This window comes from Schistocerca piceifrons, chromosome 5, assembly GCF_021461385.2.
Source record: "Schistocerca piceifrons isolate TAMUIC-IGC-003096 chromosome 5, iqSchPice1.1, whole genome shotgun sequence".
In the NCBI taxonomy this organism is placed as follows: Eukaryota; Metazoa; Arthropoda; class Insecta; order Orthoptera; family Acrididae; genus Schistocerca; species Schistocerca piceifrons.
Window position 1 is genome coordinate 704,565,150 of NC_060142.1, and position 144,179 is coordinate 704,709,328.

The window sequence follows — 144,179 nt, forward strand, 5'->3', positions numbered from 1 at the left end:
AAGACGAAAAATCTAGTGAACATTGGCTCTAAAATGCATACCTTAGGAGCTGTGAGCACCTCTTCGTCTTCGAAACAGTGAAACATATCTCTTCTACTGCAAGTTCTTAGCTTCCCATATTCTAGGAGGAGATGGTATAGAACAAAACATCTCCTGTAAATAAAGGCTGTAAAATTCGTACCTTACGAGCTGTGAGTACTTGTTTAAAAGAAAAGATTTGTTTTACAGCAAGAAAGATTAACAAGTAGCTCAAAATATGCAATTTAGAGCCATTGTTTACCGGAAACGTTTTGCTTATTTTGGTCCATACTACCTCCTCGCAAACCATGGAGAGCAAAGAGCTCATAGTGGAAGAGACGTCTTTTACAGTATCTAGGATGAACAATTGCTGATTGCTCCAAAGGTATATATCTTAGAACTCACCTTTACAAGACTTTTTTCTATGATGAATCTATCCCTGTAATTTTGTTGTCGAATTTTGAAACACCCTTGTAAATCATTATATTCCTGCCACACAGTTGTATGCCATGAAACCCGTTCCACGCATGTTTCACGTGACAGTAACACACCTAAAATGAACTACGGACGCTACAAAACACGTAAGTGTCTGCTCGGAAGAGTGGACGTGCTCTACTGTGAATGTTGAGAGGCAAACTATCTTAATCACGTGACACTAGGTTTTCAACAGCTGAAATAAGTGAAAGACGCCCTACTCCTGGAGTGAGTCTGATGGGATGTAACGGACCATTCAGTGTGAAAAGGCTCCTGGCAACAGCATACATCAAAATTTTCCAATTATTATCCAATTGTGGAAATGGAGATCTACCAGTCCGTATCGCTTCCATAGCAGACAAGCATGACCTTAAAGGAACTTACGTTGCGAGGTGGCATGCCTTTAGATGCAAACAGTGACTTGCCCCCTCTCATATTTATATCTTACTCTGAGTAATTCGATTTGTGGAAGTATGGGCGAGTATTGTCATTACAAGGCTAGTATTCAGAACTCAGAAGATATCAATATTTTCCTCTCTAATTGCATGTGGTGAAAAGTTGCTATTGCTTCACAAACGGACTTCCCACGTAGCGTCTCTCCTCACCCGGGTGGTCTGGTGACAGGGTGGTTCTGTTGATTTTGAAAGGATTATGCTGACGGGTGTGAGGGAGTCGAGTGGATGCTTTCCAAACGCCGACATTGTCATAAGAGCGGGGGCGACACGCCCACAGCAGCCTGAAGGAGCGTCTGGGGCTAGAGATTCCGTTACTTCGCAGAAACTCAGTGAAAACACTTTCTGAGGTGTGTTCCCAGGCAGTCTTGGCGGGCAAATTCCCGCGTTTTCTGCAAAATCATAACTGTGGTTGGCTTGCTCAGGGGATAGCTCGGTGACGTAGCAAAATCGGCGCAGAAATATTCCAGAATTGGTGGAATAGAAGTGTTTCGGCAATAGAGTGAAATTTTCCGCCGGTTTTCGAATTGCTGATTGGCACGTTTTAACCACCCCACTGTCGTGGGGGCGGGAATGTTCTGTGTTCGGCTTGTACGGGTGCTCTTCAGAGGGTCGGCTCTCGCCTTTCGGTCGCAGTAGGTTACAAGACTGAGCTCTCGCTGCTCTGGACAGCCTGCCTTCCGTTGGCTGTCTAATATACTTTTATTTAATTGTAACTGTTTGACGAAGTTGCTGAAGTTTCGACTTCAACGTAACTTTCCGAGTACAGTTGGCAATTGAGCGTTCTGTGTACAAGTGGCCTATGTTGTCCGTCTTGAGCAGTTTTGGCTAAAGTTGACTGTATCGGAGCTACTGTGTCACTTCGCTTGTAAATATCAATCACTGTACCGTCAGTGATTGCGTGGCAAGCCTTCTTCGTCTCCCTCAGAGGCGCATTTGTGTCGCTAGGAAGTCTTTAGTCTGGGCTATACTCGCGACATTATCATCACCACGACGGGATGTCGAAGCAACCAGCCACCTCTTCCGGTACGCCAGATCGTGTCCTTGCAGTTAAGAAGACAGCTTGGTAATGTATGTCCGCAGCTCCGGAAGATTAGGGAATTTTGCTATGTGATAATCAGAGCTCAGCAGAGCGCGCCTGTTCCCATCTTTTATAACGTGGTTCTGTCTCGGGTGTTAACTGTCTGAGTTCTCACTACTGTAGCAGCAACTAATGTTGGTTTGGCTGGGTGCTTCTCTTAAGATTTGAGTTGCAAGGAATTCGCTCCACATACCACATGGTCATAAATGTCACAACCTAGTTTATGGACAACTTCACCTTCACAGGATTTATTTGGGTATCCAATTTGACGTATTGTAAATTTTTCGGGTTTTTGTTTAATATTTTGAGTTTAGTCTTGATAAATCAAATTTTTATTTTGGACAGAACTTTCAATCTGTAGATCGGTAGAGCAACCTTTTCATTTCTAACCACATTAATGAACTTTCCTTTATCACATTAATTTCTATCACATTAAATTATTGCAGGTGCCAAACTCTTTTCTACTCCACTTGAAGGGTTGGTTACAGTCAGTTCGCGTTTCTTCTTAATCCATGTGCGACAGCAAAATTCGGAGTTAGAAAAGCGGCGGGGAGGGGGGGGGGGGGGAGGGGGCTTAGAGCATCATTTCCATATGAAGTTTCTAGAAGAATTTAGTGTTAAATACACTGCTAGCCCCAGCACCTCGCGACGTTTATTAATTTTGTGTACATTTATTAATTTACACTCGTCGGACTAGAGCCTTCAGGAACTCCCTTACATCGGATCACGGTTTCACCCATACTGTCTTTTTACATCATACCTACTTCAGAAATGACATGCATTTTACATGACAAATAGTAAGAAAATGATATGAAGAGAATTAAAAATGATTTAAACGAATGTAAAGAGACTATATGGAAGTGTTGTTATCTGACGTAGCGAGTTTGAAGGGAAGGAAATTTCGATAGACTGCACCAGGTAAGTGCTTTGGGAAGTGAAGATCTGGTTTGAAAGGTGGTGGTAAGTTCCTACAGCACCAAACTACTGAGGTCATCGGTCCCTAGATTCACACACTATTTAATCTACCTTCAACTAACTTACGCTAAGGACAACACACACACTCGTGCCTGAGGGAGGACTCGAACCTTTGATGGGGGGAGCTGCGCGAACCGTGGCAAGTCGTCCAAGACGGCGCGGCTGGTTTGAAAAAAGGATGCTTAGTTGTAACGGCGTAACGTGTGTGTACTGGAACAAAGGCAGAAATTATTTATACTATAGTAAATGTATCAATAGCTGTCTTCTGTTGCTGGAAATAATATTTAGTTATCTGATACAACGATATGATGATGTCATTCCAGAGTCGGGTTCCTGCTGCTGACAAGGGAACCTCCCCATCGCAGCCCCCTCAGATTTAGTTATAACTTGGCACAGTGGATAGGCCTTGATAAACTGAACACAAATCAATTGAGAAAACAGGAATAAGTTGTGTACAACTGTGAAAAAATAAGCAAAATATTCAAACTGAGTAGTCCATGGACTGCATAGGCAACATCAAGGAAAACGTGAGCTAAGAAGTGCCGTGGTCCCGTGGAAGCGTGAGCAGCTGCAGAAGGAGAGGTCCTTGGTTCAAGTCTTCCCATGAGTGAAAATTTTACTTTCTTTATTTTAGCATAGTTATAATCTGTCCGCTCGTTCATTGACGTCTCTGTTCACTGTAATAAGTTTAGTGTCTGTGTTTTGCGACCGCATCGCAAAACCGTCCGATTAGTAGACGAAAGGACGTGCCTCTCCAATCGGAACCGAAAACATTTTATCGCAAGGTCATAGGTCAACCGATTCCTCCACAGGAAAACACATCTGATATATTCTATACGACACTGGTGACGGCATGATATATGACAGGAAAATGTTGTCGACCCACCTAACTTGTACACTTGGCGAATGGGTAAAAAGATTCTTCTACCTTGCCCGATTTAGGTTTTCTTGTGGATGTGATAATCACCCCCAAAAAAGTGATGAAAACATAAGAGTTTGTCACATAAACAGAAAATAAAAAAATTAAAGTTTCCACTCGATGGAAGATTTGAACCAAGGACCTTCCATTCCGCAGTTGCTCACGTTACCACGAGACCACGGCGCTGCTAGGGTCCCTTAGTCCTTGATGTTGCTTATCTACCCATGAACTACTCAGTTTGTATATTATGCTTCTTTTTTTCATAGTTCCACACAACTTCTTCCTGTTTTCTCAATTGATCTGTGTTCAGTTTTTCAAGGCCTATCCACTGTGCCAACTTATAACTAAATCTGAGGGGGGTGCGATGGGGAGGTTCCCTTGTGAGAAGGACTTCGAGAACGCGGCTGAGTGGTGAAGTGGGTCAGAAGCGGCCCTGCCACGATGGGAACGAGTGTTTCTGTTGTGTTGTTCAAAGAAGAGCATTAAGGTCGAGGAGCGACCTGAGGGGGAATACACGTTGGTATTAAGGCAGAGGGCGCAGAACGTGTTGAAGAAACCGCGCTTGTCTGCACGTAGCCAGGGTATCTGTGCTTAAGGTGTACGATATTGTATATTTACATTAATTACGTATGTTATTCCAGTTTGTAGTGGGTATCAGGCAGCTAACCAGTGTCGCTCAAAGACATCACGGCGAAGCCACCATGGGTTCAAAAAATGGCTCTGAGCACTATGGGACTCAACTGCTGAGGTGATTAGTCCCCTAGAACTTAGAACTAGTTAAACCTAACTAACCTAAGGACATCACAAACATCCATGCCCGAGGCAGGATTCGAACCTGCGACCGTAGCGGTCTTGCGGTTCCAGACTGCAGCGCCTAGAACCGCACGGCCACTTCGGCCGGCAAAGCCACCATGGGGATTTGCGTACAGAGTGATGGGTGCGACCTGAATATGTGGTACTTTAATTTTATGGATAAATAAGAGCGTTTTTCGTATATTGTGGATGGCTCTTTGATTTTAAAAGTTAGAGCCACTAAATTAATCAGGGACGGGCGAGGGGATGTTGGTATGGGCCGGAGGGTAACGTGGACAACTTTTCGTTTTCAGTTTTTTTATATTTTTTTAAAATTTTATTTTTATTTATTTATTTGTTTGTTTATTTATTTATTTTTTTTTGTGCACGATGTCGAGGATTCAAGAAGTAGTGTGCCAGTGAGGGTCTAGGAGGGTGGTGCGAGACTGCAATGAAACAAGAAGTGTTCAAGTCTTTTGGAAGGCGAAATGATGGAAAAGGTTGCTGCCGATCCTCATAATGTGCATAGATTAATGCCGTTAACTGAGATTTAGTTTGTAAAATTTGCTTACATTTTCGTAGGAAATTTAAAACTGTTTAACAGATTAAGAAGAGAAATGAAATCGATAGATAAAGACTTCTACCAAAATGTCACGAAAAAGCGCCCAGAACTGTCTTACAGAAAACCTCGGAACAGAAGTTTAAAGCGTTGCGTCAGGTTTAGTGAGCTACAAGTTGGAAGGTTCTTTAATGAACTGTTTTTTTATAAAACAACAAATTAATTTGCTTGTGCAGCACAAAAATACTTTTTATTTAAAAACCTACATTTTGTTGTATGGCCCATAGTACCCGACACTTTTCTTAACGTCTAGAATTGTTAGCTTTAGAAAATCGTTTAGACCTGTCCGTAGTTTTGGTCAGAAATTGTCTTTTTACCATTTACACCTAAACAAATCTTCAAATAAAGGCTGCTATAACTTACTTCAAAACAGCACAAAAAATTTTATAGCAATTTTATACTGGTTGAAATCTATAGATTTTCAACTTTTGCTTTTCCACTTGTCTTAATCTACGGAATCCCCTTACCAATGGTATATAATACATACATATTATTGCCTCATTTATGGTTTATTCAATTAATTGAACGAAACACTGTGTGGATGTGACCATTTTCCTAACTTCTGAGCAGTTGAGGAATGAAGGTTTGTCTATTATTTAAGAGACGGAAATTCAAAAGCTTTCAGAGTAGTTGAAGAAGAGAAGCAACTGGAAAATGGCACACGATTAGATGGTAAGAATAGATTCACAGAATTATCATAGATAAATTCCGAAATTATTATGGCACAGCCCTCAGGCAAAAAGTTAGTAACGTAGGAGATATGAGAAAAGCTGTATGGGCACTTTTGATGCATCTCTCTTCAACAGACGATAAATTCATTCATAGTTATGCCCTCCAGTAAGTGATTAGTGGTGCAAATACAGCAGAGCGCAGCAAAATGCTAAGAAATTTTCTCACGAATCAGATATACCTTTTGCCGTAGTGGATGTCTTGAAAGAAACTCTGAGAGATTTGTCAGATGTAAAACTATTGGAGAAATATCTTCGTATCCGCATCCAGAATCCTAACTAGCCCATCAATAGCTTAGTCTGGGCCATAATTCAGAAGACAGTGAGAGTGTTAATTAGTATACTGCATTTTGGTGTCTTTGATGCAGTTGCATAGTTCAGTGAAGGAAATGTTGGAAGACGTTGAGTCCAGAAAAGGCTGGTTCGAACTGCTGGTCGTTTCACGGAGGCACAAATGTTAAATTTAGGTACAGAAAGAATAAGGGCATCAGAGAGAGCTATTAAGACCTTGAAACAAGGGAAAGACCACGCATGTGAGCAGGAAAAGGAGACTGCATGATGAGATGGAAGAGGAAGTAAATAACCCATCTTATTGAGCTAGAATGTATAGACAATTTTCATGGCTATTTCCTTAAAGCTGTATCTTTTAATATAAAATTGTGCTTATTCTCTGACTCTACTTGCCAGACTTTCTTCAATATTATAGACTACACTAATCTGGGTATTAAGCACATTTTAACACAGATTTTTTGGCATTCTGTAAATCTCAAAGAAGTCAGAGTGTTACGTACATAGGAAAATGAGCAAAGTTTATTATTTTGATGTCCACTTTTTACAGAATTAATTACTACTCTAAAACTAATCAATATTTTCCGGAATTCTTCTTTTATAAGGGCTAGAAATGTGTAGGCTACAAGCCATATTTCTTACAAAATTTTATTACCAGTAGTTGCTGATAAAAGGTTTCTTTCATATGAACGAGTTTTACATTATTTAAGATAGGGATTACCCACCTGCCCGGACACCCTTAAGGGTCGATATTAGCGGCAGTTCCCCTAATTTAACAAGAAACGTGCTCTGGCATCGCCAAATTTTGCCCACTTGCAGACTTGCCAACAGTGTAGATATGCGTGAACCAGTCGCGACTTACGGCGCCGAACTCGGACGAATGATAAAAGATGCAAATGGCTATATTTTGAGTGACCTGTTTCTTATTACTATGTCAGTTACTATTGCGCATTCATACTCTCCGTTGTACTTACGTATCACTCAGTGCAGAGCATATTCGCCTGCTCGGGACATTCGCGCCGCTGCCTCCGCCCGCATGGACAGCAGGCCTTGTGGACACAACGTAATTAGGGCAGGCGCAGAAGAGAGCGTCCCCGGCCCTGCTAATGAGGACGTCAGCCGGGCGTTCACCCACTCCAGCCTGCCCTTGAAGACAATGGCATCAATTGGAGACGCTGCGCGCGGATAATAGGATTTTTCCCGCTCTGATTGCGGCTCCCACTCTCTATTGTACCCATCACCAACGAGCTTCCGCGCTCTTCTCCTCGAACGCTGCGAGCACGAGTTACAGGCTAGTATACGAGGCCTTTTGTCACCGTTTGACAATATTTGAGTCAATACCCTTCTTCAGCTTTATACACCTATAAATTTCACACTTACGTGAGGCAGCACTTGAGAGTAAGATGACGTCGCCAGATGCGACAAGAAACAGCCCATTCACGAGCCTTAGTGGCGGCTAAGACTGCACTTATGTTATATTGATGCATAAGACCATTTAGGGACATTAATCCGCAATGATCCACTTCAGTGTACTCGAGGGGTGCAAATGTGATGAAATTTGATCATTCCACTTGTAAGTAGGCTGTTTAGGTTTTATATTGGTAACACCACGTAGCGCTCTGTATGAAAATCACTGGCTGTGCTGTGTGCAGTCTGTGGCTAGTTTGCATTGTTGGAAGTTGCTATTGTAGTGTTGGGCAGTTGGCTGTTAACAGCGCGTAGCGTTGCGCAGTTGGAGGTGAGCCGCCAGCAGTGGTGGATGTGGGGAGAGAAATGGCGGAGTTTTGAGAGCGGATGATCTGGACGTGTGTCCATCAGAGACAGCAAATTTGTAAGACTGGATGTCATGAACTGCTATATATATTATGACTTTTGAACACTATTGAGGTAAATACATTGTTTGTTCTCTATCAAAATCTTTCATTTGCTAACTGTGCCTATCAGTAGTTAGTGCCTTCAGTAGTTAGAATCTTTTATTTAGCTGGCAGTAGTGGCGCTTGCTGTATTGCAGTATTTCGAGTAACGAAGATTTTTGTGAGGTAAGTGATTGATGAGAGGTATAGATCATTGTTAGTCAGGGCCATTCTTTTGTAGGGATTTTTGAAAGTCAGATTGCGTTGCGCTAAAAATATTGTGTGTCAGTTTAGTGTTGATCAGAATAAGCAAAAAGCGAAATGTCTGAGTACGTTCAGTTCTGCTCAGCTGTCTGAAAATCAAATAACGTAAGGGGTTTACCAGCACAGTAATTCATTATTTTTTCTAAGGGGACGTTTCACACTACCTTGCGACATTTGCATGCGATGGTGAAGGTTCAAGAATAGGGTGTATGGATACCGCATGCTCTAAGCCACAATCGAAAAAAATCAGCTGGTGACCATATATGCAATTCGAGTTGGTCGTCAACAGTTGGCTTGTGAACAACACCGATCACTTCGACCCAGTATCGTGACTGGTGACAACAAATGGTGTAAAGCCCCTGGAGTAGACAACATTCCGCCCGAACTACCGATAGCCCTGGGAGAGTTAGCTATGACAGAACTCTTCCATATGGTATGCAAGATGTGCGAGACTGGCTAAATACCCTCAGACTTCAAGAAGAATATAATAATTTCAATTTCAAAGAGAACAGATGCTGACAGATGTGAAAATTACCGAACTATTAGTTTAATAAGTCACAGCTGCAAAATTTTAACACGAATTCTTTACAGAAGAATCGAAGAACTGGTAGCTGCTGATCTCGGGGAAGATCGATTTCGAAATGTAGGAACATGTGAGACAATACTGACCCTATGGCTTCGTAAAAGTAAAGGCATACCTACGTTTCTAGTATTTGTAGACATAGAGAAAGCTTTTGAAAATGTTGACTGGAATACTGTCTTTCAAATTCTAAAGGTGGCAGGGGTAAAATACAGCGAGCGGAAGGCTATATCCAATTTGTACAGAAACCAGAGAACAGTTATAAGAGTCGAGGAGTATGAAAGAAATGCAGTGGTTGAGAAGGAGTGAGACGTGGCTGTAGCCTATCCCCGATGTATACTTAGCAGCCAGTAAAGGAAACAAAAAAGGTGTAGGAACTAAAGTGCAGAGAGACGAAATAAAAGCTTTGAGGTTTTTCGATCACACTGTAGTTCTGTCCGAGACAGCAAACGACTTGCAACAGCAGGTGAATGGATTGGAAAGTGTCCTGAAAGGAGCGTATGATATGATCATCAACAAACAAGGTTAATGGAGAGTAGTCGAATTAAATCAGATGGTGCTGACGGAAATAGATTGGGAAATGAGACACTTAACGTAGTAGATGAGTTTTACTATTTGTGCAGCAAAATAACTGACGATGGTCGAAGTAGAGGGGACATAAAATGTTGAGTGGCAGTGACAAGAAAGGCGCTTATGAAGAAGAGAACTGTTTTAGCATCGAGTATAGACTTCAGCGTCACGAAGACTTTTCTGTAAATATTCGTATGGAGTGTAGCCATGTATGGAAGTGAAACATGGACGATTAACATTTTAGACAAGAAGAGAATAGAATCTTTTGAAATGTGGTGCTACAGAAGAATGCTGACAATTAGATAGGTAGATCACATAATTAATGACGAGGTACTGAAGAGGATTGGGTAGACAAGAAATTTGTGCCACCACCTGACTAGGAGGAGGGAAAGGTTGGTAGTATACAATTAAGTGTGTGTGTGTGTGTGTGTGTGTGTGTGTGTGTGTGTGTGTGTGTGACTACCTAAGCGACCAAACTGCTGAGGTCATCGGTCCCTAGACTTACACATTACTTGAAACTTAACTTAAACCAACTTATGCTAAGAACAACACACACACACCCGTGCCCGAGAGAGAACTCGAACCTCCTGCGGGAGGGACCGCGCAATTCGTCACATGGCCAGTAGTGTAGTTTCGTACCGGGGTAAAATTTCAGCTAACGTATGCCATGAACTGTCATGAACAGATCACGGTATAACATTTGCAGTGTTGACATGAGTTCATAGACACGTTCCGAAACCCAATACATTAAAAAAAATAGAAATTCAACTGCGATTAGGCCTAAGTCCGCCGCGTTATCTACATCCTTTCAGAGTTTAGGGTTTCCCGTTCTTCCCTTTCCATTTAAAGTACCTTTCCACTTCTCTCCATTATTTCTCAGCAGTTTCAATGAAGATGTTTTGAAACTTCCCATGCCCCACAGCTGCTATATTTTCCCAACCATCAAACCTACAGCGGCATAATAACAGACATTCGAAGTCTATAAAATCACTCTACCATTACAGTCTGTCTACATTTACGGCTGAAGCCCTCTTTACCATTAACAGAAAATCGACTTAAGTCGTCTTATCTCTTTTAAAGAACACTATCTGAAACATGCTGGAAAACAACTTTTACACGTGCCAACCTTTTGCTGGCGTGGGTGCTTGCTCAGATAATTGTCCTAAAAGGACAAATTATCTCAGCGGGACAGGGACCCCCGCCATGCTGACCTCGAGGGCCCCGGTGGGTAAATGACCTCGGGCGCTCATGAAACGAAGACATGACGACTCGTCTTCATGTTATCTTGGAGCTGGATAATGTCTAGGATCTGCTACATCTTCATTAAAAAGCCAAATAATGGTCGCGAGCCTTGTTTGGACCCGTCAGACAAGGTTAAATGAGTTATTTCCGCTATACCAGTACTGCATGCCCTCCAGCTGTTGGGACTACTGTCTGAAGACGACCTCCTCTTGGAGTGGCGGCGCGTTTTGAAGCGCTTTGTCACGCATTGCACGGCCCGTCCCGCTGGAGTTTCCAGTCCTCCCACGGTCATTGTGTGTGTGTGTGTGTGTGTGTTGTTGTTAGCGTAAGTTAGCATAAGTAGTGTGTAAGTCTAGGGACCAATGACCTCAGCAGTACGGTCCCTTAGGAATTCACACAGATTTGAACATTTGAAAGGACGGCCAAGTCCGACCACTGGAGTGGACAACCAACACCGCAAACAGTCTCTGCACCAACTGCTCTCTACCGTCTCCCCTGTTAACAACACAGTATCATGTCCAAGGTTAAAAAGGGCTAGGGCAAACACGAGAGCTCTACACTTCAAGTTTTTAATTTTTGTTGAACCAAACGTAAGTTATCCTCGTCTTATAACCCTAGCCAAGTCGACTTCGTCCATCAGACAACATCACCAGCTAGCCCATTGTTCCACGCTGCATTAGGCAGTTGGTGTACGCTCACTAACATCAAACATCTACCTCGAAAACCAATAATAGATTAAGATGTTCCTCAAGCGCGTGAAAGGGAACACATTTCCAATAACTTTTGAACTTTCCACATCTAGAGAAACAAGCTTATTGCTCAGTGACAACATGCTTCCAAAATACGCCTCCACGCCACCTCCACCACAGAGGAACCATGTGGCCTTCTACACGCTATCACTTGCACTGACCAACTCCCAGTTTCGAGGTGTGGCCACAACTCCATGACACTTCTTTCAGATGCTGACATTCTGGCCAATCAGCCTCCAGAGCAGAGAGCAAACACTGTGAATGGCCATTTCCTGCTACCGTTCATCGTACAGTGCTGCTGCCTCCCCACACGTGCAGAAGTTCATTCTTCAAAGGGTACTAGGAAATGTCAGCCATTCCCTGGGAAACACACACTCGTTTGATGACCACCCTGTTGGGCCAGGCCACCACATGTTACACTGATTAGTTGAACCCAACAGTCGTGACCCATGAATGGCTTGTTGAGAGGTGGAATGCCACCCTCACACTTTAACAAACATTGTCCATCGGATTAATGTTTATGGTACAGGTCATGATCTCGGTGTTCCCCAGCACTATATTTTGTGTGTGTGGTTTATGACCTTTTAAATGAGAAAACTGAGGGCAGAACGTTCTTATAACTGCATGTTTAACCTGTGGAGAACTTTTACCCAACGGGGATAGTAGCGGAGGAGATGGAGAACAAGGAGAGAGATGAGTTGGGGCCAGATATGCTCAGTGCAGCAACCAGGCTGTGTGAGTGATTCTGACAAGGGAACCTCCCCATCGCACACCCCTCAGATTTAGTTGTAAGGTGGCACAGTGGGTAGGCCTTGAAAAACTGAACACATATCAATCAAGAAAACAGGAAGAAGTTGTGCGGAACTAAGAAAAAAATAAGCAAAATATACAAACTGAGTAGTCCATGCGCAAGATACGCAACATTAAGGATAGTGTGAGCTCAGGAGTGTCGTGGTCCTGTGGTTAGCGTCAGTGAGCAGCTGCCGAAAGAGAGGTCCTTGGTTCAAGTCTTCCCTCGAGTGAAAAGTTTACTTTCTTTATTTTCGCAAATTTATGATCTGACCGTTCGTTCATTGATGTCTCTGTTCACTGTAATAAGTTTGGTGTCTCTGTTTTGCGACCGCACCGCAAAACAGAGGGATTAGTAGATGAAAGGACGTGCTTCTCCAATGGGAACCGAAAACATTTGATTGCAAGGTCATAGGTCAACCGATTCCTCCACAGGAAAACACGTCTGATATATTCTATACGACACTGGTGACGGCATGTGCGTCGCATTACAGGAATATGTTGTCGACCCATCTAACTTGTACACTTGGCGAATGGGTAAAAAGATTCTTGTACCTTTCCCGATTTAGGTTTTCTTGTGGATGTGATAATCACTCCAAAAAAAGTGATTAAAACATAAGAGTTTGTCACATAAACTGAAAATTAAATATTAAACTTTTCACTCGAGATAAGACTCAAACCAAGGACCTCTCGTTCGGCAGCTGCTCACGCTAACCACGGGACCACGGCGCTCCTGAGCTCAGACTATCCTTGTAGTTGCATATCTTACGCATGGACTACTCAGTTTGTATATTTTGCTTATTTTTTTCATAGTTCCACACAACTTCTTCCTGTTTTCTCGATTGATCTGTGTTCAGTTTTTCAAGGCCTATCCACTGTGCCAACTTATAACTAAATCTGAGGGGGTTGCGATGGGGAGGTTCCCTTGTGAGAAGCAGTGCTCAGTGGATCGAACCTGCACAGGGACTTCTGGCTGAAGTACTCTCCACCTTCCACTTACGGTCAGACAGGAGGGCGCTGGTTCAAAAAACAATTCACCCGGGCCAGACAGCAGTCCATCACAAAGGTAACCAGTTGGTTGAAAGGAAGCCATCAAAGAGAGACTGCCGTAAACTGATCTTTTGTGCAGAATGTGGGAAGGTCATAAAACTCTGTGCATTCTCTTGTTAGAAGCTGGGTCGATATGGACAATGTGGCTGGTGCACGTGTTTAGTGGAAGCAAGATTATATCCCCCCTGATGCCAGGAAATCACCTGGTTTTGTTTTGAAAGCGGAAAAACACATACACTCCTGGAAATGGAAAAAAGAACACATTGACACCGGTGTGTCAGACCCACCATACTTGCTCCGGACACTGCGAGAGGGCTGTACAAGCAATGATCACACGCACGGCACAGCGGACACACCAGTAACCGCGGTGTTGGCCGTCGAATGGCGCTAGCTGCGCAGCATTTGTGCACCGCCGCCGTCAGTGTCAGCCAGTTTTCCGTGGCATACGGAGCTCCATCGCAGTCTTTAACACTGGTGGCATGCCGCGACACCGTGGACGTGAACCGTATGTGCAGTTGACGGACTTTGAGCGAGGGCGTATAGTGGGCATGCGGGAGGCCGGGTGGACGTACCGCCGAATTGCTCAACACGTGGGGCGTGAGGTCTCCACAGTACATCGATGTTGTCGCCAGTGGTCGGCGGAAGGTGCACGTGCCGTTCGACCTAGGACCGGACCGCAGCGACGCACGGATGTACGCCAAGACCGTAGGATCCTACGCAGTGCCGTAGGGGACCGCACCACCACTTCCCAGCAAATTAGGGACACTGTTGCTCCTGGGGTATCGGCGAGGACTATTCGCAACCGTCTCCATGAAGCTGGGCTACGGTCCCGCACACCGTTAGGCCGTCTTCCGCTCACGCCCCAACATCGTGCAGCCCGCCTCCAGTGGTGTCGCGACAGGCGTGAATGGAGGAACGAATGGAGACGTGTCGTCTTCAGCGACGAGAGTCGCTTCTGCCTTGGTGCCAATGATGGTCGTATGCGTGTTTGGCGCCGTGCAGGTGAGCGCCACAATCAGGACTGCATACGACCGAGGCACACAGGGCCAACACCCGGCATCATGGTGTGGGGAGCGATCTCCTACACTGGCCGTACACCACTGGTGATCGTCGAGGGGACACTGAATAGTGCACGGTACATCCAAACCGTCATCGAACGCATCGTTCTACCATTCCTAGACCGGCAAGGGAACTTGCTGTTCCAACAGGACAATGCACGTCCGCATGTATCCCGTGCCACCCAACGTGCTCTAGAAGGTGTAAGTCAACTACCCTGGCCAGCAAGATCTCCGGATCTGTCCCCCATTGAGCATGTTTGGGACTGGATGAAGCGTCGTCTCACGCGGTCTGCACGTCCAGCACGAACGCTGGTCCAACTGAGGCGCCAGGTGGAAATGGCATGGCAAGCCGTTCCACAGGACTACATCCAGCATCTCTACGATCGTCTCCATGGGAGAATAGCAGCCTGCATTGCTGCGAAAGGTGGATATACACTGTACTAGTGCCGACATTGTGCATGCTCTGTTGCCTGTGTCTATGTGCCTGTGGTTCTGTCAGTGTGATCATGTGATGTATCTGACCCCAGGAATGTGTCAATAAAGTTTCCCCTTCCTGGGACAATGAATTAACGGTGTTCTTATTTCAATTTCCAGGAGTGTATTTCATGGGCACAGCTGTCTGGGAAGCTCAACAGCCTTCATTCAGATAATGGAAATGGTTGGCCTGGAAGGTTAGATCTCTCAGTAAATGAGGGGTGGTGGTCTCATATAGGCAGTTGTTTTTTTGGCAAAACATGGCCATGCTCATCGTGAGAAGACGTCTCCTTAGCCTAAAATCATCTTTTTTCCAGACAAGATAGCTATAGAGTTGCTGACTGGCTCCTCTCAGGATATGCAAAGCAGAGGCTTGCTCCCCCAGGGTGGGGGCTCTAGTGCTGTGTGTGTATTGGCTACCAGGCCTTCTTCAGCTTCTGGTCCTACTCTGGTGGAGAACTTCAGATCTCTCCCAAGTGATAGACAGCTGTGGTCTGTATCTTGTGGTGGAGTAAGAGCCAATGGTAGTTTCCAACTCTACCAACATTGAAACTGCGTATCATCTTGGACATATTGTGCGTCATGAGGGTGAACTTATCCATCCTGAGTCGGCCGTCTGACATCTTACAATTCCAGCACGCACTGTCGTGCCTGTGAGTCAAACTGTTTTAGCCAGAGCAGCCAACCAATGGAACTCACACTGAAATCTTCCAGAATTTCAGGGCTCTGATAGGGAAGTATCGCGCGTGCTGATAATCAGAACGCCAGGCCCCATAATCATCTTGATGTTGAAGCTCTTTTGTCTGTTTCCTTTAACAATAACATATGTTTTTGGGTGGGGTCCGTCTTTAGCAAAACACAATTTTGTTTTCTGTCCCAGACATGTTTCACAGCAGTTGCAGCATTATCAGTGTTTTTTTTTTATTTTATGGCTGTTAAACATAAGGAATGTTCTTTACTGTTTAAATACATGTAAATATTAGTTCCTAAATCGTAATTACAGATTTTTGAAGAGCACATAGTTTACGAATTTTCGTGCATGCGTCAGAACATTACAGCTGTTGCAGTGCACGCCCATCGCCCACAGTGTGCTGTTTTCTGCTGCAGCATGGATAAAAAAAATGGCTCTGAGCACTATGAGACTTAACATCTGTGGTCATCACTCCCCTAGAACTTAGAACTACTTAAACCTAACTAACCTAAGGACATCACACACATCCATGCCCGAGGCAGGATTCGAACCTGCGAACGTAGTTGTCACGCGGTTCCAGACGGAAGCGCCTAGAACCGCACGGCCACACCGGCCGGCAGCATGGATCAAAGTGAAAGGCTATAATACTGCTGTACCAGCATCGAGTTGTTAAACGTTATTCACAGCTGCATGTTCTCCGGTGAATCATAGTGTGTGGTATACTTGGTCGCAGTCGATTCCATTTGAACAGAGTTGGACGTCACAGTGGATTCATACAAAGAAAATCAGATTGCGTTGTAAAATGGATTAATTTAGGAGAAAATTTGCATGACTTCCACCTCAATGTATACTTTACCAACCAAAATGCATTTATTTTCTGATTTGTGTTGTCATTTTTGTGTAAGATTTACCAGCTATTTGGAGTTACAAAAGAATTAATAAAACTGTACGAAATATTGAGAACTTAAATATGCCACTGCGGTCATTCATATTACCTGAACTATTCACAATGTTTACTTTATTGAGTTAGTACATGCGTACACAAGCAGTGTAAGACTCAATCTTATTAAATTAATTAGTTGACTATTAATTTGACTTCCGAAAGTGACTTCAGGCGTAGGCAACAAAAGTGCCATGAGTAAATTCACTAATTCATATCTGAACATTAAGGGTGTAGCTCACGATTTGAAGGTTATTTTGAAGAAAATACTTTTCTTTATGCAATAATAGTAACATTTAGCATTGATCAGACTTATATTTATGATTAAAGCAAGCGACAGCTACACTGTTACACATGCTCTGTACTCATTAGACAGTTGGGTCCAACGTACAAAGTTGGAACAGCCGCAGACTATGGTTAGGGTGACCAGACGTCCGGATTAATCCGGACATGTCCTCCTTTTTAGCTCTTTGTCCGGGGTCCGGGCAGATTATTACAGTGTCCGGCTTTTTCCTTTTTCGCAAAGTTGAGCGTAATACAGTAAAATGTACAATTCGTCCCGTTCTATTGCTCTTTTCTTAAATACTCTAACTATTGGCACAGCCTTCGTGATAAACACGCACGAAGGTCGTGTTAGTATATGGCACCAGGATCGTCGATGTTATCGTTGATCGACCAATAAGCGAATGCAAATATCGATTATTTAAAATTTTCTTTTCCTATCTGCGCTTTGTATTGGCTTGGCATCCTGTAGAGCACGTCTGATTTGTGAGTGCAATTTTTAACCGAGTGAGTTACGTAAAATATTTGGCTATATCTAAAGGAAATTGTGCATTTTCTGATGTCCTTTCCTGCAAATATCCGGCTTTCAATAAAGGGAGGAATGAATCTGAAGCGGAATGTAAGATATATGGAACTGGAAAGTACGTCCCAGTGGCCAATAAAGGTAAGAAATAACTTGACAGATTAACTGTCATGGTTTCATTTCATTGTTTCATAGTCATTCAATTTATTTGTATTCGGAAGGCTAAATTGCAGTTTACATGTCGCCAGGTGCTGCTTGAATTGCAGATGTTGGTAGCGGTGCGTCGAATGAACGGAGGTGAATGGTCTTACGTTTTTCCCTTTGTAAACAATTTCGTGTTGTTGACATAACAAAACAATTGACGCCACACTGTCACCACAATCAATGTTTTTAATTTTTTTTTATTTTTTTTTATTGCTCAGTTAACCACCACCTGACCAACAGTAACAATTGAAAACTAGTTTTAATTCCCGGCAGAAACACGCAATCTTATTGGCTGCCTGAACGCTATAAAGCGAAATGCATGTTGCTTTGTCACTTAAATGTTAAATTTCTTGCACAGGTTGCCAAGATCTTGAACATCACATTGATATGTCCTCTTTTTTCTTGCTTTGTCCTCCTTCTTCAAGCTGTTATGAAACATCCCCTTAGAAAAATTAGTGAATTACTGTGCTGGTTGACCTCTTACATTATTTGATTTTCAAACAGCTGAGCAGAACTGAACGTACTCAGACATTTAACTCTTTACCTATTCTGATCAACACTAAACTGACACCCAATATTTTTAGCGCAACGCAATCTGACTTTCAATAATCTCTACAAAAGAATGGCCCTGACTAACAATAACCTATACCTTTCATGAATCAGTTACCTCACAAACATCTTCATTACTCGAACTACTGCAATACAGCGAGCGCCAATACTGCCAGCTAAATAAAAGATTCAAACTACTGAAGGCACTAACTACTGATAGGCATAGTTACCAAATGAAAGGTTTTGATAGAGAACAAACAATGTATTTACCTTAATAGTGTTGAAAAGTCGTCCGCTCTCAAAACTCTGCCATCTCTCTCCCCACACCCACCACTGCTGGCGGCTCACCTCCAACTGCGCAACGCTACGCGCTGTTAACAGCCAACTGCCCAACACTACAATAGCCAACAACAATGCAAACCAGCCACAGAATGCACACAGCACAGCCATGATTTTAACACAGAGCGCTACGTGGCGGTGGCGTTACCAGTATAAGAACCTAAACAGCCTACTTACACTGTTTGTCCTCCTTTTTAAACAACTGCATCTGGTCGCCCTAACTATGGTATTCGCTATCGCAGGAATGAGGATTACAGCCACAGAATGGCAACCTCGTGCTGCCTCGGTTCTTCCCCTAGTGTCCTTGTAAGGGACCGGAGTCAGACTAGTGGGTAAGTGTGGACGTCGAGCGACCGCGTACCCGTATTGTTCGAGGTGGAGGGAGAAGCCGCCCCTTCCAATTAACGAGCGCCCACACAAAGCCGTGCAGCTTTGCTGCCGGTGAGGGGGTGGGGGGGGGGGGGGGGAGGGCCGGGTCAAGTTTTTGGCTGCGAGCGCAGAGCATTCTGTGCGTCGCAGCCGTGGCGCGCGCGACGCCACAAGAAGGCGTGTTCCAGCTGATTGGGCAGCGGTCCGCCGCCGCACGCCAGCAGACTGTTGATTTGGCGGAAAACCACCTCGCAGCGGGAGGTAACGGCAATACCAGGCGACACGCAACTGTCTGCTCTTTCTTTCCACGTCTTTTTCGTGGTTTGTAAGCTGCCAGACTGCGGTCTCCAAGACGAATGGCTACGCGATACCGTTATTCAGCAGACCCAATACATTTTACGAAAGACAGGAACCTCTCGTCTCGATTTGTACATTCCACGTTTCTTGAACCGGTTATGATCAACGTCACAGCATTCACAGGACCCCCATCACATGTGATTGTTTGTAACCTCCCCCTCACTTATCGACCTTAATGACAGTGAAAAATTAAACCGTGTGCACCTAATGGAAATTTGGGAAAAGCAATAGTCACCGAAGTTAATTTGTCGGTAAAGAGGGAGGAAAGGGGTTACATCTAAATGAAAGGAAAAATGCAAATGAAATTGGTGAAAATTAATTTTGAGAAAAGGGAAAAATTAATAAAGAAAGTAAATGTGCAGTCGTTACGTTAACAATTAATTGGCGTTAATTAGATATTTGAGATTTGGGGAAAATTACGGTCGCCAGTCCGATGGACATCTACTATAATAACTCAAAATGAAAGATAACTGCACATACAATTAGCACTAAAAGCGTGGCAGCTGAAGGTTGACATGTGCTGTGTGAAAACTGAATGTTTGTCATAAGTAAGAAATTTCGCTACACTCTGACTTACTTTAGCAAAAGAATTAATATAACCGGAAAACTGAAAGTTAATTTAGTGACCGCAATTAATAGTGAACTTTGTTTCTGAAGCACTACGAAATTCAGTAAAATAAGGTTAGTCTTGGGCTACCTCAACAATCATTTCAAAAGCTACTTGAAGCTACGCAATTCAGAAATAAGAGATTCATCTTTGAACTTTAATTAAATGATTCTGAACAACTAACAATAGTAAAATTTAGTACGTACCAAGCTGAGCTGCAGTCACAGGTAAGCTAAAATATGGTAACAAAACTCGCACTCTTAATTTGTGCTTGTGTAATCTGAATATTGTAGCCAGCTATGAATACCTTAACTGAACTTTGAAATTAAAGCAGTGAAATGGAATGATATTACTTTAATGCTGGCGTTTGAATTTCAACGACACTCGGGTTCATTCCAGAAAAGGAAGGGACCCTGCTTGGTAATGCAATTTGGACAATGAGCAACAAAGGTTCATGCTACGTTGCTGTAATTTTGTGATGCAACAGTTTGAAAAGCTGAGGTCTGCCATACAGTTCTAAGACTTTACGTGCTTTTAGTCTTCCTTGTTGGTTGATTGCAGGTTTGCAGCCGTCGATCGGGGAGGTTGCGGCAGTCACTCATTGTCGGCCGTCGCTGTTGCAGAAGCTGGATGTTGGCGCGCCTTCTTCCCGACACGGTCACCAGGCGAAACGGGCTCTTGATGTGCGCCAGCTAATGCTTCCCGTCCGTGACACCGTATCAGAAACTATCATAGCACGTCGAGCGCAATTACATGCCGCCAAACCCCGAAAACGCGGCAACTCTCGGGAGCGTCACACAACCCACCTGCTCCACCGCCCTACTCCAGCCAGACCCCCCCCCCCCCCCCTCTGCCCGCGCTCCACGCGGCAGAGTTAACACTACCAAAGATCCTAAACACTTTGGTTCTCCACACGACCTATCGATGTAATCGTTCGATAGCATACTTTTCCCTAGGCCAGACCCAGCGTAAAAATACAAATAGTTTTTACAAAACAAACCAATTATGCATCGACATAAATGCATAAATAAATATATATACAAATAGTAAAACAATTACAATATTTAAAGACACAGAAATGTCATATCTTCAGGTAACAAAATAAGGAAAAAAATTGTAGTACAATAGATGGAAATAGGAGGATATGCATTTCCGGCGTTACATGTTGACGAAATTCGTTTCTGTAACCACAAGTTCATTTTGAAATTTTCTTTTGTATTACGAACATCAAATTTGTGAACGCATGTTGTTAATGGAACAAAACGACAGAAGGAGAGGTAATTTCACGAGAACACCAAAGGAGCGTGTTATACCGTTTACAGTGTACGAGGTGATTTAGCTGCTCCTGCCACTGGGTTTTACGCAACGTGCAATACCTTCAAAATCCGCGCTCGGAATTTTCATATTCTCTCCCTCAATACTCACAAACTATTAGTCCCATAGAATAAATGAACAAGAGTTTTTTTGTAGGAAACGTATAATAGTTAAATTTTGAATTGGGATACGATGTCACTACAGGCCATTCTCTGGCTACCCAATAAAAACATGCAAAACTGATCTTCAATCGCATTTTTGTCGAATAACTAGTATACCGCGACCCCTAGCTACAACGAATCACAGTATAAAATTTAACTACAAAAAGGTCCTATCCATTTTTTCTGTAAGGCAAATAGTTCGTGTGTAGAGAGGGAGAGAAAACGAAATTCTCTCGTATGGTTTTTGAACGCGTCTCAAGTTGCCTAAAACCGATTGGGAGGGGAAGCTAAATCACACTGTGTGAGAACTATCTACTGAATGACGTACAAGACTGTGTGAGGTATTTCGTGGACGGTGCTGTTGTTTACAATACTCCATTTATCTTGACAAAGCCGGCCGCGGTGGTCTAGCGGTTCTAGGCGCGCAGTCCGGAACCGCGCGACTGCTACGGTCGCAGGTTCGAATCCTGCCTCGGGCATGGATGTGTGTGATGTCCTTAGGTTAGTTAGGTTTACGTAGTTCTAAGTTCTAGGGGACTGATGACCACAGATGTTAAGTCCCATAGTGCTCAGAGCCATTTGAACCATTTTTATTTTGACAAAACGAAATAACTTTTTGACCAGAAGCAAAATAAAAAAAGAATGTATTGAGTAGACGTTGCTTAGCTACCAGGGTGACATTAATCAGCATGACTGCCTTTCTTGAAACTTTGCCCGTTACGAAGATACGAATAGCGATTCGGTAAGGCATTTTCAGAAACGTATCAAAGTTACCACAGTGTACCGTTCACATGATCCATGATGTTATTAAAAACGTAACACAAAATTTACTTTGAGTCTCCTATACTAACTAGCACACAGTTCCCCGTGGGGGGGGTTAAGATCCGGAGTGACCTAAAGTGATATGGGCGCATATAACAAACTGTAGAGGAAGCGTATGTTCCACGGAGATTCATTGAAAGAATCTTAAGTAAATGTAATCCGCGCAAAAAGAGACATATAAATGCTAAACGCTGGCTACAAACTATAACGAAAAGGGATCAATGAACACATGAAGAATATCACGGAAACTTATTTCTGAGGAACGAAACGAATTTAGTTCATATCGTTCACGTACAGATCATGTGTTGTAACTAAGAATATTATAGAAAAACACAGAGAATTCAACATAGAAACTCATTTGGCATTTATGTACCTTGATGAGTTTTGACTGTGTGAGCCGTGACAGCATATGGAAGGTTATGCCTGAATGGGGATATTCTTATTACCTAGTAGAGATAGTGAAAAGTCTTCACAAACATACAGACATTAAAAATAAGCACAGGTAGGAATAAATATTATAAAGAATAGATATTAACAAAGATGTCAGACACTGCTACCAATCTTCATAAAGTGAAATGTAAAGTAAACAAGGAATTAAGATAGCAAATGAAGAATATCTCAGTATGCTTCTGTTTACAGATGAAGTCGTTATTTTCGAAATAATGACGATGAGCTCCAAATAAAAGTATACCACATGAAAGAAATATGTAAGAAATACTTATTAAATGTTTCTTGTAATAAAACTAAAATAATGACATCCTGAGGAAAAAGAAGTCAGATAAAAAATTCAGTTGTAGAAAAAGTCTCTGAAATCTCTTATGTAGATTGTGATATGAGATTTTATTTTTACTCTGATACTGAACATGAAATACAAAAATTTTCTGGCTGCTTGTGGTATCATTAGCAGAACATTCATTCATAACGTACGAAAAGAGCCCTCGTGAAATTTTCCTAAAGTGAGAGCCGTCACTGCTTTATCCTGTAGAAGCGAAGGCTGAAAGAATATAAAATTCAGGCAGAAGACGCGAGGTTTCTAAGGAAGACAAAGGACCGGCAAAGGAGAAGCTTGCTTAGAAATGTGCATATTATAATATAATTAAATATTTTCAACATGATTGACAAAAATTCAAAGGTATCGTTGAAATTGGAGACATCACCTCATGAGAATGCAGGTCACAGAATTCTACAAAAGATACGGAACTGCAATTCGAATGGGAAAAAAAAGACTGGAAGACCTTAAAAAGATAACAAAATTATGTTGTATGTGAGTTAGAAACAGTCCATATCCCATTACTTGATTGGCTAATGATGACGACGACAAAACACATGTTCGGCTAATTCTTGGGTATTATTTATTAGTCTGAAACTATTACCAGGTTAATAAAATAGTAGAATAGGGAGAAAAGAGCCAACGAAGAGCAGCGCTTTCCATCGTGGTATCGTTTAGTCGGCGTGAGAGCTTTACTGAAATTCTCAACAAATTTCCAGGGCAAACGCTACAACAGAGGCATTGTGCATCACGGAGATGTTTACCTTAGTACCTCCGAAAGCGTTAATTCCAGGAAGAATCGGGCAGCGTATTACTTACTCCTGCATACGTCTCGCGTAACGACCGCCCCGTGAAAATCAAAAAAGTGAGAGCTCATATTAAAGTTAACCGACAAAAATTTCTCCCATGCAGGAGAAGAACAGGGGACAAAATTTACTGCAACAGAAGAGCCCTCAGCCGAATTGGCATAACGTGTGTAGATATAAATAATACAATTTTTATCTCGATAGCTTAGAGTTTAACTTGCCTCTTATTATGCAGACTATGAAAATATGGAGTAATTGGCTTTCGGTGATTTACTAAATGTCACTGTGCTCTAACACATCACTCTACTGCTGATCTGCCCCAAGCGTCAGCCTTCTTCTCGTAATACATCTGTTCTGGCCCCAGCAAAAAATTGAATAGAGAGAGACTGCAGGAAACCTGCAGTCCAATGAAAGTCAGTAGGTTCTGGTACTGAAATCGTATATTTATAGATTAACACACAAATACCAGGTAGCCCTGTCGGAAGTCTTTCTTAAGGTATCGGTCACAAATAACAGCTACTTGGAGAGAAACTGACTGTCTGTAGGACAAGTCAGAAGTTAAAAACAATTCCGTAAATAGTTAAACTTGAAGAATGATCTCCAATCGCTATGGAGAATGTGGAATTCCATTCAGCTGAAGTACGATGATGACTGAAGTTAGCTGTGGGTAACGAATGCTTTCACAGAAAACAGTGGTCGGACGATAAAGCTTATCGCGCTATGATATGTCGATTGCAGTGCCGCCATGTCGCGGTACAGATGTGATAACACACCCGCAACCACAATATTAATGCAGGTTTTCTCTGCATCCATCAAGAGAAACAGCCTGGTGTTTGTTCACTGTGTTCTTATGTATATAGGAAAAATTTGACATTTTACCGGAGTACAGTAACCTACGCTGGTGTGCAAACCTTAACAGCAAAGGCCAATTTCGTATGAGGCGTCACCGCCAAATAATGTAGCTCAATTAAACTTGGGTCATACGTAGAAAGAACTGCTACATTATACATTATGTGATCAAAACCATCCGGACACCTGGCTGAAAATTACTTACAAGTTCATGGAGCCCTCCATCGGTAATGAGGGAATATAATTTTGTGTTGGCCCACCCTTAGCCTTGATGACAGCTTCCACTCTCGCAGGCCTTCGTTCAATTAGGTGCTGGAAGATTTCTTGGGGAATAGCAGCCCATTCTTCACGGAGTGTTGCACTGAGGAGAGGTAAGAATGTCGGTCCATGAGGCCTTGCACAAAGTCGGCGTTCCAAAACATCCCAAAGGTATTCTTTAAGATTCAGGTCAAGGCTCTGTGCAGGCAAGTCCATTGCAGGATGTTATTGTCGTGTAAACAATCCGCCACAGGCCGTGCCTTATGAACAGGTGCTCGATCGTACTGAAAGATGCAATCGCTATACCCGAATTGCTCTTCAACAGTGGGAAGCAAGAAAGTGCTTAAAACTTCAATGAATGCCTGTACTGCAATAGTGACACTCAAAACAGCAAGGGGTACAAGTCCGCTCCATGAAAAAAAGGACCACACCATAACACCTTCGCCTCCGAATTTTACTGTTGGCACTGCACAAGTTTGCAGATAACTTTTACCGGTCATTTGCCATACCCGCACCCTGCCATCGGATTGGCACATTGTGTACCGTGATTCATCACTCCACGCAACGTTTTTCCACTGTTCAATCATCCAATGTTTACACTCCTTACACGAAGCGAGGCGTCGTTCGGCATTTACCTGCGTGATGTGTGGCTTATGAGCAGCAGCTCGACCATGAAATGCAAGTTTTCTCACATCCAGCCTCACTGTCTTAGTACTTGCAGTGGCTCCTGATGCAGTTTGGAATTCCTGTGTGATGGTCTACCTAGATGTCTGCCTATTACACATTAGGACCCTCTTCCACTGTCGGCAGTCTCTGTCAGTCAACAGACGAGGACAGCCTGTACGATTTCGTGCTATACGTGTTCCTTCAAGTTTCCACTTCACTATCACACCGGGAACAGTGGACCTAGGGATGTGTAGGAGAGTGGAAATCTCGCCTACAGACGTATGACACAAGCGACGGCTAATTACCTGTCCACGTTCGAAGCCCATGAGTTTCGCGGAGCGCCCAATTCTGCTCTCTCACGATGTTTAATGACTACTGAGGTCGATGATATGGACTACCTGACAGTAGGTGCCACCGCAATGCACCTAACATGACGTATGTTTTTGGGGATGTCCGGATACTTTTAACCACATGGTGTCGTTCAGAAGGTAACTGAAAGAAATGCGTAATGAGATGAACAGAAGTGAAAGTTTCATTCAAAGACAACAATTACATGGAGTATTGGTTCTATTCTATTTTGGCTGTCTGACGCAGCATACGGTTAGGAATATTTTTCAATAAAAGCGTCCCCGTTACAAAATTGTGTTTGTTAATAAGAATTACGTTTTTTGCCGTCATAAGGCATCATCAGATCACGTAAACATATAGAAGAATAAGCTTCATCCGTCAACTGCCACTGGAGACCATTAAAGAAGAGTTAGAAGCGTCTGGTCGTCAAATGTCTTATTGGGTATGTAAGTTCCTCTAAATGCATTAGATAAAAATAAGAAGCTCCTAGATATAACTTCCAGTCGTCAAATACCTTACCAGATATGTCAGGTCCATTACATATTTGATAAGACTTTTGATAACTAGATGCTACACTCAGACTCTTCTTACTGCTATGTAATGCCCTTCAGCACCAACTGACGGATGAAGCATTTTTGCGTAAACTGATGGTGCCTTAGAAGGGTGAAAAACATAATTCTTACTAATAAATACAATTTTGCAATCGAGACTGTTTTATTAAAAAACGAATTAAATTACACTGAAGTCATAGCGATTTATGTTGGGGCTTTGGACTTTATAAAAGGCGGGATATGCTTCCAAATAGTGTGCGTGAGATTATCACGGACGCCAGTGTATGCTCTGAATGGTGTTCCCATGCTGGCCAGAAGGTTGGTAAGGAGTTCTCGCAGTAGGGCTTTTCCTTTATCCACCAGTGGAGTTGACGACTGATGGTAGTCGTTGGTACTCGTGGAAGTGCTACAACACTTCTCTCAACGCATCCCATACTGCTGGAATTTAACACTAGGGAACAAGAACCCTAACGCATTCGCCGAATATCCTTTAGTTCCAAGACCGCCTCCAGTTCCGCTGTTCCATATGGACGGGCATTGTCATCTATAAAAAAGTCAAGGCAGAATACACCTCTGAAAAGAAAAGAGTACACTAACACACTAACATTGACTGGTAAGAGCAGCGTGTTCCCATATCTGGAGATTAGTGGCCGGCCGAAGTGGCCGTGCGGTTAAAGGCGCTGCAGTCTGGAACCGCAAGACCGCTACGGTCGCAGGTTCGAATCCTGCCTCGGGCATGGATGTGTGTGATGTCCTTAGGTTAGTTAGGTTTAACTAGTTCTAAGTTCTAGGGGACTAATGACCTCAGCAGTTGAGTCCCATAGTGCTCAGAGCCATTTGAACCATTTTGGAGATTAGTATGTCCAGGCAACATTATGCCTCCCCACACCATAGCACTTAAGCCACCAGCGTTTTGGATAATACTGGACGCATTATATGGCGAGAGGTGGGAACATGTAATGCACCCATGAACATTGTCTAAGATGATCACTTTGCTGGTATAGGTGTTATGGTTTGGGATGGAAATGTTACTCATGAAGGTGCCACTAAAGCGGAGTTACTAAATACAGTTTTATGTAATTCCTTCACGAAAGAAGACGAAGTAAATATTCCAGAATTTGAAACCAGAACAGTTGTTAGCATGAGTGACATAAAAGTAGATATCTTAGGTGTTGTGAGACACCTCAAATCACTTAAGACAGGCAAGTCTTCCGGTCCAGATGGTATACCAAACAGGTTCCTTTCAGAGTATGCAGACACAATAGCGCCTTTCTTAGCAATCATATAGAACCACTCACTTGACGAAAGGTCTGTTCCTAAAGACTGCAAAGTAGCACAGGTCACACCAATATTCCAGAAGGGAAATAGGAGTAACCCATTGAATTACAGACCCATATCACTGATCTCAATTTGCAGTAGCATTTTGGAGCATATACTGCACTCGAACATTATGAATCACCTTGAAGAAAATTACTTATTGATACTTAACCAAACGTATTCAGAAAATATCGTTCTTGTGCAACTCTTTATTCCCATGAAGTAATGAGTGCTGTCGACAAGGGATCTCAGATCGATTCCATATTCCTAGATTACCAGAAGAATTTTGATACTGTTCCTCATAAGCGACTATTGATGAAATTGCGAGCATATGGAGTATAGTCTCAGTTGTGTGACTGGATTCGTGATTTCCTCTCAGAGAGATCACAGTTCGTAGTGATAGACGGTAAATCATCGAGTAGAACAGAAGTGATATTTGGCGTTCCGCAAGGTAGTGTCATAGGCCCTCTGCTGTTCCTGATTTACATAAATGATCTAGGTGATAATCTGAGCAGCCCCCTTAGATTGTTTGCAGATTACGCTGTAATTTAGCGTCTAGTAAAATCATCAGACGATCAATACCAATTACAAAATGATCTAGACAGAATTTATGTATGGTGCGAAAAGTAGCAGTTAGCACTAAACGAAGAAAAGTGCCTGGTCATCAAATGGTTCAAATGGCTCTGAGCACTATGGGACTCAACTGCTGAGGTCATTAGTCCCCTAGAACTTAGAACTAGTTAAACCTAACTAACCTAAGGACATCACAAACATCCATGCCCGAGGCAGGATTCGAACCTGCGACCGTAGCGGTCTTGCGGTTCCAGACTGCAGCGCCTTTAACCGCACGGCCACTTCGGCCGGCCCTGGTCATCCACATGGGTACTAAAAGAAATCCGATAAATTTTGGGTATACGATAAATCGCACAAATCTAAGTGCTGTCAATTAGACTAAATACCTAGGACTTACAATTACGAGCAACTTAAATTGGAAAGACCACATAGGTAATATTGTGGGTAAGGCGAAACAAATACTGCGCTTTGTTGGCAGAACACTTAGAAGATGCGACAAAACCACTAAAGAGAGAGCCTACATTAAGCTTGTCCGTCCTCTGCTGGAATAGTGCTGCGTGGTGTGGGATCCTTACCAGGTGGGATTGACGGAGGACATCGAAAAAGTGCAAAGAAGGACAGCTCGTTTCGTGTTATCTCGCAATAGGGGTGAGAGTGTCACTGATATGATAAGCGAGTTGGGGGGCAGTCACTGAAACAAAGGCGGTTTTCTTTGCGACAGGATCTATTTACGAAATTTCAATCACCAGCTTTCTCTTCCGGATGCGAAAATATTTTACTGGCAGCCACTTACGTAGGGAGAAATGGTCATTATAATAAAATGAGAGAAATCGGAACTCGAACGGAGAGATTTAGGTGTTCCTTTTTCCCACGCGCCATTCAAGAGTAAAATGGTAGAGAAGTAGTATGAAAATGGTTCGATGAACCCTCTGCCAGGCACTTAAGTGTGAATTGCAGAGTAACTTTTTAGATGTAGATGTAGGTGGAGGCATAAAGGTACATGGACGTACCGATCTCTAAATCTCTGAACATGGTACGCTCACATGAGAACGTTATTGTGACATTGTACTCCTTCCTCGCGTCTTTTCGGGGTGCATTCGTCGCTGACTTCAGTTTTATGGATGACAGTGCGCGAGCGCATCGAACTGCCCATGTGGAGAAGCTTTTGGAACGGGAAGATATTCGACGAATGGGCTGACCTCGCCGTTCCCCATCGAACACGTATGGGATGCCTTGGAAGAGACGTATTCCAGCACGGCCACGTCTACCAACTGTCATACAGCAGTTGTTAATCGTCTTTATGGAGGAATGTAACCCCCTACCACAGAAACTCCTTACCAACCTCGTGGCTACCGAGCAGGCACTGCCGTGTGTGGAGGTCACACGCCCTGTTGAGAAACATGTCCCGCCTTCTGTGATGTCTTTGATTAAAAGTGTCTTTTATATTCGTCTCATTGCGTATTTCTTTCAGTTACTTACGGTAATATACTGTAGCAGCTCTTTCTGCGTACGACCGAAGTTTCTTTGATTTATGTTACGAGGGTAATCCCAAAAGTAAGGTCTCCTATTTTCGTTATAAGTACATAGACCTATTTATTTCTACAGTGGTTTACATCAGTTTACAGCTTGAACATTAGCTATTTTTCGACATAATCACTATTTCTGTCGATGCATTTTTGTAGACGCTGTGGCAGTTTTTGTATGCCCATGTCATACCAGCTCGCCGCCATGCTGAAGTTATGAACCTCTTCTTTCACCTCGTCGTCGGAGCTGAATCGCTTTCCGGCCAAATGTTATTTTAACCTAGGGAACCGGGCGCCAAGTGAGGACTATAGGGTGCGTGGGTGATTACGCTCCACTGAAACTGTTGCAGGAGAGCAACTGTTTGGCGAGCGTTGACATGGAGAATGTGTACGCTCTTGCTCAACATTCCTCTTCTCCGGTTCTGAATTGCCCGTTTGAGTTTTTTCGGAGTCTCACAGTACCCGTCAGCGTTAATTGTGGTCCCAGCGACTCAGCTCCGACGACGAGGTGAAAGAAGCGGTTCATAGCTTTCTGAACAGCATGACGGCGAGCTCGTATGACATGGGCATATAAAAACTGCCACAGCGTCTACAAAAATGCATCGACAGAAATGGTGATCATGTCGAAAAATAGCTAAATGGTCAAACTGCAAACTGATGTAAACCACTGTAGAAATAAACAGGTCTATGTACTTATAACAAAAATAGGAGACCTTACTTTTGGGATTACCCTCGTACTTGCCAGGGACACAATCTGCGGGAGTTGCTTTCATCCTTAAATTTGCTGATCTTTTTAATTAGATGCGAAAACTATTGTCATCGAGAGGCTGTTAATTTCTTCATTCTGTTTGTTTCTACATCAAGGCAGCCAAATTTTTACATTTAACGATCAGGCATTTCGCATTTTTGTATTAATTTTTAATTTATTTTCGTATTACTAGTAATTAAAATCAAATAAATGTACATTTAATTAAAATTATGGTATTTGCTAATTTGTCAATTAACTTTTCCGCCCCCGTTAGCTGAGTGGTCAGCGCGGCGGAATGCCACGCCAAGGGGGCCGGGTTTGACTCCCGGCTGGGGCAGGAGATTTTTCTCTGCTCAGGGACTGGGTGTGGTGTTGTCCTCATCATCATTTCAGTCCCATTTCCGACGCGCAGGTCGCCCAATGTGGCATCGAATGCAATAAGTACTTGTCCTCGGCGGCTGAACTTCCCCAGATGGGGGACTCCCGGCCCACAATGCCGTACGCTCACTTCCATTTGATTCCGCTTTATAACTAATAGCCCACGTCCGAAATCGATGAATAATTGAATTAGAGCAATGAAATTTCGGGAATGCATTTCAGCGATAAATATATTTAAGAGATTAACGTTCCAGCATCACAGGTTAATGTAAGTGCGAGAAAGGTCATTGCAAATATAAAGTGCTGATACATTAGTAACAGGTGTAGCCGCCAGAATGTTCAATGCAAGAATGCAAACGTGCATGCATTGTGCTGGACAAATTGTTAATTTTGTGGGGTGGAGTTACATGGCTGTTGCACTTGGTGGGTCATTACAGGGCCGGTTATGCCTGTTTGTGGACGACGTCCCATACGTGCTCGACTGGAGACAGAGCTGGTGATCGAGCACGCCAAAGCAACGTATCGACACTCTGTAGAGCATTTTCTGTTATAACAGGTGTATGTGAGCGAGCGTTATCCTTTTGGAAAACACCCTCTGGAATGCTGTTCATCAATGGCAGCACAACGAATCAACAGGCTGAGGCACAAATCTGTAGTGAGGCCGCGTGGGATAACCACGAGATGACTCCTGCCGTCATACGAAATCGTACCCCAGACCATCTCTCCAGGTGAAGGTCCAGTGTGTCTCGGCTGCACGCAGGTTGGTTCTCTCCAACACTCGGCTTCACTGGCACCGAGGCAGAACCTCCAGTTAGCTCTCCTTGACACCACTGAAGTCACAAATGGCGATGGCTGGGGATCAATGGAATGCACGTTACAGGTCTCTGACTCAAAAATGTGGTTTAAGTAATCTGTTTGTAACAGTTCGTTGTTTCACTGTGGTGCCAACAGCTCAAACTGCTGCTTCAGTAACAGTAAGTTCTGTCACAGTCACGCACCAGACGCGACGTTCTTCCCTCTCTGTAGTGCCATGTAACAGTCCGGGGCACCGTCTTCTTGCTAGCCTACCTTCACGTGACCCGGCTGCCAACAAGCTCCATTCCTGCCAAGTATTTCTGCAATATAGCGAAAGGAACACCCATCTCTTCATAGCCCCATTACCACATCTCGTTGAAGATCACGGCGTCTTCGTCTTCTTGAAGGTATTCTTGACCAACATCAATTCAGTACGTTCAGTCTCAAAGGGAACTATCCCCCACGACTGTTACAGCGCGTATTTAAATGCAGCCCGTTTTACATCCTCATGGTTGCGCTACTACCGCCACATTTATGCGCTGTCATTAAATTTGAATAGATGTCATCTTTCAGATGCAGAAATACACCTGCCAATTTTCGTTGATCTCGTACAACTCCTTCTTGGTGTGGACATAAATTCAATAAAAGTGATGAATAATAGTTGCTACTAGTTCGAACCTGTGGCATCGTCACAGATGACAGTGGTACCTCAGAGTCGGTGACTCGAATCAGTACCACCGACTTAGCAAGGGCTCACTGCAGTCCTCAAAGACGTATGGTAAGCGCTCGGGAAGACCACATCTCCCTCTCAGCGAAAGCAGCGCCCTCACGCTGAAGTCAATACAGGATTGAGCATGAAAAGAGCTCGGTCGGTTCGACAGCTCAGCTACAGCTGTCGACATCATAGTCTAGGACCAAAATGTAGTTAAAGTTTCAGATAATTTTGTAGTGCCATAAATTTAGAGCATTGTAGTTCAGGAGAATAATTTGTTACTTAGTGCATAAATTGATGGTTTGATAATCAAAGATAGATAGCCGGTCGTTGTGGCCGAGTGTTTCTAGGCGCTTCAGTCTGGAACCGCGCTGCTGCTACGCTCACAGGTTCGAATCGTACCTCGAGCATGGATGTGTGTACTGTCCTTAGGCTGATTAGGTTTAAGTAGTTCTAAATCTAGGGGACTGATGACCTCAGATGTTAAGTCCCACAGAGCACACAGGCAAAGATAGTTGTAAATTATCCAATACCCCTGAAGCAGAGAAGTGTGTCAGAGGAGAGGAAACGATTTTTATTCTTTTATTATATGAAGTCAACTAACATTTCACATGTTGGAGTATGAACTTTCTCCCAGAGCAATAAAAAAATGGAAATGCCGTGTGGCTAGGGCCTCCCGTCGGGTAGACCGCTCGCCCGGTGCAAGTCTTTCGAGTTGACGCCACTTTGTAGACTTGCGTGCCGATGGGGATGAAATGATGATGATAAGGACAACACAACAGCCAGTACCTGAGCAGCGGAGAAAATCTTCGACCCAGCCGGGAATCGAACGCGGACCAATGATAAGGACAACACAACAGCCAGTACCTGAGCAGCGGAGAAAATCTTCGACCCAGCCGGGAATCGAACGCGGACCAATGATAAGGACAACACAACAGCCAGTACCTGAGCAGCGGAGAAAATCTTCGACCCAGCCGGGAATCGAACGCGGACCAATTGTTTTTTTGGAACCAAAATATTTATTTGAGAAATAACGAGAAGTAAAAACATCTCTATTGTTGCGATTTACAAGATTTCATATTACTTTTGTTATTCTTGTCATGGTATTTGTTTTCTTTTCTTTTCTTTAGGCAGGACACAATGTCCATTTGCTAATTTTCCTTTCAGTCTTCTCGTTTTTAGCATATCTATATGCTTTTCCTATATTCGTTACTTAGCGTCACCCTTCAGTTCCTTTTTCACTGCTGTTTAGTTGTGTCCAAGTTTAAATGAAACTACAAGTTCACTATTACCAGTCACCGTTTTATTTATTTCCACGACGCGTTTCGAAGGTTTAAACCTCCATCATCGGATGGATTCACATTAGTCAGTATTACATTTGTGTGTGTGTTGTGTTACGATTTTTGGAGGAACTTGTGGCACTGCCTTCAGTGGTCACAGGTTCCTTTTGCTGTCGTAACGCATCGCATGTATACTGCCACATTTGTAAACAAACATGGCATCTTTGACCACTGAAGGTAGTGCCACAAGTTCCTCCAAAAATCGTAACACAACACACACACACACAGAAATGTAATACTTACTAATGTAAATCCACCCGATGATGGAGCTTTAAACCTTCGAAACGCGTCGTGGAAATAAATAAAACGGTGACTGGTAACAGTGAACTTGTTGTTTCATTTAATGTCAGTAACAGTCAAGGTAAAGCCTAACCTAAAAATGTTCGCATTTGAAGTGTCCAAGTTTGTTTGTGGCAATCACACGACTGGCATTTCTCGCATATTGTTTCTTGTTACATAGTAAAATGGGCCTAGGTTATTTATATGCTAATTTCATAGGTGGTGTTTATATCTATTTGAGTTACATATTTGCATTTAAGGTATGAAAACATGGTCGAAACAAAACATGGGAAAGCGTCATTGGTAAATCCGACTGACTAGATGTACCTGCCGTTAGGTATGACATTCCTTCGCGCTAACCACTCAGCTACCGGGGCAGACTGCCAGAGCAATCAAAGAACCCACAGTCGAGGCCGGACGAAAGTAGTTTCGCCAGGTAGCAACAAAATCAAATAAGGTTCAAATGGTTCAAATGGCTCTGAGAACTATGGGAATTAACTTCTGAGGTCATGAGTGTCCTATAACTTAGAACCATTTAAACCTAACTAACCTAAGGACATCACACACATCCATGCTCGAGGCAGGTTTCGAACCTGCGACCGTAGCGGTCTCGCGCGGTTCCCGACTGTAGCGCCTAGAACCGCTCGGCCACTCCGGCCGGCATCAAATAAGGGACTTCGTGATTGTCAGACTTGTACGTTACGCAGTCAACGACAGGCGAACCTAGGAGAACGATGGAAATTTTTTGTTCTCAAAACACGTCGGAAGTCTTCCGATCTTCAAAGCCATTTTTTTTTTCAGATTTTTGTAGCGATTTGCGTTCGACTGTCTCAGGAAATTGGTATCCAGGCGTCAAAATTCAAATTCCGTAAGTACGATTAAAACCTACGCGGGCCACTGCGTAAGGTGCCGTTGTTAGAGGGGAGTAATTACTTTGAACAGTATACTGGTAGCGAGCGTCAGTTGGCAGTAAATAAACCAGTCTCGCCTGGTGTCCAGTCGGGTCACCTTGCTTTCACGTCCTCCCGCGAGTACGTTTTTACGGCGGGACCCCTCTCCCCGTCCCCCGGCCTGAATGGAGCCCGGCCCCCGGAGCAGACCTCGGCTGGAATGTGAGCGGCCGGCCTTTGATATGCGCGCGCACGCCCGCGGTCCCGACTACCCCGCAGCTGCTCAGCTCGTCTTGTGTCGCGCCAGCGCGCTACGTGACTTCCTGGCCGACGCGCGTCTCCAGGCCCAACACGGCAGCCTCTCGTCGGCGCGGAGTGCATCGCCAGCTTGGCCGCCGGCGTGTGCGGCTGGCGGGAGGTGGGCGGCCCTCGCCTCACACACGCCGGGGGAATGCATCCGAGACTTCGGACACTCAAATCGTATTATGTTCGAGTATAATGACTTTTCTGGAGACTAGAAATCTACTCTGTAGGAATCAGCATGGGTTTCGAAAAAGACGGTCGTGTGAAACCCAGCTCGCGCTATTCGTCCACGAGACTCAGAGGGCCATAGACACGGATTCCCAGATAGATGCCGTGTTTCTTGACTTCCGCAAGGCGTAAGATACAGTTCCCTACAGTCGTTTAATGAACAAAGTGTGGTGTCACCGCCAGACACCACACTTGCTAGGTGGTAGCTTTAAATCGGCCGCGGTCCATTAGTACATGTCGGACCCGCGTGTCGCCACTGTCAGTGATCGCAGACCGAGCGCCACCACAAGGCAGGTCTCGAGATAAGGACTAGCACTCGCCCCAGTTGTACGGACGACTTTGCTAGCGACTACATGGACCAAGCATTGCTCATTAGCCGAGCCGATAGTTAGAATAGCCTTCAGCTGAGTCAATGGCTACGACCTAGCAAGGCGCCATTAGTAACATTGCATGTATCTAAAGAGTCTCACTTGTATCGCCACAGTCTCCAGATGTACCAAAAGGATGGATTAAAGTTAAGTATTCCCGAAGCTACGTACTTTTCTTTATAGCCTTCATTCCGTATCCTGTTTCAGACCTCACGCATCCGGCTTTTGCTTAGAGCGTGCCTTTCGGCTTCCTCTCATTGTGTCTAGGCTGTCTTGCCTAGACACAACACAAAGTAAGAGCATATGGACTGTCAGATCAATTGTGTGATTGGATTGAACAGTTCCTAGGTAACAGAACGCAGCATGTCATTCTCAATGGAGAGAAGTCTTCCGAAGTAAGAGTGATTTCAGGTGTGCCGCAGGGGAGTGTCGTAGGACCGTTGCAATTCACAATATGTAGAAATGACCTTGTGGATAACATCGGAAGCTCACTGAGGCTTTTTGCGGATGATGCTGTACTATATCGAGAGGTTGTAACAATGGAAAATTGTACTGAAATGCAGTAGGATCTACAACGAATTGACGAATGGTGCAGGGAATGGCAATTGATTCTCAATGTAGACAACTGTAATGTGCTGCGAATACACAGAAAGAAAGATCCCTTATCATTTAGTTACAATATAGCAGGTCAGCAACTGGAAGCAGTTAATTCCATAGATTATCTGGGAGTACGCATTAGGAGTGATTTAAAATGGAATGATCATATAAAGTTGATCGTCGGTAAAGCAGATGCCAGACTGAGATTCATAGGAAGAATCCTAAGCAAATGCAATCCGAAAACAAAGGAAGTAGGTTACAGTACGCTTGTTCGCCGACTGCTCGAATACTGCTCAGCAGTGTGGGATCCGTACCAGATAGGGTTGATAGAAGAGATAGAGAGGATCCAGCGGAGAGCAGTGCGCTTCGTTACAGGATCATTTAGTAATCGCGAAAGCGTCACGGAGATGATAGATAAACTCCAGTGGAAGACTCTGCAAGAGAGACGCTCAGTAGCTCGGTACGGGCTTTTGTTGAAGTTTCGAGAACATACCTTCACCGAGGAGTCAAGCAGTATATTGCTGCCTCCTACGTTTATCTCGCGAAGAGACCATGAGGGTAAAATCGGAGAGATTAGAGCCCACACAGAGGCATACCGACAATCCTTCTTTCCACCAACAATACGAGACTGGAATAGAAGGGAGAACCGATAGAGGTACCCAAGGTATCCTCCGCCACACACCGTCAGGTGGCTTGCGGAGTACGTATGTAGATGTAGATCTGTACGTTCGTCTTTCCAGAGACGGATGCGGGACTCGGTTGATCGCTACAGAATGTCAAATGAAACACCATTCAGCCGTCTTATTTCCAAACTTATAATTTTTGGCTGCCAGTTTCGGCGCTTTACTACGCCTTCTTCAGGCCTCTGACCGACTTGTAAGAAGACTCTACCTCGCAGGAGAGCTTCTGTAAAGTTTGGAAGGTAGGAGACGAGGTACTGGCAGAAGTAAGGCTGTGAGTACCGGGCGTGAGTCGTGCTTCGGTAGCTCAGTTGGTAGAGCACTTGCCCGCGAAAGGTAAAGATCCCGAGTTCGAGTCTCGGTCGGGCACACAGTTTTAATCTGCCAGGAAGTTTCAGGGTGAAAAGTATTTAAACCGAGGAACTCTGGGAGGTTGTAGGGGACATCAAAACAAAAATTCTTCCCTACTGTCATTTTTTCCAATGAGGAGTATTTAAACCGGTAGAAGAAGATTTCCCTGGCGCAAATTAATTAAACCAAGAAACACTTTTCCATTTTTTATGACCAAGAGACAACATATTAAAACACCACACAATTTCAATTACAGTAGATTTTCAAAAATGCCTCCATTGACACAAAAACAATGGTTACAACGTCGGATCATGTTCTGTCTGACACGGGCAAAAACTCAGGAGTATGCTGAATTGTTCCTGCTGCTGCTACTATCCAGGCAGCCAGATCCTCTTCTGATGCAACAGGAGTTGCGTAAACAAGGTTGCGCATCTCTCCCCACACAAAAAGTCCAGAGGGGACATGTCTGGGGATCGAACAGGCCATGGTACAGGGCCATCTCTGCCAACCCACGTTTCTGGGAACCGTCGGTCCAGGAATCGACGCACACGACGACTGAAATGTGCCGGCGCTCCATCGTGTTGGAACCACATGCGTTGTCTTGTAGGGACAGGGACGTATTCCAGCAATTCTGGCAATGCTCTGGCGTGAAAATTGTAATAGTACCTGCCATTTAATGGCCTAGGTAACAGATACGGCCCAATTAAACAGTCCCCAACAACACCGACCCACACACTAACGAAGAACCGCACTTGAGCGCTAGTAACTGTGGCATGTGGGTTGTCGTCGTTCCAAACATGCGAATTGTGCATGTTGAAGGTTCCATCACGTCCGAACCTTGCTTCATCGGTAAACAACACAGAGGATGGAAATGTAGGATGCATTCCACACTGTTCCAGGTACCACTGCGAAAACTGTGCTCTGGGTGGATAATCAACTGGTTCCAGGTCGTGGACACGCTTTAAGTGAAATGGACGTAACAATTGCTCTCGAAGGACTGTTCTTACATTCGTCTGACTCGTCCCCATGTTACGTGCAATTGCACGAGTGCTGATTGAAGGATCTCGCTCCACATGCTGCAAGACAGCTTCCTCAAATTGCAGCGTTCTTACCGTGCGACGACGTCCTTGTCCCGGTCTCACGCAGACGTTGGTACGCAGCAGCAAAGTTCGTATGATACGGGATACGGCCATTAGGATATTACTGTTGATAAACCCGCTGTGCAGCTCGTCCGTTGTGGTGCGCTACGTAGTACGCACCAACCATATCAGTGTACTCATTCCAGGTGTATCGCTCCATTAGTAAACAGAGACAATGCACTACTACACTGGTGGGCAGCAGTTGCCTTCAACTGAAGAGCGTAATACGCGCTCTAATAACTGAAGATCGTAATACGGTCTCCACCGGTTTAAATAATCCTCATAGGAAAAAATGACATTAGGGAAAAATATTTGTTTTGATGTCCCCTACAACCTCCCAGAGTTTGTCGGTTTAAATACTTTTCACCCTGTATATGTGTGAAGCAATCAGAATTGTAAAGAAGTATTCGCAGTTCAGTCTATAACTGCACTTGTAAATATTATTGTACAAAGTCAAGATCGACGTTCACCGCTGATGCTGAATTAAAGCTAAGAATTTAATTGAATTCCTGTCTACTAACTTTCTAATCACCTACGATGTTCCAGATACATCCCGTCAAGTGTAGTTCATTGATCCTCACGTCAGCCTACGTGACCAACACGTGCAATTAATGGCCACACCTCGTGATCAGACTAAGAGTCAAATTTCGTGACTTAGCCGAGTCACCCTTTTTCCATGAGGCCCATAATTCCGCCTCATACATAAGAAAATGCAAAATTACTTTTAAACACAAACAGTTACAAAATTATTAAAAGTACGAGATAAGGAGGAAAAAGAAGGCAGTTTCAAACAGATCGTATAATACAGTTCGACAACGCCAAACTCCGTTGATTCAGCAAGAAAGATAAACCCGTATTTTTTTCTGTTAATTGGATTCAAACCGTGTCTGTTCAGACCTCTCCGTGCCATAATGTCAAATATGACGTGCGAACGTAAAGACAGTGCGAGACCCCGTTCACGAGAAGAGGAAATCTCTGACACGGTCGGGAATCGAACCCAGGCCCTTTCGATTTACATCCGTCGCGGTGAAGCCACCTCAGACAGTTATTCGTAAAACTGGCGAAAGCCGTTTCGGGTCGTGCGAGGGAGGACGTATGGGAGATATAATCAGATGTATGAAATACAGAATGTGGATTCGTAGAAAGTGGGCGGGAGTAGGGAAAGGAGTGAAAACATCGTTTTTTAATGCCTTCAAACAGTGGTCTACAAACTAAAACATGGGATGTTTTTTTTAAACTTACAGTAGTACATAACTTCAAGCTCTGGGACGTAACTTGTAAGGGTTGTACAGCTTACGCATCCACTGGTAAAAATTAGGTAACCAGGTTCGCAATTCTTACCTCTTCCAGGTGTTTAGAAACTCAAGTGTATTGTGTTTATCTTTCTCAAAATTTCTGGTGTTTGATTTAATACCAGAAAAAGCACCCTGCAGTTTCGAATAGCAAAGTTTAAGTAATTTTGTGATTTACTGTTTAGGCTATAACAATATTATCACAAAAGTAACACGATTTAGGCAAGTCTCCTATACGTACAGGAATATACAAGGTGGTCCACTGATAGTGACCGGCCCAAATATCTCACGAAATAAGTATCAAACGAAAAAACTACAAAGAACGAAACTCGTCTAGCTTGAAAGGGGAAACCAGATGGCGCTATGGTTGGCCCGCTAGATGGCGCTGCCATGGGTCAAATTGATACCAACTGCGTTTTTTTAAATAGGAACCCCTACTTTTATTACATATTCGTGTAGTACGTAAAGAAATATGAATGTTTTAGTTGGACCACTTTTTTTGCTTTGTGATAGATGGTGCTGTAATAGTCACAAACGTATAAGTACGTGGTATCACGTAACATTCCGCCAGTGCGGAAGGTATTTGCTTCGTGATACATTACCCTAGTTAAAATGGACCGTTTACCAATTGCAGGGAAGGTCGATATCGTGTTGATGTATGGCTATTGTGATCAAAATGCCCAACGGGAGTTTGCTATGTATGCTGCTCGGTATCCAGGACGACATCATCCAAGTGTCCGGACGATTCGCCGGACACTTACGTTATTTAAGGAAACAGGAAGTGTTCAGCTACATGTGTAACGTCAACCACGACCTGCAATAAATGATGATGCCCAAGGAGGTGTTTTAGCTGCTGTCGCGGCTAATCCGCATATCAGTAGCAGACAAATTGTGCGAGAATAGGCAATCTCAAAAGCGTCGGTGCTGAAAATGCTACATCAACATCGATTTCACCCGTACCATATTTCTATGCACCAGGAATTGCATGGTACAGTTCTACCACTGGGCACAAGAGAAGCTACGCGACGATGGCAGATTTTTTGCACGCGTTCTATTTAGCGACGAAGCGTCATTCACCAACAACGGTAACGTAAACCAGCATAATATGGACTATTGGGTAACGGGAAATTGACGATGGCTGCGACAAGTGGAACATCAACGACCTTGGCGGGTTAATGTATGGTACGGCATTATGGGAGGAACGATAATTGGCCCCCATTTTATCGATGGCAATCTAAATGTTGCAATGTACGCTGATTTCCTACGTAATGTTCTACCGATGTTACTACAAAATGTTTGACTGCATGACAGAATGGCGATGTACTTCCAACGTGATGGATGTCCGGCAGATAGCTCGCGTGCTGTGGAAGCGGTATTGAATAGCGTATGTCACGACAGGTGGATTGGTCGTCGAAGCACCATACCATGGCCCGCAAGTTCACCGGATCTGACGTCCCTGGATTTCTTTCTGTGGGGAAAGTTGAAGGATATTTGCTATCGTGATCCACCGACAACGCCTAACAACATGCGTCAGCGCATTGTCATGTATGTGCGAACATTACGGAAGGCGAACTACTCGCCGTCGAGAGGAATGTCGTTACACGTATTGCCAAATGAATTGAGGTTGACTGAAATCATTTTGAGTATTTATTGCATTAATGTGGTATTTACAGGTAAACACGCTGTAACAACATGCGTTCTCAGAAATGATAAGTTCACGAAGGTACATGTATCACATTGGAACAACCGAAATAAAATGTTCAAACGTACCTACCTGTTACCAACTGTTCGTCTAATATTGTGAGCCATATGTTTGTGATCACAGCGCCATCTATCACAAAGTGAAAAAAGTTGTCCAACTAAAATATTCATATTTCTTTACGTACTACACGAATATGTAATAAAATGGTGGTTCCTATTTTAAAAAACGCAGTTGATATCCGTTTGACCTATGGCAGCGCCATCTAGCGGGCCAACCATAGCGCCATCTGGTTTCCCCCTTCAAGCCAGACAAGTTTCGTTCTTTGTAGTTTTTTCGTTTGACCCTTATTTCGTGAGATATTTGGCCCGGTCACCATGAATGGACCGCCCTGTGTACAGGGAGATTATAATTTAAGTTGAACTTTCAAAACGCTGTAGAAATAGCACCACTGGTCAGAATGAAATCAAATTGCAACGGAATATTATCGAAGAAGGGGGCAAACGAATGGCAGAAGAAAAACAAGTAGTGTGAAAATTGATCAACAGAGGGCGATGCATGTGTAAATGAAAACACCTGTCATGCGCGCGACCCATTGAAGTTGATATAAACACGCCGGGTGCACGGATTTCCTCCTTCCGCGTCTGCGACGTTTGCCATGGCTGCCTCAATGCAGGATCGCGCTCTGCTTGTAAAACTGCATTACAAGAATGTGCACACGTCGCTCTGCAGATGTTTCGGACACTGAAGGGTTTGAAAACAGGCGTTGGTCCGAAGACTGACGTGGGTCTTGAGAAAATGATTCGGAAATTCGAAAAGACGGGTTCTTTATGGTAGAGGGAGGAAACGAACTGATTCGACGTCAGTGGAAGCAGTGGCCACAGCAATGCAGGAGGAGACGAGTGGTGGTGTGCAAACGTGTAGTGCACTGAGAACTGCCCGAACATTGGACATACCCATGAGCACGGTGAGTAAAATACAACGATACATTCTTGTTTGCTTTAGGTTCAAAATTACCCATGTGCACGAGTTGCTTCCTGTTGACCTGCCAGCAAGAGAGACCTTTGGTTTAGAATGTCTTGCTAACATGGAAATGGACAATGATTGGCCGTGGAAGACTTTGTGGACAGACGAAGCGCACTTCCATCAGACAGGGTATGTCAATATACAGAATTTTCGAATATGGGCAACGGAAAATCCACACCCAAATCATCCTGAAAAAGTCACTGTGTGGTGTGGGATTACATCACTTGTCAGAGGGCCATATTTTTTCGAAGAGACAGGTGCTTCCGGTCCTGTTGCCCGTAACCGTCACTGGTAAGCGCTACGAGTGCCTTTTGCGCAACCACGTCGTTCCATCTCTCCAACAGCATGGATGTGTGTATGGGATAATTTTTATGCAAGATGGGGCACCTCCGCACATTGTAAATCCAGTTAAGCAGCTACTGAAGTGACATTTCGGAAATGCTAGAATTGTCAGGCACCATTTCCATACAGTTTGGCCACCCCGATCGCCTGATCTTCATCCGTGTGATTTGTGGCTGTGGGGATATCCGAAAGGTGTGTTCAGTGTTCCGACTGCAAACCTAGCTGCATTGAAGGCACGCATTGCACAACACATTCTGAACATGACACCGGAAAAACTTCGATCAGTTGTGGAACATCCTGTTTCTCGGTTTCAGCTTGTTGCAGAAAACGGTGGACAGCATATTGAACATGTTTTGCGCCAGTAACACGGAAATTGATTATTCCATTTGATTTTTATTGATGCTTGTTATGCGTTTTTTGACTTCAGAACAATTAAAAAACGGTGTGTGAGATGTTCTTTAAGCGTTTTTTGACCTCAGGACAATAAAAAACCGATGTGATGCTTTTTATGCGGTTTTTGGCCTCAGGACAATTAAAAACCGATTTTTCCCATCCGATGTGATATGATCTTGCCATCTGCATCTACATCTACATGATTACTCTGCAGTTCACATTTAAGTGCTTGGCAGAGGGTTCATCGAACCACAATCATACTATCACTCTACCATTCCACTCCCGAACAGTGCGCGGGAAAAACGAACACCTAAACCTTTCTGTTCGAACTCTGATTTCTCTTATTTTATTTCTATGATCATTCCTACCTATGTTGGTTGGGCTCAACAAAATATTTTCGCATTCGGAAGAGAAAGTTGGTGACTGAAATTTCGTAAATAGATCTCGCCGTGACGAAAAACGTCTTTCCTTTAATGACTTCAATCCCAACTCGCGTATCATATCTGCCACACTCTCTCCCCTATTACATGATAATACAAAACGAGCTGCCCTTATTTGCACCCTTTCGATGTCCTCCGTCAATCCCACCTGGTAAGGATCCCACACCGCGCAGCAATATTCTAACAGAGGACGAACGAGTGTAATGTAAGCTGTCTCTTTAGTGGACTTGTTGCATCTTCTAAGTGTCCTGCCAATGAAACGCAACCTTTGGCTCGCCTTCCCCACAATATTATCTATGTGGTCTTTCCAACTGGAATTGTTCGTAATTTTAACACCCAGGTACTTAGTTAAATTGACAGCCTTGAGGATTGTACTATTTATCGAGTAATCGAATTCCAAAGGACTTCTTTTGGAACTCATGTGGATCACCTCACACTTTTCGTTATTTAGCGTCAAATGCCACCTGCCTCACCATACATCAATCTATTCTAAATCGCTTTTCAACTGATACTGGTCTTCGGATGACCTTACTAGACGGTACGGATGGGCTTACGTAACTAACGGTATCACACCTGTACACCCATGCACACTGAGTAGTACAGTTTGTTTAACGTCAGACGCACACCTTAGGCATTGTCGTATGGTTCATTTGTCATTTGTAGTCGACCACTATTAAACTATGATGTTTACAGCACCATCTATTGCTACGTTTTGTAACTATTTAGTTTCCTTCTGCCATATGTTTTCTCCCTTCTCCTCGTTGGAATTTGACGTCAGTCAAACCAATGGTTTGAAAGTTTAATTATGACTACCCTGTACATGAAGCGCTCAGTTTCCATTAGACTTCACGACGATAGTGTAAAATTTAGAACTGGAAGTGGTCAGGCTTCCTTTAATGTCCGTCTACTCTAATAACTGCAGTCCGGTTGCGGTACATACTTTATTAATGGAATATGTTCCATTCCATTGTTTCGCGGAGGACACTTATATTTACCTATAGCGAAAATAAAGTTAGACAACTAAGGAAGAGGCCCCTCACGCCGGAGTTTAACTAGTGTCTAAGTCTAAGGACCGATGACCTCAGTGGTTTGGTCCTTTAGGAATTCACACAAATTTGAACATTTTTTGAACTAAGGAAGCACTTAATACAACGAGTTTGAAAGAAGGTGAAAAGAAAATTGGCCGTATTAGCCATGTAATCATAGACGTACTTGAAGATATATTGAAGTTAAAGACAATGGCTGGGTGGACAGCAATAGTAATGCTAAGTAGAATAAGAAATAGTCTGCAGAACTTTCCAGACGATTAGATCTGTAGGAATAACATTTATGCATATTGGTACAGAAACTGATTTAGGTTTTCCTAAATTAACTTTCCCTTAATCACTTTATGGAAAAACCGGGGTGGTTCCTTTGAAAGGGCACATCCGACTTCCTTCCGCATCCTTGCCTAATACGATGGGACCGAAGACCTCGCTATTTGGTCTCCTCCCCCAAATCAGCCAACCAACGAACTAGAGTTACGCTCTGCCAAACTGCGGTTTACTAGCTTTGGTACACTATATAAATAGCGTAGTAGGATTACCAGTGGCATTGGTAGCACTGATAGGTAAAGAAACATAAATAAATGTGGAAGAGGGCCAGTAACGACTTCTCTCTCTTTTTTTTTTCGATTAGAAACGCACATCATTCAGTGTTAGTCCATTGTGTATTTTACATCCTTACAGAATATAAATTGCACTTCAGAAGTAAGAGAACTCGACTGATCGTTTAACTTCTGCACTGTTATGTAACAAAAGAAATTACATTTCATGCAAGTATAGTGTACACGCAGACATAAAGAAAATGTATGTAATTATTATTCAGTACTCTCTAGAACGTTCTTAATCGTGACCAAAAGCAATAGTTTCCTGTTATTACTGATAAATATGGAAGCTTCTTACAAATAACAGAAACATGTTTTAAATAAGTTTGTTGAAGTGTTGAAGCACTGTTCGAAATAATTTGTTTTGCACTTTTTTTTTACCTTTTTGTTGAGGAAACTGCGTTTTCTACCCCTATATGATAAATCTGTATTATTTTCGTTATTTTTTACTACAACGCGCCTCTATTTCACATTACAAATCAGTAATTTTCGAATAAAACCTGAATTAAATATTGACATTTTCAAATGGTTCAAATGGCTCTGAGCACTATGGGACTCAACTGCTGAGATCATTAGTCCCCTAGAACTTAGAACTAGTTAAACCTAACTAACCTAAGGACATCACAAACATCCATGCCCGAGGCAGGATTCGAACCTGCGACCGTAGCGGTCTTGCGGTTCCAGACTGCAGCGCCTTTGACATTTTCAATTTTACCTTAAATACTCTTTTACTTTTAAGTTACAGACAGGAGAATGTTTATGTAGAACAAAAATATTCCAAGGTTACCAAGCCTTTTATATATCCTCGATCAGTTCCTAACGGTTCACCGCTTCCGGTTTTCAGCGGAATCTAGCAAGACAACGAAAGCATACGCAAAGAAAGCGATCGCTATGAGGTAACGCGGGTACGGGCCTAAAAGATAAAAAATAGTGTAGTCTGCGCTTGCTTATGAGTTACGATAGTGTGCGGTAGTCTACGATAGTTTTACAACTCTAGCTGAAACGTTCATCCACAGTGGATGTCAAATGGATGCTAATGTTCCTTCTGCTGATAATAATGACGACCACGACTATGATGACGAATAATACAGGATCAGTAACGTTACTCATTGTCGTATGCAGAACTTACGTATTATCGACAAGCGACCTGGAGACAGAACTGTAAGTTCTCTCATCGCACGCTAGAGCTGTTTACGTTTTTAATCGGTATTACTTATGCGTACTCGGAGTAAGAGCTCCATGGGTAATCGATCGTTCATGTTACTCCAGGCACCTCTTTTGTGGTGCACTCTTAAACGTGAAGCCAGTGCATGTATAACGTCGCTCTCCAGTCAGGAAGTAGACAGTGGTTGCCTAATTCTTCTTACGGAATGATGGCATTCAGCTGATGCATATCAAGGAAATTACATGTCGTGACTGTATACTCCCTTATAAAGAAACCCACACATACATAGCTATAGGAGAGAGAGAGAGAACTAAAAAAATATTAAGTTGCGACTCTTAGTCTTAGATTGGAAATCATCATACGGAGCCTTATAAATTCAAAAACAAAACTTTACATGCTGACAGTCTCGACCATTGTTTCACAGCCTTGTTCATACTTGTTTTTGTAATGGATAGTCGTCTTATACTTTAATTAGTGAACACTCCTAGCCCGATCCTTTAAAGAATCGAAGCACTATGTATAAAACGCCTGATTTCTTTACACGTGAGTGAATGTTGATTATTTGACGCTAAGATTGTAAACGTGAACATGTTTAAATATGGTTTAAAATTAAGGCTAGAGTTTGTTGGAAATCGCTAAGTGTTCTCATTTTCAAATACTCGAAGAGTGCAAACTATGTGATCAAAATAATCCGGACAGCTATTAGTCGACAATGGGAATGGAAATGATTGCTTGGCGTCATTGACCGCGAGTCTCCTTACGGGGCAGGTCCGGCCGTCTTGGTGCAGGTCTTATTACATTCGAACCCACAGTGGGCGACCTGCGCTCCGGATGAGGATGAAATGATGATGAAGATAACACAACACCCAGCCTGGAATCGAACCCTGGTCCCTTAGGACGACAGTCCGCCACGCTGACCATTAAGCTACTGGGGCGGACAGTGGACATAATTACGGGGCGTGTCCTTCTTTTGCTTTTCATGACGGCTTGAACTGTGCTGGGAACACTTTCAGAGAGGTGTCAGGACATATGACAGCCTATTCTTCCTTAAGAGCCGAAACCAGAGAAGGTAGGGTTGGACGCTGGTGTCTGTTAAGAAGTCGATGTTGTAATTTATCCCAAAGGTGTTCCATTACGTTCAGGTTGGGATTCTAGACAGGCCAGTCCATTTCGGTATTGTTATTATAGACAAAGTATTGCCTCACTGTTGCTGGTCTATGACATGATGCATTGCCATGCTGGATACAATGAACCATCGTCTCTGAACAGTTCCTCTACTGTACCCAGTATACAGTGTTGTAAAATTTGTTCATATCCTTGTCCTTCCAAAACTAGCATTTTCTAACCAGGAAAACTATCCCCATACCATAACACCATCTCCTCCGTACTTCGCTGTTGATAGAACTCGTAACGGGAGGCAACGTTCCCCAGGAGAGTATCACTCATTTTCAGTCACCCACATTTACCCTGCTCGTTTCTTTTAGCTTCTGCTTCTACACTGATAAGCCAAAACGCGATGACCACCGCCTACCTCGACGTTGCCGCCTGGTGCCGTTGCGGCCACGTGACGCGGTAACAAAAGTATGTAAACGGAGCTGACACGGACGGGTAATCACCCAAGCGAAGGTATGGGCTACAAGCGAGGAAATCCATTGAGATAAGCGACTCTGAAAACGGCAGATTGTTATTAAGCAGAGCCTGTGAACGAGTATATCGAAAATGGCGAAGCTGGTCGAATGTTCACTTGCTACCGTCGTGAGCATCTACGGAATGACGTAGAAGGACAGTGAAACTACCACTAGGCACCAGATGGTTGGACATCGACGCCTACTGGCAGAAGGTGGGGTTCGGAATCTTGTCTGCTCTATACAGTAGGACAAATGGTGATTTGTGGCATCTTTGCCGAAAGAGCAGAATGCCGGTTCACGCACAAGTTTTTCGGGCACCCCGTTCATCGTACAGGGTGATTCAAAAAGAATACCACAACTTTAGGAATTTAAAACTCTGCAATGACAAAAGGCAGAGCTAAGCACTATCTGTCGGCGAATTAAGGGAGCTATAAAGTTTCATTTAGTTGTACATTTGTTCGCTTGAGGCGCTGTTGACTAGGCGTCAGCGTCAGTTGCTGCTAAGATGGCGACCGCTCAACAGAAAGCTTTTTGTGTTATTGAGTACGGCAGAAGTGAATCGACGACAGTTGTTCAGCGTGCATTTCGAACGAAGTATGGTGTTAAACCTCCTGATAGGTGGTGTATTAAACGTTGGTATAAACAGTTTACAGAGAATGGGTGTTTGTGCAAAGGGAAAAGCTCTGGACGGCCGAGAACGAGTGATGAAAATGTAGCACGCATCCAACAAGCATTTGTTCGCAGCCCAGGAAAATCGACTCGCAGAGCTAGCAGAGAGCTGCAAATTCCACAATTTCAGCAGGATGGAGCGCCACCACATTGGCACTTATCTGTCCGTAACTACCTGAACGTCAACTACCCGAGGCGATGGATCGGCCGCCAGGCAGCCCGTGACAGAGCACTTCATCACTGGCCTCCAAGAAGCCCTGATCTTACCCCCTGCGATTTTTTCTTATGGGGGTATGTTAAGGATATGGTGTTTCGGCCACCTCTCCCAGCCACCATTGATGATTTGAAACGAGAAATAACAGCAGCTATCCAAACTGTTACGCCTGATATGCTACAGAGAGTGTGGAACGAGTTGGAGTATCGGGTTGATATAGCTCGTGTGTCTGGAGGGGACCATATTGAACATCTCTGAAGTTGTTTTTGAGTGAAAAAAAACCTTTTTAAATACTCTTTGTAATGATGTATAACAGAAGGTTATATTATGTTTCTTTCATTAAATACACATTTTTAAAATTGTGGTATTCTTTTTGAATCACCCTGTATATTGTTGGACATGGAGCTCTGCAGCAGAACGCCCCAACGTGTTCACATTAGAGATAGGTAGTTCGCGAACGAACGGGTGCAAAGGAACGGTTCACCAAGATGGACGAAAGGACCGAGGAACGAATTCCAAGGAACGGTCGGTTTATAGTTCACTTCGGTCGCGGCGGTCTACTTATAGTTCCCGGGAACGAGGAACGATCGGTTCATAGTTCACTAGTTCACTTCGGTCGCGGCGGTCACTTCGGCAGTTCTCGTTCCAGCCTCGGTCGCGTGCTCGCCTCAGTCTCGGTCTCCCTCGGCCGCACTCGTCGTTCTTCGCATGACCACCTGTCTCAGTTCCACTGCCGACTGCTCCTAGTTAGTTCAGTATCCAGTTGCTCGTTTCGTTCACTGCACTCGCCTATTTTAAATGTGTTCCAAACTGTTCTTGCACTTGGTTCTAGCTATTCAGCGTCCACGACCGGTAATCAAAAAGAATTTTATAGTTACGTAAATTACAAAAAAATTGCGTTGTATGTAATAGGTTTGTCTTTTCAGGCAACAAAAGGGCATATCAGCTCACTTCATTATATCGATGAACAGCAGAAGACATACTTATAACAAGGCAAGTTTTTTTTGTTATTCATATATTTTTTGGTTTCATCGACTTGATTTAGCAGCTAATTTTCAATAATTTGCTTAATTTTTAGTGTAAGAAAATTCATATAAAACGATTTTCGTGTATCTTTCATATATAAAACATTACATTTAGGAAGGCTCTAATTATTTTTAAGTTTGGTTGTTTCCAATTTGCATTACCTGCTAGTTTGGTTTCTTTGGGAAAAAAATTGGGTTTTGGGCCATTTTGGCTCAGTAGGAAAAGCGGTGCCTCTCCATTTGAAAAGACATAGATTGTCATAAAATAGTATTTACTAATTATCTCAAAAACATTTGTTCAGAAGGAGCTTTCAAACCAAAAACTTTATTACTGCGAACTTAATTATCATTATTATTATTGCTGCATTAGCGTTAATAATGCAACATAAAAACCCAATTTTTACTAAGCGTGTGACGCAAGTATGAGAAAACCACATTTTATTTTGTGCTTCCATGAAGTCTCTACTTCGCCTACGAACTCAGAGACAACGTGAAGTATATATAGGGTGTAAATGATTATTGTTTACAACGTAGCACAGCTGTATAGTGGAAGTCGAAACGAAGAATTTTATACAAGACACTTGTGGTCTATTAAGTTGGGAAACAGCCACCAACAGGTTTACAAGACTACATGAGCTATAGCCCATGCGCGTCGCGTGAGATTTTCATGTTCTCTTCTCCAGCTCTCTACACATCGTCGTCGATTGTTTCGCAATTGTTACCTGCATTAGCTTGTTATTTCTTCACTACCTAATTATAACATGTTTGTCTGTTTGTTATATCTGCTCGTAACGGGCAACACATCGTCCGTAATTGGCGAGCAGTCTGTACTCGGGCCCGGTTTTCCGTGCGCCACCCTATATTATTTCCCTGCGATCAGCCACACAAGGCTACGGTTGGCTAAACGAGAGGTTCTGCAGAATCAGAGAAATTACTTCTAAAAGTGTATAACAATTCTGTAATGAATGAAAACTCTGTACTCCAGGGGGGGAGGCAAGTGACCCCTCTTGTTGCCCTCCATCCTTCAGTCACCTACACTACTAGTTTTCAGTTTTTCATAAGAACCATATACCAAGTAAAAATGAACGGTTCGCAAGAAAGAACGATCAGCAGTGAACTAGTTCCCAACGATGAACGAGTTTGCTCATCTCTAGTTCACATGTAGACCCAACTACATCGTGAATCATCGAGGTGAATGGCGGCTCGAAACGTGCAGCATGCCACGGGCGCAGGCTGGTGGGATCAGCGTTATGCCATGGGAGACATTCTCTTGCGCTTGCGTAGGACCTGTAGTGATAATCGAAGACCCGCAGACAGCTATGAAGCACCAGTACCTCCTCATGCTTGATGTCTTCCCCGACGTCGATGACATCTTTCAGCAGTATAACTGCCCGTGTCTCGGAGCCACAACCGTGCTACAGAGGTTTAAGAAGCATTATAGTGAACGCACGTTGATGTCTCGGCGATCAAATTTGCCTCATGTAAATCTTATGGATTCCATCTGGGCCACTATCGCGTACGTAAATCAGCGGCCCGTTATTTACGCGAATTACGAGGGTGAGTCAAATGAAAACCTTAAATTTGTAATAACAAATCGAAATTTCGCGCCGTTATCCTGTAAGTTGGTAAGCGTGCTACAAACAGCGTGCAGAATGGCCTGTAGGTGGCAGCATAGTGCAAGTGCACACATACCGTCGCAGTATCAGTTTAAATATGGCCGCCCCACTTGCGACTTGCACCGGGGACGAAATGTGTTCTGTTATTCGGTTTTTGCGTAGTGAAGGAGTGAAACCCATTGAAATTCATCGACGAATGAAGGTTCAATATGGTGATGCATGTTTGTCACAGCAACAAGTCTACGAATAGAGTAGGAAGTTCGCAAATGGTGTGACTTCAGTGGAAGATGCTCCTCGTCCAGGTCAGGCACAACGAGTTGTGACTCCACAGAACATTGCAGCAGTTCAAGCCATAGTGAAGGGGAACCGCCGTGTGACACTGAATGACGCAATAGGAGGAAAGTAGTTCCGTTCTGATGAAGAGGTATGCCACGAGGTGCATGAGTGGTTGCACGGACTACCAAAAGAATTTTTTTCTAAAGCAATTTATGCACTTTGTAAGCACTGGAGGACTTGCATTGAGCATGGGGGAGAATATGTTGAAAAGTGACACAGCTTTGTACAACTTCTGCACAATAAACAATATTTTAAAAAATATTTAAGGTTTCCATTTGACTCACCCTCGTACATTACCTGTGCGTAGACGTGTAATTTCACATACCTCCACAAACCTACGAAAAAACTTTCGGATCGTTGATACGGAGAATTAGTGATGTAATTCGTTCAAAGTAGAGACAGACAAGCTATTAAGCAGGTGGTCATATTGTTTTGGCTGATCAGAGTACATCCACATCTACATACAAACAACACAAGCCACCTTACAGTTCGACTACTAGTCGTTTCCTGTCCTGTTCCACTCACAAATAGAGAGAAGAAAAAACGACAGTCTATGTGCCTCTGTATGATACCTAATTTCTCGTAACTTATCTTCGTGGTCCTTACGCGAAATGTGTGTTGGCGGCAGTGCAATCATTCTGCAGTCAGTTTCAAACGCCGGTTCTCTAAAGTTTCCCAGTAGTGTTCCCTTCAGGGATTCACAGTCGAGATCCCTAAGCACCTCCCATAACACTATCGTGGTGCTCGAACTTGCCGGTAACAAATCTAGCAGCTCGCCTCTTAGCTGCTTCGATGTCTTGCTTTAATCCGACCTTGCACAAATTCCAGACATTCAATGAAAAAGGCCTTGCTGGTTCTAGGTACACTGGGAGCATTACCAAAAGATCTTAGTGCCTGTTGTGTTCTCCATAAGATGTGGAACAAAGCCACACATGAAACAGCGCCGAGCTGCCTAATACTCAGGAGAAACTGAATTAAGACCAGCCTCCAGAGGGACGCTATAATGCAAGGCCTAATTTATGCATCCACAAAATGCGGATATTAGCCGACACACTGTTTTACCCTAGATATTATCAAATAGCATCACGATTGCGTCTAAAAGAAAAAGTCACCGCCCAGAAAATTCAAACTGTACATTCTGCAATCTGCACGGCTTCCAAGGTCCAGAATTAGACCACAGTGGAAGTGAACAGTGAACTGCTAACACAAACTACCTTCATACTACAGCAAAGCATTTGTAAAGTTCTCGTAAATAAATTATTTTAAGTAATCGCTAATTTTTTAACCCATCGCTTTGTAGTAGCTGGTGCATAACGCTGTTTGGCTCTATGACGGGGATGCATAACTGCTGCGTGTATGGATGGCGCCTCTTACTTTCAAAGTTAGTGGGTTCGCTTCCTGCCACATATTTATGTTTGACACCGAGACCATTTGGTGAATGCAACAATGGCCACTTGAAAACCTTTGGCACTGATGAAACATCCATCTGATAAAAAAGTTAGTTCGTGGGGATTTTCAAGAAATATCCACCAATACGTCATGCAGTCCTAGACGCTTAGGAAGTGTCCGACTAGCCATAAAACACGGAATTCAGCATATTGATCTCATTTACTGTGTTTAGTTATGAAATAATAATAATAATAATAATAATAATTAAAGATCCCAATACCACAACAGATAAATGCAGACTTTGCAAATAACAAATAGAAACAGTAGATCACATCACAAGCGGATGTACAATACTAGCAAATACAGAATACACCAGAAGGCATGAGAATGTAGCAAAAATAATACATCAACAACTTGCCATACAACATAAACTAATAAAACAACACGTTCCCACATACAAGTATGCACCACAAAATGTACTGGAGAATGATGAATACAAATTATACTGGAACAGAACCATCATAACAGATAAAACAACACGACATAACAAACCTGACATCATGCTCACCAATAAAAAGAAGAAATTAACACAACTAATCGAAATATCCATACCCAATACAACAAATATACAAAAGAAAACAGGAGAAAAAATTGAAAAATACATCCAACTGGCTGAGGAAGTCAAGGACATGTGGCATAAGGATAAAGTTGACATTATACCAATTATACTATGAAGTACAGGAGTCATACCACACAATATCCACCAGTACATCAATGCAATACAGCTACATCCAAACTTATATGTACAACTACAGAAATCCGTAATTATTGATACATGTTCAATTACCCGAAAGTTCCTAAATGCAATATAACATATACCGTACAGTTAAAAGGAAGTCACGTTTGTTCAAGGTCCGCGTGACTTTCCATTTTTGACCAGACATAACGTCTGAGAAAAGAAAGAAATAATAATAAAAGTGCAATTTTTCCAAGTTCCAATCGGTTCGAAAGAAAAACCAGAGTGACAGTCAAATGTCGTCCGCCCCCGGTACAGAATGTCAATCCGAAGGGCCTGGGTTAAAAATGGTTCAGTCCCCTACAGCTTAGAACTACTGAAACCTAACTAACCTAAGGACATCACACACATCCATGCCCGAGGCAGGATTCTAACCTGCGACCGTAGCGGTCACGCGGTTCCAGACTGTAGCGCCTAGAAACGCAGGGCCACCCCGGCCGGCGCCTGGGTCCGATTACTCGCTGGGTCGGAGGTTTTCTCCTCTCAGGGACTGAGTTTTGTGTTGTCCTAATCATCATCGTTTCATCTCCATCGACACGAAAGTCGCCGAAGTGTCGTCAAATCGGAAGACTTGCACCCGGAGAACGGTCTACCCTACGGGAGGCCCTAGTCACACGACATTTACATTTCATTTAGTCAAATGTTGTATTTGCAACATGCAGCTACATCTTCTAACTATTTCTTTACATGGTCACCGCTCCAACTGAGACATTCGTCGTAGCGTGGTACCAACTTTCCAACACCCTCGTCATAGAAGGCAGCCATCTGTGTTTTCAGCCAATTCTCTGTGTTGGTCTGCAGCTCGATGTCTGTGCCAACATGTGGTTCTCCTAGCAAGCGTTCCACGTGAGGCAAAGAGAAGAAAATCTGAGGGATCAAGTCCGGGCTGTATGGTGGATGATCGAAACTTCCCATCAAAAACGATTCAGGAGCGTCTTTCTTGCAGCCGCGGGGTGCGGCTAAGCATTATCATGAAGAAGGATAATGCATGATGATAACATTCCACTTCGCTTGTTCTGAACTGCAGTTCGTAGACGTTGGTGAGTCACGCTTTATAAGATTTCAGTGATGGTCGTGCCATGTACCACGGATTCCATCAACAAAATTCCTTTTCGATGCTACGGTATGTTGATGATTTTCACTTATGGACCGTCTGATAGCAACTGAATAAAACACAATTTTAGTGCCATACGCGTTTCGCCTTTATTTTCTGCAAGGCATCATCAGTGGCCTGTAATATGTACATATGTTAGCTATTTTATTTACATTTTTTGTCACTGTGTCTATAGATTATAAACAGTTCTGGTGGTTGGTATTTCCTATTAAGTAATAATGTTTTGAACTGTACTTACAGGTTGCGTAGACAGTTTCTTACATATTACGCTCCTGTTGCATTTTTGGTCTTGTTCTTCTTCCTATGAGCGCCAATTTGCTGTTTTTTCTGCATTCCACAGCACTATGCACTGAACGCTTTTTTTAATGCAATGTTTTGGTTTCTGTTGCCGACTGTCAAATGTTTTTGCCAAAGATCGAATATTACTGCCAAACTTATGAGTGTAACTATCGAAGTATCAGTGGTCTGTTCGTGTATGCATTTTTTTTGTGTGTGTGTGTGTGTGTGTCATATTATTTTATTTTATTGTATTTAATTATTTATTTTTGTTTATGTCCTGTGTATGTGTGTGTGTGTTTTGGTGTGATATATATATATATATATATATATATATATATATTTGTGCTGTGTATGTGTGTCTGTCTGTATTTTGGTGTTATGCCATTTTTTTTTTTTTTTTTTTTTTTGGGAGGGTGTGTGTGTGTGTGTGTGTGTGTGTGTATTTAGGTGTTATATCCTTTTTTTATGTTATCATTTCCTTTATTAAGTGTAGTAAGGAGCCTGTGCTGATGTGTGTTTGTTCATTTATCACATGTTTGTTTTCTGCTATGGCTTTCTGGATGTGGAAGTTCTCTTGCATTTGTATAAGATGTTTGTCATGGTTGCTTATTCTCATTATTTTCATTTCTTGTTCCATGTTTGTAGGGTGATGGTTGTAGTGTTTTAAATGCTCTGCAAATGTGGAATGGTTTGTTTCATACTTCCAACATCTGATATGTTCTTTGTATCTTGTTTCAAAATTCCTGCATGTCATGCCTATGTATACTGCATCACAACTTTGACATTCAAGTTTATATATTCCTGATTGTTGGAATTTGTCCCTCTTGGTAGCTGGCTGGCTTAGGTGTGATTGAAGGGTTTGCCCAGGCTTATATGCTATTTTGAAGCCCTGTCTCTTTAGGATGTTTGCAACTCTGTGTGTTAGTTTATGTGTGTAGGTCATGGTGTACCATCTGGTTCTTTTCTGTGTGGTGTTGTCATTGTGTGTGTTTGTTGAGTGTGTTTGTAAGTTTTCAGCTTGTGAGTTCTTTTGTATTGTGGAAATGTTGTGTTTGTTTTTTATTTGTGTTTTTATTTTTTGATTGAGCCTGTGTACCACATGTGTGTCATACCCGTTGTTCCTAGCTATTTGTATGATCGTGTTCATTTCTTGTTCATAGTTTCTCTTACTGAGTGGGATTCTGTTTAATCTATGTAACATGTGCCTTAGTGCTGCAAATTTCTGGCTTTGGGGGTGGTTGGATGTGGAATGTATTATTGTGTCCGTGGCTGTTGGTTTTCTAAAGATGTTAAATGTATGTTTTCCATTTTCTTTTTTAATTGTAATGTCAAGAAAATTTATTTGATTTTCTTTTTCTTTTTCAAGTGTGAATTTTATGTTCTTATGAGCTTTGTTTATTTCTGAATGGAGTTCATCTATTTTTTCACTTGGCTCGTCTACCAAACAAATAATGTCATCCACGTATCTGTACCAATATATGATTTTGAAACTTTCATTTGTGGTTATCTTATCAAATATCAGATTTTCAAGGTGACTGATGAAAATGTTTGCTAGTGTTCCTGATATTGGGGATCCCATGGGCAGTCCATCAGTTTGTAGATAATATTCTTCCTCAAACTGAAAGTAGTTTTGTTCAGTTGTCAGTCTGAGCATATCTGTTATTTCTTTTATTGCGTCTGTGGTGAGGTTGCTGTGGGATGAGAGATTTTGTTCTATGATTTCTATTGTTTCTGTGATAGGGATGGAGGTATACATATTTTCTATATCGAATGAAATCAGTGATGCTGTGTGTGGTACCTGTATGTTCTGTATATTTTCTATTAGGTTTCCTGTGTTTATCACTGTTCTGTTGTTTTCTACTTTATAGTGTTTTGTAACTAACTTTTGGAGGTGTTTGGCTATGCGGTATGTTGGGGCTTTCTTGAAGTTGATAACAGGTCTCATTGGCATTCCGTCTTTATGTACTTTCGGTTGACTGCGGAGTGTTTTCGATCCCTGTCCACAGTAGCCACACACTTTCTGATTGGAGAAGGTTCGCTTCCACCTTTTTAGTTTAATCGGGGAATGAGAATGCATCCACTGTTTGAATTACTCTTACGTTTCTTCATTTTCGAAATGGACCCGTGAGACAGTTTTGCTCAAGGCAAACCTTCTCTTTCAACAGGGTATCGCTGGACAAAAATTAAGGCGGTGCCCATTCGGGGTGTTTTTTGATGGTCGTACAGCACAGTGGAAACACATCTGGCATAGAGTTTGCGGTACCGAAGTGTCTCACTGACGATGATGCAGAGAGCTGACCTCCAAAATTCGGAAAACGACTCACTCATCAAACAAACTGTGAACCGAATCGTATGATCCACTCGACGAACCAGATCATCGGCTGACAGTCGCTTCCTACCTGATCGCCAGAATCGTGAATGTCTGTGCGTCCAGCTTCAGAGTTCCTGCACCACTGCCGCTCTTCGCTGTCACTGATGGAAGTTTCATCTTACATTTTGAATGATACGTTTCCTTATTAAAAATAAGATTTATGGCAAAGTCGTAATGCTGAATGAAACCTGTACCTGACCTTAACTACCAACAGCCAGTGTGTAAACAAAGGTTATTGCCATGAACAAGTATCAGACACAAAAATTTAGATTAGTGGCACAAATTTATTTAAATACTAGTTAAATCGAGTGCCAAAAGATCACCGCATATCAGATCGTTGGATGATCGAAAAAAATATTCTCGTACTGGGCACAGAAGTTAACATACTAAGATTTTATTTATCGTTATTAAGAGAAGTTAAGACCTGAATGATATTAAGAAGCCCTATTAGGAAGCAGGGTGGTACCAAGAGATGTTACAATTGTAAGTTACACTGAAGCGCCACAAAAACTGGTACACGCAAGCGTATTCAAAGAGAGAGATACACTATGAGATCAAAAGTATCCGGACACCCCCAAAAACATACGTTTTTTCATGTTGGGTGCATTGTGCTGCCACCTACTGCCGGTACTCCATACCAGCGACCTCAGTAGTCATTAGACATCATGAGAGAGCAGAATGAGGCGCCCCGCGGAACTCACGGACTTCGAATGTCGTCAGGTGATTGGATGTCACTTGTGTCATCCGTCTGTACGCCAGATTTCCACACATTTATCATCCCTAGATCCACTATTCCCGATGTGATAGTGAAGTGGAAACGTGAAGCGATACGTACAGCCGACCTCGTCTGACAGAGACCGCCGACAGTAAAAGAGGGTCGTAATATGTAATGGGCAGACGTCTATCCAGACCATCGCACAGGAATTCCAAAGTGTATCAGGATCCACTGCAAGTACTGTGACAGTAAGGCTGGAGGTGAGAAAACTTGGATTTCATGGTCAAGTAGATGCTCATAAGCCACACATCTCACAGGCAAATGCCAAACGACGCCTCGCTTGGTGTAAGGAGGGTGAACACTGGACGACTGAAACGTGGAAAAACGTTGTGTGGAGTGACGAATCACATTACACAATCTGGCGATCCCATGGTAGGTTGTGGGTATAGCAAATGCGTGGTGAACGTCATCTGTCAGCGTGTGTAGTGCCAAAAGTAAAATTATGGTGTGGTCATGTTTTCCATAGAGGCGCCTTACACCCCGTGTTGTTTTGCGTGGCACTATCACAGCACAGGCCCACATTGATGTTTAAAGCACCTTCTTGCTTCCCACTGTTGAAGAGCTATTCGGGGATGGCGACTGCATCTTTCAACATGATCGAGCACCTGTTCATAATGCACGGCCTGTTGCGGGGTGGTTGCACGACAATAACATCCCTGTAATGGACTGGCCTGCACAGAGTCGTGACCCGAATCGTATAGAACACCTTTCAGATGTTTTGGAACGCCGACTTCGTGCCAGGCATCACCGACCGACATCGATTCCTCAGTGCAGCACTCCGCGAAAAATGGGCTGCCATTCCCCAAGAAACCTTCCAGCACCTGATTGAACAAATGGCCGCGAGAGTGGAAGCTGTCATCAAGGCTAAGGGTGGGCCAACACCATATTGAATTCCAGCATTACCAGTGGAGGGCGTCACGAACTTTTAAGTCATTTTCAGCCAGGTGTCCGGAAACTTTTGATCAAATAATGTATGTAAACAGGCAGAATACGGCGCTGCGGTCGGTAGCGCCTATACAAGGCAAGAAGTGTCTGGAGCAGTTGCTAGATCGTTTACTGCAGCTACAATGCCAGGTTATCAACATTTAAGTGAGTTTGATCGTGGTGTTATAATCGGCGCACGAGCGATTTGACACAGCATCTCCGAGGTAGCGATGAAGTGGGGATTTTCCCGTACAACCATTTCACGAGTGTACCGTGAATATCGGGTATCCGGTAAAACATGAAAACACAGACATCGCTGCGGCCGGAAGAAGATCATACAAGAACGGGACCAACGACGACTGAAGAGAATCGTTCAACGTGATAGAAGTGGAACCCTTTATCAAACTGCTGCAGATTTCAATGCTGGGCCATTACCAAGTGTCAGAGTGCGAACCATTCAAAGAAACGTCATCGATATGGGCATTCGGAGTCGAAGACACACTCGTGTATCCTTGATGACTACACGACACAAGCTTTACGCCTCTCCTTGGCCCGTCAGCATTGACATTGACTGGAAACATGTTACCTGGTCGGACGAGCCTCATTTGAAATTGTATCGAGCGGATGGACGTGTACTGCAATGGAGACCTCATGAATCCATGGATCCTAAATGTCATCAGAGGACTGTTAAAGCTGGTGAAGGCTGTATAATGGTGTGAGGCGTGAGCAGTTGGAGTGATATGGAACCCCTGATACGTCTAGATACGATTGTCACAGGTAACACAGCCGGCCAGAGTGGCCGATAGGTTCTAGGCGCCACGATCTGGAAGCGCGCTACCGCTACGGTCACAAGGATCGAATCCTGCCTCCAGCATGGATGTGTGTGATGTCCTTAGGTTAGTTCGGTTTAAGTAGTTCTAAGTTCTAGGCGACTGATGACCACAGAAGTTAAGTCCCATAGTGCTCAGAGCCATTTGAACCATTTGAACAGGTAACACGCCGTGTCCGATCACCTGCATCCATTCATGTCCACTGTGCATTCCGACGGACTTCGGCAATTCCAGCAGGACAATGCGACACCCCACACGGCCAGAATTGCTACAGAGTGGCTCCAGGAATACTCTTCAGAGTTCAAATACTTCTGTTTGCCACCAAACTGTCCAGACATAAACTTTATTGAGCATATCTGGGATGGCTTGCAACATGCTGTTCAGAAGAGACCTCCACACCCTCGAACGCTTACGGATTTATGGACAGCCCTGCAGGATTCGTTGTGTCATTCCCCTCCAGCACTACTTCAGACATTAGTCGAGTCCATGCCACGTCGCGTTGCGGCACTTCTGCGTGTTCGCGGGGGCCCTACGCAATATTAGGCAGGGGTATCAGTTTCTTTGGCTCTCCAGTGTAAAAATAACGAAACATTTATTTCTGAATTAAAACAGCCGGAAATGTTAAATAAAACACCGTTACCTGGAATACTGGAGCATTAACTACGACACAGGTGGAACAAAACCTGCTAAATAACGGGTAGGATTTACTTGACGAACACACACGAACATTCACACTGAACATCCATTCAGCGAAACGGATAGAGTTTAGAAGAATGGTTCTACATTCTATCTGTAAGTACACTGGCTCAGAGAGTAACTTGTTTTCACGGTTAACTTCTGAGGACAAATGCTCATTCCATGAATTCGGTATAAATTCACTAATTTGAGGATAAAATTATCAAATAAAAGCAACACTAGTCCGTTGTGGAACGCCGGAAATGCACATTCTTCTATTTCCATCTACTGTACGATAGATTTTTCCTTATTTTTTTTACCTGAAGATATGACATTTCTGTGTCTTTATATATTGTAATTGTTAAACTATTTGTGTATATATATATGTCCATGTATAATTGGTTTTTTTTGTAAGTACTATTTGTATTTTTACGCTGGGTCTTGCCTAGGGAAAACTATGCTATCGAACGAATACATTGATAGGTCGTGTGGAGTATCAAAGTGTTTAGGATCTTTGGGAGTGTGAACTCGGCCGCGTGGAGCGTGGGCAGAGGGGAGTCTGGCTGGAGGAGGGCAGTGGAGCAGGTGTGTTGTGTGACGCTCCCGCGAGTTGCCGCGCTTTCGGGGTTTGGCAGCATGTAATTGCGCTCGACTTGCTATGATAGTTTCTGACACGGTGTCGCGGACGGGAAGCATTAGCTGGCGCACATCAAGAGCCCGTTTCGACTGGAGACAGTGTTGAGAAGAAGGCGCGCCAACATCCAGCTCCTGCAACAGCGACGGCCGAAAATGAGTGATTGTCGCCACCTCCTCGATCGGCGACTTCAAACCTTCAATCAACCAACAAGGAAGACTGGTAGCACGTAAAGTTTTAGAACTGTATGGCAGATCTCAGCTTTTCAAACTGTTAAATTTTTCTCACTAAATTACAGCAACGTAGCATGAACCTTTGTTGCTCATTGTCCCAATTGCATTACCAAGCAGGGTCCCTTCCTTTTCCGGAATGAACCCTAGTGTCGTTGAAATTCAAACGCTAGCATTAAAGTAATATCATTCCAATTCACTGCTTTAATTTCAAAGTTCAGTTAAGGTATTCATAGCTGGCTACAATATTTAGATTACACAAGCACAAATTAAGAGTGCGAGTTTTGTTACCGTATTTTAGCTTACCTGTGATTGCAGCTCAGCTTGGTACGTACTAAATTTTACTATTGTTAATTGTTCAGAATCATTTAATTCAAGTTCAAAGTTAAATCTCTTATTTCTAAATTGCGTAGATTCAAGTAGCTTTTGAAATGATTGTTGAGGTAGCCCAAGACTAACCGTATTTTATTGAATTTCGATGTGCTTCAGAAACAAAGCTCACTATTAATTTCAGTCACTAACTTAACTTTCAGTTTTCCGGTTTTATTAATTCTTTTGCTAAATTAAGTCAGAGTGTAGCGAAATTTATTACTTCTGACAAACTTTCAGTTCTCACACTACACGTGTCAACCTTCAGTCGCGACGCTTCTAGTGTTAATTATATGTGTAATAACCTTTCTTTTTCAGTTACTATAGTAATTGTCCTTAGGACTGGCGACCGTAATTTCCCCCAAATCTCAAATATCTAATTACCGCTAGTTAATTGTTAACGTAACGGTCGCATATTTACTTTCTTTATTAACTTTACCCCTTTTCAAAATTAATTTCCACCAGTTTCATTTGCATTTTTCCTTTCATTTAGATGTAACCCTTTTCTCCCTCTTTACCGACAGATTAACTTCGGTGACGATTGCTTTTCCCAAATTTCCATTAGGTACACGCGGTTTAATTTTTCACTGTCATTAAGGTCGATAAGTGAGGGGGAGGTTACAAACTGAGATTCATTCCGATCACGAGGTGTGATTCCGTCGGATTGTAGCATCATAACGCACAAAGAAACGCAGGTGGTGAAGTAGAATGCTAGTTACTAAACCCTTGAAAGTAAAATACGAAACGGACGATAAATCAAAATTTAGTCGAATAAAATTTAGTTGGACTATACGTAAGTAACTCAGTTTTTACACCAGTTGCTGTCAACGCACGCCACCGCCAAGTTGCAGTTGAACAAAGGACCAAATTAAGTAAGTAATCTGAATATTAATAAAAATAAGGTCGTTCCCTAATGGAAATGCTTTGAATAGCAAGATTGCCGATGTCTGGACTAAGGAAGGACTACTAGAAACTGAAAACCAAGTCTTACACACTTGAACTAACGCTTCTAGAGATGATTACTGAGACTATCCCTATTTACCGGCGACCCATGGAAAAGTAAAAGCTTGCGCGCTACCGTAGCCTAGGTCCTAGCAGAAGCCGCAAGCGCCCTGATGGGCTACGCGGTAGCTACCTGTTCCAACCCTAACTGCGCATGTGCAGCTCTGTAATAGTTTCGACGTCACAACCCTTTGGGTTTACTGGAACGCATATTTGGCAGGTATCGTTGTCGGGCCACTTGTAGCGCTAGTTGACACCTCTACCCTCTTCTCGTTGCCATAGCAAGACTGGCGGTGCTTAAATGTTTCTGATTTAAATAATGTAACAGTTTACCGGGCAAGTACTTTTTTCATGCATAGCACTACAAATTTAAAGAACTTATTACAAAGGCTAACGATGGAAAAAACTTTTTTGCTGAAAATACCTTATTCTTATGTTTTTAGGGTGGGAAATCCAAATACGATACTTAAAACACCGTATCAACCACCATTTCGTCATATTTTACAGTTAAATTTATTAAATGCAGCGATTTTTTAAAGAATTTGAAAAGAGGTATAATGAATCTGGATGACGTTTGTAGCATTGCTGAAAAACAATTTCTGGCAAATAAATGTCGATTCTGTTTTTGTGTTAACAGATGGTGTTTTGTTTACCGTCAACCTAACCTCACTTTCCCATTTCCTGTACATGTGCTCGGTACAATGTCTAATCGTGGTTGTAAACACTCTGCTGACGGTTTTTGTTATAGTATTTGCGGTGAATTTGCGATTAAAAAACACCAAAGAAACATTACAGACTTTGTGAAAAAGGTTTACCTATCATACTTTGGATCTAAACTTGGTGATCAAGCTAAATCTTGGACGCCACATAAGGTGTTTTATGTGTGTGTTGAAGATCTGAGAAAGTGGTCTAAAAAGGAAAAAAAAAGGCTTTACATTTGCTGTTCCTATGAGATGGAGGAAGCCAAGAAATTGTAACCTCTCCCCTCACTTATCGACCTTAATGACAGTGAAAAATTAAACCGCGTGTACCTAATGGAAATTTGGGAAAAGCAATCGTCACCGAAGTTAATCTATCGGTAAAGAGGGAGGAAAGGGTTACATCTAAATGAAAGGAAAACTGCAAATGAAAATGGTGGAAATTAATTTTGAAAAGGGGTAAAGTTAATAAAGAAAGTAAATGTGCGGCCGTTACGTTAACAATTAACTAGCGGTAATTAGATATTTGAGATTTGGGGGAAATCACGGTCGCCAGTCCTAAGGACAATTACTATAGTAACTGAAAAAGAAAGGTTATTACACATATAATTAACACTAGAAGCGTGGTAACTGAAGGTTGACACGTGTAGTGTGAAAACTGAAAGTTTGTTAGAAGTAATAAATTTCGCTACACTCTGACTTAATTTAGCAAAAGAATTAATAAAACCGGAAAATCGAAAGTTAATTTAGTGACTGAAGTTAATAGTGAGCTTTCTTTCTGAAGCACATCGAAATACAGTAAAATACGGTTAGTCTTGGACTACCTCAACAATCATTTCAAAAGCAACTTGACTCTACGCAATTTAGAAACAAGCGATTTTACTTTGAACTTGAATTAAATGATTCTGAACTATTAACAATAGTAAAATTTAGTACGTACCAAGCTGAGCTGCAGTCACAGGTAAGCTAAAATATGCTAACAAAACTCGCACTCTAAATTTGTGCTCGTGTAACCTAAATATTGTAGCCAGCTACTGAACTTTGAAATTAAAGCAGTGAAATCTAATTATATTATTTTAATGCTGGCGTTTGAATTTCAACGACACTCGGGTTCATTTCGGAAAAGGAAGGGACCCTGCTTGGCAATGCAATTGGGACAATGAACAACAAAGGTTCATGCTAAGTTGCTGTAATTTTGCGAGGCAAATGGAACAATTTGAAAAGCTGAGGTCTGCCATACAGTTCTGAAACTTTACGTGCTTTTAGTCTTCCTTGTTGGTTGATTGAAGGTTTGAAGCCGTCGATCGAGGAGGTGGCGACAGTCACTCATTGTCGGCCGTCGCTGTTGCAGAAGCTGGATGTTGGCGCGCCTTCTTCTCGACACGGTCACCAGGCGAAATGGGCTCTTGATGTGCGCCAGCTAATGCTTCCCGTCCGCGACACCATGTCAGAAACTATCATCGCGAGTCGAGCGCAATTACATGCTGCCAAACCCCGAAAGCGCGGCAACTCGCGGGAGCGTCACACAACACCTGCTCCACTCGCTACTCCCGCCAGACTCTCACTGCCCGCGCCCCACGCGGCAGAGTTAACACTCCCAAAGATCCTACACACTTTGATTCTTCACACGATCCATCGATGTAATCGTTCGATAGCAGTTTTCCCTAGGCAAGACCCAGCGTAAAAATACAAATAATATTTACGAAACAGACCAATTATACATCGACATAAGTGCATAAATATATATATATATATATATATATATATATATATACAAACAGTAAAACAATTACAATATATAAAGAGACAGAAATGTCATATCTTGAGGTAACAAAACAAGGAAAAAAAAATAATAGTACAATAGATGGAAATAGGAGGATATGCATTTCCGGCGTTACAAAATCATTCCGATGATTGCTACTTTTGCAGTGTTGATATTACTGGTCACAATTAGAAAAAGTAGAAGGTAATAAGGTACCCTAACCTTCCGTCCGCCATCCGACCAGTAGGGCATGGTGTAGATATGCCAGTTCCTGAACCACCACATGATTTAAATTCTATTCCAACAGAAGTATTTTCTGATGTACGATCTGATTTAGATGAACCAGCAGATGATGAATTCCATTGTAATACAGAAAGTCTAGAGTCCAAATTGTTTACTCAGACCGAGCTTAACGATTTGGTTAGGGATCTGGGCTTAACGAAAGAAAAAGCTGAATTGCTTTGCCCTAGATTAAGAGAAAAGAACTTACTGGCAGTTGGAACCAGCATATACATGTATAGAAAGACAGAGCAGCAATTTTCCAAGTTTTTTTCAACAAGAAGGTGATGTAGTGTATTGCTCACACATTCCCAGTCTGATGAATGAGTTTGGTATTGAATGTTAGTGAGGAGCAAGGAGAGCGTTTTCACCAGCACATTCAAGTGATGGAAAAACGCTACCAAGGCCGCTGGAACACCAACATGATGGGGGATTACTGTTGGTCACTTCACCGGGAAGTTCAGCAAGCGACTCATTGTAGAAAAAGCTACACGAGAAGCTTCATAGAAAAAAAGAGAAAGAAAATACAAACTAATTCCAGCTGAAAAGTGAAACCTCTATTAACACACATCACTGTTTTAAGTAGCTTACTGTAAATACAAACCATGCTTATGTTGCAACAAAGTGTTTCATTAATTTTCCCGTTTACCGTATGGCATAGGATTGGTATATGATATAATAAAAGGCATATTGGTCGAAAACTGTGGGTGATACAGAAAAAGCTAAGGCTAGATTTGGATTCAGCTCATAAAAATCTATAAAGATCAGCTACCAAAGTAAAAAACGTTTTTCAAAAAAAAAAATTTTCGTTGGCCTGTGTTATCATTGACAAGAGAAAATATTTAGGGTAAGGCGGGGCAAGACGGGGAGATGGGGTAAGACGGGGAAGGGCTATAAGCTACAGTTAGAGTGCTGCCATCTGTAGATAGCTACGTCAACATCATCAATACACAGGTCCCAGTGTGTTGACGTTGCTGCCCCCTAGTTTCGCGGCGGTTTCTATGAGCTTTGCAAGCTAGGTACAATTGTTACACCGATTTGCAATTTTTTACATCTTTCTAGGTCCTAAAACATGTGTTTCGTGAACATTTGTCCAGACTGTATATATAGCACCGAATAGTACGTCTTATTAACAGTAAACTGCTGTGTCAGTAGTCAATGTTCACTAAATATAGGAGTAACATAACCTGACAGCATGGTAGGGGACAAGACGGGGTGGGGCAAGATGGGGAGCTTCCCCGCTTTGCCCCTACTATTTGTCCAGCCATTACGTTCTCATCGTCTCATGTGTTTACCACGCTGCGGGTTGTGAACACGTACGTTATACGTTGAACACAATTGTAAATAGAATGGTATTCGTTATTCCTAATTCAAGTATGCCTTAGACTATATGGTGAATAAAAATACACAAAACGTGCAAAGTCAGTATTCTTGCTATGCTTTAACGACTGACTATTGGAAATATGGTATTTACTGTATAATATAGATTACCAGGAATGATCTGACTCAATAGTGCGTTCCACGTGTTTTATTTCAGATGGTTCGCAAGTATCGGCGACAAACGTCTAGGCAAGATTGGTCATTGGAGTCAATGGAAGGCGCTGTAAATGCTGTTATGGAACGTCATATGGGTTCTTTCAGGGCTGCTCGACAGTTCGACGTGCCACAGACAACGATTGAACGACATGTGGCAAAGAAACGTGCTAATCCTGGCTATACACTTGTGAAAATGTTAGGACCAATCACTAGTGTTTGCCGGCCGCGGTGGCCGTGCGGTTCTAGGCGCTCCAGCCCGGAGCCTCGCTGTTGCTACGGTCGCAGGTTCGAATCCTGCCTCGGGCATGGGTGTATGTGATGTCCTTAGGTTAGTTAGGTTTAAGTAGTTCTAAGTTCTGGGGGACTGATAACCACAGCAGTTGGGTCCCATAGTGCTCAGAGCCGTTTGAACCATTTTTCTTGCTGTGTTTCCCACCACATTGCTCACACCGTCTTCAACCATTGGACGTGGCATTTATGAAACCTCTTAGTAAATTTTACGAAGATGAAGTAAGATTGTGGCTTCGTACCCATCCTGGAAAAGTTGTTACGCTGCATCAGATCGCAAGTTTATTCGGCAAACCCTTCATTCATTCAGCTACAATGTCCACAGCAGCGAACGGGTTTCGGAAAACAGGCATTTGGCCTGTAAACAGAAATTTGTTTAAAGTGATTACCTTCCCTGTTCAACTACAGACATCCATCAAGCTCACACATCTGAAGTTACAGAAACGTAAGACCAAATACCAGAGATTTTGTCAAGACGTAAAACACCTGAATAATTAACAACTGACGATCAAGCCTCTGTTTCGTTTAACTTTCAGGTTACCATCCCTGAAATGGTGTTAGCTATTCCAAAGGTGGATAAAAGAAGGAAATCATCTAACAGGTGTGGAAAACCAGTTGTTTTAACCGAATCTCCTTATAGGGGTAAACTATCTGAAGAAATTAAACGAAAAGGAGTCCCAAAACGTGCTGCATGTAAACGAGAACTCTTCTCAAAGACGTTTAATAAACCTGAGATACCACCAAAAGGACATAATGACAACGAAAAAGTGACGAACGTTACGGACGACTTAACCACCCCTTCATGCTCAAGGGATAATAAACTGAGGTCGAATGACAACGAGGGAGAGAGTGAAGAATGTTTACACTGCTACGACTTCTCTGAAGGAGGCTGGATACGGTGTATTAGCTGCGGGCGCTGGGCCCACGTCACTTGTGCCGGGATAGAAAGTGATGATGACTAGGCTGTCCACACTTTTGTACTATGTGAAAGTAAGAGGCCTAAATACAACGTAATACCTGATTCTACAACTCGCAGAACCATGTTTCGAAACCTTATTGTCACATGATTTCGTTATTCCAGTCCTTATTTAAGCTTTAGAGATGAATTCATGCTAGTTCCCCATCTTACCCCGCATATGGGGCAAGACGGAGAATTGGTAGCTTATGTTTCAAATCGAGATATTTTAACTAAATGTAACAAGTTTGCAGGTTTCTTTGCATGCTATTGTAATTCAATGGTTAAGTAAACAAATGATAATGAAATCTACTTGAATTTGTTTATTTTTGTCCCTTTTGTAAGGGTTTAAAGTTAGCTTCCCCACTTGCCCCGCCTTCCCCTACGTATTTTGTTAGCTGTTTGTGTGTGTGTTGTGCCTCACTTGCAGTGTTGCTGATTGACAATACCATGCACATAATTGATACCACTCTTAATAAACGACAATGTAGTAACTGACCAAACATTGCAAATGTCGAAACTTACGCAATTTGAAGGAAAATTATCGTCGGTTTAGTTGGTAGAAACGAACCGTAAGATCTCGTATTGATAATAAATAATAACTCCTGGGAACAGCCCTGCCGACTGACGTGGGTGCGGTCAGTCCGTGTGGCGGGGAGAGGGGAAGCACGTGGTGGCTGGGGACTGCCGCCGTCCTTGGCTGGGGCCGGTAGACTGCGCGGCTCCGCCGAAGGCCGGCCTCCTCTCAGCTGTCGGCTGCGAGCGCCGCGCCGCGCCAGCCAGTAGTTAGTTGCCTCTCCCAGCGAGTTACGGCTTCCGGCTCGCGTAAAGCACGGTAACGGCCCTCGCCGGACGCGTCTCCATAACTGCTGAGTTACGGCCTTCATTTTGTCGCTCGGCGCAGAAGCGCGTATTTTACACTGCGACACGTTAGCAAATCACCAATCTTACTGCTTCTTCGCCTTCGCTTCTTTCAGGATTCTTACGTAAGAACGTCGGGATGTACCACTGTAAAGATTTATGATGTCCACGCGTCTTCTACAGATGAATCTGTACGTCTTAATACATCGTTTAAGATACTGCAGCTGCTGCAGTGCCCTTTTCCTAGCCTGCCGCAACGTGCAGTGATTCAAATACAAAACCGATATACGTGACGCGGTGTCCTCAAATATCCGTTTGGTCTTTGAAGTTATGACTGTCCTAATTTCAGCCAATCATAGCCGGCCGCTGTGGCCGAGCGGTCCTAGGCGCTTCTGTCAGGAACCGCGCGCTTCTGCGCTCGCAGGTTCGAATCCTGCCTCGGGCATGGATGTGTGAGATGTCCTTAGGTTAGTTAGGTTTCAGTAGTTCTAAGTTCTAGGGGACTGATGACCTTAGAAGTTAAGTCCCATAGTACTCAGAGCCATTTGAACCATTTTTCAGCCAATCATTTCCGACAAATTCAAGAAAGTATTATCCTTTGCTTCCACGCCGATCTCCTCTGCACCCATCTCAAAACCGGTTAATCCATCGATATGCCGAATTGTTTAAAGCACTGCACATCTACATCTACAGACAAACCACGTAAGTCACCACATGCTGCATGGCAGAGGGAAGCTTGTACCATTGTTAGTGATTTTCTTTGTAGTGTAACGACGTAAGATTTTTATAACTGATTTTCGTTTGATATATGACCATGTGTAGACTTCGTCACCTACGTCAGTTACAACCCACTTCAAAATGATTTATATTCTTTTTAAATTGTCATAGAATGGGTCTTGAACGAAACTGTAAAACATCAGTTGAGTCGTATGCAAAGAATTACATCACTTGGGCCAATTGGTTTTCATAAACTTTTTCGATTTAAATTTCGTTTGTTTCTCCTCAGAAATTATATTGACACACGTTATCTTGATCTAATCGATATCAGAATCACACATTAAATAAACTTTCGAGATTCAAAGTTTCGGTGAACACCGTAAGAATCACTAATCTTGTCAAATATATTATTAATCCGTTCACATAATTCTTCATAAATAAATCCTCAGAACACGTGTTTCAACTTTAGTAGCATACACTACTTTATTAGCTTCCTACACATACAGATGTGAACTTGACCGTTGGCAAACAATGACTGACTTTTCAATAAGATTACGCTCTATATGACGTCATTGTTGTACAAAAAGAGTACAAAAATTCATTTTTAATTTTTTAGAAGAACGACGCAACAACTCGGTTCCAGGATCTTCTGTTGCTCCTTGGCTGTCGACCCGCGACGTATAGCGGCCAGCAATTTCCTCTCTGGTCGCGGCAACGAAGATGCTGTCCCCGTTCGTTGCGCCGCCCTCTCCGTACATGAAACACATAAAAAAAAATACAAAACTTTTAGATAATTCACAGCTATTAGAAATATTAAGAAAAATACATAAACAAAACTAAATTAAACTTATAGTCACCTGCAAACTGGGCTGACATTGGTGGATGGGTGACGCTTAATTTCGTCCCACTTCACTTTCCTGTGCCACTCGTAAATGGAGAGAGGGAAAAAGAACTATCTATTTGCTACGGTACAAGCCCTCATTTCTAGTGTCTTCTCAATCCTTACGCGAGATGTTTTGTAAGTAGGTTGTTCAGGTTTTTATATTGGTAACGCCACGTAGCGTTCTGTATGAAAATCACTGACTGTGCTGTGTGCAGTCTGTGGCTGGTTGCCATTGTTGGAATATTCGATACTGTAGTGTTGGGCAGTTGGCTGTTAACAGCGCGTAGCGTTGCGCAGTTGGAGGTGAGCCGCCAGCAGTGGTGGATGTGGAGAGAGAGATGGCAGAATTTTGACAGCGGACGATCTGGATGTGTGTCCATCAGAGACAGTAAAATTGTAAGACTGGATGCCATGAACTGAGATATGAGTTTTGTACACTATTAAGGTAAATAAATAGTTTGTTCTCTACCAAATTCTTTTATTTGCTAACAATGCCTATCAGTAGTTAGTACCTTCATGAAAGGTATAGGTTATTGTTACTCACGGTCATTCTTTTGTAGGGATTACTGGTCTCCACGGAGGTTCGAATCCCCCCTCGGGCATGGGTGTGTATGTTTGTTCTTAGGATAATTTAGGTTAAGTAGTGTGTAAGCTTAGGGACTGCTGACCTTAGCAGTTAAGTCCCATAGTATTTCACACACATTTGAACATTTGTAGGGATTCCTGAAAGTCAGACTGCGTTGCGCTAAAAATATTGTGTCTCAGTTTACTCTTGATCAGAATAAGTATAGAGAGAAATGTCTGAGTACTTTCAGGCTTGCTCAGCTGTTTGAAAATCAAATAACGTAAGAGGTTTACCAGCATTGTCATTCTTAATTTTTAGAAGGGGACGTTTCGCTATTTTGGCGACAGTAGGGTCATTCCTCAGTCTGTCGCAAATGACGTTTCTCTAAACTTATGCAATAGCATTTCGTGAAAACAAACTCTTCTTCCGTCTTGTGATTCCCAGTCGAGTTCACGGAGCATTTCCGTTGTACTGGCGTGTTGATCGAACCTGTTGTTATTGTGATCTTCAGTCCTGATACTGGTTTGATGCAGCTCTCCATGCTACTCTATCCTGTGCAAGCCTCTTCATCTCCCAGTACCTACTGCATCCTACATCCTTCTGAATCTGCTTAGTGTATTCATCTCTTGGTCTCCGTCTACGATTTTTACCCTCCACGCTGCCCTCCAATACTAAATTGGTGATCCCTCGATGTCTCACAACATGTCCTACTAACCGATCCCTTCTTCTAGTCAAGTTGTGCTACAAGCTCCTCTTCTCCCCAATTCTATTCAATACCTCCTCATTAGTTATGTGATCTACCCATCCAATCTTCAGCATTCTTCTGTAGCTCCACATTTCGATACCTATCGGTAACAAATCTAGCAACACGGAGCTGAACTGCTTCGATCTCTTCCTTTAATTCGATCTGGTAGGGATCTGAAACACCTTATCAGTACTCAAGAATGGATCACAGAAGTATTCTAAACGTCGTCCCACATACCTTTGTTGAGCACGTTACAAATGCACTTGTCAGAAACTTAGGCATATATTCCGTTTCACAGTTGTTCTAGCGCCTGGGGCTAAAGCGACCCATAAAATACCTGCGTTTGCCAGCCGTAAGAAGCTTGGCCAGTCCCAACGCTGAATGTATGTCGAAGGTTCTGACAGGTGCCTGCCTTGGTGGCAGTGGGGGTGTTGCCGAACCGTCGGGAAGGGGGCCTTGGGGGGGGGGGGGGGGGACCCCTTTGCTGTTTTATTCACGCACACGTCCCCCGTGATCACGCTACACCAGCGCACGAAAAGAAAGGATGAAAAAGCAGTAAAGTGCTTCTCTGATTCGGTTCACCATTAAATTTCGTAGAATGGCTTTGAACCGTCCCTAGCGGTTCCACCCTTTATACCGGAGCAGAAACTGCCGTCGAACTATACTCCAGATGGTTCAGATCACGTTCAGTGGTTTTGGAGCACTACACCTACATTTACACTCCGCAAACCACCCAGCGGTGTGTGGCGGAGGGCACTTTACGTGCCACTGTCATTACCTCCCTTTCCTGTTCCAGTCGCGTATGGTTCGCGGGAAGAACGACGGCCGGAAAGCTTCCGTGCGCGCTCGAATCTCTCTAATTTTACATTCGTGATCTCCTCGGGAGGTATAAGTAGGGGGAGGCAATATATTCGATAACTCATCCAGAAACGCACCCTTTCGAAACCTGGACAGCAAGCTACACCGCGATTCAGAGCGCCTCTGTTGCAGAGTCTGCCACTTGAGTTTGCTAAACATCTCCGTAACGCTATCACGCTTACCAAATAACACTGTGACGAAACGTACCGCTCTTCTCTGGATCTCCTCTGTCAACCCGACCTGGTGCGGATCCCACACTGATGAGCAATACTCAAGTATAGGTCGAACGAGTCTTTTGTAAGCCACCTCCTTTGTTGATGGACTACATTTTCTACGGACTCTCCCAATGAATCTCAACCTGGCACCCGCCTTATCAACAATTAATTTTATATGATCATTCCACTTCAAATCGTTCCGTACGCATACTCCCAGATATTTTACAGAAGTAACTGCTACCAGTGTTTGTTCCGCTATCATATAATCATACAATAAAGGATCCTTCTTTCTATGTATTCGCAGTACATTACATTTATCCATGTTAAGGGTCAGTTGCCACACACTGCACCAAGTGCCTATCGCTGCAGATCTTCCTGCATTTCGCTACAATTTTCTAATGCTGCAACTTCTCTGTATATTACAGCACCATCCGCGAAAAGCCGCATGGAACTTTCGACACTATCTACTAGGTCATTTGTATATATCGCGAAAAGCTATGGTTCCATAATACTCCCCTGTGGCACGCCAGAGGTTACTTTAACGTCTGTAGACGTCTCTCCATTGAGAACAACATGCTGTGTTCTGTTCGCTAAAAACTCTTCAACCCAGCGACACAGCTGGTCTGATATTCCGTAGGCTCTTACTTTGTTTATCAGGCGACAGTGCGGAACTGTATCGAACTCCTTCCGGAAATCAAGGAAAATGGCTACCTGGGAGCCTGTATCTAATATTTTCTGGGTCTCATGAAGAAATAAAGCGAGTTGGGTCTCACACGATCGCTGTTTTCGGAATCCATGTTGATTCCTACAGAGTAGATTCTGGGTTTCCAGAAATGACGTGATGCGCGAGCAAAAAAAGTGTCCTTAGGTTCTGGTCGAAACGCTCTGGGATGGCTTCAGTGTCGAGCGTTGTCAAGAATGGCATCATGCTACTCATCGCACTCTGAACTGTAGTTTTCGACGGCGAAATGTGCGGCGATGAAGGCTCCAAGGGAGGGGGTGGTTTCTTTGAGGTGCTTTGCCCCCTTCTGACGCCTTTGCATGTAGAATCTGAGCGGCGGCGTGTCTAAGATGTTTTCCTCTGCCACCAATAAGAAAACCGCTGGTTTTCGTGGTTCTGTCCTCCAGCGCAGATGCGTCAAAAGAACGGATGAAATGTAGCTCCATTTTGCTGTGTTTCCGGTGATGGTCGGAACTCCACGACACGCTGGGTCTGTCTTCCAGCGAACCAGTTTCGATTAAATACAGACCTCCGATGTTCAGCTTCCACACAGGACATGGTACACACTCTGCTAACCAGCGTCCTAAGGACACCAAGCGCTGTTATGGTACTTGGCAGCAAGTCAAATGTCAGCAGGTACGCGGTAATGCTGTGTCCCAGACTGCCGTTATTCCGTTTGTAGATGAAGATGGAAATGGAAATGCCATGTGAGCCGGCCGTTGTGGCCGAGCGGTTCTAGGCACTTCAGTCTGGAACCGCGCGACCGCTACGGTCGCAGGTTCGAATCCTGCCTCGGGCATGGATATGTGCTGTAACTTACCTGTTACTACGGGTTATTCCTTATTATTGGGAATGGAAATACTTATTACTTATGAAATTAACGTGAGAAGAGTAGGGCCGCCACCGACTCTAACCATACAACTAATCAAAGATTTGGTCGAGTCGGAAAATAAATTAATTTGATCGCAAACCAAAAACTCACAAAAATGCATACGTTGTGATGTCGCTCGCTCATAGGGGATACGATGTAATTAATAGTGTTCCCCATGCACTGTTCACGTCAAGCAAACATTTAAAATAAAATAGCACATGCAAGAACACTGTGCAGAAGATCAGCTCTCAGCAACACACCTGAAAATAAGACTTAATCTAAAGCATTTGTTATAAAATACAAGGGGAGACTAATCACTGGACCTGTGCGTAAGGAAACGCGTTGGATGTGCTAACGGGAAAGCTACGAGGTGAGTGGCTTAGGCGCAAAAACGTAACCTCGGAACACAAGAGAAAATTGTGGATTAAATCATTTATTCCTAAGATATGGATGTGAGGCATGTACACGATTCCTGATAACACGTGGTTTGTGGAGACACAATTTCTAGGTATAGTGCCCAAATTCCAACAATATCACATCACACAATCACGTTAACATTATCTAAAACAAACATGCGATCGGACAGTTGCCGGTAGCCCAACAACTATAATGTTCTACCACGTGGTTGGCTCCCCACGGACGAAAGCACATAAAGCAAGGAAAATTTACGATAAGGCAAGGCTCTAAATATTTAGAAAGGTGAAAGCTTATGCAGGCACAGCTGAAGGCAAACAGACATTCATACAGAAGCGAGTGCTCACTTCTTATCGACAACTTTGTGTGGCGCTCATCCGGCGGATCCAAGTATGCTACAGAAATTTGCTAAAAGAAAAATCTGCCAAAGTTTTGCATTCCTTGCCAGGCCAAGCAAAGCAATCTTCCGGATTTGAAAAGCGAGACCAAAAGCTAACAGCTCTCCCCTCGCCAAGTAACAGCGCGCCACGCGGTCAGTCTAACTCACCCTTCTTCGACTGGAGCACAGCTGTGGACGCTTCCCGTACCGGCGGCAGACTGCCTCCCGCTTCTCCAGCCTCTTCCACGCTCCGCGTGGCCCGGAAAACCTAAAGATACCATTTCCGCCACCAACCTAACGCAGGTGGATTTCTCACAAGTAGCGAAAACCTCTTTGCCGACTTGACCACTACGCGAGCTGGCTATTCTGTACAACTGCTGCTGAATCTGTACGACTATCGTAGACTTTCTGCAGCAGACTACGCCACCGTCTAGCAACGTGACACACAACGACATTCATTCAATCACACCGCTATGAGTTATGAGAAAATATAAACAAGGAAGGAAAGAGAAACACTAGTGAAAATGGGCTACCAGACTAATGAATGGTGGCTACAGGATCCTTTCAGTGTCATGTCCTTAGGTTAGTTAGGTTTAAGTAGTTCTAAGTTCCAGGGGAGTGATGACCTCAGAAGTCAAGTCCCATAGTGCTCAGAGCCACTTGAATCATTTGAATGCCATGTGGCGAGGACCTCCCATCGGGTAGACCGTTCGCCTGATGCAAATCTTTCGAGTTGAGGCTACTAAGCCAAGTTGCGTATCGATCGGGATGAAATGATGATGATAAGCAGAACACAACACCCAGTCTCTGAGCTGAGAAAATCTCCGACCCAACCGGGAATAGAAATGGCTCTGAGCACTATGGGACTTAACATCTATGGTCATCAGTCCCCTAGAACTTAGAACTACTTAAACCTAACTAACCTAAGGACAGCACACAACACCCAGCCATCACGAGGCAGAGAAAATCCCTGACCCCGCCGGGAATCGAACCCGGGAACCCGGGCGTGGGAAGCGAGAACGCTACCGCACGACCACGAGATGCGGGCCAACCGGGAATAGAACCTGGGCCGTTAGGTATGACATTCCGTCACGCTGACGACTCAGCTACCAGGGGCGGACGTAGATGACGATATAAAAGCGGAATGATTCTTGTTGTCTACAATTCCATCGTAAAGATAACGCTGGGATGAAGGGAATTACAATGTCCCAAGAAACGATGAAGTTCTTCAGCTCCATGTGACCAAACCAAACCATATCATCAATAAACACCTCCTGAAACATATTGGTTTGAAGGTTGCTATCCTCAGTGCTCTATCCTCGAAGTCCTCAATAGCAACGAAGGGTACTCATAGCCACTCGGGCAGTTTGTTCTCAATACATGTCAGCTGATAAGAAGTAAGTTGAAGTAAGCACATGACGACCAAATTCCAATATATTCACATCCAGCTTCAAACGCAAGGACAACATTAAAGACTGTGATACTTGCCAACTAGGAACATCAATAAAATTCACTGAATGCTGTAGTATTCTCGGTTCAAAAGAGAAAACAAAAATGACAGGCAAAAGATACTAGAAATTCGTGCGCCTGTAAAAAGATCGATGCATGAAGCTTGCAACAATTCCACCATCAGAGCTTAGCAAAAGAACTGGTTCTGCGTAAAATCCCTAAATGGGTCTAAGGTTTCTATCCAGAGACTTACTGACCCCTTTGATGTTGCAGTAGAATATAGCAAAAGTAAAGCCGCAGTTTTAAGTTTCACATTTAGGAAATCGTTCATGCTTGAGTATTGTAGAAATTTACGGTCTTTTGACATAGCGCAGTCTCCCGTGTGGAGGACACAGTAAAAAGCATAAATGGCTTAAAAAAACAACTGAAAAGCTGAAAGCAAATGAGTCATTAGGTCCTGATGGAATCCCAGTTCGGTTTTACAAAGGGTACTCTACAGCATTGGCTCCTTACTTAGCTTGTATTTACCCTGAATCTCCCGCCCAGCGCTAAGTCCCAAGAGACTGGTAAAAAGCGCAGGAGACTCCTGTTTATAAGAAGGGTAAAAAAGTGGACCCGAAAAATTACAGGCCAGTATCGCTGGCATTGGTCTGCTGCAGAATTCCTGAAGTTGCTTTCAGTTCGAATGTAAAGAAATTTCTTCAGAGCGCGATGCTTGTGTTCACGAATCAGCACGATTTTAGAAAGCATCGCTCGTGCGAAACTCAGTTTGCCCTTTTCTTCATACGATATATCGTGAACTCTGGATGAAGGAAACAGACAGATTCCATATTTCTGAATTTCTGGAAAGCATTTGTCACGGAACCCGTTACAGGTTGTTAACGAAGATACGAGTACATGGAGTAGGTTTCAAAGTATATGAGGAGCTCTAAGACTTCTTAGGTACTCTTTGTAAAGAAACACACGGCCATTTGACTATTTTATTGTTTATTTAAGTACAACACAGGTTCTGATCTTTTAGCCACGCGCGGTAGCCGATCGGTCTCAGGCGCCTTGCCGTGGTTCGCGCGGCTCCTCCCGTCGGAGGCTCGAGTCCTCCCTCGGGAGGGGTGTGTGTGTGTGTGTGTGTGTGTGTGTGTGTGTGTGTGTGTGTATTGTCCTTAGCGTAAGCTAGGTTAAGTAGTGTGTAAGCTTAGGGGCCGATCACCTCAGCAGTTTGGTCCCATAGGAACGTACCACAAATTTCCAGATTTTCGACCTTTTATACTATTTTCAAGTACTTGATTTTATGTCTTTGACATATGTCGCAGGACACTTAAAACATTGTTAAGCTCGAAGCTGGACATAAGCAAAAAAAATATTGGCTTCACACGAAATGCCAGAAGTAAAATCAACGTCTTGTAACATATCAGTAAATAATCATGGGAACACGTCATATTTAGTAAAAACAGGCTTCTTAAGTAGTTGACCCCAGTATGTTGTTCTCTACGGCGAGTGCTCATCAGAGAAAAGGCTATCTCAGGACTGCCACAGGAAAGTATGTTAGGACCCCTTTTTCTTTCTATACATATAAGTGATATGGCCGACAGGGTGAACAGCAAGCTGTCGTTGCTTGCCGATGATGCTGTGTTATATAGGAATATTGCGGCGTTGAGTGACTGTAGGAAGATACTATGATTTAGAAAAAAATTTTAGTTGGTGTAATTTATCGCAGCTACCTATAAATGTGGAAAAATGTAAGGTAATACAGAAGAGCAGGAAAAGTAAATCTATAATATTCAAATACAGCATTGGTAATGTGCTGCTTCACACAGCGATATCAGTCAAATATCTAGGCGGATCGCTGCAAAGCAATATGAACTGGAATGAGCATTCAACGTTTGTAGTAGGGAAGGTGAATGAAGGAATTAGTTTTACTGGAGGAATTTTGGAAAAGTGTAGTTCATCTGAGTAGGACATTGCATGTAGGGCACTAGTGCGACCCACTGTTGAGTACTGTTATAATGTTTGTGATCCTTACCAGGCCAGATTAGAGAAAGACATCGAAGCATTTCAGAGGCGGCGTGCTAGATTTGTTACCGGTAGATTCGAACAACACGCAAGTATTACTGAGATGCTTGAGGAATTGAAATGGGGAAAAACTGGAGGGAAGGCAACATTCTTTTCGAGCAGGACTATTGAGAAAATTTAGATAAATGGCATTTGAGGCTGACAGCAGAACGATTCCACTTTCGCCAACATACATTTCGAGTAACGACCTCGTAAATGAGATTAGAGGAATCAGCGCTCGTGCAGAGGCATGCAGTCCTTTTCCCTCGCGCTGTTTGCGAGTTGAACAGGGAAGGAAATGAATAGTAATGGTAATGGTTACCCTTCATCACTCACTATACGGTGGCTTGCGAAGTATGTATGTAGGTGTAGATATAGATGTAGGCCGCCATAGCTTGCTGGTCGGATCCACAAGATAGACTGCTAGTTCCGTTTCACTGGGTCTCGCAGCAGAGCACCAAAGTTAATCTTCCTACAGAGAGACTCCCGATCGGTCCATGATTTTGGGCCCAGTTCAGTCGATAACGTCGTTACAGAATATGGCTGAGGAAGAGAGGCGACAGTTAGATACAGATGATGAAAGTAATGAAACTTTTCAAGTGTCAATACGGCCGAATGAAGAAGGCATTCCTAGCTGGGTGGCTGGATAACCCTCGTGGTGTACCAGCCAGCAACATCCTACGTCCCTTTCTTTTTTCTCTCCCTCACGTCCGCGCGTCACAGCACGATGGAATGCAGACCGGACGCTGTCCGGTTGGCGAGAATTTGGCTGCGGGCCCGCGAGCATGCCAGCGCCGCGGCCGGATGTGTAGGCGTGGGCGGCGTGGGCGGCGTCGGGCGGTGATGGATGCGGCGCGTGACGGGCATCTCGCGCCCGCCGCCCGCCGGCCGCTTCCTTCCTCTCAAGCCGCGTGCGACCGCCTGCCACCTACGCGCCGCCGTACACCGGTTGCTAGGCAACCGCTCGGTCTCTCAGCGGACAGCTGCGGACCGCCTCTCGCGCAAAAGGCAGCGCACGTGGAACGCTCAACTCTCGCGAGCAACGCGAGAATGTTATGAGGAAAGAAGGAAGGAAGGTAAGAGCTCAGCTCCTCTTCGACGGCTTCGACGTAAGGGGTTCAAATGGTTCAAATGGCTCTGAGCCCTATGGCAATTAATATCTATGGTCATCAGTCCCCTAGAACTTAGAGCTACTTAAGCCTAACTAACCTAAGGACAGCACACTACACCCAGTCATCACGAGGCAGAGAAAATCCCTGACCCCGCCGTAGGGGGGTTACTAGGTCAGGGTGGTCAGGAAGGAAATAGGAATCGGCCAGTGACATTAACAAAGAAACTGTAAAGATTTCGCGACACAGTGGGTCACACAAGCTGCTAATGGGTAACGACAAGTACGAGACGTTTATGAAGACCAAGACTGTAGCTTATGTACAAACTTGCCTAATCATGTTGTTGTTGTTGTTGTGGTCTTCAGTCCTGAGACTGGTTTGATGCAGCTCTCCATGCTACTCTATCCTGTGCAAGCTTTTTCATCTCCCAGTACCTACTGCAACCTACATCCTTCTGAATCTGCTTAGTGTATTCATCTCTTGGTCTCCCTCTACGATTTTTACCCTCCACGCTGCCCTCCAATACTAAATTGGTGATCCCTTGATGCCTCAGAACATGTCCTACCAACCGATCCCTTCTTCTGGTCAAGTTGTGCCACAAACTTCTCTTCTCCCCAATCCTATTCAATACTTCCTCATTAGTTATGTGATCTACCCATCTAATCTTCAGCATTCTTCTGTAGCACCACATTTCGAAAGCTTCTATTCTCTTCTTGTCCAAACTATTTATCGTCCATGTTTCACTTCCATACATGGCTACACTCCATACGAATACTTTCAGAAATGACTTCCTGACACTTAAATCAATACTGGATGTTAACAAATTTCTCTTCTTCAGAAACGCTTTCCTTGCCATTGCCAGCCTACATTTTATATCCTCTCTACTTCGACCATCATCAGTTATTTTGCTCCCCAAATAGCAAGACTCCTTTACTACTTTAAGTGCCTCATTTCCTAATCTAATTCCCTCAGCATCACCCGACTTAATTAGACTACATTCCATTATCCTTGTTTTGCTTTTGTTGATGTTCATCTTATATCCTCCTTTCAAGACACTGTCCATTCCATTCAACTGCTCTTCCAAAGCCTTTGCTGTATCTGACAGAATTACAATGTCATCGGCGAACCTCAAAGTTTTTATTTCTTCTCCATGAATTTTAATACCTACTCCGAATTTTTCTTTTGTTTCCTTTACTGCTTGCTCAATATACAGATTGAACAACATCGGGGAGAGGCTACAACCCTGTCTTACTCCCTTCCCAACCACTGCTTCCCTTTCATGTCCCTCGACTCTTATAACTGCCATCTGGTTTCTGTACAAATTGTAAATAGCCTTTCGCTCCCTGTATTTTACCCCTGCCACCTTTAGAATTTGAAAGAGAGTATTCCAGTCAACATTGTCAAAAGCTTTCTCTAAGTCTACAAATGCTAGAAACGTAGGTTTGCCTTTCCTTAATCTTTCTTCTAAGATAAGTCGTAAGGTCAGTATTGCCTCACATGTTCCAGTGTTTCTACGGAATCCAAACTGATCTTCCCCGAGGTTGGCTTCTACTAGTTTCTCCATTCGTCTGTAAAGAATTCGTGTTAGTATTTTGCAGCTGTGACTTATTAAGCTGATAGTTCGGTAATTTTCACATCTGTCAACACCTGCTTTCTTTGGGATTGGAATTATTATATTCTTCTTGAAGTCTGACGGTATTTCGCCTGTTTCATACGTCTTGCTCACCAGATGGTAGAGTTTTGTCAGGACTGGCTCTCCCACGGCCGTCAGTAGTTCCAATGGAATATTGTCTACTCCGGGGGCCTTGTTTCGACTCAGGTCTTTCAGTGCTCTGTCAAACTCTTCACGCAGTATCGTATCTCCCATTTCATCTTCATCTACATCCTCTTCCATTTCCATAATATTGTCCTCAAGTACATCGCCCTTGTATAGACCCTCTATATACTCCTTCCACCTTTCTGCTTTCCCTTCTTTGCTTAGAACTGGGTTTCCGTCTGAGCTCTTGATATTCATACAAGTCGTTCTCTTATCTCCAAAGGTCTCTTTAATTTTCCTGTAGGCGGTATCTATCTTACCCCTAGTGAGATAGGCCTCTACATCCTTACATTTGTCCTCTAGCCATCCCTGCTTAGCCATTTTGCACTTCCTGTCGATCTCATTTTTGAGACGTTTGTATTCCTTTTTGCCTGTTTCACTTACTGCATTTTTATATTTTCTCCTTTCATCAATTAAATTCAATATTTCTTCTGTTACCCAAGGATTTCTACTAGCCCTCGTCTTTTTACCTACTTGATCCTCTGCTGCCTTCACTACTTCATCCCTCAAAGCTACCCATTCTTCTTCTACTGTATTTATTTCCCCCATTCCTGTCAATTGCTCCCTTATGCTCTCCCTGAATCTCTGTACAACCTCTGGTTCTTTTAGTTTATCCAGGTCCCATCTCCTTAAATTCCCACCTTTTTGCAGTTTCTTCAGTTTTAATCTACAGGTCATAACCAATAGATCGTGGTCAGAGTCCACATCTGCCCCTGGAAATGTCTTACAATTTAAAACCTGGTTCCTAAATCTCTGTCTTACCATTATATAATCTATCTGATACCTTTTAGTATCTCCAGGGTTCTTCCATGTATACAACCTTCTTTCATGATTCTTAAACCAAGTGTTAGTTATGATTATGTTGTGCTCTGTGCAAAATTCTACCAGGCGGCTTCCTCTTTCATTTCTGTCCCCCAATCCATATTCACCTACTATGTTTCCTTCTCTCCCTTTTCCTACACTCGAATTCCAGTCACCCATGACTATTAAATTTTCGTCTCCCTTCACAATCTGAATAATTTCTTTTATTTCATCATACATTTCTTCAATTTCTTCGTCATCTGCAGAGCTAGTTGGCATATAAACTTGTACTACTGTAGTAGGTGTGGGCTTCGTATCTATCTTGGCCACAATAATGCGTTCACTATGCTGTTTGTAATAGCTTACCCGCATTCCTATTTTCCTATTCATTATTAAACCTACTCCTGCATTACCCCTATTTGATTTTGTGTTTATAACCCTGTAGTCACCTGACCAGAAGTCTTGTTCCTCCTGCCACCGAACTTCACTAATTCCCACTATATCTAACTTCAACCTATCCATTTCCCTTTTTAAATTTTCTAACCTACCTGCCCGATTAAGGGATCTGACATTCCACGCTCCGATCCGTAGAACGCCAGTTTTCTTTCTCCTGATAACGACATCCTCTTGAGTAGTCCCCGCCCGGAGATCCGAATGGGGGACTATTTTACCTCCGGAATATTTTACCCAAGAGGACGCCATCATCATGTAATCATACAGTAAAGCTGCATGCCCTCGGGAAAAATTACGGCTGTAGTTTCCCCTTGCTTTCAGCCGTTCGCAGTACCAGCACAGCAAGGCCGTTTTGGTTATTGTTACAAGGCCAGATCAGTCAATCATCCAGACTGTTGCCCTTGCAACTACTGAAAAGGCTGCTGCCCCTCTTCAGGAACCACACGTTTGTCTGGCCTCTCAACAGATACCCCTCCGTTGTGGTTGCACCTACGGTACGGCTATCTGTATCGCTGAGGCACGCAAGCCTCCCCACCAACGGCAAGGTCCATGGTTCATGGGGGGGTGCCTAATCATATCGTAATGAAACTGATATATTTTGTGAGAAAATTTAGACGAACTCTTCTTTCATAAGAACATAACCTTCGGTGATGAAATTTTGGTGAGAAATATTACTCTTCTTCTTACTGGAACTTTTTAATTATTACACTGAAATTCGAAATACACATTAATGATCACAAATAGCTGGAGAGGAGTATGTGATGAGCTAGTGGCCTCTAGATGTCATGACAGACGAACAAAGCAGTACAAAAAGAGACCGGGAGAACTGTGTTGCCAGTAGAGAAACAGGAACAACAGGTTGGGTAGATCAGTAACGTTCAGCGACTTCGAACGTGGACTACACTCTGGATGCCACATGAGTAAACAATCCCTTAGAAACATTTGCACACTTCTAAAGCTGCCCAAATTGACAGGTGATGATTTGACTGTGAAGTGGAAACGAAAGGAGCCATCATAGCCGAACAAGGCCAGGAAGATCTCACGTACTGAAGGTCAGGGATCGTAGAGCATTGGATAGGCTGGTTGTAGACAACCGCACGCAGTCAGCGGAGGAATCACTCGTGAGATCCAAACTATTACTAGTAGGCCAGCTAGCAAGAAGACTGTATGTAGGGAGCTTCACAGGATGCGCTACAGTGGTCGAGCCTCTCTTCATAAACCGTTTCTGTAGTCAATATTAAGAAACGCTTGAGGTGGGGCATAGAGGGATGCACTTGACAGCGGATGGCAGGAAACGACTGGTCTGGAGCGTTGTGGCAATCTGATGGAAAGGGATGGATTTGGGAATTTGGTCATGTGTAGTGTCATCAGTAAAGTACGGATTAGATATTGTAACGGTACAGGGGTGTTATTTCGTGGTTACCGTGTGGTCTTCCAACTGTGCTCAAGAAAATGTTAGATGTGGAAGGATGGAGATCGACAGGAAGTGCAAAATGGCTAAGCAGGGATGGCTAGAGGACAAATGTAAGGATGTAGAGGCCTATCTCACTAGGGGTAAGATAGATACCGCCTACAGGAAAATTAAAGAGACCTTTGGAGATAAGAGAACGACTTGTATGAATATCAAGAGCTCAGACGGAAACCCAGTTCTAAGCAAAGAAGGGAAAGCAGAAAGGTGGAAGGAGTATATAGAGGGTCTATACAAGGGCGATGTACTTGAGGACAATATTATGGAAATGGAAGAGGATGTAGATGAAGATGAAATGGGAGATACGATACTGCGTGAAGAGTTTGACAGAGCACTGAAAGACCTGAGTCGAAACAAGGCCCCCGGAGTAGACAATATTCCATTGGAACTACTGACGGCCGTGGGAGAGCCAGTCCTGACAAAACTCTACCATCTGGTGAGCAAGATGTATGAAACAGGCGAAATACCCTCAGACTTCAAGAAGAATATAATAATTCCAATCCCAAAGAAAGCAGGTGCTGACAGATGTGAAAATTACCGAACTATCAGCAAGCAGTAAAGGAAACAAAAGAAAAATTCGGAGTAGGTATTAAAATTCATGGAGAAGAAAAAAAAACTTTGAGGTTCGCCGATGACATTGTAATTCTGTCAGATACAGCAAAGGACTTGGAAGAGCAGTTGAATGGAATGGACAGTGTCTTGAAAGGAGAATATAAGATGAACATCTACAAAAGCAAAACAAGGATAATGGAATGTAGTCTAATTAAGTCGGGTGATGCTGAGGGAATTATATTAGGAAATGAGGCACTTAAAGTAGTAAAGGAGTTTTGCTATTTGGGGAGCAAAATAACTGATGATGGTCGAAGTAGAGAGGATATAAAATGTAGGCTGGCAATGGCAAGGAAAGCGTTTCTGAAGAAGAGAAATTTGTTAAAATCCAGTATTGATTTAAGTGTCAGGAAGTCATTTCTGAAAGTATTTGTATGGAGTGTAGCCACGTATGGAAGTGAAACATGGACGATAAATAGTTTGGACAAGAAGAGAATAGAAGCTTTCGAAATGTGGTGCTACAGAAGAATGCTGAAGATTAGATGGGTAGATCACATAACTAATGAGGAAGTATTGAATAGGATTGGGGAGAAGAGAAGTTTGTGGCACAACTTGACCAGAAGAAGGGATCGGTTGGTAGGACATGTTCTGAGGCATCAAGGGATCACCAATTTAGTATTGGAGGGCAGCGTGGAGGGTAAAAATCGTAGAGGGAGACCAAGAGATGAATACACTAAGCAGATTCAGAAGGATGTAGGTTGCAGTAGGTACTGGGAGATGAAAAAGCTTGCACAGGATAGAGTAGCATGGAGGGCTGCATCAAACCAGTCTCAGGACTGAAGACCACAACAACAACAACAACAAGGATATAAGGATATTTTACAGCATTGTGTACTGTGTATACTGGAGGAATACCTCGGAGATGATGGTTGATCGTATCCACATGATAGTGCACCCTCTCATAAAGCAACTTCTGCGAGGGAATGCTTCTTGAACCACAACATCCTGAAATGAACTGACCTGCCCAGAGGGACATCTTTGAGATGTTTTAGAAGGTCAATTTCGCTGCAGACTCCAGAGTCCAATATCACTACTTCGCCGCTTGAGGGAGAATGGGCTGCAATTCCTTTACAGACATCCAGACATCTCATTAAAAGTGACTCCATCAGAGTTCAAAGCGTCATAAATATGATGAGTGGAGAAACATCTTTTAACGACACTTAATGCGTCCGGATAGTTTTGATAAGATAGCATATATGAGCTACTATAATAAAGATCTTCATCAAAACAAAATCTTTAAAAACGAAATCAAGAATATAACTTGTAAAAGATTAGAAATTATTTAGAGGAAACTACTTTGTTAACAATAGTAATCGAAAGTCGATGTACTTTTTACATCTGTTTTGCTGTGAAACTTTGACATGTATGAAACCTTCCCGTCTCCTCTATCTCTTTTGTTACGCAACCTTCCCTTCTACAATAACATATGAAACCTTCCCATAGGATTTCTATCTCTTGCTTAATAACAACAAATGAAATCTTTCTTTTGAAATTAATTCTCTTTCCCAATCTTCGCATACAAATTTAAATGCTGCTTATTAAAAGTGATTTTCTGATTATTTCGACGAAACATAGAATGCGTCGTCCTCGTGGCCCTCAGTCGTTACCTGCAATAACCCAAAACTGTTCCTTACCTTTTTTACTGTCACTGGATCGCCATCTGACTGCTACTTCGAACTGCGACATGAATACACTTACTCTGGTTTACTATACTCTATTAGCTGCTGGTGAGCTGTCATAATAACTGGATGTATTTATTACCCAAGCTGACATTATTCTTTAATAGCAAAGCTGACGTTATTCTTTAATTAATTTGACTGAAGTTACGTAATTCATAGTTAAACCTTATCTTGACAACAGTAAAATTTTGCAGAGTTTTAGGTTGATGTTTTTTGGGATGGATTATAATCAGCAATGCAACATTGCAGGCAAAAATTAATTATATTCTGAAAAAGATTCTTGAAATATTTACTGTTGGTAATGAAATGATTTTACAAACCTTCAAATGGGACTTAATTTTTACAATAATCTTACAACTAGCGTTGCGCAAACATACTTTCAGTAGTCTTGAGTTTCTAAAAAAAAAAAAAAAAAAAAAAAAAAAAAAAAAAAAAAAAAAAAAAAAAAAAAAAAAAAAATAAAAAAAATAAAAGAAATTCAATAATATTAGTTCCTCTTATGATAATAGTTAGTTGATGTCTCTGTACATCCGTTTATGATCTCTTGTAAGTCATAGCTGGTGGCTGGCAGGCACACAGCTCCTCTCAACCTCTCGCTTCAGACCTGCTACCGACTCGCTTCACATCTCGCTTACAACTGACTTCCTACGAACGCTAAACTGCCGTCTCTCCCGCCAACAATGCTTTCTGGTGCAGACAGTCCCAGCTACCATTACAAAATGTATCAATGCGCGGTCTTTACCGCTCTTTTCTTAAAATGTATCCATACGCGGTCTCTCCCGCCCTTTTTAAAATTATATCAATGTGCGGTCTCTCCCGCCAACAATACTTTGGTGCAGACATTCCCTGCTACCACAATTATTTCCAAAATGACAAATATTAATTATTCCTACTGAATCCTATTAATAAAATAGAAACATCTTTCATAAATAGTGGTTTGACAATAGACAATAGAAATATACACGTCTTACATGTATTCATTTTCTTTGGTTTGGTGGCACCATTGCCAGGCACGCTTCCCTGTAAGTACGCTCTAAAGTGGAGCAGGGTATGCGTTTTTAAGGAGAGCACATAGAATGAAGTTCTTCTGTAGAGCCCGGGAAGAGCTTATAACAAATTGTTTGAAGTGAAAATATGAAATGCTTCGGACACAAAACATATATTAATGTTAGTCAGCAAATTGGAAAATGGAATAAGTGGATGATTTACGAAACATGAATTTTTATTTGTTATGGTATAAAGAGAACTTGTTTCCTTCGGTTTCTTTTTTTTACTGAATTACAAATTCAGAGTTGTTTCAAAACTGCTCAAGCGTGATTGTGCTGCGCTTTTCAACTCTGGAGATAAATTTGGTAATACGTGTTTATGTACGCAGTTGTAGGAGGAGAGTGGTGGCTAGTTTCAATGTCCCATCATTTGTCTGAAGTGCCCGAATGAAACTTTGAGAAATCTGAATGTCGATGGGCGAGCATTATGGCGAAAGCACTGTTTTGCTGCAAGGGAGTCAATTTATTGATCGACAGCAATCTTGATTACATAATATGTACAGTCACATCTAGCCCCCTTTTTCCACTGTTTCCTTTCCCCCCTCGTGTCTGTCTCTCTCTCTCTCTCTCTCTCTCTCTCTCTCTCTCTCTCTCTCTGTCTCTGTCCATCTCTCTGTTTCTCGCTAAGAAAAAAGTTCTGTTATTGAAGGCCTGTTGTTTCCTTCAGTAACATACACTCCAATGTGCGCACTCTAGACCTCTGCGACGAATGTGATCTCGATAAGTCACACCCCTTTGGCGACGTGCAGCGCGCGAGACACATTACGGGACGTGCCGCTCCACAGATAATGTAGCAAACGTTTACTCGTGGACCCGGAGTAACACAATGCTCTGCTAAACCCTCAGACTAGTCCGGTAAGTGTTGCCAGCCTCGCTGTAACATGTGAGACAGGGTTAAACTTATCACTACTGACGTGTCAATGAACATGTCCCTGTAATAAACCAAATACTTTCAGGAAGGTTGTGAGATCCAAGAAGTGGAATGGAATATGTACAACGTTCACTGTTCCTACATCTCCTCCTCCTGGCTCGTAATAACTTCCTCCAATAATCTCCACATAAGAAAATAAAAATACATTTCAACGTCAATAAGGCAAAACGTCACACGGTAACATCACTACCAAATTTCCAATGAAGCAAATACAATTCACTGGCTTCTATTGAACCTAGCCAGGCCTATCTTGTTCTCGTAAACACCACTGTGCAGCTAGCTATTGGTTCCGCGATTTGACGTAACAGCTCTGCTTTCTAGGCGAATTCTCATTCACTTAAGAAAGATCCGGCAACTAGCCCAAAAAACTGTAAAGTGGCTAAGCAGAAATCGACGCTTGCTCACCTTGACGCATTTCCGATGCTTGTAGACCCCCTGTACTGGTAAAATAAAGCGAATGACACCCCGGACTACCTAATACTTATCTCAGAGATACGCTTCCGAACATCACCTTCACCGCTTTGGACACAGGACGCCACTCACCTCAGCGAGTGTTGTTGGCTGACTCTCCAGTTCCGCCAGCAGCTCGAGGAACAACCCCTCCCCCCCCCCCCCCACCCCAACCGTTATTATTTCACATTTTGGCCTCCCAGGCAATCAGAATAGCAGAGTATAAACATTTTTATTATGCGTTTGTTACTCCCACCTACAGCGCTTCGGTAAGATGCTGCTTGGCACCAGACCTTCCAGAAGTCTCTTGGCAACTGTTTTTCGAAAACACTCGCCGTCATGGAAAAATTGTTTATCCTTGAAAAGCCTAGTCACCTACGACCAGTACCCACTTAGGAGCACTGGGGCAAGATCCGTCTTCTGTTTTCAAGCCGAACGGAAACCCTCTTCCCCCTGCCATCCGAAACTGTGCCTTTCGACTACAGCACTAGAAAACAGCGTGGCTAGGAAATAATTTTTTACACCAATACGCGACGTACCTACAGTGTTTTGTGTGCAGGAAATGCTACTCAGAAAACCCTCATTTACTCTCTACATTTCTATATTGGTGGAACAGTTCTATTCTCAGCACATCCAGCCTTGCCTTGACTCACCATACAAAACTAAAACATCACAAATATTATTATCCTAATCGTTGCCCTGTAGGTACCTGATAATACTCCGACAAATTTCAAGATCCAAACAAGAGACTGGAAAAATAAAACACCATCAATCCCTGTTTAACTTACGACTGGCTCTGCGTAAGGCTCGCCAATCTCAGCGAAGAACTTCACTGCCAAGTCGTCGTACTCCAAGATAACTGTACGAAGTTCACACCCACGTAAATAAACTTTGCTAAGCCCTTTTTTTTGCCCAATACCTTGGCGAACCAATTTCTACACCCACAGTGTAATATGGGCAGTTCATCTATTAACAACAACCGTTTGAGCTAAATCACCATACATTCGGCAGTGAAGGTCGTAGCTCCCAATTAGCCACCACTACAGTAAAACCACTTCAGAAAACTCATGCATTCTCACAACAGAATGACGCATTCCTTCTATGAATCTCTTACCTGCATTAAACCTCCACTCTACAGCACTTCTGTTCTTCACAAGCTCTGCGGAAAGCTCGCTGAATTCCAGGATTCAAAGAAACTCTCACATCTGTTGAAAATCTGATGCCTTTCCGTTCATGAGCACTGTGGCTGCGGAATGCTCGTCTTTGTAGCACTTCGTTGCCGAATCCTGAGGAAAGCTCTTGTAGTTATCATCCTTTCTTTAAAAATATGTAAATAAAATATTCGGATTGTCATTAGTAGGTACGAATGGGTAGTATACGACTTGCCCGTTCATGTAAAGGTATATCATTTCTGTCATGGGCGAACTTAAATCGGCCGATTAAACATGATTCTTGTGAATTGCCAGGACAGCTATTCAGTTTACTAAGTAGCCCCGTGCTTCGCTCTTCGTCCCATGAATTGCACATTTATTGTGTGCAAATGCAAAATCAGAGCAAGGACGCATAAAGTGGAAACAGTACGAGGTGCATTCAAGTTCTAAAGCCTCCGATTTTTTTTCTCCAGACTGGAAAGAGATAGAAACATGTGCATTGTTTTAAAATGAGGCCGCGTTCATTGTCAATACGTCCCAGAGATGGCAGCACCGTACGGCAGATGGAATTTTACCGCCAGCGGCGAGAATGACAACTGTTTTAAATACTTAAAATGGCGACGTTTTCCTTACTTGAACAGTGTGCAATCATTCGTTTTCTGAATTTGCATGGTGTGAAACCAATTGTAATTCATCGACAGTTGAAGGAGACATGTGGTGATGGAGTTATGGATGTGTCTAAAGTGTGTTCGTGGGTGCGACAGTTTAATGAAGGCAGAACATCGTGTGACAACAAACCGAAACAACCTCGGGCTCGCACAAGCCGGTCTGACGACATGATCGAGAAAGTGGAGAGAACTGTTTTGGGGGATCGCCGAGTGACTGTTGAACAGATCGCCTCCAGAGTTGGCATTTCTGTGGGTTCTGTGAACACAATCCTGCATGACGACCTGAAAATGCGAAAAGTGTCATCCAGGTGGGTGCCACGAATGCTGACGGACGACCACATGACTGCCCGTGTGGCATGTTGCCAAGCAATGTTGACGCGCAACGACAGCGTGAATGGGACTTTCTTTTCGTCGGTTGTGACAATGGATGAGACGTGGATGCCATTTTTCAATCCAGAAACAAAGCGCCAATGAGCTCAATGGAAGCACACAGATTCACCGCCACCAAAAAAATTTCGGGTAACCGCCAGTGCCGAAAAAATGATGGTGTCCATGTTCTGGGACAGCGAGGGCGTAATCCTTACCCATTGCGTTCCAATGCAGGTGCATCCTACGAAAATGTTTTGAAGAACAAATTCCTTCCTGCACTGCAACAAAAACGTCCGGGAAGGGCTGCACGTGTGCTGTTTTACCAAGACAACGCACCCGCACATCGAGCTAACGTTACGCAACAGTTTCTTCGTGATAACAACTTTGAAGTGATCCCTACTCACCTGACCTGGCTCCTAGTGACTTTTGGCTTTTTCCAACAATGCAAGACACTCTCCGTGGCCGTACATTCACCAGCCGTGCTGCTATAGCCTCAGCGATTTTCCAGTGGTCAAAACAGACTCGTAAAGAAGCCTTCGCCGCTGCCATGGAATCATGGCGTCAGCGTTGTGAAAAATGTGTACGTCTGCAGGGCGATTACGTCGAGAAGTAACGCCAGTTTCATCGATTTCGGGTGAGTAGTTAATTAGAAAAAAAAAAATCGGAGGCCGTAGAACTTGAATGCACCTCGTATATCAGTAGAGAGAGGGAAGACGCATTAGTTAAACAAATAATCAATTAAAAAACCAATAGGGAAGAGATATACAAGACGACCGAGTAACGGATGGCTTCAGTGTACACAGAGCAAGCTGGAAGTCCACTCCATAAAGTGACGAAGAGGGAGAAAAAAAGAAGCAGCAACAGCAGTACCTGGTAGTTTTGCCAGTTAGGTTTCAGAAAGAGTAGAATTATTCAGTTCGCAGGTATGTGACTGCAAAGCGAAGCCGTACTCGATGGTAGTCTTATAAGATATAATCTCGCAACCAAGCTGAAATAAGGTCATTATGCTAGAAGCACACCTTTATTTGAGCTCTGCGTATGCCACTCTCGACGAGCAGCTGAAACATATTACCAAGCAAGTCACGTCTCTTCGTATGGGATGGCTAAATGAGAGATCCCATCAAATGAGCAACTATATTTTCTTTCTGGGTGCTCATGGAATACTAATTGCTGCTGATATACAACAAACACTGTCATAATAGCTTATGAACTCATTTCTGTGCTTCACGAACAACAGCCTTCAACAATAAACGACAGAAATGTAGGAAAAGTTGTGTAATGTGCGCGTGACACACAGTAATCGTTAAAGCCTAAGTGAGCGGGGTTCACCTTATGAGAAAGGATTTTCGTATAGATATCGACCGCGTGTACCTGAATGGTGGCAAATAAGACTTACATCCACTCTGTAATAACAATGATACGTCAAGTAATTTCGAAATGCAATTAACGTCAGGATGGACCAAAAGCAACTCTGAAGATGCTACCAATTTGTTAATAATACGGTCGCCAGCCTAATTAGGCATTAACTGAGCTTCTTCCCTGTACAAGTTGGTAGATATTCATGAAAAACCACAATAACACTGCATAATATTGTCGAAATTTAGTACCAGAAAATCTATTGAACTGATAGTTTCACGTTCTGTACTGATATGGATGAGTACATAACACTACACTATAATCTATACTACAAAACTTTATACTTTCTATTAATCTGATCAAAATCGGGCATAGTTTGCCCTAGAAATTGCACTTTCGTGCCACACACACAAAATGTCAATTTTGATAAAGATAAAACACTGATAAATTTTGACTTTTATATTGACTTTAGTTTTCGCTGGTCAAACCAATTTAGAACACTTCAGAAATCAAATGAATGAAAGGGGAGGGGGGGGGGAGACCCTGAAACTGTTATGATGGATGTATTTAAAAAATGATTACTGAATTTATTATGCGTTCAAGATTTCCAGTATATAAGTTACTACTCTTTTCAACTGATTTACTGCTCATTTAAATACCTTTATATCTCTCTCGAAATAATAAACTTCATTACTATATCAATATCAAAGTTATCTTTCAACTTCGTTAGACCTTCGTTATTCATTTACTGGTTCATTAACAAAACATTTCTTTAAACACCATTCTAACATAGTTCTGCAAATAATTATTATTAACACAAATTTTAATTTTCATTTCGGGACACTCGGATTGCACAACATTTGGAAAGGACCCTGTCTAGGTTAGTTGTGAGGGTAATTAAATGATGGGAAAGTTCTGGTAAAATTTAGGTTATTACTGCACAGTTCACTCTCTGATCCATAGAAATACAGTACTAAAAGTTTCAACCTGCTAGTATCGATGCGGCGGTTGGCGGGCGGCGAGATGGCGAGGCACAGAGCACATATACAACCACAGCTATGGCTCATGATGTATTGGCACTTTAATTCTTCTTAGCGTCGCAATACTTTTCCATTTAGTGCTCATGGGATTTTGTCATACTGTGTGGGCGTTGGAACGGCATACCCGAGGCTCAGTGAAACTACGTCTTCCAGGAGAGCCTCCTCGCTCCAGAAGGTGTTGCTCAAACCAGTGGCAAACTCCAACTAACTGAGCCCGTTGTGTCTTGCAGTGCCCGCGTGCATTTTCCCGTGCTCGCCTGCCATCCACCTTTTACCGCTTCCTTACAAACAGGGTATTCACCCGAGGTTTTGCGATCTACATATTCTAACACCTTGCCTACGTATGGACCAGACGCACAGTTACAATTTTAAACATCTTACAACAGTTTCAACATTTGTTACATTTCAATTCTATTACAATATTGCTTGACATTTGACATAAACATTAATATTCACATTGAAACTTGTTTACAGTTTTCTTAACATAATGACATGAAACAAAAAAGAAATGAAATCAGAACATCAATTACACAAGTTTATCGAAAAATCAGACGAAAAGAAAATTACTTATACGTACAGTAGCACAGCGTCGTTGTTGTTACAGGTGGATCAGCGATTTTTCTTTCAGAACACTCTGAACGAACTGTGCATAAAGCGCAAATACGTTCGGCTCCAGAAATTGCACTTTTTTCCAGGATGTGTTGGCAAAGACTTTGCGCTAACAGCATTTGGAACACCGATGTCTCACGTGTGGCCAGTGCGTGGCTGGTGGCGCTTTACTTGATGAGGGTTCATCTGCCAACATCTCCAAAACGGCTCATTCAAAACAAGCGCCTTCACATAACACCGACCTCCGGAAACGTGTCAAGGACGAAGATATCCCGTTGCTGGCAGGAGCTGATGAAATCGGGCAAACACTGTGTGGCAAGGATGATGTGTGACAAACAACAGTTGGCACAAGCTGACAGGTTTTTTTGTCTCCTTTAGTGGCTTCTTAACACTTTACACAATCAACGGCGACGGATAGGAACATATTACTAAGTAAAATTCGTAAACAAGCAAATGGTACAAGGCAACGAAAGCGCCTCGTCACTTACGTAAACAGATTCCAAGTTTACGGGCTGCGCCTGTCAGTAAAATTGAGAACCCCTACCATACCCTTCAAACGATTTACACAAACGGACTCTTACATTCAAGAAGGCAGAGTTCCCCAGTATACGATAATTGAAATTCTTTTTTCAAAACTTGAAGTCAACCGAAATCGAATGGAGCAACTAAGAGACCCTTAGGAAAAGTCATTTACCTTCCCAGGAAATAAAATGGCTTTATAACATCATTAAAGCACTAAGTTATATGCGTGGTCGGGAGGCAATCCACCGAAACAATCACTCCTGTAAAATATTTTCCTCAGAGTCCGTGGAACCAAGTCGTATATAAATGAGCTCCAAATAACAGTGGAAGATTCCAGATTTCTGTATGTTGAGTATAAAATGAATGTACTGCTAGAAAGCGTTCTAACTCACATTTTGGAGGCCAGGCCTTGCCATATACACTTAGCAGTTTTGCCGGACGTCTCAAACGCAGCGTGCGCAACAGAGGTCAAATTTCAGTACAATAAGTGTTGTCCAAGTGTAACTAGTTTTTCTTTCAAGTGTTCACTGATTGAACGGTGCAGTTATTTTGTAACTAATCGATACAATTAAGCAGTATTTCCACTAGCGAGTATACGTGTAAGAATGAAAGAGAGAAAATCCCGATACATTAGAAGAAACGGCTGCAAGAATTCGCCAAAAAAACCCGTAGAAATTTCTGGCCGCCATATGTGAAATAAAAATATTCTTAGTGAACACACAGAGCAGCTCTGAAAGGTAATTCCACAGGACATGACCGTCTGAACCTAAGTAAGCAAGTTTTCTCGTTTATACTGCAATGACAGTTTTATTCGAGATTATTCCGATCTATGCATCAGAATTCTGTTTCAGAATAAGATAATGATAGTACTAAGAAAGCTTTCCACCCATCTTCGGCCATGAGAACTTGGATTTCTGGTCTTAGCTAATTATCTGACCACCACGTGATAGTAAAATTTTTCGACAATTGAGTTAAAAAGCGTATTTCTTTCTAACAGCCAGTTCTTGTGAGATATGCTGTAGTTTTGCGATCACTAAATCACTAATATTACACGTAAGAGCTATGAAGTGTCCCATCATACGTTTTATGAATATAACATGCAAAAAAATTTGCCTTTATGTAGTACAGATGTTCTAAACTTTCCTTCCAGTTTTATTTATTTAAAACGAAAAGGGCGTTAAATATGAGGCGAAAATAGACGCTTGGCTACAATAGAGTTAAATCTGTCGCATCGTACGTATACTGAAAGTAGGAAACATTGGTGAATTTTAAGGGTAGTTAGTTATACCGAAACATTTTTGTTGTAGAACTTTGAAGTACTTACCGTGGTGCACATACTGTATCAAGGTGAAGGAGGGGGGGGGGAGGGGGGGTGCGAGGAGATAGGTATGGGGACGTATCTACATCTACATCCATACTCCGCAAGCCACCTGACGGTGTGTGGCGGAGGGTACCCTGAGTACCTCTATCGGTTCTCCCTTCTATTCCAGTCTCGTGTTGTTCGTGGAAGGAAGAATTGTCGGTATGCTTCTGTGTGGGCTCTAATCTCTCTGATTTTATCCTCATGGTCTCTTCGCGAGATATACATAGGAGGGAGCAATATACTGCTTGACTCCTCGGTGAAGGTATATTCTCGAAACTTCAACAAAAGCCCGTACCGAGCTACTGAGCGTCTCTCTTGCAGTCTTCCACTGGAGTTTATCTATCATCTCTGTAACGCTTTCGCGATTACTAAATGATCCTGTAACTAAGCGTTCTGCTCTCCGTTGGATCTTCTTTATCTCTTCTATCAACCCTATCTGGTATGGATCCCACACTGCTGAGCAGTATTCAAGCAGTGGGCGAACAAGCGTACTGTAAGCTACTTCCTTTGTTTTCGGATTGCATTTCATTAGGATTCTTCCAATGAATCTCAGTCTGGCATCTGCTTTACCGACGATTAATTTTATATGGTCATTCCATTTTAAATCGCTCCTAATGCCTAGTCCCAGATAATTAGTGGAATTAACTGCTTCCATTTGCTGACCTGCTATATTGTAGCTGAATGATAAAGGATCTTTCTTTCTATGCATTCGCAGCACATTACACTTGTCTACAGTGAGATTCAGTTGCCATTCCCTGCACCATGCGTCAATTCGTTGAAGATCCTTCTGCATTTCAGTACAATTTTCCATTGTTACAACCTCTCGATGTACTACTGCATCATCCGTAAAAAGCCTCAGTGAACTTCCGATGTTATCCACAAGGTCATTTCTACATATTGTGAATATCAACGGTCCTACGACACTCCCCTGCGGCACACCTGAGATCACTCTTACTCCAGAAGACTTCTCTCCACTGAGAATGACATGCTGCGTTCTGTTATCTAGGAACTCTTCAATCCAATCACACAATTGATCTGATAGTCCATATGCTCTTGCCTTGTTCATTAAACGACTGTGGGGAACTGTATCAAACGCCTTGACAAAGTGCAGAAACACGGCATCTACCTGGGAACCAGTGTCTATGGCCCTCTGAGTCTTGTGGATGAATAGCTCGAGCTGGGTTACTAACTATACTGCCACTCATTACACCCTCCAGCACTCCCACTACAAAGCCTTTCGGATGCTGATTTCTGAATTTCATCGATGCTATTAATAGCATTGTTGACAATTATAGTACTTTGACAATTACAGTAATGCGGACAATTATAGTAACGCAGACAATTACAGCAACGCAGACAATTACAGCAACGCAGACAATTACAGCAACGCAGACAATTACAGCAACGCAGACAATTACAGCAACGCAGACAATTACAGCAACGCAGACAATTACAGCAACGCAGACAATTACAGCAACGCAGACAATTACAGCAACGCAGACAATTACAGCAACGCAGACAATTACAGCAACGCAGACAATTACAGCAACGCAGACAATTACAGCAACGCAGACAATTACAGCAACGTAGACAACTACAGCAATGTAGACAACTACAGCAACGTAGACAATTACAGCAACGTAGACAATTACAGCAACGTAGACAACTACAGCAACGTAGACAACTACAGCAACGTAGACAACTACAGCAACGTAGACAACTACAGCAACGTAGACAACTACAGCAACGTAGACAACTACAGCAACGTAGACAACTACAGCAACGTAGACAACTACAGCAACGTAGACAATTACAGTAACGTAGACAATTACAGTAACGTAGACAATTACAGTAACGTAGACAATTACAGTAACGTAGACAATTACAGTAACGTAGACAATTACAGTAACGTAGACAATTACAGTAACGTAGACAATTACAGTAACGCAGACAATTACAGTAACGTAGACAATTACAGTAACGTAGACAATTACACTTTAAGAATGAAATTGTACGCTGATTTCGAAAAGGCATTTGACTATGTGGAACGTGCTTTACTTTAGATCAATATGACGAATTATTAGATTAAAGAAAAGTTCACTAATAATTAACTTCGTATCTAACATATGTGAAGCAAAAAGCTTGTGATGTAGTATCAACAAAAAAGATCAACTTTCTATCTGACTCGGACGCCGCAAAGACGCACTCGCTGGTGGGACCTCTCACGGCGCGGTTTACTGCACGTCTCAATATTCTTTGGATATTTGGAAGTGAAAACAATGGCTCAATCATAGCCAGCAGCATAGTCTCCAGCCTTCCTGGGCTTTGTGTGTTCGTGTCTCTCATACCATTTTCGTCGACGGATTGTTGTCCTATTTCTTCCACTGCTTTTAGTATCCTACTGAGCACTAGTGAAGTACAGTCTGGATTTCAGAATGGTTCAAATGGTTCTGAGCACTATGGGACTTAACATCTGTGGTCATCAGTCCCCTAGAACTTAGAACTACTTAAACCTAACTAACCTAAGGACATCACACACATCCATGCCCGAGGCAGGATTCGAACCTGCGACCGTAGCAGTTGCGCGGATTTCGGAAGAATTGCTCAATTGAGAAATGCGATACACACGTTCACTCATCAAATTTTACAAGCATTGAATAACAAAATTTCACCATTTGGTATATTCTGTGACCTGAGGCGTTTGACTGTGTGTATCATAATATTCTTTAGGTAAACTGGGGTTTTAGTGAATTGAAGGGTAATGTCATATGTACATTAAAAGAATGCAGAAAGTCGTTGCTAATAATTCAGCCAATGAAAGGAGAGGAGACTATTCAGGCATGAGAGAAAACACTTACGGTGCTGCACAAGGATCAAGCTTACGACTATTGTTTCTCAAATATTGTAAACCATATTTCCAGTAATATACAACAAGTAGAACTAGTTCTTTTTGCGGATGACTCCAGTATTCTATTCAAATCAAACATACATACAGCAACAGAAGAAATTTTTGTAAAAGTATTATTGATTGCAAGAAATTTTCTCAGCTTCTAAAAGACACGAAGTATTCAGTTCTGATCAAGTTGACGTAGTACAATTACAGTAAAGTAGCACGTGAGGAGGAAATAACAATTAGAGCGGAAAATGAAAAATTTTGGGTGTCCATATTGATGAGAATTTAAATTGATGAAACCACATTTTTGAACTTTCTTTTTTAAAAAAATGCTCAGTTCAGCCCCAATTTCACTTGGAATCATTGCAAATGTAGGAGAGAGAGAACTCAAGACGTTGACAAATTTTGAGCGTTTTCATTCAGTAATGTCGTATGGAGAAATGTTCTGGGGTAATTTATGTTTCAGAAATACAGTATTCATTCCTCAGAAACGTGCTCTAAGAATAATATATGGTACTCAATCACGATCATCCTGTAGAAATCTCCTTAAGGAGTTTGGGATTCTGACTGTTGCTTCACAAAATAGGTATCCTCCTAGGAAATTTGTTGTAAAGAAACTACTACAGTCCAAAATGAACAATGGTGTACATAATCACAGTATCAGCAGTTAAAATGACATTTCGTATTCCACAATAAGGTTGGATTTAGCACACACTGAGTTTGGTTTCACTATAGGAGCACCAACAGAAAATGTGGTTGGAGGTCCTCTCTCCGTTCGTCAACCTGATCGTCTGTTCTGCGAACAGGAAAACTGAGAGATTCCAAAATATATTTAGAACGAGACTGTTTGACTATTATTGGACAGATAAGTATCTAAAATACAGCATAGCCCTAACAACGAGGTACCGTTGTAATTTTTTTTAAAAAAAAATGAGAATCAGTGAAAATACAACAAACATTTAGCATTTCGAATGGCAAATAATTGGTCAGACAGTTCTTCCAAAGTTTCGTCTGGGTGTTATCCGACGCTGAGTACAGAAATGCATTTGGGGAAAAACGCCTGTTACACTTACTTTGGTTTTAATTCATTCACCGGAGTATCCTCTGTTTGATCAGTTGCCGGATATGCCTATGGTATTTGAAATTTCATTCAATTTTTCGCCTGTGTTTGGAACAATCCACCCCACGTAAGTATCTCCGCTGTTACGATACTATAATGACAAACATTATTCAATCTTGCGGGGAGAAAAGAACTGCACCCGAATACGGCAATCACTTTTTACTTCGGATGGCCTTCGTTTTAGTCTTGATCCCAGCCTCATGTTTAATTAATGAAGATAGGTAGTCAATGAGGGAGGAACTCGATACCAAGTTTGTATTGCGTCACAGGGACGACACAGTTTAAAGGTGAAAGCTGGAGACTTAATGTAAGCGGCAGATTTCTAGAGGAAAATCTAAGAACATCTGTGAAGATGTAATGGAATAATTCGTGTATTTTTAACAAATCGAGTAATTTTAAAGCGAGAATTTGTTAACAGTGACGTTAGTCCTCGAGTCAAGGTTCTTATTTCTTTTCCTGCGACATTGCGTTACTTTTCTCTTTGTTCTGGACACAATACTCGTTTGACTGGTGCACCATCTGTTCTTCCCCCTTTGATGTTACAGAGAGTATTGTGTCAGTACAAACAAGGCTTAAAATAAGAAAGAGTACAGTGCATAAAAATTTATAGTACGAAGTACTAAATGTTTGCATCTCATAAACTCTTCAAAATTTGCTGTTAGATAGAGCAATCTGAATTACTTGCAAATCACAGAAATCCCATTTTGCGTATTATACATTTGGTCGATTTGGCTGAAAATATCTGAGTACAGTGCTTACAGTATCGCACGGTATTTTCCATGCATCCAGTATTTAAGTACTTACAATCAGTTTGTTAACCTACATTATTAACCTGTTACGCTTTTTCTTGGTTATGGCTAGTTTCTGATTGATACTTAACAATCCTTATTATCGACAATAGGTGCTACCAGTGCTCTGGGTAAAGCCCGTAAATCATGTGCATTAACGATCCTTCTTACAGCCCTGAAACCACAGCCGTGAAGTGCATCAACAGTCCATAATAATTTGTGCAAAGGGCTCTCTTTCTGTGCTTCTGGCCCGCATCTCGTAGCCAGATGCAGTGACAAACTTACCTCCCTCGCTGGAAGGAAGAACATTTGTCTATCTGGTGTGTGCAAGGTACGTAGCTCAGTCTGTAACAAAAACGCAAACTAGTGACCATGGGAAAAATAGCCCGAGGATAACGAAAGATTATGCAGAGGGAGTGAGGATTCAGAACAACTATTTCGGTTAAATGTGTATTTATACAACGTGGGTTCTAATCACAATATAAGCACGTGCCTGGCTAGATACGAAACACACGTAACGCGTGACTATGTTACAGAAAGAGCAAGCATCGCAAACTCTTATAATAATTATAAGGAGGCACTGAGATACACATTGACAGTCGGCATGAGAAAATATAACGTAATAATAGGATAACCTAGAACGGCCACGTAGGACAGAATACGCTCTGAATCACCTACTGATCGTCCTTTAAGATTCGCAGAAGCCAGCTAATCAAAAAAAAAAAAAAAAAAAAAAAAAGGGCTCTGAGCTCAATGGGACGTAACATCTATGGTCATCAGTCCCCTAGAACTTAGAACTACGTAAACCTAACATCACACAACACCCAGTCATCACGAGGCAGAGAAAATCCCTGACCCCGCCGGGAATCGAACCCGAGAACCCGGGCGCGGGAAGCGAGAATGCTACCGCACGACCACGAGCTGCGGACGCCAGCTAATCGATATTCTGCGGTGTAATAGGCCGAAAATGTGGTTTCAGCTTTGACTGATAGTACAAGCAATACAAATGCTCAAAAGCTTTTCGTTAAACAAATATAAGAATGATGGAGACTTCATTACCCACAGCTGACAGCAGAGTTCATCAGGACTACGTGTTATGTGCCCCGTGTTCACCGGGATAGTATCCACTCACACTTGCGTTTCCCTACAGCTGGAAGTTATCGTCACATTTTCTGACCAATATAACAGACACACACGTGCTTCTTGTGTCCAAAGAAGTCCTTCACAAATGTCAATCACGGAGAAATAATAAGCGGAGATGCAATGATGTCACAAACTTGACGGCGATGTCCGTCATGTCAGTTGCCCCAAACGTTAGCTTCTGGTAGTAGTGTTTTGATAAAAAAAAAAATTGCCAACATGTGTCATTTACGTGCGTACTAATCGTTCTGAACATAGTCTAAAGTATAAAGGAATGACGTTTTACTCGCAAGTGGACTTGTTCAAAGGATATTTTTTTATGTATACACCTGAATTTTGCTTGCACCGTCTACTTTTATTGCAGCCCAGAAATTTTCATCAGTCATCTTACTTGAGATTTCCTATCAGTCCATCTCGAAAAACCGTCTGGGTGAACGCTGTGAGAAGAAAAGATTGCAAACGTACGGAACACAGCAAAATATTTTCTCAGTTTTTTTCGGGAAAATGACCGAAAATCAATTTCATCAGTCTGTAGGAAGGCAAGCGGTGGATTACCTAAGCAGGTTTTTCACGTCACCTACTTATCATCTATGTTCTTCGAAACTTATAACAAAAAGGAAGTTACATTATGGAGGCCTTACGCGTTTTATTACTGTATCACATATACATACATTAGACCAAGAAAGGTCTGGAAATGTACTCCGGACACTGTATTAAGAAAGAACTGTAACACTTACTATTCAAAACAGCCGTTGTGTGCACACGACAGTAATTAATAACAAAAATGGTTCAAATGGCTCTGAGCACTATAAAACTTAACTTCTCAGGTCATCAGTCCCCTATAACTTAGAACTACTTAAACCTAACTAACCTAAGGACATCACACACATCCAGGCCCGAGGCAGGCTTCGAACCTGCGGCCGTAGCGGTCGCGCAGTTCCAGACTGTAGGGCCTAGAACCGCTTGGCCACCCCGGCCGGCAATTAATAACAAGAAGCAATCGTAAACACCAGCTTCCTAATGTTTTGTGGCACCTAACTTGACGGTATCGGCTGCAAGGCGATGTACAACCTAAATCTCTACTGTCATTTCCCATTATTATGCTTGCATGATAACAACAAAGATACGATATCTTCACTTCAGCTGGTATTTCTTCCGCTACAAGCTGACGAAGTACTAGAAGTGCTATGAAAACATTTCGTGTTTAATACTTATTCCACACATGCAGACAACACTACAACTTTCGCCGGAACCCGTGGAAAAGACTGTCCATTTTACGGTTATTTTGTCACTTTGTAGTTAATTTTTTTCTTAATACCCAAATGATATGTGTTACCACAACACTAAGACACTGTAACTCTTTATCTTGTTGGTAAAGAGATTTTGTTCTCCGTCATGGGCCCGAAAAAACAGAGGTCCACTACAACCTCACAGATCACGACATGTAGAAATGTTTTGCGCATTGGAAGAAAGAAATGAAAATGTGTGTGGAATCAACTTGAATGAATCTACAAGTAACTGAACGTATTCGGCATTTACAGAGTATTACAAGATCAGTGACGTTGCTTTTCTGTCCAACGTCACACAGGGCATTTTTCACCGGAGTGCTGGAACACGTCTGCAGTATTGAGTGGTACTTAACATAGGTAAATAAATTAGAAAATAAATGAAAAACTTAGTTTAGTTTAGAAGAGCTATACAATGGCAAACAGCGAGCAGAACAGCAGAGGCAATGACCGCTTGAAGTCAACACGTTCAGGAGAAGCCATCGCCCTCCCCACATGAGCGGAAGCTGTCGATTCAGCCGTCAGGGCATCGCCCGACCGGCTCACGTGTTTCTCAATTGTCACATGTGATCATGGGCCCTCGCCTACATTCCAAGAGCCAATGACCGACGTTAAGAAGATTCTTCGAGAAGCTTTTCAACGTGACAGAAGAGGCAATGACCGTGAAGTCGTTCACCTCCAGTGAACTGAAGTGAATAAATGCGCGAGATGCAGTGGGCCCGAGAAGAGCAGTTTTCAGTTCAGTTTCGGAGCTGAAGACCTTCATGCAGGAAGAGACTACATCGTACACAGAAGCACGAAGTCAGCCGCTGTAATGGAATAGCAAGCAGCAGCCTCGCCGCCAGAAGACAGAAGTTAGAAGGTATTTGATTTTTACGTACCCGGGTGATTCGTGAGGACGAGAATGAGACGCCCTCACATCAGCAGTCACCTGTGAGCTGGTGATGAAGATCTGACAGCCGAAGACTGGCAAGCTGGAGTCCGTTGTTCGAGTCCGGGACACTGCCCTTCCCCCGCCGCGCCGCTCCGCTGGCCGACGCACAACACACGCGGCCGCTTAGAGAAGAGAAACACTGGGACGCCACATCCAAGGTATCACCGTCCGATGCACGACTTCGTTCTCAATGGTTAAGGCGTAATCAGACGCCGTCGCTTCCGCAGCAGAGGGCTTCGCAAACGACACGGCTGCCGCTGTCCCAGCCAGAACATTCAGTAAGGAAACAGTTGTGAAAATGCTGTTTCATTCTACCTAATACCCGAGCCAAGGAAGAACCCACCCTGCCCACATGTTCTTAAGAGAGAAAAAGTAATTTATTTAGTGTTTTTTCACCCTGACATAATGCTTTAGAATCAAATGCCCTTTACAGTAATTCTCATCCTGACAATTGACTAGCATCAAAAGAGAAAACTCAGTTACAGCAGTATACCGCTTGGTCACTGCCACAGCCAAGAGAAGCATACACACGACGTGCCACAGACTCTTCACATCTTTCCCACGATTGAAGTATATAACCAGGTGTCAGGAATGCTGCGCTGGTATGACGTGTTTCTCAAGCGTATTCGAGGAATCGAGGTTAAAGGTCCTAAGATTGGGATGAGTACCACACAAGCGCATCAGCGCTAGAACTTTCCCATATATTTTAAAAACACTGCAGCAAACCTTTGTATCACGATAATACAACTAATACTTATTTTTAAATTGAACAATACAAAATAGTAATAAACATCGTGGTCCGTTCCTTGCGAGGTATAATCGAGATACCGTGAGGAATATTGATGAAACGATTTATTTACCGGCACATTCATATGTGTACGACCAATACAATGTACGCTATCCAAAGCAGATATAGCTGGCTGAAACTTCTTTGCTACATGCACACATACAGTGCAGAGCATAACAGGCCCGTCCCAAACGCTGCAGAAACTGCGACGTGTTGCAAATAGAACGGACGGAAAGAAAAACCCGTTCAAGAACGCCAGGCTGCGACATTATATGCCAACAATCAGAAACACCGCACTGCACACAGCGCAGACGACCACGTTGGGCAGGATAGCCTACATCCGGCTGGAGGGGGAGGAACGAAAGATCTTAGAGACGTCTGCGATGGGAAGAAACGAAGTCTGCGTACATAGAGCTATGCCGAAACAATATGAGAATGTTGGGTCCATTTCAAGCACGATACGGAAGAGAAGACTGAGATATACCGGGCGTATCATAAGAATAAAAGACAACAGACTGAACAAGGAGATATGGAATGCAATATGCTTAACAGGGAGCTACTGTATGAAAGAAAAAACAAATGGTTTCCCATTTGAGCTCTTGATATTCATACTGGTGGTTCTCTTTTCTCCAGAAGTTTCTTTGATTTTCCTGTAGGCAGTATCTATCCTACCCGTAGTGATATACACTTCCACATCTTTACATTTGTCCTCTAGCCATCGCTGCTTAGTCATTTTGCACCTCTGTCAATCTCATTTTTGAGACGTTTGTATTCCTTTTAGCCTGCTTCATTTACTGCATTTTTATATTTTCTCTTTTCATTAATTAAATTCAGTATCTTTTCTGTTACTCAAAGTTTTCTATTAGTACTCGTCTTTTTGCCTACTTGATCCTCCACTGCCTTCACTATTTCATCTCTCAAAGTTACTCATTCTTCTTCTACTGTATATTTCTCCCTTGTTCTTGTCAATCGTTTCCTAGTGCTCTCTCTTGCATTACGATTCCTTATTATTGTATCTGCGCTGGAGTGTTTACTTGGTTCATTTCCAGTCTTTAAGTCCACGGGACTCATTCAGTACGTGTTCTTTTTTTCCCAATCCCTCTTCATTCCTTCGCTCCTTTGGTTCTCTCTCCTGTGATCTTAATTTTGAGTCTGGTGTCAGTCCACTGCATATATTTCCATTGCATTCCTGCAGTTGGACCTATCATACACTGTAATGTAATGATTTTTCCTTTCTCTTATTCCATATGCTACCGCGAGTTAATCCCTCAAGCACGGCTGCAGCGTTGCCTTAGTGCCCAAGTGCCCATTTGAGATGTAGCAAGTAGCTATTCATCACTGATGTCAGCATCGACGTCAACATTCCGCTCTCATGAAGCTTGAAGCATTTAGCACATTTCCTGTTCAGCCAATCCAGTGTATTGACTCCTTTCTGGACACTTTGTATGCTTCGCCAACAATAATAACAGCAATAGTAAATTGTTGGTGTATTTGTCTGCCGTGTCAGGGGTACTTTTTCAGCGTTCCTCTCTATTTTCATGCTTCGAGGCACTTTTACTATGTTCATAACATTGGCTACAAGCTTGCTGCCGCCCCACCAAAGCTAGTTTGGGCTGAGCGCGAAGAACTCGAGATTCTGGTCATTCATTTCCTGGAATTGCCCCGCACCGACCGTCATTCGCTTCCTGGTTGTCTTCCAGTGCCAACTGTGTGGTTTTAATAAGTAAGTGTCGCTTTTTGCTACAACGTGAGGTATTAGCTTCATATTTCAGAGTCCACTCTCTGAGCACATCGCAGTTTAACTAATTCTTTTTGCATCTGGGATGTCAAGTGCACTGGGTCATTATCCTCGTTTATTTGAAAACGCGAATTCTGCAGATGAGAAGGAGTGATTTTGTTTTTCTTTCAGGCTTCCTGACGACGTCAAAGTCACATTAATTAACTTCATTATTTCATTTTTGCTTTCTGTTTTTACGTTTTTCAAGAGTCACATCGTAATAAGATTCCGCCGCGCGGGATAAGCCTAGCGGTCTAAGGCGCTGGAGTCATGGAGGTTCGAGTCCTCCCTCGGGCATGGGTGTGTGTGTTTGTCCTTAGGATAATTTAGGTTAAGTAGTGTGTAAGCTTAGGGACTGAAGACCTTAGCTGTTAAGTCCCATAAGATTACACACACATTAAAAAAAAAGTTTCCACGTTGGTTTTAAATTTGAATATTTGATCAGTGTTGTCACATCGACTTTCATTCGTGAACCATAATTTCTACTACTTCTCCCGTGACTAGGCAAAGCTCTTTATTATGGTGACGAGTGAGTAGCGCTCACGGGTTTTGATTTCGGAGATCAAACTGATACCAACGAAAATTAAGTTACCTATACGGTTCCAGAGATGTTTTCAAGTTTCAAACACCTATTCCGTATATATGGAGACCAAAGTGACAAACGAAAATTTGTTCGAAGACCCCGATTCGAATCAGTAAGCAGACGTGATGACCATTACGCCAGCGACCTTGCACAACTGAATCGACTATTGCAGCACGCCTGCCTCCTCAGTCCAAATTCTAATTCACAACTCAGTCCATTTGGTATTCCCTCTAACATGTAACACCTCTCCAACTGTATTGGAATAGCACCGCATCACGGAGCGGGGGATCGTTCCTGTGGTTTATTCAGATTACCTATATCATTCCAGAGAGCTTTTGGATCAAGGAGGGAGACGTGCTAGCGTACTATATGCAGTGGTGGAAAGCGACTGTGGCAGGGCGATGTAGTGGTTAGCGCATCTGCCTAGTGAGCAGGAGACCTGGGTTCGAAACCTGGGCTTGGTACAAATTTTCATTCGTCACTTCAGTCTGCATACATACGTCATAATGCAGATTAGTTTCCAAGTATTAGAAATGTTAGTTATGATATTTTTCTAATCAATTTTCCTCTGTTTTTACAGTATGTCATTCAGAGGTTAACAGAAGGAATTTTTCGAACAGTCCTCAGATGTGCGGTTACAGTATAGCTAAACAGTCTGTCGTCATAAGCGGCTGCCGCACTGCACGAATCCCTTCAGAATCGAAGTAGTCGACGTCGTTGCGACGGGAGCCGCCCGCCGCCCCTGCTGCTGGCGCCCCTAATTATGTAAACAGGCCGTCCCGCGGGATCACGCGTGGGGCGCGCCGGTAATCCAATCCCCCCCTAGCGTTACTCGCACCGCGGCGGGACTGGCGGGAGGGATGCGGGAAAGAACACGCGAAGAGCCGCGCGTCACAGCGCGCTAACTGGGACGGATGGCCCGCCCTGTAATCCCTCTCTGCATGCGGCTGTTGCCGCCAGAGATGGAAACAGGAATACGAAATCTTGCGTGGCGAGTGAAATTCGACCAGCTGCAGCCTCCTGTGCATGTGTAGCCACTACAGGGCTCGAGAATCCCGTTCCACTTTATGCAGTCCCCTGGTGGCCATCTTCGTTACGGAGCATTTTGAGGAGACAGCACGGGAATCGTTGACCCTTAAACTAACTCTATTTCTGAGGTATGTAAACGATAAAAAATGGTTCAAATAGCTCTGAGCACTATCGGACTTAGCTTCTCAGGTCATTAGTCCCCTATAACTTAGAACTACTTAAACCTAACTAACCTAAGGACATCACACACATCCATGCCCGAGGCAGGATTCGAACCTGCGACCGTAGCGGTCGCGCAGTTCCGGACTGTAGCGCCTAGAACCGCTCAGCCACTCCGGCCGGCTATGTAAACGATACTTTCACTGTGTGTCCGCATGGAGAAGATCTACTAATAGTGTTTTAAAGTACCCCAGAGCCATTCTTACCAACATTAAATTCAGTATGGAAACAGAGAAAGACGATAGTCTGCGTTTCCTGAAGAATAACTGCTCTCAGGAGCATTGAACTCATCGCAAGCCCACCCATTTATGTTTAAAATCTTGGAGTTGCCCTCACTTGACGCAAACTAGGAGTGTCCTTTTGCTCACACAGCTCATACTGTCTCGGATCCAGATAGAATGCCTAAAGAACTGAGGCTACCTAAAGAGAGCATTTCGAGAAAATGGAAATTATATTCGTTGAATTAAAAAGTAAAAAAAATAAAATAAAAACTGGCTGTATATAAAAAGGATAACAATGTGGCAAAAGCTGTAGCTTTTCTTCCTTTTATTGATTGGCTACTCGTTTGCACAACGACCACATCATAAATAAAATCAGAAGGTAGGTCAGCGTTGGCCATAATTTTGATGATTTATTAATAGCAAAATCGATTTTCGATCACATAATGATCATCTTCAGTGCTGGAAGTTAAGAATTTTCACATAGCGATCAGTGAATAAGAAACAAAGGACCACAAATACACTTGAGTATAAACCAATTGTTGGTAAGAACATACCCTCAGCGTACAAATTAAAGCTCGTAGGCACTGGTTCTAGTTATTAACAGTAACAGAAGCTATGAAACGATCACAAAAACTGACGTCACTGCTTACATTCACCTACACAGCAGACCTCGGTGTGACAGGGGCTTGGAACGTCCTCTATGTGACACGTGTCACGTGAAGTCTTACTATTACTTTATTTGGTAAGAGACTACCACAAAATACTAAATGTGCACTTGCTAATCATCCATTGAATATTTCAAATTTAAAATTGTACATTAAAAACTCGTAGTAAAAAGGAAAGGGGAAATGCACATTTTGCCAACATACACTGGCGTGTTATTTTCAAAACAACTTAAAAAAGCATGCAAGAATAAAAGTCAACAAATAAAATTATAAGGTGTCAGATTACAGGACTAGTAAAAAAGAAAAATATGCAAACAACATGACATCAAATATAACAGAACAGGTTATGGTACAGTAACCACCATCTGGTGTGGGAAGTCAGAGGTGCAAAGTTCTTAATTTACCTAAAACATTACGTTGAAACCAAGAAGTCAAATATATAAATAGTGGTGATTGTACAATATATGTCACAATTTAACCGGTCAAAATGTCATGAAACACATGCTTTATAAAAATCTTCTAGCGTGCAGACGAACAATTTTTACCGTATTTAACGACATGATGATACACGCATCTCATTCGTCCCTTTGGGACATGTTAACATATAACTATTTCTGAGGCTTAATTACAAAAATTGTTGTAATTATTAAAAGCAGAATGATTTAAAAGCACATTGTGGATGCCGACATTGCTCTCTTGAGTAAGAACAACTGTTACAAATAGCAAAGAATTAGTGATATGTTGGCTAGAGACACAAGTGTACGAAATATACTAGCCTAGTAGAAACCTCCACTACGAAACCTATTATATATAGAAAAAATTTCCTCATATGATACGAACAAAACTTGGGTGTAAGGAAACAGTGTTCTCTTTAAAGTATAAAAGCTTTGTCCCAAAAAAATACACCGCACTCTGGTTACACACTTTTGCACAAGCACTGGGTCAGAACCCATCATACATACATTTACCGTTGATACAACAGAAATGAAAACTGTCAAGCAAACCGTTTTGGATACTCATGCAAAGGAGATAATTTTATTAAAGTGTTATAGCAGCAGTGAGACCCTTTATATCATAAAAGCTGATTTTGAAAATATCCACATTTCCAAAGTACGCCACAATGTTACCTGTTCATTTTTATTCTTGCATGTTTTTTAGGATGTTTTGAAAATAACACGCCAGTGTAAGTTGGCAAAATGTGCATTTCCCCCTTCCTTTTTGCTTCGAGTTTTAACGTACAATTTTAAATTTGAAATAATCAATTAATCATTTGCAAGTGCACATTTAGTATTTTGTGGTAATCACTTGCCAAATAAAGTAATATTAAGTCTTCACATGACACGTGTTACATAGAGGACGTTCCAAGCTCCTGTCACACCGAGGTCTGCTGTATAGGTGCATGTAAGCAGTGACGTCAGTTTTTGTGATCGTTTCATAGCTTCTGTTACTGCTAATAACTAGAACCAGTGCCTACGAGCTTTAATTTGTATGCTGAAGGTATGTGCTTACCAACAGTTTGTTTATACTTAGGTGTATTTGTGATCTTTTGTTTCTTATTCACTGATCACTGTGTGAAAATTTTTAACTTCCAGCACTGAAGATGTTCATTATGTGATCGAAAATCGATTATGCTATTAATAAATCATCAAAATTACGACCAACGCTGACCTTCCTTCTAATTTTCTTGCTTTTGTTGGAAATATTTCCTCTAGTTAGAGAGAATCCTCCCAAAGTTTCAAGTTATAACAGTTTTCCTCCCACCATCTAAGATTAAAGTCATCCTGGGATCAGTTAAGGACGATTTGTTACTGCGTAAGGCTGCGGTTTATAAAATACCTTGCCAGTGTTGTACGTCTTACACAGGCCGGACCGCTCGCACCGTGGAAGAACGCTGCACTCGCCTTATAGAAGCAGCTAAGTCTGCTGTTCCTGAACGTCTCGGACATTCAATGAAGTTTTCGCCATAGTAATATCTCTGAGCGGCTACTATTAAAGAATTCGTGGAAATATACAGGGTGGTAAGTCTGATGAACCACTTGTGTAATGCGTCGAACCGCATCATTTCCACGATTTGCCTTAAAAGAAAACGGCAGTGCAGACCGATGGACATGGGGAGCGACAACCCTGAGGAGAGTTAAGGTGCTGCTCGCTGGGTAGTGTGACCAGTCTGTTAGCTTGATCCTGCCAATAGCCTGGCCACGTTGAATACAATAGTCCCAATCAGATGATCGAAATTTAGCAACGTTGTGCATTACCTATCAAAGTATCTCTGATGGGTCATCGCCCGGGCACTTTACACGCTGTTGACAACTTTCCTTTTGCCTGTCCGGCAAAGATAAGGACAGATGCTGACGTAAAGTTCCTGATAGCTAGAATTTACGCCAGTGACCTCGACTACATTCCAAACTTTTCCGCAGCGGCTGATTGACTGCGGACATGTGAAATTGTTGACGCTGATCCGTCCGTCGGATGGAGACATTAAGATCTGCGGCCCTCTTACTGCTATTCGAGATGAGTAGGCCATGGGCTGGCACCTGGTTTCACCCTCTCCCTTCTCTTCTCATAATGCGACGCAAATATGACAACACACACACACACACACACACACACACACACAATTACAGTCATCACTTCGCGAACGAAAGGTTCTAACGTACGTAAAAATAGTAGTTGTTGTTGTTGTTGTGGTCTTCAGTCCTGAGACTGGTTTGATGCAGCCCTCCATGCTACTCTATCCTGTGCAAGCTTCTTCATCTCCCAGTACCTACTGTAACCTACATCCACCAGAATCTGCTTAGTGTATTCATCTCTTGGTCTCCCTATGGGACTTTTACCCTCACGCTGCCCTCCAATGCTAAATTTGTGATCCCTTGATGCCTCAGAGCATGTACTACTAACCGGTCCCTTCTTTTTGTGAAGTTGTGCCACAAACTCCTCTTCTCCCCAATTCTATTCAATACCTGCTCATTAGTTATGTTGTAAGTAGGCTGTTTATGTTTTCTTATTGGCAACGTTACGTAGCGCTCTGTATGAAAATCACTGGCTGTGCTGTGTGCAGTCTGTGGCTAGTTTGCATTGTTGTCTGCCATTGTAGTATTGGGCAGGTGGATGTGAACAGCGCGTAGCGTTGCGCAGTTGGATGTGAGCCGCCAGCAGCGGTGGATATGGGGAGAGAAATGGCGGAGTTTTGAAATTTGTAAGACTGGATGTCATGAACTGCTATATATATTATGACTTTTGAACACTAGTAAGGTAAATACATTGTTTGTTCCCTATCAAATTCTTTCATTTGCTAACTATGCCTATCAGTAGTTAGTGCCTTCTGTAGTTTTAATCTTTTATTTAGCTGGCAGTAGTGGCGCTCGCTGTATTGCAGTAGTTCGAGTAACGAAGATTTTTGTGAGCTAAGTGATTTGTGAAAGGTATAGGTTAATGTTAGTCAGGCAATTCTTTTGTAGGGATTTTTGAAAATCAGATTGCGTTGCGCTAAAAATATTGTGTGTCAGTTTAAGCACAGTCTTGTATAACTTTTCAAAAGGGGACGTTTCATATGTCGACCCTTAGCCGAAGATACCTCACTGGAATCTTCTGATTTTTTTCTTGTAGTTTGTGTGATTAGTGTAGATTTTGTTTATTGCTAGCGCGTAATTGCAGAGAGAATCTCCTTTGTTGTTGCAGTCTTTCATTGTTGTACAGTAAAGCAGGTGTGGCACGCATGTAAATTTGCACCAAGTATTTCGCAGCTTGCAATTAACTAGATATTATTTTCAGCGCTATGTTAATGTGTCCTCTTATTTTCTGTGTTATCGTGTGAAATATTGTGACAATAATGGCGTGTGAAAAACGTAACACTAGGCTCCAAAGTAAACAGAGAAATAATAGTGACGACGAGCGTAGCTTACCAGCACCGCTGTGTAATGAATTGACAGACATTCAAAGTAGTAATTTGGTAACTGTACATAGGGAAATGGAGCGGGCGTCAAATAATGGTGTAGACAGTGAAACAATTAGTGAACAGGGAAGCATTATCGATCGATCGGTCGGCAACAGCTCGCCTCAGGATTCGGGAATGACAGAACAGAATATTGCAAATACTGTAGACTCAGGTTTTGGGTTCTCACCGTTTTCTCAAATGAGTCAAGACACATTTTCCGCTTGTCAAAATGTGAATGTAGCCGGTGCAAATTAACTGCCGAAAAGCACTGAGGAACATGTTTCAGACACCAGTGCACTGTTATTACAATTAATGCAACAAAAGGGACAAAGCTTCAAAAGTTAGACACAATGGAACTAAATCTTCAAAAGTTAGACACAATGGAACAACACCAGAGACAAACACAGCAGCAGTTGGACGCAATGGAACAAAATCTTCACACCACGCTTGAACAAACACGTGAAGATTTAACTACTGCGTTACATAAAATCGAATCGAAATGTCAAAAAGTCTGTAACGACGTAAAAACACAAATTTGTGAGCATTTCCAACCTATTTTTTCGCGTCATGAAAATGCATTACAGCATCACGAAGCAGCCATAAAGGAACTGCAAACTATAGTTCATGAAAATCACGACACCTTGCAAGCTAAAATTGACTCAGTTGCATCTACCGATTCGGTTACGCGTAGATACTCTGAAAATTGGTTCAGCTAGACACATGGAGGAAATTACTTCATTATCAGAGAAAGTAGTTGAACTTTCGGGTCAGCTAAATAATTTATCTACGAAGGTAGATGATAGTCTGAATGACACAAAACCGGTAGTCTTTAATGACACAGAAGAGTGTGAACAAATTAGTAAATTCAAACAAAATCAGAATCAAATTAATACGCAACACCGAAGAGAAATCCGGGAAGTACAAGATTAGCTGACACAGGTAATACAAGAATTACGTATTTCAGAGGACACTCGCGCCCCAATACGGGAAGAGGGACATAGAAATACGGAACAGCCACAAAATAATAACACAGCGCATTTCGAAAATTATGAAAGAAATTGGCAAGGTGCACCGAATTTTGAAATGGAACCGCCGGAACGACGTAACAATGACCGATATGCGACTCGCTGACATGATGACTGACTATAAGTTGTTCATTACTACACGTAAATTCAAAACATTTAAGAATTCTGCCAACGACATTCATCCACAAGCGTGGCTCCATCAATTCTCTCATTGTTTTCCTCCCAACTGGTCATTGGAGCACAGGTTAGAATTTATGTGTGGCTATTTAGAGAATGAACCAGCTGTAAGAATGCGGTCGGTCATTCACGATTGTCACAGTGAAGGAGAATTTTACCATGCTTTCCTCTCAGCATATTGGTCTCAAGCTACGCAAGACCGAGTAAAACATAGCATCATGATGATGAAACACTTTGAACAATCTGAATTTTCCAGTCTTGTCAAATATTTTGAAGACATGTTGCACAAGAATCAATACCTGTCAAACCCATACAGCCCCTCAGAACTCATCCGCATTTGCTTAATCAAACTGCCTGAACATTTAAGAAATATTATTTTGGCAGGACGTTGCAAAGACGACCTTGAAGCTTTTCAGGGACTCTTACAAGAATTAGAAATTGACTCAGACAGTCGCGGGATGCGAAATCAGGAAAACAATTACTACAGGTCACATCCATCACAATTCCGTGACGATAGAAACAATAACTGGACACGACAAGTCTATTCTTACAACGAAAATCGTGACCAAAACAGACACCACCAATATGACAACCACTGGCAGAGTAATGATGGTTACAGAGAAAGATCGCATTTCCTTAGTAAGGAATATGACCGAGATTACCATAGAAACAGACAATACGGGAACAAAAACAAATATTATCAAGGAGACAGAATAACTTCCGACGCAACGCTCCACCACGCAGTTACGATTCCGGGAGAAATTCTCCACCACATGGCCGACAAACAAGAAACTGTGTAAACTACCGACAAAACGACAGACCTGAATTCCATCAGAACTGGTGAGCTTCAAACAGGGCAGGGCCTTCTCGTCAAGGTGAATTTGTAGAAGTTAGGTCTCCTAATCCCTGTAACGACGCACGCCAACAAAGAGACAGACAATGACTCGCACCGCAGGCAGCCACGTGCGCCGGCTGGCTCAGAGAAAAATAACGTTGACGCTAACCTCGAGAAAAATTCCAGTATTCTTTACCGACGTATACCGCATGACAATTGCATTCAAGTTCAGACTCTGAGTATTATGAAGAGTAAAGGATTTCACCATACTTCACATATAAAACCGCTTATTGAGAGATAATCTGCTTTTTAACTTAGTCTTTACCATAAAATTTTTCACTTTACATTACTAGTATGCTTTGTTAGACTTAGAAACCGTTAACATGCAACAGTGTTTGAAGTTAACTATTCAATCTAGAACCTAGGATACATATTTAGACAGTAGTTACGAGTGCATTGTTATAGTGAACAGACGTCACAGTGTTATTGTGTGTGTACATTCTTGCTTGTTAGTTGCACAATTACGTAACGACTATAAGGCTTATGTACTTAGCACATATACTGGTACTGCTAATGAGATTTTAATGTAACATTTTGGTTTACTTGAAAATACATTCTGGATTTAAAGTACTTTCTGTGATATACCAGATGAGACAGTGGATAGTTTATGTGACAGCTACACAATTTTATCACGACGCTACTAATGAGTGACAATTTACAATGTTGCTTTTGCAGTGTTTCTGTTTTATATCTACACAGTTTTTCTGTATTATTCTGGAAAGTAAAACATGTTTTAGTAGTAACTTTTGTGGTATAGCTACAAGGAGACAGCCTTTTCCGTAGCACAACAATACGTTACATTATAGTACTTTCTTCATCACAACAATATGCGTAATAACTAAGATCTCTATACACAAAGCATTTCACTTTTGTTTATCATGAGGTAAGTAGATTGACTTCCGCAGAACTTAGCTTTCGGAGGACGATAACTACAAGACTTCCACAGAGATTATCTTACAACATGACACACAGTTTAGCGCTACAGTACACGTATTTGAGTGATTAATTTTGTACTTAAACCATTTATTTTTAAAGATATTTGAAATACAATGATACAAAGGTTTTCTGTGATACATTTCATTCCATTGCTGTAATCTGTAACACCTGAGGGTATAATTACATTAATCCTCAAGGGGGTACACGCCTACTTTGTGTACCATGTGTTTGGCAAGCACAAGGAGCCCTAGCTAATATGGTATTTGCTTATATAACTTTACACAGCGGTACCATATTTCTCTAACACACAAATTACACAGTTATCTGATCATTTAACTGAGAGATAAACATTTTTGTACTACATCAGTGACACATGTTTACACAGTTACACATTTGAATAACTTCACACTTACGAAATTGTATTTCGTCTGTACTTTGTGAACTGTTCATATTTTTTCGGAACCATTGTGATATTATGTGAGCTTTGAATGATATATTTGGTATGGGATTGAAATGAACAGAGAATTTTTTTAGGTTTTGACATTATAGCTGAAAGCTACAACGTTTTTGAGATTTCGCTGAGTTTTTATGATGTTATTATTACGATGACAATGTGTATTATGATGTTGAGGTATGTTTATGATCAATAAGATGATGCTACCGCAAATGAGGAATTTGATAATGCTACGTATTTATTTTGATGAAATATTGAAGAAGTGTCGACGAATACGTATATGAATAATGAGTAGTGGTTAGGGGCTCTGATTTGTGGAAAAGGATGTTGGAAACCAAGAATCATACTCTAAGAGTTATGAAATGTGTGTAAATGCGCGAATGTATCACAATGCCAACGAAAACTTTTTGAACACTGTTATATTCATAGGATTTTGTTTCTACACGTTTGCAATGCAAATTCTCGACCGGTGAAATTTTTTATACGAGACTGTCACTGTAATGCAAACTGGTGTCATAAATATTTTAGTAAGAAAGTTAAGTGACCACCTTCACATAATGAGTCGTGGGCACCCTGCTGCGCGACAGTCGCCTGGAGAAAAGCCATTAGAGTGTGCCTTTCAGAGGCACAGGTGGAAAAAAAGACGCCATTATCCTCGCTATTGACATTCCTTTGTAGAAAGCATCGCAAATACGACACGCTCAAACTTGAAAACATATGATAACACTGTGGAGCTCTTAATTTATGATATTTACTGAAATGCCTAATGAAATGACGAGAAATATTTTTATGTCTATACACCTGATTATGACTACTGTCTTTCTAGTTGAGAGATTTTTCTACTAACTTATGAAATGCCTCATGACTACTGAATGATGTTCTTATGCTTTACTTTGTACATAGTTGCTTATTTCATTTGATATCTGGTTTCCAGCTGTCTTGCAGCATTGGTTTCATAAAGTAAAATTAAATGCATTTGCTAATGTGAACACTTTCTGTCAACAGATATATTAAATAATTATTTTATGATCCACATTCTTCGAAAAAGGAGCTCTTGGAATGGAAAGAACAATAAGAAGGGACTAATAACAGTAACTGCATATATAATTTTCTTTTCAAGTACTTGGTAATTTTTTGTAGAATTAGTTTTTGTGGCGCACCACTTTAATTACATAGACATTACGATGTGAATATACATTTCCCTTTTCTGCATAGTTGTCTGTAGTGTAATATTTTTTTCTGCTTGAGCTATGTCATGTTTAGATATAAGTTATTTCATTTGCTGTTGCTGTTTGCCAGGCATAGTGTTACTGAATTTGACTTTGTGTTACTCTGCTAAGCCAGTTTACTACTGATTTATTTTTCTTGTTTGCTGCTCATTGCCTTATATTAGTTGTAATATTGTTGTTACTTTGCCAATTTGTATTTTTTTGTCCTTGCTGTTTGTGTTAATTTGTTATGTGCTGCTGCATTGCCTCGTCCCTTGGTATATATATCTGAGCTCAGTAGATTTAAGATAGCTTACGAGGGGGTAGACTATATAAGAAACTAACTATGATGAATTGGAAGAAATGCATTGCGAAGCTATAAGAAAATGGTTTGGCCAAAAAAAAAGTATTTTGAAAGAGGATATGAGCAAAAAAAGTAAGGTTTAGGGACAACAGGTTTAGGTAGGATTTTCTTGGAAATAAATGATGAGGTAAGATAATGGAAAATAAATAATGAGGTGAGAAATATGTGAACATAAAAATACAGAAAGTATGCTTGGATAGGATTTTTTGGTGGAAACAAATGTTGAAATAAGACGAAAGATCTATGGAATGAAGTTTTAGGTTGGACTGCAGTACCAAATGTTACACTGAAAACGAACCCTGTCCTTTCCATTGTGTTATTCCTTTATGTGTTTGTGTACTCTTGTATATTTCTGTTTTTCTGTTTTTTATGAGTTTAGCTAATAAGAGTTATGTTGTAGAATTTTTCTGATAATATGTTATTTTCTTTGTAAAGATGTTTAGACATTATTTATTCTGTTCTGTTTTAATGCTCATGTGTGAAGTTGATGTTTCAAAAGTTATTCTGATCTTTTATGTATGTACCTATGTCATAATTCCTGTAACACTGATGTACATGTTTATTTCTGTTCTTTTGTAAAGCCTGTTTTACTACAAATGTTATCTGTATTATTATGTTCTTTAATTATGTATTTTGTACCTTTGTTATTGTATTCTTATGTTATAAAATTGTAATTGACACCAGTTCATCAAATTAAATAACTTGTAAGTTACATTTCACTGCACGCGTTTCTGTTGGTCGTAGTATATGGACAATATGTGAGAAGTAGGGACTGTTAGTGTTTACACGTGTGTTAATAATTCAGCAAGGGACTGGATAACAGCATTGCTGGTTCTAAGGACAATTTCAAAAACTTTGTGAGTGCACAAGTGGTGGTTTATGGACATGCTATATTGTCTGCAAAACTCTTCGATGGTGATTGTGCACCTGCACAGTTGCAACAGATGGCTGCTGGCCGTCTCTACCAGGACTACAGTGGGTCTGCTCTGTGATGACCTACCTACAAATATTCTTCAAAACGTCGAATGACTCTGCTGTGGGTTTGCTCTGTTGTGGCCCATTACCTGTCAGCATGTCAAGAGTCAGCACTGTCTTTCCGTTGGAAGGACAACACTACTTCTTCAAGACTGCATCGAAATCCACTACTTCCGTGCGCATTGTCTTTTACTGCTCAGACTTTGAGAAAAAAAACACTGCAATTTTACTGTAATGAACGATCAGGACTGTCTTTATGGACTGTGAGAAAATTTTAGCTTTTGACCAACATTGTTTTAATAAGTGTGTGCATTTGATATCTTTCTTACTGTAATTATGAAAAATTTTTTTCAAATCTGTATTGGCCAGTGCCCAAAACAATTTGTAAAATTTTTTTGTGGGGAGCATGGGGGCTATGTAAGTAGGTTGGTTGGTTGGTTTGTGGGATTAAAGGGACCAGACTGCTACGGTCATCAGTCCCTTTTTCCAAGTACTAAGAACACCCACAGAGAATAAAAACGATTAACAGAATAGAGCACAGACGACACAGAACAAGAGAAACTGAGACAAAGACCAGACAAAACGAACTAAAATCACACAGAGTGTGACGGTGGTTGGCTGACCATAGAAATAAAAAAAGGAAAAGCCAACCACTTAAAACACATCAAAAAATCAGTTTAAAACCGGAGGCCAGAGGCCAGAATCAACACAAAACAATAAAACAGAAACACTCAGATTAAAGAAAAAAACCCCATGCCCTAATAAAACGTAAAACTAAGACAGCCATAACAGGGTCATCAGATAAAATGGAAGGAAGCGTATCAGGCAGCGCAAATGTCTGCCTTACCACAGCTAAAAGGGGGCAGGCCAACAAAATGTGGGCCACTGTCAAAGCCGCACCGCAGCGACATACAGGAGGGTCCTCCCGGGGCAGTAAGTAACTGTGTGTCAGCCGGGAGTGGCCAATGCGGAGCCGACAAAGGACGACTGAGTCCCTGCGGTTGGCTCGCATGGATGACCGCCACACAGTCGTCGTCTCCTTAATGGCACGGAGTTTATTGTGCGTGATCCGATCGCGCCATTCAGCGTCCCAAAGCGCCAAAACATTTCGGCGGAGGACTGCCCGCAAATCAGCCTCTGGGAGGCCAACATCCAGAGACGGTTGTCTCGTGGCCTCTTTCGCCAAACGGTCAGCATGTTCATTGCCCGGGATACCGACATGACCGGGGGTCCACACAAAGACCACAGAGCGGCCGCAACGCGCAAGAGTATGCAGGGACTCATGGATAGCCATCACCAGACGAGAACAAGGAAAACACTGGTCGAGAGCTCGTAAACCGCTCAGGGAATCGCTACAGATAACGAAGGACTCACCTGAGCAGGAGCGGATATACTCTAGTGCTCGAAATATGGCGACCAGCTTAGCAGTGTAAACGCTGCAGCCAGCCGCCAAGGACCGTTGTTTGGAATGGTCCCCTAGAGTTAGCGCATACCCGACACGACCAGCAACCATCGAACCGTCGGTGTAAACAATTCCAGAGCACAGATACATGGCCAGGATGGAATAAAAGCGGCGGCGGAAGGTCTCTGGAGGGACCGAGACCTTCGAGCCCTGTGCCAAGTCGAGCCGAAGGCAAGGGCGAGGGACACACCACGGGGGTGTACACAGAGGTGCCCAGAAAGAAGGTGGAACAGGGAAAAACCCAAGCCCGCAGAGAAGCTCCTTGACGCGTAAGGCAATCGGACAACCCGACCGGGGCCGACGGTCTGGCAGACGGACGGCTGACTGCAGGAACAGGACACGGTAATTTGGATGCCCGGGCAAGCTAAAAACATGAGCAGCAAAAGCAGCCAGTAATTGTTGGCGTCGTAACCGCAGTGGAGGGACACCTGCCTCAACAAGGATGCTGTCCACAGGGCTGGTGCGGAAGGCACCAGTGCCAAGTCGGATCCCGCTGTGTAGTATTGGGTCCAGCACCTGCAATGGAGAGGGGGATGCTGAGCCATAAGCCAGGCTCCCAAAATCCAGGCAGGACTGGATTAACGCCTGGTAGAGCCGCAACAGGGTAGATCGGTCAGCACCCCAGTGGGTGTGGCTCAAGCATCTCAGAGCGTTTAGATGCCGCCAACACGCCTGTTTAATCTGCCAGATATAAGGCAGCCAAGTCAACCGGGCATCGAAAACCACCCCCAAAAACCTGTGTGATTCCACCACTGAAAGAAGTTCGCCGGCAAGATAAAGCCGCGGCTCCGGGTGGACAGTGCGTCGCTGGCAGAAATGCATAACGCAGGTCTTGGCTGCCGAAAACTGGAATCCATGAGCTACAGCCGAAGACTGCGCCTTGCGGATAGCACCCTGTAGCTGACGTTCAGCAACTGCAATGCCAGGAGAGCTGTAATAAAGGCAGAAGTCGTCAGCATACAGGGAAGCAGAGACAGAATTTCCCACAGCCGCAGCGAGCCCGTTAATGGTTATTAAAAACAGGCAGACACTTGAAACAGAACCCTGTGGCACACCTTTCTCCTGGACATGGATGAAACTATAGGAGGCTGCGACTTGCACGCGGAAGGTACGATACGACAGGAAATTGCGGATAAAGATCGGCAGAGGACCCCGAATACCCCATCCATGAAGCGTAGAAAGGATGTGATGACGCCATGTCGTATCGTACGCCTTCCGCATGTCGAAAAAGACAGCGACCAGGTGCTGACGGCGGGCAAAGGCAGTACAGATGGCGGACTCCAGGCTCACCAGATTGTCGGCGGCGGAGCGGCCTTTACGGAACCCACCCTGAGACAGAGCCAGAAGGCCCCGAGACTCCAGTACCCAAGTCAAGCGCTGGCTCACCATCCATTCGAGAAGCTTGCAAAGAACGTTGGTGATGCTAATGGGGCGGTAGCTGTCCACCTCCAAAGGGTTCTTGTCTGGTTTCAGAATGGGGATAACGATACTTGCCCGCCATTGCGACGGAAACTCACCCTCGACCCAAATACGGTTGTAAAGGTCGAGGAGCCGTCGCTGGCAGTCCACTGAGAGGTGTTTCAGCATCTGGCAGTGGATGCTATCTGGTCCAGGAGCTGTATCAGGACAAGCGGCAAGGGCACTGCGGAATTCCCACTCACTGAATGGAACATTGTACGATTCTGGATGGTGGGTGCGAAACGAAAGGCTCCGACGTTCCATCCGCTCTTTAATGGAGCGGAAGGCCAGGGGGTAATTCACAGAAGCGGAACTCATAGCAAAATGCTCTGCCAAGCGGCTTGCAATGACGTCGGAGTCTGTACAAACTGCTCCATTCAGTGAGAGCGCAGGGACGCTGGCAGGGGTCCTATAGCTGTAGACGCGTCGAATCTTCGCCCAGACCTGCGATGGAGTGACATGGAGGCACAGCCCTCCGCCAGGGGACCCAGAAGAACGGGGAATGGCAGATTCGGCGGCAGTAACGATGCCGGTGGTGTCCGATTGAACCACCGCATCAATGTCATCACAAGAGAGAGGCTCAGTAGCGGCAGTGGAGGAAAACAAGTCCCAGTCAGCCTTATTCATAGCCCATCTGCTGGGGCGCCCAGAAGAGTGGTGCCGTGGCAGTGACAGAAAGATTGGAAAATGGTCACTACCACACAGGTCGTCATGCACACCCCATTGGACAGACGGTAAGAGACTAGAGCTACAGATTGAAAGGTCAATGGCGGAGTACGTGCCATTCACCACACTGACGTGTGTGAAGGCACCATCATTCAAAATCGAGAGATCGAGCTGCGACAATAAATGCTCAACGGTGGCGCCCCGACCTGTTGCCACTGACCCACCCCACAGAGGGTTATGGGCGTTACAGTCGCCCAGTAACAAGAAAGGTGGCGGCAATTGGGCTATCAGCGCAGCCAGGACATGCTGCGCGACATCACCCTCCGATGGAAGGTAAAGACTGCAGACAGTAATAGCCTGCGGCGTCCACACCCTAACAGCGACAGCCTCTAAAGCTGTTTGTAGAGGAACAAACTCGCTGTGAAGAGAGTTAAGGACATAGATGCAGACGCCACCAGACACCCTTTCATAAGCTGCTCGGTTCTTATAATAACCCCGATAGCCATGGAGGATGGGGGTGCGCATTGCTGGAAACCAAGTTTCCTGCAGAGCAATGCAGAGGAAAGGGTGAAGGCTGATAAGTCGGCGGAGCTCAGCTAGATGGTGGAGGAAACCGCTGCAGTTCCACTCGAGGATGGTTGTGTCCATGGCTGAGAAAGGCGTGACGGGACTGGGAAGGCAGATTACGCCGCTGGGTCACCTGCTGCCTCCGATTGAGCACCTGCACTAGTGCCATTCATGGTGTCTGAGGGACCGGCGAGATCGAGGTCCTCAGCGGACGCCAGAATCTCCACCTCATCCTCAGACGCAGAGCTGGAAGGTTGCGGTGGGGTGGCTGCCACCGCGAGTTCCTTGGGCTTAGAGCTCTTCTTCTTTAATTTCTCACGCTGCTCCTTGGGTTTAACTGGCTGGGAGGGCTTCACCGATTCAGTCTCCGGGACTGAGGAGGATCGTGAAGCCCTTCGACCAGCTGATTGTGGGCACTTACGCCACTGTCGGTCGTCAGCCTTCCCGCTGGTGGAAATCTGGGAAGGGAGGGACCCAAGGGACCCCTTGCGAGCGTGAGAAGCCGAAGAAGTTGGACACTTCTCCGGCTTAGAAGCGGGGACCTACGTCCCCGATGGGGGGGGGGGGGATGGTGCTGCTCCTGAGGTAGGTGGCACAGGAGCAACCCGGTGGGTAGAGCCCCCCACTGGCAAGGGGGCAGGAGGAGTTGTACCACTCGTCGATCCGGCCGGAAGTCGCGAAACTGATGGGGCGAGCACAGGTGTTGTAGCAGTGGCGTAGGAAGACGGCATTCTCACTGGATGTAATCGGTCGTATTTCCTTTTGGCCTCAGTATAAGTCAGTCGGTCCAGGGTCTTATATTCCACGATTTTGCGCTCTTTCTGGAATATTCTGCAGTCTGGCGAGCAAGGTGAATGGTGCTCCCCGCAGTTGACGCAGATGGGAGGCGGGGCACATGGACTATCGAGATGAGATGGGCGTCCGCAATCTCGACATGTGAGGCTGGAAGTGCAGCGGGAAGACATGTGGCCGAACTTTCAGCACTTGAAGCACCGCATCGGGGGAGGGATATAGGGCTTGACGTCACATCGGTAGACCATCACCTTGACCTTTTCCGGTAACGTATCACCCTCGAAGTCCAAGATGAGGGCACTGGTAGCAACCTGATTGTCCCTCAGACCCCGATGAACGCGACGGACGAAATGAACACCTCTACGTTCTAAGTTGGCGCGCAGCTCGTCATCAGACTGCAAAAGGAGGTCCCTATGGAAAATAACATCCTGGACCATATTTAAACTCTTATGTGGTGTAATAGTAGCGTTAACATCCCCCAACTTGTCACAAGCAAGTAACCTGCGTGACTGGGCGGAGGATGCCGTTTGTATCAGTACTGACCCAGAGCGCATTTTAGACAAGCCCTCCACCTCCCCAAACTTGTCCTCTAAATGCTCGACGAAGAACTGAGGCTTTGCGGAGAGAAAAGACTCCCCATCAGCTCTCGTGCAAACTAAGAATCGGGGCGAATAACCGTTACCTCCATCCTGAGACTTACGCTCTTCCCACGGCGTGGCCAGGGAGGGGAACGTTTTCGGATCGTACTCCTGAGCATTAAATTGAGCCCGAGAACGCTTAGAGACTGCTGGCGGCTGGCCGCCAGCGAGAGATGATGTACCACGCTTCATTGCGGGTCATCCACCCTGATGCCACCTACTCCGACCAAGGGCCCTCCCCACGGGCGCCACCCAGCCACAGCGCAGGCCACCTGGCAGGATGGCCGTTGCCGGGAGTCCCGATACCCCAGGAGGATAGGCATCTACTCCTTGGCATAAGTGGGGAGTTAACGGCGCAGGCATCAGTAGAGCGATCCCTGTGTTGTCAGGGGGCTACAACCAACAGAGTACATGGCGGCCCCACCACAACGGACTGGCTACCGTGCTGGATCTTAGGTGCAAAAATGTCCAAGGTCGTCGTCGCAGTTAAAAGAAACACTGCAGAGTGCAGCGTGGTAATCGCACCCAGGGACGGAACCTCGCCCAAGAGATCGAAAGCGAGCGGGACACCATTGCAACGGCGAGAAAGACGGCTAAAGGTCTCAATGCGCGACGGATACAGTGCACCATGTAAGGCGCCCTTCCCCAATTGGCTCGCTCTTCGGAATAATTTAGAAAGATGGAGGTCAAACCCGAGAGGGGACCATCACATAAGGCCGAAACATGTGAGACTCCTTTTAGTCGCCTCTTACGACAGGCAGGAATACCGCGGGCCTATTCTAACCCCCGAACCCGCTATGTAAGTAGGCTGTTTATGTTTTCTTATTGGCAACGTTACGTAGCGCTCTGTATGAAAATCACTGGTTGTGCTGTGTGCGGTCTGTGGCTAGTTTGCATTGTTGTCTGCCGTTGTAGTGTTGGGCAGGTGGATGTGAACAGCGCGTAGCGTTGCGCTGTTGGATGTGAGCCGCCAGCAGTGGTGGATGTGGGGAGAGAAATGGCGGAGTTTTGAAATTTGTAAGACTGGATGTCATGAACTGCTATATATATTATGACTTTTGAACACTAGTAAGGTATATACATTGTTTGTTCTCTACCAAATTCTTTCATTTGCTAACTATGCCTATCAGTAGTTCGTGCCTTCCGTAGTTTGAATCTTTTATTTAGCTGGCAGTAGTGGCGCTTGCTGTATTGCAGTAGTCCGAGTAACGAAGATTTTTGTGAGGTAAGTGATTTGTGAAAGGTATAGGTTAATGTTAGTCAGGGCCATTCTTTTGTAGGGATTTTTGAAAGTCAGATTGCGTTGCGCTAAAAATATTGTGTGTCAGTATAAACACAGTCTTGTATAATTTTTCAAAAGGGGACGTTTCAATGTGATCTACCCATCTAATTTTCGGCATTCTTCTGTAGCACGACATTTCGAAAGCTTCTATTCTCTTCTTGTCCAAACTATTAATCGTCCATGTTTCACATCCATACATGGCTACACTCCATACAAATACTTTCAGAAACGAGTTCCTGACACTTAAATGTAAACTCGATGTTAAGGGGCTCCGGAACGCCCTATACTTGCAATGTTAAAATAACGCTTATAAATTACATCTTTCCTCACAAAGTATTTGAGGTAGGAAGTTGAACTTTCTACAGATTATTTATTGGAATATGGACTACAACTTAACACAGGGATTTTACAAAATTTTAGTTCAGTTATTAAAGATGATTTTTTTTCAATTGTAATGAAAATTCACAACATTTTTTTGCAATTTTTTATTTATATATACAAAAATACAGTTTTTTGGAAAAAGGCTGTGTTAAATTATGCAGAAGGTACTGTGTAACATTTACTGAAAGTTTGAAACAAATATGTTTGGAAGATCCTTAGAAAACATGTAATTAGTCTGAGAAAATAAAAGTTTTGGGAATCGAGTGACAAAGATTGGATTAACTTTTTAGTGCATTCCAGGTCCATAGGATGGATTATCTTCATCCTCTGCAAACTCCTCCTCCAGCTTCCTCTTGTTCCTCCTCCTGTTTACTCTTGCTTGTATTTCTAGACTCTTTACAGCCCTGTCTGCAGCCCGAAGGCGTTCCTTGTCTAAAGCAAGCATCGCTCGTTGTTGTGTTCGTAGATTTTGCTACCATTTTCTTCAGTTGCAGTTACTGCAACACTGTTCCAAACGGTGGTCATGTATGAACACTTATCACATTTCAGTTGTATTTCACTAGCAAGTCCTACGTGCTTTATTATGGAGAGTTCCAGACCAACTTCACTACAATGAATACATCTTACACAGTTTGAAAAAATTCCTTTGAGAACCGACATATCAAATATTTCATTCGCATCCGATTCGCCCATAAAACATTCATAGTTTTCACTCATTGAACCAAGCTTCTTCTGTGAAGTATTTTCTTTCCCACTTTGACTGCTATGGGCAGGTGTACTTGAGAGGTTAGGTTCACTCACTTGGTTATCGTCTTTATTGTTTACAGTAATAACACATATCTTTGGCTTTCCAACATTTCTCCTTTTCTTAAAAGCCTTCAGAGGATTTCTAATAACTTTACTTTTACTCATTATTATACTTCAACAAAACAGAGACTCAAGAAACAGAATTAATTACGATTATTTTCGAGATAACGACAGAGTAAATAAGCATGAAACAATAGGCAATCACACCAGCGATATATATTGAACCGTCACAGGTTAGCCACAACACATACTTTATCTCACATCACTAAAATGTACCTGATGAACACGGACGTTAATAATAACACCATTTGACAGCAGTTTAACAGCGCCACAGTGGGTCACGTCCATGTAGAACACATTTCAAAAAAAATTTAAAAATAGTTGTAGTCTTCGGAATTGAATAAATTATATATCTATTAAAAGGTAATAGTCTGCAGATTCAGAAAACGCAAAAAAGTAAAAATTGAACTTTTCATGATTTTGAGCCTTTCCGGAGCCCCTTAACAAATTTCTCTTCTTCAGAAACGCTTTCCTTGCCATTGCCAGTCTACATTTTATATCCTCTCTACTTCGATCATCATCAGTTATTTTACTCCCCAAATAGCAAAACTCCTTCACTACTTTAAGTGTCTCATTTCCTAATCTAATTCCCTCAGCATCACCCGACTTAATTCGACTACATTCCATTATCCTCGTTTTGCTTTTGCTGATGTTCATCTTACACCCTCCTTTCAAGACACTGTCCAATCCGTTGAACTGCTCTCCCAAGTCCTATGCTGTCTCTGACAGAATTACAATGTCATCGGCGAACCTCAAAGATTTTATTTCTTCTCCGTGGATTTTAATACTTACTCCGAATTTTTGTTTTGTTTCCTTTACTGCTTGCTCAATATACAAATTGAATAACATCGGGGATGGGCTACAACCCTGTCTCACTCCCTTCCCAACGACTGCATGCCTTTCATATCCCTCGACTCTTATAACTGCCATCTGGTTTCTGTACAAATTGTAAATAGCCTTTCCCTCCCTGTATTTTATCCCTGACACCTTTAGAATTTGAAAGAGAGTATTCCAGTCAACATTGTCAAAAGCTTTCCCTAAGTCTACAAATGCTAGAAAAGTAGGCTTGCCTTTCCTTAATATTTCATCTAAGATAAGTCGTAAGGTCAGTATTGCCTTACGTGTTCTAATATTTCTACGGAATCCAAACTGATCTTCCCCGAGGACGGCTTCTATCAGTTTTTCCATTCGTCTGTAAAGAATTCGTGTTAGTATTTTGCAGCTGTGACTTATGAAATTGATAGTTCGGTAATTTTCAGATCTGTCAACACCTGCTTTCTTTGGGATTGGAATTATTATATTATTCTTGAAGTCTGAGGGTATTTCGCCTGTCTCACGTGACAGTTAGGAAAAAGCTTTCCAACTAGACGGCTGAAATTAACCCTCCTGTCTCCCAGCTAATCATGCCATTTACTTTTTTCACATAGACCTTAACACATGCGCCGAATGCACACAGCGCTCTTATAAATTGCAGGACGGGGATAGACTTCGCTAGTTTTTGAGAGGTCGTCTGAGGTGGACTGGCAGATGCCCAGTCCAAATATCGTAGAGTGCAGTATAGAACGACCGACCGCAGGCATTGAACATTCAAAAAGGAGAAGGTATGTGTCTTCTACATTGTGTTTGCGAGCATTTCGGACAAATTAATGTTATAAATATGTAACTTACATGTAGACACGTCTGATGACGTTTGTTTGCTGTCGACGATTGCTGTAAGATAATTTTTGTTAAAACTATGCAGTTTCGTCTTCCTCGTTACAATTTTTTGGATAAAACCTCCGACTTCAAAAATAATGGGTTTGTTCATGAAACAACCCTTTATGCTGCCAGTCACGGTTTTGTTTTATTTATTGATTCCACAATGATTTTCGGGAAAAGCATCTGCTGCGAATTGACGCATGGTGCAGGGAATGGCAATTGAATCTCAATGTAGATAAGTGTAATGTGGTGCGAATACATAGAAAGATAAATCCCTTATCATTTAGCTACAAAATAGCAGGTCAGCAACTGGAAGCAGTTAATTCCATAAATTATCTGGGAGTACGCATTAGGAGTGATTTAAAATGGAATGATCATATAAAGTTGATCGTCGGTAAAGCAGATACCAGACTGAGATTCATTGGAAGAATCCTAAGCAAATGCAATCCGAAAACAAAGGAAGTAGGTTACAGTAAGCTTGTTCGCCAACTGCTTGAATACTCCTCAGCAGTGTGGGATCCGTACCAGATAGGGTTGATAGAAGAGATAGAGAAGATCCAACGGAGAGCAGCGCGCTTCGTTACAGTATCATTTAGTAATCGCGAAAGCGTTACGGAGATGAAAGATAAACTTCAGTGGAAGACTCTGCAGGAGAGACGCTCAGTAGCTCGGTACGGGCTTTTGTTTAAGTTTCAAGAACATACCTTCACCGAGGAGTCAAGCAGTATATTGCTCCCTCCTACGTATATCTCGCGAAGAGACCATGAGGATAAAATGAGAGAGATTAGAGCCCACACAGAGGCATACCGACAATCCTTCTTTCCACGAACAATACGAGACTGTAATAGAAAGGAGAACCGATAGAGGTACTCAGGGTACCCTCCGCCACACACCGTCAGGTGGCTTGCGAAGTATGGATGTAGATTACCATTTAAAAAAAAAAACTTGTTTTTCGTTTATTACGGTATTCACGAGTGATCTTCTCGATATGTGATGGACGACACCGTTCTGTTACCTTTGATGTGATCCACAAACACGTGCAATTTTGTAATTAATTGTGGAATTTCGTTTATAATTAACGGCGAATTTCGGAAAAAAAACTTTATGCTTACGGTTTCCTTGTAGTCTGCGTTTGTAGTAACGCCCACGTATTATACACCACCCACACATTTTACGGTGCGCAGTATACTCTGAAAATAGCAAACGCACAGTAACAAACAGCTATAAACATATTTTCCATATTGTCAACAGAGATAACGCTACTGATCACCCACAGTGCGTATGCTACAATTTGGATCATTATTTGATTATATATTATTTACAAAGGTCCTCAAATCTTTGTACCACTATTTTATTTGCTTATTTCATAATACTATCGAATAATCTCATGAAATTCACTGACTCATTTTCCAGTTCTTCATTCAAAATTTTTGTCTTCATATTTTCTTGTGATGTGAATACATCTGAAGTGCCTCCAACAGATCCGTTTTATAGACTTTTTATGACCTTTGTAACCACCAGCTAAATGAAGATCATAAAACTGACTTTTTGGTAGAATTAAAGATATATTCACACCATCATCATTGTCACCGTCCAAACAAAGGGAAAGCGAATTGTGCTGTGCTTGTCTCATTAAAGGCATTGCATGTTATACTGTGACTGTCTATTACAAGAAAACACATTTACTTCTCACGGAGCACTGAAACGACTCTTGGTTATTGTATCTGGTATTCATTCCATGGGCTGAGCTATTGGCTTGAAAAACAGATACATTTTAATGACAAATTGGATTGTTTCCTCTACATGTATAGGTAAGTCACCATCAAAGACAACAGGTGCCTCCCCTGTTAACAAAGCCAAAACACAGACACAAATTTCACTTCACACCCCATACGGTCGTTCTTTCGATAGTAAGTGTCGGTGTTGTTCTGAAGTACAGCATTTACCCAACTGCCTTGACCTTTAGTTTTCTGGATGTCGCAAATGAGCGAGATGCGTTCCTCATTAATGACGTTCTTGGAATTCATGCGAGTTGGCATGGAGGACGTCATTCTCTTGGAGATAAATCATTACAAATGAGCCTAGAACTAGAATATCTGCTAAGATTCTACCACAGACATATCAGTCTTGTTGGAGAGCACTTCTGTGAGATACTTGTGCTACCCTCCTTGTAGTTGGGTGTGATCGATGCTTTCTTCCAACTTCTGGCCACAGTTTTTTATTACAGGGTTCTACGATATAATACAGTTCAAATAGGAGCTAGCTCAGCTGCAAATTCTATACGGGAACTAACAGGGCTCCCATCTGGCCTTGGAGTCTCGTTTCAGTTTTGCAGTTTGAACTGCTTCTCAGCGCCGCTGACGCTAATACCTATGTCACTCATGCGGGAAGAAAACTTATTAGAGGAACATTTGCAGACGGCATTTAGCACTTCTGGTTTTGCTTTGCTATCCTCAATTTCAGTTCCTGTTTCATGTATAAGCTTCTGAACACCAACTTTATTACCACTGACAACCTTTACGTACGATCAGAATTTCTTTTGGATATTGTGTGAGATCTAAGATTCTGCCGCGATAATCACTGAAATTTTCACGCATTGCCCTCTTCACTGCCAGAGGCGTTTGATTCAGTATCTCTCCATCTACGCCTCTATGCTATGTTTAACACTATCAAGAATAGTAGTTGTTTCTTTGTAAGTTATTCGGTGACTCTGTATCATGGGGGGCCTCTCTCGTCAAAACTGTTCTTCTTGATAAATATTTATCCATTGTATGGTCAAAGATTCTTTCAAGAAAAGTTTTCTTATGTGACTATCTACGGCGTTCAGTATTTAAATGTGCCTTCAGCTGAACTGCTGATATTTACTCTCCGTCGGTTTCAGTTATAACAAACATCTTCAATGGGGAAAGATTCTTTTAGGCTTGAACAACAGTTCTTCGACACCCTACTACCGAGAGCTAAGTGTCTGCAGTTCATCTATGAGATATGACACTATTGCCACTTTGTCTACATTATTAAATGTGTAAATCTTCCTACTTGCTTTAGCTGCCTTTTGAACTTTGGTTGTTATTGTTGCTACAGTTGCCTCCTTGTCGTTTATACAACTTTCACTGTGGAACACCAAAAAGAGCTCATATCTATTTATTGCAATTACATGTGGTATATTCCCATCCTGAAATATCCTGCCCTTAAACTTATAAACACTCTCGGATTTGTTGCTGTTAACAGGTGCCCTCAGCTTGGAAGCATTGTCATTTAACTGGTTAAAATGTTACAGGTCGTAAGCCCGTGCATGCGGGCAAGCTCTCACGCAAACAACTAAGTAGTGAACTGTGTTTTATGTAACTTGTAGTTAAAGAATTCCTTGTCATTTTCAAAACATTTTTATAACGCTACCGCTGACTGTTAAATGCCAAAAATGACATAAACCTACAGTATAATGTTACCCTCTGGGAGAAATTTTGAAATTGACAGCGTGTTAACCTAATGGACAGAGGGTATCGAACATGAATTTCGTGATATCGCAATTAGTAGAAAGCAGAGAGATTTTAATTTTGTAAGAAATGAAAGCAATAAAGTTACCTCAAATGAAATAATAAACGGTCGCCAGCCTAATTAGGCGTAATAATGTGAAGACATTATTTTCAGTGGATTTAAATATACTGTTGCAAAAGGGACTTTCATAAATTCTTTCTTAGTAAAGTGCAGTGAACACACAGAACTACCAGGCGAAATGTACAGTGGATAGCAGTAGCTATTAACAGCATAGGTCAGCAGTCACAGAAATGTAAAAGAGACTTTATTGCTGTTAACTATAGTCACTACCTCAACCATTACTTAAACACTTCATAATAAAATTACGCTGTACCAATTACTCACAATCGATAATGGTGTTACACTTTGTTTTCTTGCTTCTTTACTCCCTCAAAGTTAGCTGTAAAATTTGATAACTGATATACGTCAAAATATAAACGCTTCTACTGTTTATCTTTTATTTATTTATTTTTCTTTTTAGGGTGGCGGACAAACAAAACTGTCACAGAATTGGTACCGTAAGTGAATGCAACAAGTTTGTTTATAGACAGGGTACATGGCGTACACCGCAAACATTTGCACTCTTGTGGAGATATTTTGAGTGAAGTACCGATTCAGAGAGAGATGGTGCTACCAAACCAAACGAAATGAAATTACTCTGTGACGAATCACAAAGAGCACAGGCTCCTCATATCGTAATACTCAGAAAATACTCCCAAACAACGTCCGAAAGTTTTTCGATGTTCAAGTACAGGGTTATTACAAATGATTGAAGCGATTTCACAGCTCTACAATAACTTTATTATTTGAGATATTTTCACAATGCTTTGCACACACATACAAAAACGCAAAAAGTTTTTTTAGGCATTCACAAATGTTCGATATGTGCCCCTTTAGTGATTCGGCAGACATCAAGCCGATAATCAAGTTCCTCCCACACTCGGCGCAGCATGTCCCCATCAATGACTTCGAAACCATCGTTGATGCGAGCTCGCAGTTCTGGCACGTTTCTTGGTAGAGGAGGTTTAAACACTGAATCTTTCACATAACCCCACAGAAAGAAATCGCATGGGGTTAAGTCGGGAGAGCGTGGAGGCCATGACACGAATTGCTGATCATGATCTCCACCACGACCGATCCATTGGTTTTCCAATCTCCTGTTTAAGAAATGCCGAACATCATGATGGAAGTGCGGTGGAGCACCATCCTGTTGAAAGATGAAGTCGGTGCTGTCGGTCTCCAGTTGTGGCACGAGCCAATTTTCCAGCATGTCCAGATATACGTGTTCAACCGTTTCTTCGCTCACTGCAGGCCGACCCGTTGATTTCCCCTTGCAGAGGCATCCAGAAGCTTTAAACTGCGCATACCATCGCCGAATGGAGTTAGCAGTTGGTGGATCTTTGTTGAACTTCGTCCTGAAATGTCGTTGCACTGTTACGACTGACTGATGTGAGTGCATTTCAAACACTACATACGCTTTCTCGGCTCCTGTCGCCATTTTGTCTCACTGCGCTCTCGAGCGCTCTGGCGGCAGAAACCTGAAGTGCTGCTTCAGCCGAACAAAACTTTATGAGTTTTTCTACGTATCTGTAGTGTGTCGTGACCGTACGTCAATGAATGGAGCTACAGTGAATTTATGAAATCGCTTCAATCATTTGTAATAGCCCTGTATATACTGTATAGCAAAGAATTCACTTGATATACAATGAGAAGACGAAAATTATGGGTCAGCGATATTCACACGTACAAATGACGGTAATACCGCGCACACATTGTATGAAAGGGCAATGCGTTGGTGGAACTGTTATTTGTACTCATGTGATTGAAATGAAAAGGTTCCCAACGTAATTATGGCTGCACGACCGGAACTAACAGACTTTGAATGCGGAGTGGTAGTTGGTGCGACACGCATGAGACGTTCCATTTCGGATATCGTTAAGAAATTCAGTATTTCGAGATCCACAGAGTAAAGAGTGTGCCGAAAGTACCAAGTTTCACACATTACCTCTCACAGGGGATAACGCAGTGGGGAACGGCCTTCACTTAACGACCAAGAGCAGCGGTGTTTGCTTAGAGTTGTCAGTGCCGACAGTCGAGCAGCACAGCGTGAAATAACCGCAAAAACAATGTGGAACGTACGACGAACGTACGTGTTAGGATAGTCGGCGAAATCTGGCGTTAAAGCGTTGTGGCAGCCGACGACCAGCGCGAGTGCCTTTGCTAACAGCGCGACATCGCCTGCAGACTCGCTCCCGGGCTCGTGACCGCATCTGTTGGACTTTTTTTTTTTTTTTATCAGTCTACTGACTGGTTTGATGCGGCCCGCCACGAATTCCTTTCCTGTGCTAACGTCTTCATCTCAGAGTAGCACTTGCAACCTACGTCCTCAATTATTTGCTTGACGTATTCCAATCTCTGTCATCCTCTACAGTTTTTGCCCTCTACAGCTCCCTCTAGTACCATGGAAGTCATTCCCTCATGTCATAGCAGATGTCCTATCATCCTGTCCCTTCTCCTCATCAGTGTTTTCCACATATTCCTTTCCTCTCCGATTCTGCGTAGAACCTCCTCATTCCTTACCTTATCAGTCCACCTAATTTTCAACATTCGTCTATAGCACCACATCTCAAATGCTTCGATTCTCTTCTGTTCCGGTTTTCCCACAGTCCATGTTTCACTACCATACAATGCTGTACTCCAGACGTACATCCTCAGAAATTTCTTCCTCAAATTAAGGCCGGTATTTGATAGTAGTAGACTTCTCTTGGCCAGAAATGCCTTTTTTGCCATAGCGAGTCTGCTTTTGATGTCCTCCTTGCTTCGTCCGTCATTGGTTATTTTACTGCCTAGGTAGCAGAATTCCTTAACTTCACTGACTTCGTGACCATCAATCCTGATGTTAAGTTTCTCGCTGTTCTCATTTCTACTACTTCTCATTACCTTCGTCTTTCTCCGATTTACTCTCAAGCCATACTGTGTACTCATTAGACTGTTCATTCCGTTCAGCAGGTCATTTAATTCTTCTTCACTTTCACTCAGGATAGCAATGTCATCAGCGAATCGTATCATTGATATCGTTTCACCTTGTATTTTAATCCCACTCCTGAACCTTTCTTTTATTTCCATCATTGCTTCCACGATGTGCAGATTGAAGAGAAGGGGTGAAGGGCTACAGCCTTGTCTTACACCCTTCTTAATACGAGCACTTCGTTCTTGATCGTTCACTCTTATTATTCCCTCTTGGTTGTTGTACATATTGTATATGACCCGTCTCTCCCTATAGCTTACCCCTACTTTTTTCAGAATCTCGAACAGCTTGCACCATTTTATATTGTCGAACGCTTTTTCCAGGTCGACAAATCCTATGAAAGTGTCTTGATTTTTCTTTAGCCTTGCTTCTATTATTAGCCGTAACGTCAGAATTGCCTCTCTCGTCCCTTTACTTTTCCTAAAGCCAAACTGATCGTCACCTAGCGCATTCTCAATTTTCTTTTCCATTCTTCTGTATATTATTCTTGTAAGCAGCTTCGATGCATGAGCTGTTAAGCTGATTGTGCGATAATTCTCGCACTTGTCAGCTCTTGCCGTCTTCGGAATTGTGTGGATGTAGCTCTTCCGAAAGTCAGATGGTATGTCGCCAGACTCATATATTCTACACACCAACGTGAATAGTCGTTTTGTTGCCACTTCCCCCAATGATTTTAGATAACATTCCATCAGAATTTCTATGTCAGTCGACTGGAAAACCTCGGCCTGACCGGATGAGTCGCGATTTCAGTTGGTAAGAGCCGATGGTAGGGTTCGAGTGTGAGGCAGACCCCATGAAGCCATGGACCCAAGATGTTAACAATGGCCGGCCGAAGTGGCCGTGCGGTTAAAGGCGCTGCAGTCTGGAACCGCAAGACCGCTACGGTCGCAGGTTCGAATCCTGCCTCGGGCATGGATGTTTGTGTTGTCCTTAGGTTTAACTAGTTCTAAGTTCTAGGGGACTAATGACCTCAGCAGTTGAGTCCCATAGTGCTCAGAGCCATTGTTAACAATGCACTGTGCAAGCTATTGGTGGCTCCATAATGGTGCGGGCTGTGTTTGCATCGAGTGGACTGTGTCCTCTCGTCCAACTAAACCGATCATTGACTGGAAGCGGCGTATTCAGCTGCTTGGATACGGTATGCTGCCAGTCGTGGACTTCGCGTTCCCAAAAACGATGTAATTTTTAAAGGTGAAAATGCGCCATGTCACCGGACCACAATTGTTCGCGATTGGTTTGAAGAACATTCTGGACAATTCGAACGAATGCTTTGGCTACCCAGATCGCTCGATATGAATCTCACCGAACATTTATGGGACATAATCGAGAGAGGTCAGTTCGTGCACAAAATCCTGCACGTGCAACATTTCCGCAGTTATGAATGGATACATAGCCAGTATGGCTCAATATTTCTGCAAGGGACTTCCAACGACTTGTTGAATCCATGTCACGTCGAGCAGCTGCGCTTCGCCAGGAAAGAGTGGGACCGACACGACGATAGGAGGTATCCGATGACTTTTGTCACCTCAGTCTACTTCTGTTCAACGGACAACAACTGTAACGTTGGTTTTGAAATATAAAACTCTGAAAAATCCTAAATTTGAAGTACTTTACGGAGTATTATCTGAAACTTGTTCGAACCGATGTTATGAAGGCATAACGTATTTCCTTCTCGAAATTTTCTCCAGTTGACTTCAGTTCTTAAAAATGGAAACAAGAAGTGATAGACAGTTAAAGAGGACTTTTAATTATTCGTTTTACAAAATGGAACTTTGTAAATACATTCTGACTGAAAAGTCACGTTGCAGATACTGGACGCGTACTTACTTCCTGTCTGATTGGAGAAGCTGCTATACGGGTTCCCTAACCGCTAGGCTTTAGACTACTCTTTCCGAGCCATGTTAAATCTCTGGTAAACAGTTTGAAAATTTGCCTTCATTCGGTGAAGCAAACGATCTCACATCAGTCATAGGAGTGGATAAAGCTGAGTACCGTTGAGTGATAAAACAATTTTAATTATAACAGTTGCTTGAGATAAGAGTAGTTCATAGATATACTACACTAGCACTCAACTCCGTCTGTTAGTGAATAAATGAGTTTTAATGTTGCCATACAGTCACAGAGTTTTGACGCATTCTGTAAGCGCGATCGATATTTGAGAAGCTTAGGAATAATCACAAGGTCTTCTCGTTTTCTGGCTGAGGTCGAATAGCGAAGCCACCATCATACCATAGAAGGAAAAAATGCAGTGAAAAGCGTATAGAAGAAAGCTAAGCATTGTGGAAAAATGGTAATCATGGCGTAGCTAAAACCACAATAAATGCAATAGGAAGCCTTATGTAAACGGTTTGATTGGCTATTGACGTGTTGATTACTCCTAAACTGTGCTTTGGGCTGCAACTTACTTTTCAAGTTATGCGGCAATCCTTAGCTGACCTTGCATATCCATTACTACTACTCTAAAGCAACAAAGTAACTGGTATAGGCATGGGTATTCAAATACAAAGATATGTAGAAGGATAGAATGCGGAGCTGTGGTCGGCAAATCCTATCTAAGACAATTGTCTGGCGCTGTTGTTAGATCGGCTACTGCGGCTACAATGGCAGTTTATCAATATTTAAGTGAGTTTGAACGTTGTGTTATAGTCGGCGCACGAGCGATGGGAGACAGCACATCAGAGGCAGCGATGGAGTGGGGATTTTCCAGTACGACCATTTCACGAGTCTACCGTGAATATCAGGAATCCGGTAAAACATCAAATCTACGACATCGCTCCGGCCGGAAAGAGATCCTGCAAGAACAGGACCAACGACGACTGAATAGAATCGTTCAACGTGACAAAGTGTATCCCTTCCGCAAATTGCTGCAGACTTCAATGCTGGGTCATCAGCAAGTGTCGGCGTGCGGACCACGCAACGAAACATCATCGATATGGGCTTTCAGGGCCAAAGGGCCACTCGTGAACTCTTCATTATTGCACAACAAAAAGCTTTAAGCCTCGCCTGGGCCCATCAACATTGACAATGGATTGGCGATGACTGGAAAAATGTCACCTGATCGAACGAGTCCCTCGTTTCAAATTGTATCGAGCAGATGGATGTACTGGTATGGAGACCACCTCATACATCCATGGACCCTGCGTGTTACCAGGGGACTGTCCAAGTTGGTGGAGGCTCTGTAATGGTGTGGGGCGTATGCAGTTGGAGTGATATGCGACCACTGAAACGTCTTGGTACGACTCTGACAGGTGAGACGAACGTAAGCATCCTGTGATATCATCTGCATCCATTCATTTCCACTGTGCATTCGGACAGACTTCGGCAATTCCAGCAAGACAGTGCGACACCCTACACGTTCAGGAATCGCTACAGAGTTGCTCCAGGAACACTCTTCTGAGTTTAAACGCTTCCTCTGGCTACAAAACTCCTCAGATATGAATATTATTCAGCATATCTGGGATGCCTTGGAACGTGCTGTTCAGAAGAGATCTCCACCCCCTCGTACTCTTACGGATTTATGGACAGCCCTGCAGGATTCATTGTGTCAGTTCCCTCCAGCACTACTTCAGACATTAGTCGAGTCCATGCCACGTCGTGTTGCGGCACTTCTGCGTGCTCGCGGGGACCCTCCACGATATTAGGCAGGTGTGCCAGTTTCTTTGCCTCTTCAGTGTATATCGCTTTTGTTGCGTTCTGGATTACATTTAAAATTTACTCCGGCTGTGTGTATTCAGAACTTAATAAGGCCATCATTGACGGAAATCTAAATACGAGGGCAATATTTTGTCGTCGTAGACTGTAAATAAAGAAATAAATACTTATATTAATCACTTTGTCGCAAATGCTTGAAGAGTGTCTCGCAAATTTCTGGTCTTTGTTTGGATTCGAGAGCGAGAAAAAATTGGCTCTGGGCACTATGGCACTTAACTTCGGAGGTCATGAGTCCCCTAGAACTTAGAACGACTTAAATCTAACTAGCCTAAGGACATCAGACACATCCATGCCCGAGGCAGGATTCGAACCTGCGACCGTAGCGGTCGCTCGGTTCCAGACTGTAGCACCTAGAACCGCTCGGCCACACCGGCCGGCCGCGAGCGAGAGAAACTCACGTTATAACACCCCCCTGCTTCCCGGGATTTGCGAAATTACAAGTTGACAATGACCGTGAATTACGAATTTTGACCCGTGTCGCGATAAAGCGTCTGAATCCGAAGTAAATAATGATTATTCCGCGGGGAACAGCAGACGTTATAACTTGATCGTTATTGAATGAGTAATTTCATTCAATAACGATCGGTAATGAAATAACGGAAATAATTTGGAAATAAATTTTGCCAGTGGAAATTTTGCCGAAAGAAATGATTAATCTGTAAAAGCAATTAAAAATCGGTCGCCATCTCAACTGATGAGCGACAGTACTGTTAAGTACGTGAATAATTGTGTAAAAAATAAAGTTTACCTGTTTGTAGCGCAGCAGGTGGAACGGGAACTTTTACGTAAGTGCTGTGTCAGGCTCAGTAGTCATGTAAAACAGTGTCATAACAATCTAACTACAGTTAAACATTAATGGTTAACTTTCAATAAGTATTATGATAATTATTTTGTTCATAATTTGTCAGCTAAGTGCAATGCTGACAACACAGATAATTATCTATCGAGATTTTGAATAATGGACTGTTATTCTGTCTTTAACATTAGGTACTTTGCACAGTTTAATCTACTGATAATGAAATATATTGCCAATAATTGATTGACTATGTTCTGAATGATAATAATTCATTAATTGGGGGATTGTCAGGTGGAATAAGCTTTATAGTTTCATGAAATATCCTTGATCTAACTTCAGCTGGATATGCACTGAAATAAATCTTAATAATCAAAAATGGTTCAAATGGCTCTCAGGACTATGGGACTTAACTTCTGTGGTCATCAGTCCCCTAGAACTTAGAACTACTTAAACCTAACTAACCTAAGGACATCACACACATCCATGCCCAAGGCAGGATTCGAACCTGCGACCGTAGCAGTCGCGCGGCTTAATAATCAAATTTATTACTTCAGTGTATTATTAAGTTACTACGGTTGGCGCAAGCTTATTAACGGCAACAATTAACTACGATAACCAGTCTGAAATTTACTCTTCACCGTCTATGCAAATAATCTGATAATTAACATATTTTCTCTTGATAATGGCGTGACATACTCGGTTCAATAAGGTAAGGATCGGAAGGAACCTGCTTGGTGTTATTGTCGGGTGGAATGTAACTGCAACACTTCGATTATAAAGTGCTTGTTATTAATTGTTCAACTTCAGAGAAAAGCACAGTCACTGGCAAGCCTTCTACAATTTTATCCTACGAAAATTACGTAGATCTTACTTCCCTCGTTGTCGGTGGATCGACGGAAGTCCACGGCAGCGACACAATGTGGCAGCGGGCTTTTACTGTTCCGACTTGGGCCCATAGTGCGCTTCACATTTAAGTCCTCGTTTCTTCAGCGCTATGCCCATTAACCATAATAACTTGCCCGGCCATGCTTCCAGATATGCTGACCATTACTTTCCCGTCGTACTTAGATCCACACACTAGTCGTTAGATGTAACACAGCTAGGACCAGCAGCACTCGACTGTACGTCTTACTCCGAGCACGGCGTCACTGCTACTACTGGCCGCTGGCGCGACAAAACAATCTCTCTGACTTCAACGTTAACTAAGTATGCCCTGACCTGCCAGTGTTAAATTTTACCTAATTTAAACATAGTATTTACCATACATATTTACACTAGACAATACGTCGTATACAAACAGTTTCATGTGTTAAGTAGGCGAAAAAATTCATAGCAAGGGCTGCGTTGTAGCGTCACAACATCCCTAGTTGTAAGCGACCTGCCTTAACAGTGTAAACGCACTGAAACCGCAGTTTAAAATCTGACAGAACCGGAAAAGCGATGTTCTGCTTGACAACAAATCAACAAGGGAAGCTGTCAGATTCCCAAAATGTCAGCGGAAGCAGGCGTGCGGAGGGAAAGCTGTTGAAAAACAAGAGCCTCGTTTTCAGAAGCAGTTGCCACTGCCTTCCTGTCACCAGCTCCGACGCGCACGCTGCGTCGACAGCTGTACACGTACAGCTTGCGGCGACCTGTCACTCTCCGGGAACGGGTTGAGGATTACCTCGGCAGCGCGGGCCAACTGTAGCGCGGTGCTGCGCCTCGCACAACGGAAGCCGTCTGTTCGCCGTCTGTCTTCTCAGACTGACTTACAAGCCCTGCCACCAGCGTGAATATCTATACGCGGACATCGCATCTGAGATTATGAGGCGCAGTTCTGAGAAGAAACTTTTTGCAGATATTATTAAGAAATCACTGTAGTAGGCACTTCTGTTCTCTTTGCTAATCGGAAACGTCGCTTGAAGGCAAAAATAAGAACGTATTATCACACTTTTAAAACCGTATCATCTAAACGGCACAATTTACCACGACTAAGGTTGGCATACAGCCACTTCCATGCCTTTTTTCTTCAAAAGAAATCTTTCGTAGACAGACTTTATTTACAGAACACACGACGTGCAATTGAAAGGGAGTCTACAGGTTGACGTACTAGCTGCGGCGTAGCCTCGTATAACGATCCTGCCTTGGAGGCGGTTAAGAGAGTGACAGATGGTGACGCGAGACTGGACGCTCACGTAGTTTGTGTGTCAGCCGATAGAGGGACTGCGGTTTTAGTTTCGATTGAGCTCACTAGAGTGCACTAAAGTAATATAATGTTTTCCATAAACTGTTCTAGTATTTTCATATAGTGTTATTATGTCTTTTGTGTATGTAAAATGTTATAAATGTGTTTTAGCAGTATGAATGATGCGTGTGATTTAAGGTTAATATGAAGATAATTGTTTAACGAGTTTTGTAGTAGTATTTAGCGTGGGAACATTTCGAAGAAGTATGGATATGGACAAAGGGGATTTTTGTAGAATAGATTTGTAAACTAACTTTACGGTAAAGGGAAAGTTAATTCAGGTATAAATAACAATAGTAAATAACTTTATGCATAAGCAAAACTTCAGCATATTAGATAATTCCGTCCGTAAAAAGTGCAGTCGTTAGGTTTACTACTTCGCGATTGATTATTGATGAAAAGCGCGGACTGACGCGGGAGAGTGTTGTTTTGCTATTGCCTGTTGAATAAACTGACCAATCGTAAAGCACTATTCTTCGCGCGCCTTTCTCTGCTGGTAGA